The sequence below is a fragment of the Ursus americanus genome, chromosome 1 (genome assembly GCF_024610735.1).
Source record: "Ursus americanus isolate L20-20 chromosome 1, mUrsAme1.1.p, whole genome shotgun sequence".
Classification (NCBI taxonomy): domain Eukaryota; kingdom Metazoa; phylum Chordata; class Mammalia; order Carnivora; family Ursidae; genus Ursus; species Ursus americanus.
The window spans coordinates 74511968-74629355 of record NC_142127.1 but is presented as its reverse complement, the minus strand read 5'-3'; the positions used below and the strand labels follow the sequence as shown (position 1 = coordinate 74629355).

Genomic DNA, 117388 nt, shown 5'->3' with positions numbered 1-117388 from the left:
CGCACCTCACGAACCCAGGGCAGCTCTTTCTGTTCTGTCCCCGTTCTTTAATAAACCCCCATTGTGCACCAAAAACGTCTCAGGAGTTCTTTCTTGGCCCTCGGCTCCAGACCGCACTCCAAGGAACCTCACCTATATGCCAAAACCCCATTCCAAAACTCTCGCTCAGCCTCCAATGAGTCCCTTTGAATTAAAACACTCCTGTGCCACAGCCAACCAGCAGTTAATACCCTCTTACTGTGTAGGGGAGAAAATCGTCACCCCAAAATGTCCCTTTGGCATGTGGATTACTTTAGGTGATTATTTTTAGGAAACAAAAGACTCTGGAAAAACTTGGACCCTCCCTGTACCTGTGTAGAAGAATATAGATCGAGGACCTGCTCTGGGAAGGGAGCTGTCTGACCATAGTTAAGTACAGTATAATATGAACTAGGGGTTTTAGATAGGGAAGAATTTAGCAAAGTTAAAATTCCTCTCTAGGTGCCATTGTCTCTGTACCGCCAGCAAACATTTGTTTACCAAACACTGACTCTTTCATCTTCCTGTGAATTGTCTTCCTTCCCTTTGAAGTCCCAGACCTCCGACCCCTTCTCCTTACCTCCGGATAGCAGATAAGCCTCGACTGCCTGACTGCCTGAAAGGTGGGCAAATAAATTTTATATTCTCTTGTTAATCTGTCATATACCAATTTAATTCTTAGGCCAGACAAAAGAACCTTGAAGGGTAAAGTGAATTTGTCCTATTTCTCAGTAACTGGATATGCTATGAACCCAGGGTGTTTGTTTAAAGTAGTTATACTTGTCATAAGGAGCGAGCAAGCACCTCTAGTGTTTGTTATCAATGCATGGGAATAATAAATAGCAAATGTGAAAGCACTTTATATTTTAATCTATTTTTTCCTAGTAACCACTTTCTTGTGTGTTTTTTTTTTTAATTTCTTAACTTTTCAATTCAATTTAAGCTTATAAGGAAAGTTACAAGAATAATGCCAAGAGATTAACTGCTGGCATAACTGCATGAGCTCAGGTGACCCACTCCCTAGTGAAACTGATGAAAATTATTTATTTTTTGTTTTTTAGAGTGAGAAGTCGCCTATGTGTCAGGTGGGAGGAGGGAGGGGGAGAGGGAGAGAGAATCCCAAGCAGGCTCCACTCTCAGCGTGGAGCCCATCTTGGGACTTGGTCTCATGACCTGACTGAGATCACGACCTGAGCCGAAATCAAGGGTCCTACTGAACCACCCAGGCACTCCTGATGAAGATCATTTTAAAACGAGCAAACAACAATCGTTTAAAGCCTTGGAAATAGTCCTAAGAGAAAATAGCAAATGAAGAGACATCTACTCAAGAAAATCCATGAAAATTTGATAAGAAAAATGAATGAGAATCTGTGGTATTTTGATCAAGACCACTTGATCCTCCCAACTCAGCAGAGGCCAGTCTGCTGCAATCAAGAACACAGGGCCTCCTCTCCCCACAATCCCAGTGGGAGGAACAGGACATCAGCAATGCTCACCCTGCCCCTAGCTACCCGATACTAAGGCTAAGTCCAGGGTAAGAGTGGGTGAGAGATGGAGGATCCTCTTTCCATCCAGCCCACTCATGAACAGAGGATTCGCCCTGGCCGGGAATGCTGGACTACTGCGGTCCCGATCACCCTGCCTTAGCTTCTACAGTGGTGGTTCTGTTGCAGGATTTCTTTTCCTTTAGTGCCTGAGGTTCTTGGTCACGCCGATTCCAAGAATGAAGAGGTAGACCGGAGGAAGAGTGGTGGGCAGCAAAGCAAAGTTGATTGAGAGAGGAAGCTCCCGAGTAGGGAGGGGACCTGAGAGCTCTTCCGTGTTGGCCGTTTTAATCTGATAAGCCCCCCACACGCCTGTCACCCAATCAGGTTTTTGTCCACATGCTCATCTACTTATCAGGTAGATATTCATGTGAGAAAAGGTAGAGGGCTCCTTCCAGGCCTGTGTTTAGTGGCCTGGGGGACCAAGAGGGCAATGGCTACCACTGCCCGAAGGCATGCCGGCCATCTGCAGGCCACCAGCTCAAGCTCCTTGTTTAAATATCCCACTGGCTAGTAAGCTGCCATCCAGGCCTGAGTTAAGGGGCTCCTGGGTGGCTCAGCGGGTTGAGTTGTCTGCCTTTGGCTCAGGTCAGGATTCTGAGCTCCTGGGATTGAGCCCTGGCTTGGGGTCCCTGCTCCGCGGGAAGTCTGCTTCTCCCTCTTCCTCTGCCCCTCTCCCTGATCATGCTCTCTCTCTCTCATAAATAAATAAAATCTTTAAAAATAAAATAAGGGGGGTGGGGGAAAAATAAAATAAAATAAGATAAAATAACATGGCCTAGGAAAAACATCAGTTTCCTAAAGCTACGAATAGGAATGGCTCACCAAACCCTGCAGCTATATCCTGATGCTGGATGATACCTGTCTTGTGGAGTCCTCAGCTGGTTAGTGTAAAATAGCTCCACCTCCTAGGCACCCCTGCCAATATCGCATATGCTGCAGTTGCTCTTCAAACCAGATGTGTATTTACTGTGTGTTCTGTAACTTCTGATTCCTTCACCCAAACCCAACATGCCTAGTCCATCATTTTTTCTCCAGTCAGTCACATCCTGGGATCTAACATCTAACATATAAATTCAATATTGCATGCATTGTACATAATTGTTCTAAAGGATCTTATTTTGTGTACTCCCTTTGCCAGGATATAGTGTGTACTTTGCCATATAATGTAAAAAGACAGTTCAGCCAACTATCTAAGTATCACACGAACTAAAATACCAAATAAACTTTGAACAGTGGGGAAAAAAAATAGAAATACTGTAATATCCAGTAATTCCACTGCTGGGTATTTACTTAAAGAAAATGAAAACACTAATTCAAAGAGATATATGCACCTCTATATTTACTGCAGCATTAATTACAATAGTCAAGATATGGAAGCAACTTAAGTGTCCATCAATAAAGAAGGTGTGATACACGTATATGCATACATACATATATATACATATATACACAAAATGAAATATTATTCAGTCATTAAAAAAAGAATGAAATCTTACCATTTGTGACAACAGAGATGGACCTAGAGGGTATTATGCGGAAATAAGTCAGATGGTAAACATACTTATCATGGTGAGCATTTCATAATGTATATAATTGTCAAATCACTATGTCGTATACCTGAAACAAATATATTATACGTAAACTGTATTTCAATTAAAAACAAAAAATAAAATTAAGGAAAATATAGACAGTATAAATTATTTTTCTCTTCCTCCTAATTGATTTGAAAAGAAATTGTATAAAGTAATATAATGGATTGTTGTGCCTATAACATACAGAAATTAATGTATATGAAATGTATTTGCCAATAATAACACAAAGGACGTGGGGAGGAGCAAAGCTATACTGGGATGAGGAAATTACTACAGGTGGTAAAGCAATAATTGTACCAACGTATTATGGAATGTGTAATATTAACTGATGTAATACATATAACAAAATACCACAAAGGGTGGAAAGAAGAGATAGAGCTATGTAGGAGTAACATTTCTACATATCATTGGAACTAGCTAGTATAAATCCCAGCTGCTTCTGGTAAGTTAAGATGTATATGGTAAATCCTAGAGAAATCACTAAAACAAAAACTCAAAAATATATGTTGTAAAATCATTAAAGAAATTAAGATGCTGCATTAAAAAATATTTACTTACTTAATGCAAAAGGAGGTAGTAAAAGAGAAATAGAGGGACAGAAAAGACACAAGACATAGAAAACTAAAAGTAAAATGGCACACACAAATCCAGCTATATCAATAATAATACTAAATGGAAATGGATTAAATAATCCAATCAAAAGGAAGGCTTGTTAGACTGTACTAAGACTCCAACTATAACTGTCTATAGGGGACATACTTTAGATTCAAAGATACAAATAGATTGAAAATAAAAATATGGAAAACCATAGACCAGGGGAAAATATTTCCAATATATATCTCATAATGGACATATATGAACAATAATAATAAAGCAAATGACCCATTTTAAAAATATGCCAAAGATTTGACAGACACTTCACAAAATAGGATACACAATGACCAATAAGTACATGAAATGATACTTGATATCAATAGTTATTAGGGAAATGCAAATTAAAAGCCTACTGGAATGGCTAGAATCAAAAGAACTGACAATATAAAGTATCAGAGAAAATATGGAACAACTGCAACTTTAATACAGTGTTAGCAGAAATGTAAAATGGTACCACCAGGAAAACAGTTTGGCTATTTATTATAAAGTATATTTACCATATGACCCAACAAAAGTACTCTTCAGTACTTATTCAAGATAAATAGAAGCATATGTCTGTACAAGGCTTGTATATGAATGTTCATAGCAGCTTTACTCATAATAACTTCAAACCTGGAATAACTTAAATATCCATCAATAGGCAAACGGTAAACCACGGTGGTATACCCATGCAATGGAATACTACTCAGCAGTAAAAAGGAACCAGCAACAGATTCATGCAACAACATGGATAATTATGTCTGATATGCATACTAAAGTACTTAAGGGAAATGTACTGATGTCTTTAAAATACATCAAAAAATAAGATGGGTTGATAAATGGACACAAAGATGTATTAAAGCAAGAATAGTAGAATAAATACAGTTGACCCTTGAACAACACCTTTGAACTGTGCAGGTTCACTTTAATGCAGATTTTTTTATGGTACTGTAAATGAATTTTCTTTTCCTTATGATTTTCTTAATAACATTTTCTTTTTTCTAGCTTACGTTATTGAAAGAATATACCCTATAATACATATAACATACAAAATCTTTGTTAATCAACTGTTTATATTATTAGTAAGGCTTCTGGGCAGCAGTAGACTATTAGTAATTAAGCTTTTGGGGAGTCGAAAGTTATACATGGGTGCCACGGAGCCCCGGCGATTGGAAGAAGGATGAGGCACAGACAAGTTAGCTGTGAAAGAAGCGAGGGAGCAGGGGACCACCGCAAAGAATGCAATCGTCCCCAGTGGCTACAGCCTCCTGAATTTATTGGCGATAAACAAAGACAATCAAGGGTAATCAAAGGGCGTCTTAAAGCCTATAGTACATCAAGGTCAAGCAAACAAAGCAAAGCATATTCTTATCTATGTTGTACAGACCCCGCGGGCTATGTCAGGAATAATCAGGTTTCGGGGGAAGGCGGCGTTTGGCCCTGAGCAGTCCAGGCATTCCCAGCCGCTCCAGCTCTGAGGTCCACGCTGAAGCGCGCGGGGGGGGGGGGGGGGGGGGGGGCCGCTCAGAAACATGTTTTCCTATTATATTTTTGGCATAAGCTCTCTGGGGGGACCGCTGCACATGGGGGTACCAGGCTCCACCTAAGCCAATAGAGCATGTGACTCTTGATGTCAGGGTTGTGGGTTTGAGCCCCACGTTGCGTGTAGAGATTACTTAAAAAAAATAAAATCTTTAAAAAAAAAGTTATACATGGATTTTTGACTGTACGGGTGATTGGCACCCCTAATTCCCGCATTGTTCAAGGGTCAACTGTAGTATAGTCTAGTGATAGGTATATGGGTTTTTACTGTAAAATTCTTTCAGTTTTGCTCTATGATTGAACATTTTTATATCAAAAGGTTTGGGAAGAAAACATTGTGCTGAGTGAAAGAATCCAGACACAAAAAAAGTACAAATATGGTTTATTTTTACACAAAGTACTGTATAGTTTATTTATATGACATTCTAGAAGACAAAGCAAACCTGCAGTGGCTGTCGGCCGAGAGCTTATGCTAAAGATATAGTAGAAAAATATGTTTGTGAGTCCCGCAGGCTTTAGTGTAGACAGCAGAGCTCCAGGGACTGGGAACGCCTGGACTGCTCAGGGTGGAACAACTCCCTCCCCCCAAACCTGGTTATTCCTGAGGATAGCCCGCCCGGTCTGTACAACATAGATAAGAATATGCTTTGCTTTGTTTACTCAACCTTGATGTTCGATAGGCTTTAAGACCCCCTTTGATTACCCTTGATTGATTGTTTATCGCCAATAAATACGCGAGGCTGTAGCTGGTGGGGACAATTGTGTTCTTTGCGGTATTCCCCTGCTCCCTCGTTTCTTTCACAGTTAACCTGTCTGTGCCTCATCCTTCTTCCAATCGCCGCATCTCTGTGGCACAAATCTATAGTGACAGCAAGTAAATCAGTGTTTGCCTGCGAGAAAAGTGTTGATTGTAAAGGGGCATAAGAAAAATGTTGGGGTGATGGAAATATTCTGTACACTGATTAGATTGTCGTTACTTGGGAATATATATTTGTCAAACTTCACTGAACCATACATTTTAAATGAATGTCTTTATTTATGCAAATTATACATTGATAAAATTGATTTTAAAACAAACAGGCAAACAAAAGTGAATTGGAAGCTCTGAGCTTCTAAATAGGTCTAATCCATTCTGAACATCTCAGAGGAGGATCTGGTTGAGCTATTTCCTTGGGGAACCTCCATTGTCTGTGTGTTCAAAGTTTTCCTCTAATCTCCCACCTGCAAAGGAAAGGCCTGGCTGCCAGAGCTCCCCAAGGGGAGTGGAAACAGATTGATGCGGTTTCCTAACCCAATAGGCATACCTCATCTTAGTTGGACACATTTGATCTGCGCCCCTCCTCACTTATTGAAACCCTTCCTTTCTTTCCCTTCCTTCCTTTTTTCCCCCTTTCTTTCCTTTCTTCCTTTGCTTCTAGGAGTCAACTCTCTCCAGATTAACCTCCCTTCTCTTTAGTCATTCCTTCTTGGTCTCCTCATAGATAGACTTCCTTTCATTTGTTTTCTCCTTAAATATCAGCTCTGTCCTTGACTCTCTTCTTTTCATCAACCAGGATTTCATTATCTTTTGTTGCAGTGATCACACATCCCTCTACTGTGTTTCTCTAGTTTCCATGTCCACCTGATTTCTCCTACTGTCTGTTGGAGTTCTATCTGTTATCTGCCTTCATGAAGCACTAAAGGAATATGTTGAGTGCAGAGTGTGACAGAGTAAGACAGTCAAGGTCAGAGGAAAGAGAAATTATCAGAGCCCAAGGCCACCAGCTGGTTCACTGATGTCCTGGGCCTGGAGGGAGATGCTGACACAGATGGAGGCCATATCTTGGTATAGATGTGGCATTTCCGTGTCATACTGCTACTGTTCCTTACTTGTGATGACCTACTTTCATGCTGTTGTCCCACAGTGGGGAGCCCTTTCCTAACACAAAGTAAATGTTCAGACACTGTGGTTTTCCTTTCTTTACGAATGAATGTTTTATAATAAAATGTTAGGAAAGAAAACATTATGCTAACTGCAAGAAGTCAGACATCGAAGAGTACATACTGCTTCAGGGTCTAACACTGAAGTTAAAAATAGGACTAACCGCATGGCTCAGGGCAGACTCCAGTGGAGAAACTGACATGCACATATCCCCTCCTGAGGCCTGCAGAGGTACTTTGACAAAGGGAGCTACCATTTGAAAATAAACATGCAGTATGTGATAGCTATGATTTTATCATGAGCACATTAATATGCTCTTTATACAAATCAATTTGTAGGGGCGCCTGGGTGGCTCAGTCATTAAGTGTCTGCCTTCGGCCCAGAGTGTGATCCCAGGGTCCTGGGATCGAGCCCCGCATCGGGATCCCTGCTCAGTGGGAAGCCTGCTTCTTCCTCTCCCACTCCCCCTGCTTGTGTTCCCTCTCTCGCTGGCTGTCTCTCTCTCTGTCAAATAACTACATAAAATCTTAAAAAAAAATCAATTTGTATGGTCGGAACCATTGTCCTCATTTTACTAATCAAAATAACAGAGGCTTAGACAGATGGAATAAGTAAGTAACCAGAGTTCAAATAATTGGCAGAGCTTCGGTTCAAAGGCAAGGAGTCTAACTCTAGAGCTGAGGCTATCAGGCTTGTTGACTATTGCTAACTAGAAGTAGCTATGTTGAGAATAGAATGCCCCCCACTCCCACTTCATATGGAAATAGTGCTACCACGGATCTACTGTCTCCATAGTTTTGCCTTTTCTAGAATGTCACATAGTTGGAATCATACAGTATGTAGCCTTTTCAGATGGCTTTCTTCACTTAGTAATATGCATTTAAGTTTCCTGTGTGTCTTTTCATGACTTGATAGCTCTTTTTAGCACAGAAAAATATCCATTGTCTGGATGTACCACAGTTTATTTTTCATCTGCTGAAGAACATGTTGTTGCTCTGTTATAGACATCTCTGTGCAGCTTTTTGTGGGGGCATAAGATTTCAACTCTTTCGAGTAAATACCAAGAAGCAGGATTCCTGGATTGTATGGCAAGAGTATGTTTAGTTTTATAAGAAAACACCAAACTGTCTTCCAAAGTGCTGGTATCTTGCATTCCCACCAGCAATATATGTCAGTTTCTGTTGCTCCACGTCCTTGCCAACATTTGGTGTTGTTGACAGTGTTCCCGATTTTGGCCATTCTAATAAAAATGTAGTGGTATCTCATTGTTGTTTTAATTTGCATTTCCCTGATGACATACTTTGTAGAGCATCTTTTCATATACTTATTTCCGCCTGTGTGCCATCTTTGGTAAAATGTCCATGAAGGTCTTTGGCCAATTTTTAAATGAGATTGTTTTCCTGTTGAGTTTTAAGATTTCTTTTTTATATTTTGAATAAAAGTCCTTTATCAGATGTGTCTTTTTTGCAAATATTTTCTCTCAGTCTGTGAATTCTCTTCTCATTTTCTTGATATTGGCTTTCACGGAGAAGAAATTTTTAATTTTAATGAAGTACATCTTATCATTTATTTATTTCACAAATTGTGCCTTTGATCTTGTATCTAAAAAGCGATTGCCAAACCCAGGGTCACTCAAGTTTTCTCTGATGTTATTTTCTAGGAGTTTCATAGTTTTGCATTTTACATTTAAGTCCATGATCCGTATTGAGTTAATTTTTGTGAACAGTGTAAGATCTATGTCTAGACTCAATTTTTTTGCATGTATATGATCCAGTTATCTCAGCATCATTTGTTGAAAAGACTACCTTTGCCCCATTGCATTATCTTTGCTCCTTTGTCAACAATCAGTTGACTGTAGTTATGGGGGTTTGTTCCTGGGCTCTCTATTCTGTTCCACTGATCTATTGTCAATACCACACTGTGTTTATTACTGTGGCTTTATAGTAAGTCTTGAACATCAGTCCCCCAACTTTGTTCTTCTTCAGTATTATGTTGGCTATTCTTTGTCTTTTCCCTCCTCATGTGAACTTTAGAATCAACTTGTCAAGATCCGTAAAGTAATTTGCTGGGATTTTGTTTGAAATTGCACAGAATTTATGGATCAAGTTAGGATTGGTTTAGTTTTGGAGAAGACTTATAATTATTGGGGAGCAGGAGAAGTATTATTTTGGAAATAAAGGGATAATAAATAAGTTAGTAAAAATCGGCTATAAACAAATGGCGGGATTTTAGCATACACTGTATATTAGATAATATTGTGTATTTACATGAAATTTCTTGGGTGTGATAGTGGTATTATGATCATGTAGGTAAATGTTCTTGTTCATAGGAGATAAATACTGAAGAATTTACGGATAAAGTAGCATCATGCCAGCAAATTACTTTCAAATGTTTCAGCAAAGTGTGTGTGTGTGTGTGTGTGTGTGTGTGCGCGTGCGCGCATGCCTGCATGTTTAGAAAGAGAGATATAACAAATATGGCTGATTGTTACCAATTGGTCACTCTGATGAAGGGTATGTGTGTATTCTTTAAACTTTTCTGGTTTTTAGACTTGAAATGTTTGAAAATTAAAAGTTGAAAAAATATCTATATGTGATTCTGATATTCTACAAATTGTATTTGAAATGCAATGCAAGATGTTTCATACACATCATTTTGTTTTAAAATGTATTGAGTTTGGGGGAGGATATAAATTTAAACATTTCCTATACAAATATTAGTTAAAAAACACTGTATCAAGGGAAAAATATGTTCTCTGAAGTTTGGTTGTTAAAAAGCAAGACACTTTCTACAGAGAAGACAGGAATCAGGGAGGTGCTTTGCAGGATGTGACTGTATATATTTGGCTTTTTTCTTGTTTATTTTTATCCTTCATGAGTAATTCTTAAGACTCATGAACCAGGGACTATGGCTCCTTTGCTTCTCGCTGTTCATCCAGCACTTACCACAGTGCTTGGCATATAGTGGTTCCCTGTATAAGCTAGGTAACACTCACTGCTTTAACAAAGTAGTCTCAAAACAGTAGTGGTTTAGTTTAGTACAATAGAAATGTACTTCGTCATTACCTTGCTAAACAATGCAGGTATTTCTGGCAGGCAACTTCCTGCCATGCAGTGATTTCAGAGACTGAGACTCCTTTCATATTTTGGCTTCATCATTCCCAAGGATTTGTTATCCTCAGCAGTCAGTCAGCAGACAGGGAAAGAGTGTGAAGAAGGCTTACCTGCTTCTTAAAATCCTTGTCCTAGAAATCATACATCTCATTTTCACTCACATTCCATTGGTGAATACTAAACATATGGCCATACTGAGAAGCAAGATGTGTGTGTGTATGAGTGGGGGGGGGGGGTGTCTGGAAAACCACAGTGCCTGAGCTGTCAGCCACTTCCCAAGGACAATTCTATTATATGGAAGGAAAGTGGATTTTAGTAGACAGCTAACCATCTCTGCCATAGTGTTTAAATGTTTGTTTGAGTGAATGTATAATGCTTCTGGGACTGTGTTACCCTTTGCAAATGTAATACCGTGTAAATCTCAGAATGTGGAGAAGCTCAGATGCAGTTCATGCAACCATTGCTGGTTCTGTTGATTTTATAGTTCTTCTCCGGCAAGAGGTAGTAAGAAGGCTTAGAGTATCCTCCTGTCTGAAACAACTTAAAAACCAGATCAACAAAATGTATGAAACAACAGTTCACAGACATTGGACATCAAACAGTGTAGGACAGTGATCCTTGAGAGAGCCGAGCCCTAAGATTATCCTAGCTTGCTGCCTGAAAAGAGTTTCCAGGTTGTGGCTCAGGAAGAGAGAACTCAGGCAAAGCCTAGTCATCTCCTTAAACTGTGGAGACACAGTCTTGGGAATCTTGGGAGGTTAAAGTGGCTAGAGTTTGCAGAGTATAGTACCAGAGATGAGACCAATGCACAGGAAGACAGCTCTAGTGATCTTCCAAGAGTTCCCCTGAAGTTATTTTTTCCCCTGAAGTTTTCAGCTAATATTAAGCAGCGCACATGAGGGGAGAAACCATCCAAGTGTGAGGAAGAACTACCTGAAAGAAGCAGAGGAAACAACTCTCAAAGCTTATCCATGGGCAAGAATGAATCAAGTTTACACCAGACAGTAGAAAATCTTATAATTCATGGATCACTGAGTAGTGGAGGAACATTAGCCCTACACTCAAAGCTACTCTAGACTCATATAAGTTAAGAGCAAGCCTCAAAAAGATTGAACTGTTTGCAAATACTTTAACTGCATCTCAGGACAAAGCTCAAAAATATTTATAAATACAAAATATCTAGCACCTGACAAGGTAAAGTTCACAATGCCTGGCATTTGATTTAAAAATTACAAAAATGTAAAGTACCAGGAAAATACAACCCATAATGAGGATAGCAATCAATCAATAGAATCAGCTCCAGAAATGTCACAGATAAAAGAATCAGTAGACAAGTATATTAAGATGAAACTATATTTCATATGTTCAAAAAGACAGAGGAAAGATTGAGCATAGTAAGTCAAAACATTAAAGATATGAAAAGATCCACAATAAATTCTAGATGAAAACTACAAGGTGTGAGGTGAAAAATGTACTGTATGAGGGCAGCAGTAGATTAGATACTGAAGAAGAAAAGATTGGTGAATTTGAAGATGGAGGAATAGAAAATATGCAAAATGAAACAGAAAAAACACTGAAAGAAAAAAATAAACAATATCAGGAAATCTGTAATATAATTTTATTTATTTATTTATTTATTTATTTATTTATTTATTTATTTATTTATAAAAAAGATTTTATTTATTTATTACACAGAGATAGAAACAGCCAGCGAGAGAGGGAACACAAGCAGGGGAAGTGGGAGAGGAAGAAGCAGGCTCATAGCGGAGGAGCCTGATGTGGGGCTCGATCCCACAACGCCGGGATCACGCCCTGAGCCGAAGGCAGATGCTTAACCGCTGTGCCACCCAGGCGCCCCTGTAATATAATTTTAATCAGCCCAATATATATGGCACTAGAATCCCTGAAGAAATATGTGAGGGACAGAAGAAAATACTTGAAGAAATAATGGCTGAAAACTCCAAACTAGTTAAAAACTACAAATCCATAAATCAAAGAAGCTAGTGAACCCCAAGTACAAGAAACATGATAAAACTACACAAAATACCATGATAAGTTGCTTAAAACTGATGCCCCTGGATATGACTGACTTGTCATTCTGTCCCATAACTTTCCTTTGGACAGGAACTGACTGAGCTAAAGACACAATATCTCTAGAACATCACCAGAATATGAAGTCTAGTATCTGCTCCATTCCAGAATCTTTAAATGAATCAGAACAGCCCTAAAATGTGAGATTCAGCCCCATGCAATACCAGCTGTCACCAGCGTTCATCCAGATAGCTGCCATTTGCTGCCCAGAATTGTTTCATTTATTTCTTGCCTGGATTGGTGGTCCCCTTGAGTTTTAATCTATCCTCACATTCTTTTTACCTGCACAATTCATTTGGACAGGATTTTTTGGCTTTGGCCTTCAGTATTCTTTCCAGACCTGATTTGGTAAATGCCCTCTGCCCCAGCCCTTAGGACCAGATAGGCCAAACACCATCCTACCAGTTTTCCTGTGAAAATTTTCCGGGAAATCTGAAAGAGTAGATCTTAAAATTCTCATCACCAGAAAAAAAATATTTAGCTATGTGAGGCGATGAATGATAACTAAACTGATTCTGGTGGGTGATCACTTTGCAACATATGCATATTTTAAATCATTATTTCATATACCTAAAACAATACCACGTTGCATATCAATTATATCACAACAAAAATTTTTCCAAAAATAACATAAACTTTCTGACCGTATAGCCAAACTCTAGGTAATGTTGGGATCTACCTGGGTGCTATGAAAGTTTTATCAAGTTGAAAATTGAGAATTTCAATCATATTTGCTATATAAATATGGAGCCTGAATTGGAATATGCCTTCACATCAATTATGCTTTAAGAGAAATAGCTATATTCTTACTGCCTCAATCAAAATTGAGTGATAACTACTAATGCTATTGACACAAATACTAAGTCTATAACAAGGTGCTTTTATATAAATAAAGTTGAATAAAGTATTTTTGGACATCTTTTGTATCACTGCAAAAAATTAATTTGGGGGGATTATTTGCTTCTATAGCTATCATTAAAAAATCAACCTACGTACATGGCTATCTGATCATATTGCTCTTTGTTAAAAACACTTGGATACTCTTCTGCTGTATAAACAATGTTCAAGTATTATTGTAGAGTCATATGTGACTTATGTGCACAATCCTAAAATAAACCAGAATGGGTGGTGCAGCCTTGTAGTCCTAAAGGAAGCTAAGACAAAAAAGGTTCTGGAACACAACCTTATTTTTATTTTGGTAGACATTTGGTTCCAGTAAGACAAGGAGTGAAAGGAATGTGGGAATTCAGAAAATATAGCCTGGAGCTTCAATAAGTTGCTAGATGGTGAGCTTTGGAATTCTTATGGCACTGCAGCTAAACCTATGTGATTTGTGGGTTAGTGAATGGATGTAATTGCATATAAGAAGTTTATATGAAAATTTATACTATTCATTTAAAAAGCAAAATTGATGCATAGATATTTTTTAAAGAGGACATACAGATGGCCAACAGGTACATGCCCAACATCGCTAATCATCAGGGAAATGCAAATCAAAACCGTAATGAGAAATCACCTCATATCTGTTAGAATGGCTATTATCAAAAAGACCAAAGGTAACAAGTGTTGATGAGGATGTGGAAAAAAGGGAACCATTGACACTGTTGGTGTGAATATAAATTGGTCCAGTCTCTATGGAAAACAGTATGGAGGTTTCTCAAAAAACTACAAGTAGAACTACCATATGATCCAGCAATTCCCCTTCTGGGTATTTACCCAAAGAACATGAAAACACAACTTGAAAAGATAGCTGCACCTCCGTGTTCATGGAAGCCTTATTTACAATAACCAAGATGTACAAACAACCTGTGTCCATCAGTGGATGAATGGATACAGAAGATGTGGTATATATGTATGTGTGTGTGTGTGTGTGTGAGAGAGTGTATGTGTATACACACACACACACACACACACACACACACATACATATTCAAATATTTAAATAATTCACTGAATATTTAAGTGAATGAATAGAATTCAAAGAAAAGAAACTGAGACGTCTGCCTCTTTTCTTGTTGCAACTCCATGGATCTCCTTGACTTGGATCTTCGAAGGAAGGTTGGACATGAAGGCCCCATTATTTGCACTCAGGAGTTCTGCTTCTTGTAATTTTGACAAAACAAAACCAACGACCAATGTGTTAAAGGAGAAATGTTTATTGCATGCAATGACCAGAGAATAATTGGTTACATGCCACAGAAATTGGTCTTGGTGTTTGTATCACCAACTCAACAAATAAGAAAAGATTAGAGAGTATGTGTCAAAAAGCTTAGCCCTAGCTCAGTACTAATGTCCTTGCCATGGGTTTGGGGAAGGGCCTTCCATTCCCAGAACACATGCTCGGTCACCATCACAGCTTTTTGTAAATAATGTCAGTTTTCTGATAGGCAGCTGGAATCCTGGAAGCCTCTTAGACATTGGAAAATATGTGAATCTCCCCATTCTTCATTCCCTCAACCTTTATAGTTCCATAAATGAGGTGTTAATCTGTGACAAATCATCCCTATCTCCTCACTTGTATTTTTAGATCTCTCATTCATTCATTCATTCATTCAACAGACACTTCCTAAACACCTGTCACACAAGTATAGGCCTTGTTTTCAAGGAGGCCATGGTTTAATGAGGGAGTCAGGCAAGTAAATGAATAATTATGATGCATTATAAGTGCTATAATAGAAGTATGTATAGGGTTTAGGCTATAAAAGATTTATTTCATTTTCTTACAAGTGTAGAAATTGATAGATTAGACTTACAGTTACTGATAAACCCAGATCAAATATAAGGAAGCATTTACAGGTCATAAATTAAGGAATTAATACCTTGAGTTTAATCCCTGTATTGTTTTTTTTTTTTTTTTTTTTTTTTTTTTTTTTTTTTTTTTAAAGATCTTATTTATTTATTCGACAGAGACAGAGACAGCCAGCGAGAGAGGGAACACAAGCAGGGGGAGTGGGAGAGAAAGAAGCAGGCTCACAGCGGAGGAGCCCGATGTGGGACTCGATCCCATAACGTCGGGATCATACCTGAGCCGAAGGCAGACGCTTAACCGCTGCGCCACCCAGGCGCCCCTAATCCCTGTATTGTTAACTATATGAATCGTTGTCGGATTTGGCCAGCAAACCCTGAGGTGGCAAATGAAAAGATTACTCCAGACATCTAAATGGGAGAAAGGAGAAGGCAAGGGGGGACCAGATGCTCTAGTGGCAAAAGGTACCAAGCCCAACTTTGCCTCCACTTTTATTGTGAATGTTATCAATACAACAAGAGAGTAAGAAAAACAAAAAGGAATGAGAAGCTTTAATAATCAGGACAGTGACATAGGGAGTATCGTGTGAACAGTACGAGCTGTGCTCGTGAAGCGTGTGCAGGCAGGGAGTACATGGAGCACAGGACCGCCAAGGATAGATGTTTCTCCTAAGTCAAGCATTTACTCCCTGGATGAGTGCATTGAACTGCTATGAGGATCTGGCGGTTTTCAGCCCAGAAACTACAAAGGAGGCCCAGTTTTCTGGAAACTCCTTCTTTGCTTTTCAATTAGTCTCACCCAGGGAGGCATGTGTTTATTAATTCTTTTTTAGCCAGGCATTATGAATTCCCATAAATTGTGACATGTTTCCTTGTTAGAATTTAATCAGCATCTACAGATGTAGCTTTAGTTTGAATTTTGTTTCACTAGAAAGTCCGGTCTCCATATAAAGATCTAATTTTAAGACTTTATATCTGTGTTAAACCCTCATGTTTTTATGTTACTATGACGTGGGATTCCCAGGTCTAGGTGCTACCACTGTCTATGAACCTGGTGTTCCTCAGTAAAATGATCCCCTCTGTGCTATGACAGGCGTTCTTTAGTTTTAGGACACTTATGGTTACTGTGAACCACAAAGTTGGCCTCTGATACTATGACCCTGAAGAGTAAGTATTTCCCACAGAAATTTGGTAGCAATAAATGAAATAAGATATACCATACATACAGCACAAGAGGAGCTATAATCACACAACATTCACTTACCTGTGTAATTCATTTAAATGTATAATGCAGGGGCACATGGCTGGCTCAGTTGGAGGAGCCTATGACTTGATCTCGGGGTTGTGAGTTCCAGCCCCATGTTGGGTGTAGAGATTAATTAAATAAAACTTAAAAAAATAAATGTATGATGAAAACATTTTTTTCCAATCTCTTTGCTCTTTTAAAATAAGGTAAAAATGTCTGATTAATATATTTAAAAAACTAAATTTAGAAAGATGTTGGGTTAATTACCAGATCAACAGGAAAATGTAGGTTTAATGCCCTTATTATTTCCAAATTCAGTTTGGGACTTGAGTAATTAAAATTAGAGTAGGTGGGACATCTGTAGGGGTATAAATGCTTTATTGATAATGAGATTTTATTAATTTACAAATAGTGTAATTGGTAAAAATCTAAAAGCAAAATATTTCTTCTTAGCCATAATTTGCTTTGAAGAGCACTGTTTGAAATATTATTAAAAATTACTCTTAGGGTGCTTGGCTGGCTTAGTCAGTAGAGTCTGAACTATTGATCTTGGGGTTATGATGTTAGAGCCTCACATTAGGGGTAGAGTTTACTTAAAAAAAAAAAAATATATATATATATATATATATATATATTCTTTCAGCTTTAAAACACAGAATAAAGGGGTGCCTGAGTGGCGCAGTCGTTAAGCATCTGCCTTCAGCTCAGGGCATGATCCCGGTGTTCTGGGATTGAGCCCCACATCAGGCTCCTCCACTAGGAACCTGCTTTTTCCTCTCCCACTCCCCCTGCTTGTGTTCCCTCTCTCGCTGGCTATCTCTGTCAAATAAATAAATAAAATCTTTAAAAAAAAAAAAAACACCACAGAATGAAAATGTATGACTTTTCCAAATGGCAGAAAACCTGATTTACATTACATTTTAAGTGTATGTAGTTTTCTTATTTTGTAATACATTCCCAGAAATATAAGTCTTTTACAAAGACCAAAATTCTTTTCAGTTAGTTTTGTAATTTGGGGCCACATTTCAATAGTTTCTTTGTTTCTTTTTTTCTTTCTTTCTTTCTTTCTTTCCTTCTTTCTTTCTTTCTTTCTTTCTTTCTTTCTTTCTTTCTTTCTTTCTTTCTTTCTTTCTCCCTTTCTTTCTGCATGTGAGATTAAACAGAAAAACACACAGACCTTGAGACAAGAGATTTTTAATTAATTAATTAATTAAGACAATCATTTTTTTAAGATTTATTTATTTACTTTATCTTTTTTCTTTTTTAAGATTGATTGATTGATTTGACAGAGAGAGAGAGAGAGAGAGACAGACAGACAGAGAGCACAAGCAGGAGGAGTGGGAGAGGGAGAAGCAGGCTCTCCACCGAGTAGAGACCCTGATGTGGGGCTCGACCCCAGGACCCCGAGATCACGACCCGAGCCAAAATCAAGAGTCAGACACTTTACGGACTGAACCACCCAGGTGCCCTGATTTTGTCTTTTTTTTTTAATAGCTGAAGCTATGTTTTGAATTGTTTGTATGTATCAAAGGTAATTCAATCTAAGACAATATGTGGCATTTAATAATTTAATCTTTATCCGAGCTAGCATTTTGAATATTTTATTATATATAATATTTATAATATATAATAATGTAATACAACATAAAAATATTATCTACTTTTATATATAATGCAATATATAAAATTAAGGTAAAACTTCCTTTGCAGTAGGTCCTTTCTGATAGAATCATTGGCAAGTAAATGCAATTTCCATCAAGTGTTCTAGTTTCTTAGTTTCTGAAGCTGATTTTCCAACCCAAAACAAAAATTTTTTAAAAACAAGAAAACCCCCCAGCACCAAAACCCTCTTCCCCCACTTCCAAAACTCACTAGGAGGATTCCACTTCCATTAGCATATTTATTTGAACTTGAATACCTTGCAACTCTAGGGATTTTGAGGATCACAAGGATTATATAAAATTTTGAGGCTCATATTGCCAACTGAATGAGAGGCCATCATGAAGTAACATTGAATTTTTGTTGTAAACTACCTGGGTTTTATGTAATAAGCTATACATTGAAAAAATACTTTAAAACTTTGATGAGTTTTTTGAATGCTATTTTTTAATGACAACAGAATATTATGAGGAGAAATCACATTAAACTCCAATCTTTGTCTTAACATTTTATATGTAATATGTAAATATTATCATCTATGTACATTAAAAATACACAAACATAGAGATTAAACTTAAGACAAAGATTAAACATTTTAAAATATTTGTTTATCATGATGACTACATGTTATCATTAGTTAATGTATCAGATCAGTGTATTCTTCATGTTTAAAGTTTTTATTTAAATTCTAGTTAGTTAACATATAGTGTAATATTAGTTTCAGGAGTAGAATTTAGTGATTCATCACTTACGTACAACATCTAGCGCTCATCATGACAAGTGCCCCCCAGAATACCCATCACCCATTTAGCTCATCCCCCCCCAACCTCCCCTCCACAACCCTCATTTTGTTCTCTATAGTTAAGAGTCTCTTATAGTTTGCCTCCTTCCCTCGCTCCCTCTCTCTCTTTTTTCTTTCAGACCAATGTACTCTTAGGGCAAGATTCATTGTACTGATAGTGGGTCCAAGTCCATATTTCGGTCTTCTTGATTTTTTTTCTTTTTTTGGGGGGGGGTTGGCTGTTATCATGATTAGATCATTGTATTTACCTAGTAATGTTGCTGACAAAAGTTCATAGCTTTGTTACTTTCTTCTTGTTTCTTGTTTTTGCATTATCAGTATTAGCTTCAATCAGCAGTTTCTTTGTAAAAATCTAAGCTACTTATCTACTTCATGAAGATTAGTTTAAACTAGTAGATAATAAATTCCACAAACCAAGCACATACAAAATAGTCTGTAGCAATTTGCTGAAAAGTTTCTTTATTCTCTTCTTTGGAGGGTAGAATTCCCATTTTCCCTACAAGATCCCCTATTTACTATAAATTCTATGTGACCACTTGGAATCCACCAAATGAGGGAAAATCCCACTGCCAATCTATACAATAAACTTCAGCAAAATTGAATTCATTTTTATTAAACATGAAAAAAATATATATGTATGTTTAAATATTTTCTCTTCTCTCCAATGGATAGTCTTGCACCTTCCCTGAGTTGCATGTATCCCATTTGGGGGACCATCATGTTAGAAAACAAATCTATGCTCTGATAACCAAATTTTTAAAAGAAAAATGGTAAATATGATCAGAAATAGGGAAGAGATGGGGCACCTGGGTGGCTCAGTCATTAGGCGTCTGCCTTCAGCTCAGGGCATGATCCCGGTGATCTGGGATCTGGGATCGAGCCCCACATCAGGCTCCTCCACTGGAAGCCTGCTTCTTCCTCTCCCACTCCCTCTGCTTGTGTTCCCTCTCTTGCTGGCTGTTTCTATCTCTGTCAAATAAATAAATAAATAAATAAAATCTTTAAAAAGAATAGGGAAGAGAAAGAGAAGAATGAAGGGTAGGACTCAAATTATTTTTCCTGGAATACTTCTTTCTAGCCCCTAATTAAGTGGGCCTTGCCAATGTCCTGTGTCTCTATGAAGCTAAACAAATGTACTTTAATATGCAGACTGTGCATCTCCTTTAAAACCCAATATAAAGCATCTTCCTTCTGGGGTGCCTAGGTGGCTCAGTTGGTTAAGTGTCCAATTCTTGATTTCTGCTCTGATCATGATCTCAGGTCATGAGATTGAGCCCGGTGGCAGGCTCTGCACTAGTGCCAGAGTCTGCTAGAGATTCTCTCCCTTTCCTCCTGCCCCTCCCCCTGCTCACATGCATTCTCTCTAAAATTAAAAAAACCCAAAAACCAAAAACCAAAAAATGGAAGCATCTTTCTTTCCACAGTATCATTAAAATCTACATTTGATTGAAGCAAGTGGATGACTGTAAATAACACCCTAAGGCTGTAAATATACACTGAATACTAAGTTCTGCTTGTCTCTACTGTTTCCATCATGCCAATATCCTGCAACCCCTTCCTTTCCTTTTTCATTTTCTTCTAATCTGTTTCTTCTATCATATTGACTACTCACATGTATAAATACTTAATGTTTCCATGTTTTTGTATTTATGTACATTTTCTACCCCACCTTGTCCCCTGACGTCCTCTATGTTACTTTTTTTCCCTCTCATGTTACTTTTTAAAAAAATGTGTGAATCTGTTTCAGTAGGTGTATCAAAATAGTTTTATTCAAAGTAAAGGAAGACAATAACATTACTGTATTCATTATTTGCTGTTTTTCATTATATATTACATGCCATAGTTTAGATTTTTAAGAATCCCTAGAGTTTACTTCAAGCATAATTCGTTTTGAGATAAGATCCAAAAAAATAATTTTAATGCATCTTATAGTACTTATCACAAATACAACATGATAGGTAAAGTAATATGGTGGTTAGGAGTGAGACCTGGATTGAAAATCTAATTCTGGATATTACTAGCTGTGCTATCTTAAGCTTTGTTACTTTACCATGGACTTGCCCTACATACAAAATGGAGCTAATAGTACTTTTACATATAATCATCTACAGTGCTTATTTATGAGGCTAGCAAACCCATAATTAACATTATTTCCAATTGTACTTTGGTCATACATTTTACGAATGAATATTACATTTAACTGGTTCTAGTCCAAGTAATGGCAACAAGTAAGATGACAGTGGTTTGTATTCTCTGGAGTTCCTAGGAATTCAGGCCATAGTATAAGGAAAACTTTACTCTTTGCTTCCAGAAAAAATTATGGTGGATAAGAAAAACTCTAAAATAGGAGAGAAAAATTATTGTTATTCTCTGTTATAAACATGTCAAGCACTGCACTTTCCATCTTTTCTGCACCCAACCCAGCAAATGAGTTTACTCATGGGTATTCAGAGTATCTACTGTTTTATTTGTTTAATTTTTAAAGTAAGTTCTATACCCAGTATAGGGCTTAAACTCATGACCCTGCGATCAAGAGTCACATACTCTACTGACTGAGCCAGCCAGGCACCCCATGTTATTTACTTCTTTAGTGAGCTTTGGTCATTTTGTCTTTTTAAGGCCATTGCCATTTTAATCAAAATGTATTAGCATAAAGTTGTTTGCAAAATGCTTTTCTGTTTTAATGTCTCCGGGATCTGTAGTGATGTCTCTGTTTTCATTACTATTATTAATTTGTGTCTTTTATCAGTTTGGCTAGAGGTCATTCTTATTAGTTGTATCCCACAATTTTGGTATTTCTGTTTCATTTTATACAGTTAAGAATTTCTAATTTCCTGGGGCACCAGGGTGGCTCAATTGGTTAAGCATCTACCTTTGGCTCAGGTCATAATCTTAGGGTCCTGTGATCAAGTCCCACACTGGCCTTCCTGCTCCAAGGGGAGACTGCTTCTCCCTCTGCCCCTCTCCCTCCACTCTTGTGCTCTCTCCGTCAAATCAATAAAAAGAAAATGAAATCTTAAAAAAAAAGGAAAAAAAAAGAATTTCTAATTTCTCTAGACCTCTTTTTTGATCAGAGGGTATTACAAGTGTGCCAACCAATTTCCAAATGGGGTGGATTTTTCAGGTATGTTACTTTTTGTCTAATTTCTTTGTGATCTGAGAATGTTTTGTGTAATTTCAGTCTTCTTAAATATATTGTTTCATGGCCCAGAATATAGTCTGTTGCAATAAATGGTCCATGTGCACTTGAAAAGAATGAATGCTCTACTGTTTTGGAGCAGAGTGGTCTATAAATATTACATCAAGCTATAGTGTTGTTCACGTTTTCTATAGGCGAGATGATTTTCTACTTTTTCTATCAATTACTGAGAGTATTGAAATCTTCAGCTGTGATTGTGGATTTGCCTATTTCTCCCTTTAGTTCTATTTGTTTCATATAATTTAAAGCTCTGTGCGACTTCAGGAACCCCTTTTATCTTTTACTTCAAAATTCCTGTAGGCTGTCATACCTCTCTTTATTGTAATGGCCTGGTTTCAGATTACCAATAAACAAGTCTGGACATATTAAAAAAAAATAAAGCTCTGTGCATATACATTTCAGATTTTTATGTCTTTTTTTTTTTTTTAAAGATTTTATTTATTTATTCGACAGAGATAGAGACAGCCAGCGAGAGAGGGAACACAAGCAGGGGGAGTGGGAGAGGAAGAAGCAGACTCATAGCAGAGGAGCCTGATGTGGGGCTCGATCCCATAACGCTGGGATCACGCCCTGAGCCGAAGGCAGACGCTCAACCGCTGTGCCACCCAGGCGCCCCATGTCTTTTTTTTTTTTTTTTTAAGATTTTATTTATTTATTCGACAGAGATAGAGACAGCCAGCGAGAGAGGGAACACAAGCAGGGGGAGTGGGAGAGGAAGAAGCAGACTCATAGCAGAAGAGCCTGATGTGGGGCTCGATCCCAGATCGCCGGGATCACGCCCTGAGCCGAAGGCAGACGCTCAACTGCTATGCCACCCAGGCGCCCCATGTCTTTTTTTTTTTTTTTTAAGATTTTATTTATTTGACAGAGAGAGAGACAGCCAGCGAGAGAGGGAACACAAGCAGGGGGAATGGGAGAGGAAGAAGCAGGCTCCCAGCAGAGGAGCCTGATGTGGGGCTCGATCCCAGGACTCCGGGATCATGCCCTGAGCCAAAGTCAGATGCTTAACAACTGAGCCACCCAGGCGCCTCAGATTTTTATGTCTTAATGAACTGAATCCTCCATTATTATGGAGTGAGAATAGTCTTTATTCTGAAATTTGTCAATATTCTTTTCATTACTGTTTGCACAGTATATTTTTTCTACTTTTACCCTGTTTTACAGGAGTTTTCATGTAAACAGCTTATATTGGGTCTTATTTTTTTGCCTAAGCTGACAATCTGTGTTTTAGTTGAAAGATTCTAGAGTTTCAATTTTAGACCATTTACATTTAATTATTCATATGATCAAATTTAAATCTACCATCTTGCTATTTGTATTTTTCCTACTGTTCTCTGTTGCTTGTTAAACACTTTCCTTACCATTTGCAGTCTTTTTTATTATTCCATTTTACCACATTCTATTTACCACTATTAGGAATTCTTGTCTCATGTATTTAGTGATTTCTCAAGTTTATGTTTATAAAGAAGAAATTTATAAAGAAAAAAATCACCCTGGAGTTTTATATTAACTTTGTTATTCAAGAAATAGTATTACCTCTTCAAGAAGTTGCATTTAAGTCTCAACTTAGAAATTTAATTAATCAAAATTAAAAAAATTGGGGCAACTTGGTGGCTCAGTCAGTTAAGACTTCAGCTCAGGTCATAATCTCAGGGTCCTGGGATAGAGTCCCACGTTGGGCTCTCTGCTCAGTAGGGAGCCTGCTTCTCCCTCCCCCTCTGCTCTTCCCCCCTGCTTGTCCTCGCACACTCTCTCTCTCAAATAAAAATAAATAAATAAAATCTTTTTTTTAATGTAAAAATTCAATGTGGGAAAAATGCATAGTTTGTTGTTAGAAAAACAGAAAAAAATGTCAATCTTTTCAAATCATTGGGATAATGAGGACTAAGGCAAGAGTAGATAATATCACAACAAAGAAAAATGAACATGATACATGAATAGGTGAATCAGAACTGGGCAGCAAGTGTTTTACAGTATAAGCTAAAGCACTTGAAGAGTATGGTAAAAACAGCAAGGCTAATTCCCATTTAAAACCCTGTTAGAGTACACCCATGTTCACAGTAGTATAATTCACAATACCTAAAATGTGGAAGCAAACAAGTGTCCATCAATGGATGAATGGAAAGGCAAAATGTAGTATATACATACAATGGAACACTATTCAGACTTAATAAGAAAGGAAATTCTGGTCCATGCTACAGTACAGATGAAACTTGAAGACATTGTGATAAGTGAAATAAGCCAGTCACAGACAAATATTCTATCATTCCATTTATATGAGGTACTTTTGAGTAGCCAAAATCATAGAGACAGAAAATAGAATGGTGGTTGCCAAGAGCTGGGAGAAGGGGGAATGAGGACTGATTGTTTAATGGCATAGACTTTCAGTTTTAAAAGATAAAAAGAGTTATGGGGATGGATGGTGGTGATGGTTGCACATTTTGAATGTATGTAGTACCACAGACTGCACACTTAAAAATAGTTCAGATGGCAAACTTTACCACACTGAAAAAACTTGAAAAAACGAAAAAGAAAGCCTTTTGGAACATATGCATTTGTTCAAATATATGCTGGCTTTCTGCCATATGCAGAATGCACTACTGCCAGGACTCAGTCCCCCCACATATTTCAAACCAAAGCTGATATGGCTTGAGACATTCTTTAAAAGTAATCCCTACAGCTAACATGGGGCTCAAACCCATGACCCACGATCAAGAGTCACATGCTCTCCCAACTGAGCCAGCCATGTGCCCCGAGACATTTTTTTTTTTTAAGAATGATAAAAACAGACTAGCACTTGTATTCTTACTTTATTAAATCTTACTAGTATTATTTAAGGGAAAAACACACAGACGAGTAAGCTACATTGAAGAAATCTTATCTTTATAAGAGAGTTAAGAAGCCTTTAAGATACTTCCAGGTATTATCTTCAGTGATGCTTATCTTTATTCTTGGATTCCAGGTAATATTCAGCCCCTACAGCTACCACAAATGCAGCAAATCCCCATTTGAATCCTTTTAATAATGCACCAACAAAGGAAACATTGTTTGCAAAGCCACCCATGTATCTCCAAGCTTCATTGCTAGAAGAAAAAAAGGGAAAAATTATAATCACACACAACTTAGTACATTCACTAGGTGAAACATTTAATTTTCATCTTTCTAACAGACTTAAATGCCCTTATATAAGATAATCTAAGTGGATCATAGTAGGAATCTTTCTGCGACATAAGATAATTAGGTCCCACATTTCATATATAAAATAGAAGAAAAAGACTTGATGATTTCACAGTCATTAATACTTAGGATTTTACAGAATTCCCAAATGCAAGACTCACTTCAGTCTATTCATTACAGGTCAGCTGTGTGGCTTTGCCCATAGCAGTCATTATAGTATCATTTAAAAAGGAAGTTAGAAATTTGGGTATTAAACTTTGTTCTGTCACTTAGATTCACAACCTTTTAGGCTAGACAAGTTACTTAACCTGTCAGGGCTTGCTTCCTCTTTTACTCAATGGTGATTACTATCTACCTTATAGTGTTATTAAAAAGATTAAACAGGATAATATATGATATATTCTGGCACAGACAGTATAACACTTAATATTATTATTATTCTTCCAGAGAATCAGAGTTTTTCCCTGTCACAGCTGCCTGAGCTTTACAAGACTAACTTCTAAAAAAAAAAAAAAAAAAAAAAAGACTGACTTTCTGCTCTGGCAATTATTCTTCTGAGTATCCCGAACAGACAAGTAACCAGAATGCAGAGAGCGCTAGTGAAAAAAAGTCTTCTCTCATAGGTAGGGATAAATGAGTGGAAAAAAATCATGTTATATAAAAAAACCCCACTTAACTCTAAAAATCTGACTTACTAGAAAATATGAGAGTTAATCAAATCTAATTCAGATACCAAAACCAGACAAAGACATTAGAAGAAAACTATAGGGTAATATCCTTCAAGAACACAGATGCAAATATTCTCAACAGAATTTTAGAAAATTAAATCTAGCAATTTATGAAAGGATAATATATTATGAAGAAGGGTTTACCTCAGGAACGCAAGATTGGTTTGATATTTTAAAATCAATAAGAGTAATTCATCATATTAACAGAATGAAAAAACTATGTAAGCATCTCAATAGATGCAGAAAAAGCCTCTAAAAAAATTCAACACTCAAGAGAAACTCTACTGATGAAGGGCATCTATGACCACCCTACAACTAATATACTCAGTGGTGAAAGACAGAATGCTTTCCCCCAATTAGGAACAAGACAGGGGCTCCTGGCTGGATCAGTTGGTACAGCATGTGACTCTTGATCTAAGGGTCCCACACTGTTCGAGTTTGAGTACCGTATTGGGTGCAGAGATTACTTAAGGATAAATTAAAAAAAAAAAAAAGGAACGGGGCATGGATTGTCAGCTAACACCACTCTGTCCATTATTATACTAGTGTTAGCCAGTGTAATAATGCAAGAAAGAAATAAAAAGTTTACAAACTGAAAAGGAAGAAGTAACACTGATTTTAGACAAAATGATCATCTATTAAGTAAATTCTAAGAAATCTGTATAAAAAAACCTACTAGAAAACGTGAATTTAGCCAAGTAACAAGATAAAAAGTCGATATATAAAACTCCATTGTATTTTCACATATTAGCAAAGAAAATTAAAAATTTAAATTTAACCATTTACCATTTACAATAACATAAAATAAGGAGTAATTCAGGATAAATTTAACAAAATATACACAAGATAGGTTTTTAAAGCAATAAAACACTACTGAGAAAATTAAACAGAATCTAAACTGTCCATAGACTGGAAGACTCAATATTGTTAAGCCATCAATTTTTTAAAGTTTTTATTTAAATTCCAGTTAGTTGATACAGTGTAATATTAGTTTCAGGTGTACAATATAGCGATTAAACTTGTTAAGACATCAATTATCCTCAGTTGAGCTCTGAGTTAATGTAATCCCAATTAAAATTTGAGCAGCTTTTTTGTAGAAACTGAAAAGCTTGTTTTAACATTTAAATGTAAATACAAAGAACCTAGAATAGCTAAAACAAATTAAAAAAAAGAAAAGAAAAGGAACATAGATACTGATCCTCTAGAATAAATTCTATCTAAATTATTCAAGAATTCTTACCGGCCCCATGGATCCCTTAGCCCTCGTGCAGCCAGCTTCTCCTGGACAGTTTCTAATGGTGTCCCTTCTATCTTCCATTGTTTATAATCTGGAAGTTCCAGTTTACTATGGCCATGTTCATGCCCATGTCCGTGGGCCATGTCTAAAGGATAAGATTAACATAAAAGAGAACTATACCGACTGTAGATATCAAATACCCAAACATTTGTTAATGTTTTAAAAGGAGAGCCAATATATATACCTGAAAATTCTGAGTAAACAGGTTTTATAAAACAGCATCCTATTATATAACTAGTGTATATTCACAGTTAGGAAATACACATATACAAAATATATTTAAAAAAATCAATAATCCCACCACTCAGAGATAACCATTTACTATTTTGTTCCTTTCTTCATTTTAAGAACAGCTAACATTTATTGTGCTCTATGTGCCAGGTGCATCAAAGTGCTTTAACATGTATTAATTCCATTACTCCTAAAACAACTCTTTGAACTTGAATTATGGTTATTATCACCATTTTACACATGAAGACAATGAAGCTCCAACAAGGTAAGAAACTTTCTGAAGATGGAGCGCCTGGGTGGCACAGCGGTTAAGCGTCTGCCTTCTGCTCAGGGCGTGATCCCGGCGTTATGGGATCGAGCCCCACATCAGGCTCTTCTGCTATGAGCCTGCTTCTTCCTCTCCCACTCCCCCTGCTTGTGTTCCCTCTCTCGCTGGCTGTCTCTGTCTCTGTCAAATAAATAAATAAAATCTTTAAAAAAAAAAAAAAGAAACTTTCTGAAGGTAACAAAAACAGTAAATGGTACAATTGGTTTTGAACCTTGTAGTTTGTTTTGAGTCCTTGCTCCTCACTTCTAAGCAATACTGTTTCCTTCTTTTTAGTCCTTTCACAATGTGTAAATACGCATAATGAAGATATACATATTGTTTTGTTATCTGCGTTGTTCAGATGATTCTTTTAAAATGCAGTGTTATTGTGTTTAAATATCTATGATCACATGAACTTTTTCTGTAAAGAGCCAGATAGTATCTTAAGCTCTGCAGACCAAGATATCTTGTAGGTAGTTATATAACAAGAGAAAAAAAAATTTATTGATAAAATTCAAAATATAATAATAACTGAGTACAATTTTTGTAATACAGGTCTAATGAAAAAAATGAAATTCCCTTTTTTGGGAATAACATTTTGCTTAACTGGGGCTCAAGGTTAGGGTTCCTTAAGTTAGCAAATTCATTCTAAAAGTTTGTCTGTAAAAACCATTCTTAGCTCATGGGCAGTACAAAAACAGGCAATATGCTGGATTTGGACAGCTGGCTATGGTTTGCTGACTCCTGAACTTGAGCAACAGAGACCTTAGGACACCTACCCTTTAAATAAAACATGCCTGTAATGGTTATAATAAAGACTTCAGTTTTACTAGTGTTACTGTCTGTAAGTTTATTTATTTATAATCTCTACATCCAACATGGGGCTCGAACTCACAATCCAGGATCAAGAGTCACATGCTTGGGGTGCCAGGGTGGTGCATTCGGTTACACATCTGCCTTCGGCTCAAGTCATGATCCCCGAGTCCCGAGTCCTGGGATCAAGCCCAGCATTGGGCTCCCTGCTCAGGGGATAGCCTGCCTCTCCCTTTCTTCCTCCTCCCCACTCCTGCTCCCTCTCTCTCAAATAAATAAAAAAAAACTCTTAAAAAAAAGAAAGTCACATACTCTACCGACTGAGCCAGCCAGGCACCCCACTAGTGTTATTTTTATAGATAATGTAAAAATAAACTTGAGTTCAGTCCCGAGTTAAACTGCTATGAATTTCAAATTAAGGAGGTATGAATTAATACCCCCTTTGTATAAGGTTAGCAGTAGCAATTCTATAATCACTGCTCTCCAGAAATAAAACCAAACCAAATAATTACTACCATTATGTCTGCATTTACAACTGTGAACAGGCCCAATAATAAGGCAGGGCTCTTACACTGCATTTTAGAAGACAGAGGTAATTATTAGATAGTGTATACCAAAGATACATTATGTGAAATGTTCATTCCATTAAACAATAGTTTCCAGAATATTGGGGGGGGTATACATAGTAATTCTGACAAATTAACCAACACTTTATATTTAGACATGTTAAGACAATCACAAAACATTATTCTGTATTTTCTACATTTATTTTTTAAAAATATTTAATTAATTTATTTATTTGTGTGTGAGAAAGAGCGAGCTCACAAGCAGGTGGAGCAGCAGGCACAGGGAGAGGCACGCTCCCCACTGAGCAAGGAGCCCGACGCGGGACTCGATCCTTCTGACCTGAGCCAAAGGCAGACACTTAACCAACTGAGCCACCCAGGTACCCCGATGTTTTTTACATTTAAAAAAAGAATGAAAACCAACACCCACCAAACATAAATTAAAACAACATTCACAATTTCAAATGAAACATATGATCTATTATTTCCTTATTATTTGGTAGATTCAATAATATAAAGGAAAAAAATATGGTTTCAGATTTCAGGCTGATTTTGAAATTCAATACATTATTATAGAAGAAATACTTTTAGAAGTGTTTAATTAGAAGGATACCTTGGTTTCTTCAAACCATGTTTTCAGAAAAAAATTTTTTTAATGGTTCATTCCAAAAATCTTTAAAGAGATTACAAGATAAACCCTTATTGTGGCAAATATCAATTCTAGAATACTAACTCTAAATGAGTATCAGCATACTTGGAAAAGAAATACAAAACAAATGTCAAAATCTTTTGATGAAATCATTTGATTTTGAAAATAAAAATGGAGGGGCTGCTGGATGGTTAAGCGTCTAACTCTTGATTTCAGCTCAGGTCATGATCTCAGGGTTGTGAAATCAAGCCCTATCTTGGGCTCTATGCTGGGCATGAAGCCTGCTTAAGATTCTCTCTCTGCACATACCCCTCCCCTCCCTGCCCCCACCTAAAAAAAAAAAGAGAAGAAAAATGGAAGCATTACCATATATGAAGGCTATTTCAAAATTACAATATTACTATGTTCAAAATATTAAGTAATTTGGGAGATAAATCTTTGAAAGAAAACATGAAAGTATACATATTCTTTTCTCCTAATTTCCTTTAATAAATTCAAAGCATTTTCTCTTCTACCTCATTAAAATATTTCAGAAAGCATCCCTTTACAGACATTTACTAAATAGAATATTTCAATGACTTTACAAAAAGCTGAACAACACGATTTCTAGGGAACTTTTCATTTTCTTTTTAAAATTATTTCTACTTCAGAATAGCCATAAATCAAAATATATCCTGATCACTTGAAGGAAGTTTGGAATTCTACTTCAGTGCAGACTTTGGTGCTATATAGATCTAATCCTGGATGCACCATTAATAGCTATAAACTTCCGGGCAAATAATTTAGTCTCTCTGAACTTGTGTCCTCATATAGTATGAGGATAAAACCTACCTTGTAAGATTGTGAGATTTGTGGAAAACAGATCACAATGTGTTTTCCACTGATGTGTTTTCCACATTCACACCCAGGTGGTGAGAATGTGACTTAACACATTGTGAAAAACTGTCTGACCTAGAAATGTCAAACATTTGAATACCTTATGGTCTAGATCTGCAACATTCAATATGGTCTCCATTAGCACCAATATTTGCTCACCTTGAAGTGTGACCAGTGCAACTGGGGAACTAGAATTTTTATTTAATTTTAAACAATTTAAATTTCAAGTCGGATTATCAAATCAGTTATTGGAAAATTTCAAAGTGTGTTTGGAACAATTTAGGCATATGGATCTACATTTTCAACTGTAAATTTTGCAAAATATAAACACAGATCAAGTGTTTATATTTATGAAAACTTACCAACGTACTTAAGTGTAAAATACATCGATTTTGAGACAGTATGAAGAAAATGTAGAATATTTCATTAATAACTTTTAATACTGATTACATCTTGAAATAATACTTTGAATATACTGGATTAGACAAAATATATAATTAACTTTGTTTCTTTTACCTTTTGAATATGGCTACTAGAAAACTGTAAATTACATATCAGCCTTGCATTATATTTCCATTGGACAGCACTATAATTAAAAAACTCTTACGTGTAACTATATATATTTTAACAATAGATATATAAGAATCTTTTTAGCCAGACTGTTTACATGTATAGCCCCAAACTGTAAACAACCCAAATATCCAACAATAATAATGGATTATTCACGGAAGCCACACTACAGAATACACAATGAAAAACTACATGTGAAAGTATGAACAAATCTCACAAATAATGAACAAGGGGTGAGTTTAAAAATTACATACACTTTGATCCCATTTATATAAACTGAAAAACCAAATAATTCATTTTTTAAAGAAATGCACCATACATGGACAAATTAAAGCCAAAAAAGTGAATGTTTGTCACAAGTCAGGATAGTGGTTACCTCTTGTTGGAAGAGAGAGAATCACAGAAGTTCATACAGGGAGCTTCTAAGGCAGTGTTTTTCAATCTATTTTTAATTCTTGCACCCCAAAGGAGCTTTTTCGGATATTTTTTTCCTTATCACATTCTCAGATCCCGCCCCAATGAAATTTTAATATCACAGATATACTGTATTTATCTGCTAATGTACCATGGCTCTTTGGAGGGCCACAAACCACTGTAGTCTTCAATTTTTTTCACCTCTCCTCCAAGAACCAATTTTCACCTCTTTGAAGGGTCATTACGTCTGCTGAGACTGCAAGTTCTAAGTTATTGGCAATGTTTTATTTTCTAACCTGAGGGTTTGCTTAATTATAATTCTTTAAATGTATTTATATTTTATACACCCTTCTGCTATGTATATTTCACAATAAAAACGAAAATTAGATAAATGACAAATTATGCCAAGGACTCAATATTGGATAATTATTTCAGTTTCAGAACTGTTCAGACAAAAAAGTTAAGTTTATTAGCTCAACAAAGAAAAAAACATACGATCATGAAACTTTTAAAAAGCTAGGAGTGAATCTCTATTTTGGTGGAGATCAATTCCACCTCCACTATTGGGGCCTGGCATACTTTCCCTAACTAGAAAATAAGAGGATAATGCCACTTACAGTACATGTAATCTTACGGTTTACCAACGACTTTCAAGCATATCCCAACTACCCCTCATTTTTAAAATTGTGAATAAAAACATTAAAAAATAAACACAAGTGAACTTTTAGTGTCCCCTCCAGTACCCTGCACCTACTTATATGGAATTTAAACATAGCAATCACTTAAAAAATGGATGTGATTTTGTACCCTGCTTTTTTCACTTTAACATTGTCATAAACATTCACACTAGAAAAGCCTTACTTAAAACCATACATGATTGTTGTGAGACAGGCATTGCAATTACTCTTATTTTATAATTTTTCGATTTGGAGCTATTCTGCCTTTATTCAACTCAGAGATAAACCAGAAAACACAGGGCGGGGGTTTGCGGGTGGGAAAGGAGGAAAAAAGCATATGGACTTAACCACAGTAATTCTCACCGCATCCTTTTACTAACTACCCGTCACTATCCCAGGACTTCATTGTTCTCTATTGCTAGTTCTCTGATCCCCTTCCCTCGAGGTACATACTCCCAAGACCGTTCTCCATTTAGTCTCTCCCTTTTCTACAATCCCCGAACAGAGTCTCACTCTTACTCTTGATTAAGAGGCGTCCCACCAACTCTAATTTACCTGACAGCAATCTGACCTCTCACGACACTCAATAGTCAATCCTCCAGCTGGAGCCAAGAGGAAACGGAAGTTGTCTCCTGGAGTGCCTTACGGCAGGAAAGCAGAGAAGCCATTTAACGTTCCGCTCTAGGTCACGGATTCCTGGACGGAGGGGAGGGGACATGAAGGGTGCAGGAAGTCGACATTTTTTCCGCGCATCTGTGCATCGGTGGTCTGACTGAGGTAAGAATAATCGTAGAGGACAGAATGGCAGGGAAGAGGCGGTTTTCCTTGCTCGGAGACCGGAATCTTTAGACCCTGCACAGAGGGGAGGGCCGCGAACATGGTCCAGCCAATAAGCGAGGCAGTTGTTAGAGCGTGGAAGTACCCAATGGAAAGGCTGGTTGTTGCGCTGCAGTTGGCAGGCTGCTGCGGGAGGCGGTGGCGGTAAGAAGCCGGAGGCAGCGGGGTGACAGGTAGGCGGGGGACGCAGAGTGCTAGATCAGGAGGGATATTCTTCTTGGGCTGCGGGAACTATAGAGGGGATGTGACGAGGGTGGTCTGGGAAGGCGGTAGCTGGAGTGTTGGTGGTTCCGGAACCTCGCGTAGACCAGGTAGCAGCTTGGGAGGGTCGTGGGGAGAAGGCAGCTGAGGCGGGTGGAGGCTGAACCTTGCGGGGCGACGTGGGGGGCCTAGGGTGTGGGGGGCTGCGGTGGCAATGACAGAGACAGGAAAAAGGCGAGAGCAAGACGATATCGTGAGGGCTGGAGGAGTTCCTTGCACGAAGCTCCAAGAGAGAAAAGGACGCGGCGTTGCAGGCACCGGAGAGAGATCCTAGGAATTGCTTCTTATGGCCATTTCTCGGGGTGGGAAGAGTGTGTGGAGAAGAAACATATTTATACTGGCGGTCAGATCCTTCAAACTCTTTATAGCTATACATTATGTAATCCTTGGCTATTATTTACCCAAACAACTAGGTTGTCGCCCTTGGAAGAGGAGGTCTTGCAACCTATTGATGTGTCAGAGTAGTTTTTTCGTTGGTTTGAGTGCTTTCTACCTCGGCAGGCTCTGTATCGGTGAAGAAGCATGAAGGATAGTCAGGAAGAGCTTATCCCAAATACGGACTTGGGTTGAGAGATACGTTAGTTTGAGGCGAGCAGCCAGGTTTATGTTTTGTAGTTCATGAATTTGTTTTGAGGGTCAAGGCTGATTATAAATACTTTTTTTTTTTTAATCTTCAGGAAAGTGGAGAGCCTCAAAAATCTATAGTAGGAGGTAAGTGCGAGTTGGAAAATGACTAGAAAATTAGTTGTTAGATTCCCCCCTCTACATATTGTGGATGTTAGGGACTGTGAAAATAAAGTGGTGGTTTGAAGGGGGATAGGATGGGGAAGAAGAAGTCATCTTTTAAGTAATTTGCTTTTTACGTCCGATAAACTAGTTATGAATTATTTCTTAGTTTTAGGAAGACTCCTCTTTGAACCTCTCCAGCTGAGGTAAAATGTATTTACAGACACAATGAACTGTAAATTATCTTTTTTTTTCTGAGTTCTTATAATTGTTTGCCCAATGGATGTAGAATAAAATAGGAATTTCATTCAGTATGTGTTACAGAAGGACGAACTACATTAAAAATTAGGTTTTATAGCACACTGGAAAACTTCAAAATAAGTATTATAAATTGCTAAAATGTAACTGATTGAAATGTAGACTTTAGCTTAGAAGATAAGGACTAATGTTGTATGAGCAAGTGTACAATTTTCCTTTTTGTATTAATGATAATTTATATTAGTATATCCCAGAACCTAAATTAAAAGATTTGTTTTTTCTGTAAATATCATTTGGCAAAGAGAGGTGGATCATTAGAGTTTGTTCTGAAATGTTTAGAGTACTGAGATACTTATCCAGACTTCAGTTAAAATTTTTGATAATTGGTGTTTCACTGTTTGTCTTTTACCTTTTTGCAAGAGTAATACTATCTCAGTCACAAAGAATACTTTCTATTTTAGGTGGAGTTCTGTGGTGTGAGTACCTGTGAACAGATCTCTGCTTTTGTGCAGGGTGGTGTGAATGTGTGCCTGTGTATTTCTGTGTGTATGTGTGTTTCTTATGTAACCAGCCTACTAGAGCTGTCTTAGAGAACTAATGGCTGATTTTGAATGGCCAGTAGGTGTCATTATAGAATGCAACGAAGTTGAACATTGAGTAGGAAATTACCAAGTGATTTAAGAAACACTAGTCAGAATTAGAATATAATAATAATTGGCTTATTATTTATACATAATTAGAAGCCCACTTTTCTGACACATTTCAGTATCCGAGCTGTTTGTAAGGAATTTGAAACACTGGCTGTAAAGAAGTATAATTTTTGCCCTAAAATGGACCTTCAAAGCTTTTTAAATCCAACTCTTAAGCCATCTTGACATGTAATATGGATTTAGGTTTGTTTGATTGTTTTTAATACACAGTTTAGTGTTTAATGGTGGTTTATTAAATTCTATAATGATTAAGATTTTCAGCTTGACTGAGCTTTATAATAGAAAAACCAATGCTACATAATAAAAAACTAAAATGATAAAATATGGACAGAAAGTCTCTAGACAAGTTATCAGCTGCACCAAAAAAGTACTTTGCTGTTGTTCTTTTAATGCAGCAACAGAGGAATTTCTGTCTTTAATTCTCTGTGGTTTCTTAGCTTTTTTGATGTCCAAAATAGCTTCTTTTTATATTTTTATCTGGCTAGTAGACTATGTGCCTTTCTCAGGATGATGAACTGAATATTTGTCATTGTCTAAAATATAATATGAATTCTGGAGGGAGCTGACACAGAAATCTCTGAAGGTGGCTTACAACTGGTGTGAATATAGCCCTTTCCTGCAGAGCCTTCTTGTACTAAGCTCTTGTCTCTTTGTAGCCCTGGTCCTTTCCCTGCTGTTGATACAGTGTTAAAAAATAGAGTTGGACCTAATTCAGAAATTCTCCTGAAGGTGGAGAGTTATATGTGTATCAGAATAATCTAGGAGTTTAAAAAAACAAACAAACAAACAACCATACACAGGTATCTATTATATCACCTCCACTTTCCTTCAGAATCTTAGTGGTGGGGGAATGTGAAAGGAGGTGGATATATTCTGAAGGAAAAAAGATCTCCTAGATAATATGGTTCATCACTGGCTTCCACTTTAGAATTATTATTATTATTATTTTAAGATCTTATTTATTTATTTGACAGAGAGAGAGACAGCCAGTGAGAGAGGGAACACAAGCAGGGGGAGTGGGAGAGGAAGAAGCAGGCTCCCAGCGGAGCAGGGAGCCCAATGCGTGGATCAATCCCAGGGACCTGGGATCAAACCCTGAGCCGAAGGCAGACGCTTAACGACTGAGCCACCCAGGCGCCCCTCACTTTAGAATTATTGATCTAATTCATGGCTGTCATACTTGTGGTATGAAGTAGCAACAGTAATTTTCACTTGAAAGAAAGGGCTGCTAAATCTACCAATATTTTTATAGTTCAATAAAATTTCACTATTTAATGTCATAGCTGGGCTGGATTTTCTTCTCTCCTTTTTTTTTTTTTTAAAGATTTTATTTATTTATTTATTTATTTATTTATTTATTTATTTAATAAGAGAGAGAGAGAGACAGCCAGCGAGAGACGGAACACAAGCAGGGGGAGTGGGAGAGGAAGAAGTAGGCTCCTAGCGGAGGAGCCTGATGTGGGGCTCTATCCCAGAACGCCGGGACCATGCCCTGAGCCGAAGGCAGACACTTAACGACTGCACCACCCAGGCGACCCTGGGCTAGATTTTCTAACCAGCAGCTAAAGTTGCCAGAAATAAAAATTGTCAATGTTTTGGTTTGGATTAGTTTTTACTTGGCAGTTAGCTGCTTTCCATAAACCAAACTAATTTCTTTTACAGTTCAGACCTGTGCTAATTGCACAGATGTTTAGTCATATCTTATTCTCTTAATGTCTCTGAAATCTGTCTAGTTTTAGAATTAAATAGAACTGGAAAATAAAAATTGGATGTTTTCTTGATTAAAGTTCTTTTTGGGATATTGCTATGATACATTGAAGATATACATTTATCTTTTGTGTAAGCGTTCACTCATATATACGTTAATATATGTTGAAACTTGAAACTGTGAATGTGTTGACTTTGACGTGGGCCCTATTTAGAAATTCATGGTCCATTTTTAATGAAGTCTAGACTTTTCTGTTTGGGTCTCTGCCATGGAGACAGGTATGAGAAAAAGTAGATGAGTAGACTAATTTTGGAGAAAGATCTAAAAACTCAATTCTGTAATGTATTAAGAGGTATGACTTTGATCATTTATAGAATTAGAGTTCTTTCTAGGTTTGAAATATAACTGCTAAAAAAAAAGTCAAAATATGGTAACTGAAACCAATTTATTGAATGGCTAAGCGTGGGTCACAAAATAGTTACTTTGTTCTATGTAAAACACTGAACCCCCCAAAATATTAGAATTCAATTTATCACTTTTGTTATTAATGGCTTAACTCTTTTTTTAAAATTGAGGTATAATTGACATATTCCTTGACTCTTGATAGTGCTTGATTCTTAATATAGACTTTTCTTACTACTAAGATTTGTCAGTTTATTTCCTTAAATTCCTTTCCCCATATATTTTTTGAAAATGTGTGGAGGGAGTTGGATGCTCAATGAGGAATGAAACTAATGATTTTTAAAATATACTCTTTTGTATGGAGGATTAAAAGCAATTTCTTTTTATCAGACTTTCTTTTTAGAGCAGTTTTAGTTTCACAGTAAAATTGACTGAGAGGTACAAAGATATACCACATACCCACCCCACACACATGTGTAGCCTTCCCCATTATCAGTATCACCCACAAAATGGTACATTTGTTACAATTGACTAACCTACATTGATACATCATTATCACCCAAAGTCCATAGCTTACATTAGAGTTCAGTCTTGGCCTTGTACATTGGACAAATGCAAAATGACATGTATCCACCATTATGGTATTAAACAGAGTAGTAGTGAGGCTTTTTAACCAGCATGTATTCCTTTTGTAGTTTTTTCTAAGTGAAAAAGGGAGTGGGGCGTATACTACTGTCCTTTCTACTTGATGGTTGTAAAATCTGAAGTTAATATGAACTTGCAGTCTATCACACTACTGACCACTTTTAGTGGAAAAGAACTAGAAGGAGTGAATGTTTCTGTTCAGAGTTCCGTGGTCAAATCTCTTCTCATTCTGTACCTTGTCCCTCTGTTTTTATTTGTTCAGTTAGCATCTAAGTGTGTCTCTAATCGAGAGCTTTTTCTTGTTCTCTGGTTCCTGTTTTATAAATCTAATTGCCTGCTAGATGAGGATGACCTGCATGTCCCTCGAAGACAGTATGTCTAAAAGTGAATTCATATTTTATCTTTTATCATTTAATGTGCTGAAGCTAGAACCTGGTATTATCTTTGACACTTTATTCATTTATTCCTTATCTCAACAACGGTAGGATCTGTTGACTCTACCTTCTTACTACTTTTTAAATTCCATTTACTTCTCTCAATTTCTCCAACCTTTAGAAGAAGTATGAAGAGTCAGGACTTAGAGGTGTACTATCTAGATTAGAATTCCAGCTCCACATGTGTAGCCTCAGTTTCTTTGTCATTAGAAACAGAATTGTGCAGCTGCACAATTGCATTCTTGGGCATTTATTCCAGAGAAATTGGAACTTAAATTCACATAAAAATCTGTATGTGAATGCTCATAGCAACTTAATTCCTAATAGCCCCAAACTGGAAACAACTCAAATGTTCTTCAACAAGTGAATAGTTAAACAAAGTGGCACATTTATGCCATGGACTACTACGCAGCAATAAAAAAAGAATGAACTGTTGATACATGCAACATCTTAGAAGAGTCTTAAGTGAAAAAAGCTGCTCTCAAAAGGTTACATACTGTATGATTCCATTTATATAGTGTTCTTAAAATAGCAAAGTTATAGAGATGAAGAGCAGATTAATTGATGCCAGGGGTTAAGGATCAGGGAGAGGGCCTCTCGATAGAACAGTCTGTATCTTGTTTTTTGTTTTTTGTTTTTTTTTTAAGGATTTTTATTTATTTATTTGACAGAGAGAGAGAGAGCACAAGCAGGTTGAGCAGGAGAGGGAGAAGCAGGCTTCCCGCTGGTGAGGCTCGATCCCAGGATCCTTAGTCATGACCTGAGCCGAAGGCAGACACTTAACCAACTGAGCCACCCAGGCGCCCCAACACTCTGTATCTTGATTGTGGGAGTAGTTACACAAATATACGTATGTTATAAAATTGTATAGAACTACACACACACAACACGCACACAAAAGTGAGTGGTCATATAACTGCTGATATCTCTGTAACCTCTGTAGACTGTGCCAATGTGAATTTCCTGGTCTTGATATTTTACCATAGTTAAGTAAGATGTTACGATTGGGAGGAACTGAACCAAGGGTACCTGGAACCTCCGGGCACATATTTTGGGAACTTCTGTGAGTCTATTTAAAAAATAATAATAATAAATTTAAAGGGTATTAGAAAGATTAAATGACCAAATATAAGTAAGGTTCTTTTTACAGTATTTAGTGCATCATAAGTACATAGTAAATATACTAGTAGTGGCAGCAGCAGCAGTGATAGTTTAGGCCTCTAACCTCTTTCTAGGCCTTTCACTAGGACCATTCCAGCAGTCTTATGGGTCATCCTGGCGTCTTTTTTCCCTCCAGTCCATTCTACAGTGCAACCAGAGTGTTCTTTCTGAAGTACCTATCACATATTACTTCATTCAAAATACTTTAATGGCTCCCTGTTGTACTTTTGTACATTAATTTCGTTTTTTTAATCATAGTGGAATGAAGCATTGGAGTCAGCGTAACCTCCAGGATATTACAATAGGTGAATTAAAGATGAAAATCTTGAGTGATTTTTCTCATCTTCAAGAAACTATTAAGTATTGTTATTATAAAGTTGTCGGGGTTTTTTTTTGTTTGTTTCTTTTAGTTTTTTGGGTGTTTTTTTTTTTTTTTTGTATTGGTGCCTAACACACTACACCAAAACTTAATGACTTAGGGCAAAGGGATTTATTATTTTCCATCATCTGTAGATTGACTGAACAGTTCCTCTGTAGGTTTCACTTGGCTCTCTCATGTAGTTGAATCTGCCCGGAGAATTGACTGAGTTGGAAGGTCCAGGGTGTCCTCACTTACATGTTTGTACTTGGTGCTAGCTGTCCATTAAAGTGCTTCAGTCTTCTCAGTGTGGCTTCTCATTCTGTAGTAGGCTAGTCTGGCAACCTTACATGGGATTTTCAGGGTAGCATTCTAAAAAGGTGAAGGTAGAAGCTGCAGGGCTACAAGCTCTCTTTAGGGCTTAGGCTTTGGAACTTACATAATGTCCCTTCCGTCACATTCTCTTGGTCAAAGCAACTCGCAAAGCTAGCCTGAATTCAGGGGAATGGAGAAGTAGAAAAGACACTGTCTCTGTCAGTTTGGGCTGCTCTAAAGAAGTACGATAAACTAGGTGGCTTAAATAGCAGTTTATTTCTCACAATTCTGGAGGCTGGGAAGTCCAAGTCAATGTGCCAGCAAATTGTTTTTCTATTGAGAGCCTATTTCCTGGTTCCGAGATGGCTGTCCTCTCATTGTGTTATCAGATGGTAAAAGGGGTAAGAGAGCTCTCTGGGGTCTCTTTTATAAGTGTACACATCCCATTTATGAGAGGACTACCTTCTTGACCTAATCACCTCCCAAAGGCCCAACCCCCTAATACCATTACATTGGGGCTTAGTATTTCAATATATGAATTTTGGTGAGACACAAACATTCAGATTATTTTCCATTTCTTAATGTAAGGATGAAAAACAGTCCAAAAAAATGACACATTCACTAAGAATTTGAAATGTTTTGTTGAGACTTCACAAGTACAGATAAAAACATAAGTACAAAAGATGTTAAATGGCAAGCTAGGTAGGGCAGGTTCAAAATCTTTATGAAGTAGAATATTCTGCATAATATGTGGGAAATCAGCCTGATTTGATTGTTATGCATACAACAATATTACCTGAAAACTTGAAGGAGGTTATTCGGTAGAAAGGTCACTGATTTTTTTTATTTGAACAGCTTTTAAACAGCAGATTTAACATCTTTAATCAAAATGTTTATTTTTCCTAACCTTTTATTTTCATATAATTTGGTCTTGCCAGTCACAGTTTTATAAGCCATATTACTTTTCTAGAACATAACTCCTAAATGTTGGCAAGAGATTACAGTACTGTATTATGAAATCTTGTCACTGTACCAAACTACTATAAACACCCCTCCAACTGAACTATATTGGTGCTGTACCTTCACAGAGTATAAGCTCTTTGTTTAGTCTTAACTTCCTACTCTGTCCCCTTTCAGTGGAAATGTCTTACATTTTATCATCATTAAGCTGAAGCATAGCTGAGATGGCTGTTTGCATCTTAGACCACAGATTTGTTGCTGGAGTCTCTTTTTCATTTTATCAGTGAGGAATTGTGTTTGGCTGCTAGAAACAGAGATAAGAAATAATCATTGCTTAAACAAGATAGTAATTCATTTCTTTGTCTTGTGAAAAAAAAGTCAGAAATTGGCAGTCTAGGACTGATAGGGCATCTCCACAAAGTTGTCAAGGATCCAGGCTCCTCCTGTCTTTTTCCTATGGCATTTTTAGCATGTGGCTTCCATTCTCAAGGTCACAGAATGGTTGCTGGATATCCAGTCATCACATCCAAGTTCTAGTCAAAGGGAAGGAAAAAAAAAAGGCAGAGAACAAAAGGCACACCTCTCATCCTTTAAGAAACCTTTCTAGAATTAATCACAGTATTTCCTCTGATCTCATTTACCAGGACGCAGTCATTTGGCCATATTTGGCTGTAAGTGAGGTTCAGAAGTAGTTGAGCATATAGACTATATTAGTGGGGGTGGGGGTAGGCATCTGCATTGGATGGGAACTAGTAGTCTTTGCCATCCTTGCTTCTCTCTATGCTGCTGACTCCCCAGTTGTTGCTGTTAAGTCATTCATCCAGTAGACTTGATTAAGTGCTATGTGCTAGGCCTTGTTTGGAACTGGAAATACAAACACAACTGAGGAATATTCCCTGCCCTAGAGAAGCTGTGGTTTAATAATAGGACTAATAAGTCTATACAGAGGTTTCTGGGAATGGAAAGTATTAAGTACTGTGTGCTGTTAGGACTAGTTACCACTATGATTCTGCCTACTGCATCAATTTACAAGAGGCTTAAGATGGAGAGGGAGAGGTGATTTCTTTGAAAGAGCAATATTAATGAAATCAGTTGTTCTCTGCTTCCTAAGGAGAAGGAATGAAAGCTGTTTCTCTTCTCTAAAGGCTAGAGAGAGGGGTCCTAAAAGAATCACTTTCGATGTTTTGTGCGCTTAAGAAGAAAGACTGTTGTTAGAAACTTTTTTTTTTCCCCAGTATGGGGCAGAAGCTCTTTAACCAGATATGTGGCATGAAGTAGTGATGAGTATAAATGATATTTTGATGTCTGCAACAACTGTAATTTGATGTGAAACCACCTGTGATATCTGTTGGTGACCCAAGACACAGAAAATACTGTGAATTTTTTTGTTTTGTTGTTCTGCTTACATTTATAATCAAATGAAATGGTAAATTTTAGAGATTAATAAAAAGAATGATGTGGGGTGCTTGGGTGGCTGAGTCGGTCAAGTGTCCAACTCTTACTTTTGGCTCAGGTCATGATCTCTTGGGTGGTGAGATGGAGCCCCACGTTGGGCTCCGTGCTCAGTGGGGGTCTGAAGATTCTCTCCCTCTGCCCCTCCCACCACTCGTGTATATGCTCTCTCTAAAATAAATAAATAAATCTTAAAAAAATAAATAAAAAGAATGATATAATTTTCTTCCCGTCAAAGTTTATGAGTTTTATTCACAGATTCCGGGGGGTTGAGAATTTGTGAATGAGGGGAAAAGAAAGGACTTTGAATGGATACTGGGTTGTATGCTAAGAAAAGCTTTGAAGAGAAAGTGACTGTTCAACTGAGTCTTGAAAGAGTAAGGTGGTTAGGCTAGAGGGTCGTTGAAAGGCATTCTAGAGAGGAGGACAGTAGCTCAAGAAAATGCATGGAGGTGTGAGATAGCTTGGCATATCATGGAATTGTAGGTTAGCATTGATGAGGAACATCTGTGTTGAGCCAAGGTATAATTTCTGTTCCTACTGACTGGGCCATTTTGTTCATGAGCATATTAAGCAAGTACAGTGACAGAGCCTGTGTAGCCAGTCCTTAGATATGTACCTCTGGTCATCTTTCCTTTTAGGCATAGTGAATGTGTAAATCTCCTACTGGAAGGATTTCCCTTTTCTCCTGTGTTTCAGGGCCACCTCTGTATGAGGGTAACGCCAGCATCTCGTATGGAACCAAGCCGGAATTTTTCTTCTTTGATTATATGGAGTCATTTCTGCTCATTGGTCAAAGCAAGTCATTAGGTCACATCTGATTTAAAGAAGGTAGAGAACTATCATCTCATGTGCCCTAAAGGATAGGAAGGGCTAATGTCTGGTACAGTAGCACTTCTGCTTAATGATGGAACACTGCTAGCACATTCAACTTTATGGCTTAGTGGGTTAGAACACCCAGTTCTTTAGGGTAGATCAGGTCTTATGGTCACTTTGGTGCCCCATGGTTATTCTCTGTCAGGACCCAAAAGCCAAGCAAGGAGCTCTTTCTCAAAAGTAGCATAATCATCTACAGAAGAGGGTATAGCTTTATTCTAAAGCAGTGATTCTCAGGATGCTTAGGTGGCTCAGTTGGTTAAGGTCCAACTCTTGATTTTTGGCTCAGGTTATGATCTCAGGGTTGTGGGATTGAGCCTCTTTCGGGCTCTGCACTCAGCATGGAGTCGGCTTGGGATTCTCCTTCACCTGCTCGTGCGCTGTCTCCTCTCTCTCTCTCTCTCTCTCTATATATATATAAATAAATAAAAATTTTAAAGCAGTGATTTTCAACCAGGGGCAGTATTGCTTCCCAAGAGGTATTTGGCAATGTTTGTAGACATTTTGTCCCAACTTTGGAGGAGTGCTACTGGTATCTAGTGGCGGAGAGGCCAGAGATGCTGCTAAACATCCCACCATGTATAGGACAGCCCCTTGCAACGTTAGGAGTGACCAGTCTGCTAATTGTGCCAAGGCTGAAAACCCCTACTCTGTGGGGGGCTTTATGCCTAGTGGTTTGTGTTGTGATTCTCTTATCAGGGCCTATTGGTAGCTTTATATAACTGCTTTATCATCTATATCATCTTTCTCATCTACCCCAGACACAAACACGACTGAATTTGCTGGACCTTAAGGCCCAAATAACAGAGTATCTTGCCCTGCCACATTGGCCTACTACACTCCCTTGTCCTGTCCTGGGTCCCATTTAAAACTGGCACCTTTATTGGCTATTCAAGAAGGGACAGAGCAGCACTTTAAAATAATGGTTTATTTTGTTTCCAGAATTTAAAGAAGTCCACCAAGGACCATGTTTGTTTCTAAGTGGTGGTGATGGGCTGAGCCATGGCAGCATGTCCTTAATTTTGAAGAAAGTGTCTTGGCATACTATAGACACTAGATCCCTAGAGACTTCATCAAGGTCTCAAGTTCCTAAATTATTGTGTGATTCTCCACTCTCCAGCATGCCTGTATCTTTCCAAGGTATCTTACTAACCACGTAAAATAAGCATGATGTTCTCAGTTTAATGAACAAGTATAATATCCTGTGCGTTCATGAGATGTTCAGAGTTTTTGTCGTCTAGATTGATGAGACATGGCTTCACCGCTTACTAGCCATGTGATCTTGCGCAAGTGCTTCTTCATCTAGAAGATGGGGATAAAGACAGTACCAACCGTATGGGGTTTTTATTAACAGTAGATGAATTTTTAAAAATGCTAAGAGGATGCCTGGCTGGCTCAGTCAGTAGGACATGTGACTCTATACCCCACATTGGGTATAGAGATTACTGAAAAATAAAATCTCCCCCAAATAAAATATTAAGAAAATAAATACGCTTAGAATAGTGCCCCGCATATAATAAATGCTTATGTAAGTATTAACTAATAAAATAATAATACAAAATGTTTATGAAGAAAATATAAGTGGGTATGTTGTGGTTTATTTTATTTTATTTATTTGAGAGAGAAAGCAAGAGCGAGCACAAGAACAGGGGGGAGGGGTAGAGGGAGATGGAGAAGCAGACTTCCCACTGAGCAAGGGGCCTGACATTGGACTCGATCCCAGGACCTTGGGATCATGACCTGACTGAAGGCAGACGCTTAACCGACTGAGTCACCCAGGCGCCCTGAGGTGGGTATGTTTTTAACCTTAGTATAGGGAAGGAATTCATTAAAAAACAAAAAGCATAATGCTATAAAGAAAAAAAGATGTGACTAGCTGTTTTCTTATTTTGTAAATCTAAATTTTAAAGGTAAGCTCCTTTGTATACATTTAGTTATATTTAAAATTAGAACCTGTATCTGTTTCCTAGTAGTATTCCAAAAGGAATAATGGTCATGATAAGAAGAAAGGAAGAAATATTTAGGCACTTAGATGCCCATCCCTCTATCCCCTTTTATCTAATTTCCTGCTTTCTCTTTTTCCTGATTGTAGTTCCGGATCACAGTTAAAAATGATTAACTCAAGGGGCGCCTGGGTGGCTCAGTCCGTTAAGCATCTGCCTTTGGCTCAGGTTATGATCCCAGGGTCCTGGGATCAAGTCCCACATTGGGCTCCCTGCTCAGTGGGGAGCCTGCCTCTCCCCCAAATATTTTTCGCCTTCAGGAAGAGCTTCTCCTGAGCTTTGTCACTTAACTAGGTAAGGAAGATAATTATTTAGAGGTAAGAATGCACCAAACCCAAATACTACTGCCTTCCTTGACTCTCTAAATATCAACTACTTTAAACACTTATTTGGTATTTGAAAGATTTATTCTAAAATTCAGCATAATTTCTTGGAATAAGTTGTATTTAAGGCATGGCCATCTTTAGCATCCAGAATATGGTCTCTATTAGTTCCCACTGAAAAGAGCAAAGGTTCCTTGGAGAAATGTTTGATTCTAAGTCTAGGGCAGGAACTAAGCAAGATGAGCCTGGAACTTCTAGTCCTATCAGAAAGTTAGACTATCATCATTTACTAGGTTTATGTCAAAAGAGCTTTTGAGCTATGTTGGGGGTTCCCATGACCAGTCCTAAGTTTTATGATTTGTTAGAATCACTCATAAGTCATTATATTCAGTTATACTGTATTACTATGAAAAGATAAAAATCAGCAAAACAAAAGGCACATAAGGTGAAATCTGGAGGAAACCAGGTGCAAACTTGCAAGAGTCCTCCCCCAGTGGAGTTGAACAGAATGCACTTAATTCCTCCAGTAATGAGTTGTGACAACATGTATAAGATGTTGCCTACTAGGGAAGATCTCTTGAGCCTAGATGTCTGGGGTTTTTATTGGGGGTGAGTCATACAGACCATAGTTACTGAAGTTTCAGACCTCCTAAATGAAAGCTGATTTTACCATAGTCCTGTTGTTTGTACAAACTACCTTGACAGACTGGTATAGTTTGATTCAAGGCCCCAAGAATGCAAAATACTTACCAGAATGTTTCAGGAGTTCATTTTCCAGGAGCCAGCTGTTAGAGTTGAACGTGTTGCCCCAAAGTTATGTTGAAGGCTAACCCCAGTCCCTCAGAACTTGACCCTATTTGGAATAGGGTTATTGCAAATGTAATTAGATAAGATGAAGTCATATTGGAGGAGAGTGGAGCTTTAATCTAATATGACTGGTGTCTTTATAAGAAGAGGAGAGGAGACACAGGAGCAGTAAGAAGATAGCCATGTGACAACAGAAACAGCGTTAGAGTAATGCATCTACAAGCCAAAGAATACCAAGGATTGCTGGCAACTCCAGAACCTGAAAAGGCAAGGAAGGATCCTCTGCAAGTTTCAGAGGAAGTATGGCCCTGCTGACATCTTGATATTAGATTTCCAGCCTTCATCAGAACTGTGAGATAATTTCTGCTGTTTTAAGCCATGCAGTTTGTGGTACTGTGTTATGGCAGCCCTAGGAAAGTAATACACTAGCCAGTAGCCACAATAACAAACCCTTCTTGGGAATGTGCAAGGTTTGAACAACCCAGGCTTGCTGAGTTAACTACTGCCTTCACAGGAACCAAGCATGAAAAAGCTTCCACTGGGCAGAGATGAGACAATTTGAGTATTAGTAAGAATAATAATTATAGTGGGTTGAAACATATCAAGTATATTTAGCCCATGAGTTTATAATGATACTTAAAGCAAAACTAATTGGCTACCAGTAGAGGGTGCTAGTTAACCACCCCATTTTGGAAACTGGTGAATAAAGGGAAAAACGTTAAGCATTTATCCCACCTTTCCTGTAAAAATGCTATTAACCAAATACTAGATAGAGAAGTTTCTCTTTCTAGAAATATTCCAACTAATTAAATGAAGAAAATAATATAATTAGTTATTTATAACCATTTGGTAATCCCTAAAGATCCTTAGGCATTGATCACCAACAGCTGCTGACATCACAGAACATGACAACCAGATGTTATGAACCTTCAGACAAAAGAACACAATATGAACGGGTCGTTCCCCCCCCCCCCCCACTCCGCCGCCAGAAAAATAAACCTAATCTGGTCAAACTGCTATATCCAACCACAATTTTATAGAAACTACAGAAGCCAGAGGAATATATTAAATCATCGTAAGGGTGCAATCAGCCAAATCCAGACAGGTGGAAAATGGTAAATAACTGTTTTCTTTAACAAATAAATTGCAAGATACACACAGACCTATAGATTAAAAGAGATTTAAGAGACATTATTTAGTCCTGATCTGTCAACTTCATTTGGATACTGATTCAGTGTTTTAAAAAATTGACATAATTGTAAATTTGAACACCAACTGGATATTTGATTATATTAAGGAACTGTTTTAAAATTTCTTAGATGTAATGGTATTGTGGTTTAAAAAATTTTTTTTTAAAAATTTTGTTTATTTGAGAGAGCACACGTGCGAGAGAGCACAAGTTGGGGGGGGGGCGAGGGAGAGGGAAAAGCAGGCTCTCCACTGAGCAGGGAGCCTAACTTGGGGCTAAGTTCCAGGACCCTCTGATCATGACCTGAGCTGAAGGCAGATGCTTAACCAACTGAGCCACCCAGGCACCCCTCTTGTTTTTTAATGTAAGCATTTATAACTCCAAATTTCCTCCTTAACATCACTTTTGCTGCATCTCATTAAGTTTTGTATATTGTGTGTTTATTTTCATTTGTCTCAAGTATTTTATAATTTGTTTTGTGTCTTCGTGTCTTCCTTGACCTCTTGGTTGTGTGTGTTGTTTGATTTCCACAATTTTGTGGATTTTCCCACTTCTGTTCATTTCTGACTTTATCTTATTATGATCACAGGAAATACTATGTGTGATACCTGTTTTTCTTAAATCTATTGAGACTTAATTTGTGGCCTAACATCTGATCTATCCTGGAAAATGACCCAATTATACTTGAAGAGTGTATCTGCTTCTGTTGGGTAGAGTGTTCTGGGTACATGTGTTAGATCTTCAGCCATCTTTGATCTCTTTTAGTTACTCTTTGAATGGACTATCTTTTTGTATTCTTTCGCTTTCAGTTTGTGACTTTGGATCTCAAGTGAGTCTTTCGTAGACAGCGTATTGTTGGATCATGTGTTTTTATCTGTTCTGCAAAACTTTTGTCTTTTTGAAGAATTAATCCACTTACATTGATTGTAATTATTGATAAGGATTTCTATAGTTTTGCTATTTGTTTTCTATATATTTTATTGCTTTTTTGCTCCTCATTTCTGCATTACTTCTGCATTTAGTTGATTTTTTTTGGTGAAATGTTTACATTTATTTCTCATTTCCTTTTGTGTACATTCTGTAGCCGTGTGTGTGTGTGTGTGTGTGTGTGTGTGTGTGTTACTATTGGGGTTGTATTTAACATCCTAAAGTTATAACACTGTAATTTGAATTTATACTAACTTCAATAACATACAAAATTTCTACTTCTTTACTGGTCTATTTCCCACCCCTTTCAGTTGCTGATTGTATCTTTGTACATTGTGTGCTCTAAAACAAGCAAATTCTTTTAGTCTCTATGCAGTTGACATTGACAACAAAGTAAATGTCAAGGTTGGTAACTGTACATTACCTTGCTGTACAGTCATGACCATCTTTTTATGATACCAGGCATGGAAAATTCATAATTAAATTAACCTCAGCACCTCTTCACTGCATAGAAGATAAATGAAATAGGGGCGCCTGGGTGGCGCAGTTGTTAAGCGCCTGCCTTCGGCTCAGGGCATGATCCCGGCGTTCTGGGATCGAGCCCTACATTGGGCTCCTCCGCTAGGAGCCTGCTTCTTCCTCTCCCACTCCCCCTGCATGTGTTCCCTCTCTGGCTGGCTGTCTCTGTCAAATAAATAAATAAAATCTTTAAAAAAAAGAAGATAAATGAAATAGTCATCTAAAACCTTGAGCAGATGCTGCTTTCCTCCTAAGCTTCTTGTACAACTTAAAAAGTGTTTGCAAATAAATAAATGTGTTAGTTTCTTAAATTATGTAGAAAACAAAATGTGGACATATATGCCAAAGTTACAGTAATACTAGTTTTTACACTAATAGTTGGTTCTTTTTAATGTATTAGTCTCCTAAATCATGTAAAAGTGGTTATAAATCATTGTTAAGGTAATATTAGCTTTTATGACTACACATGTATTTACCTTTGCTGAGGCTTTTATTCCTTCATACAGCTTTGAATTAACTGTCTAGTGTCTTTATTTTACCTTATAGGAGTCCCTGGAGCATCTCTTGTAGTGCAGGTCTAGTAGTAGTGAACTCCCTCAACTTTTGTTTATTTGGGAATGTGTTCTTTCCTGTCTCACTTTTTTTTTTTTTTATTGTTCACAGTAAAGAGTTTTATTTCATTAAAGACCCATGATGGTCTTTATTCAAGGATGTTTAGTTTCTAAAGCCCCAAACCAACATTTTTTTAAAATTTAAATTCAATTAATTAACATATAATGTATTATTAGTTTCAGAGGTAAAGGTCAGTGATTCATCAGTCTTATACCCAGTGCTCATTACATCATGTGCCCTCCTTAATGTCCATCACCCAGTTACCCCATTCCCCCACCCCTCTCCCCTCCAGCAACCCTCACTTTGTTTCTTACGATTAAGAGTCTCTTATGGTTTGTCTCCCTCTCTGGTTTCATCTTACTTCATTTTTTCCTCTCGTTCTCTATGATCCTCTGCCTTGTTTCTAAAATTCCACATATGAATGAGATCATATGATAATTGTCTGTCTCTGATTGACTTATTTCGCTTAGCCTAATACCTTGTAGTTCCATCCACATCATTGCAAATGGCAAGATTTCATTTTTTTCAATGGCTGAGTGGTATTTCATAGTATATATATCACATCTTCTTTATCCATTCATCTGTAGATGGACATCTGGGCTCTTTCCATAGTGGCTATTGTGAACTTGCTGGGTGCAGGTGCCCCTTTGGATCACTACATTTATATCTTTGGGGTAAGTGCCCAGTAGTGCAAGTCCTGGGTCATAGGATAGCTCTATTTTCAACTTTTTGAGGAACCTTCATACTGTTTTTCAGAGTGGCTGCACCAGCTGGCATTCACATCAACAGTGTAAGAGGGATCCCCTTTCTCCACACCCTTACCAACATCCGTCATTTCCTGACTCGCTAATTTTATCCATTCTGACAGGTGTGAGGTTATATCTCATTGTGGTATTGATTTGTATTTCCCTGTTGCTGAGTGATGTTGAGCATTTTTTCGTGTGTCTGTTGGCTGTTTGTATGTCTTCTTTGGAGAAATGTCCATTCTTGTTTTCTGCCCATTTCTTGATTGGATTATTTATTGGGTTTGAATTTGATAAAATCTTTACAGATTTTGGATACTAGCCCTTTAGTATCCATTTGCTGCAAATACCTTCTCCCATTCTGTTGGTTGGCTTTTGATTTTGTCGACTGTTTCCTTTGCTGTGTAGAAGCTTTGTATCCTGATGAGTCCCAGTATTTCATTTTTTGCCTTTGTTTCCTTTGCCTTTGTTTCCCTTTCCTTTGGAGATGTGTCTATGAAGAAGTTGCTGTGGCCAAGGTCACAGAGTTTGCTCCCTGTGTTCTCCTCTAGGATTTTGATGGATTCATGTCTCGCATTTAGGTCTTTCATCCATTTCAAGTCTGTTTTTGTGTATGGTGTAAGGAAATGGTCCAGTTTCATTCTTCTGCATGTGGCTTTCCAGTTTTCCCAGCACCATATGTTGAAGAGACTGTCTTTTTTCCATTGGGTATTGTTTCCTGCTTTGTCAACGATGAGTTGACTGTATAGTTGAGGGTCCATTTCTGGGTTCTCTATTCGTTCCATTGATTTTTGTGTCTGTTTTTGTGCCAGTACCTTACTGTCTTGATGATTACAGCTTTGTCATAGAGCTTGAAGTCTGGGATTTTGGTGCCACCAGCTTTGGTTTCCTTTTTCTTTTTTTTTTAAGATTTTATTTATTATTTATTTGACAGCGATAGAGACAGCCAGCGAGAGAGGGAACACAAGCAGAGGGAGTGGGAGAGGAAGAAGCAGGCTCATAGCGGAGGAGCCTGATGTGGGGCTCGATCCCACAACGCCGGGATCACGCCCTGAGCCAAAGGCAGACGCTTAACCGCTGTGCCACCCAGGTGCCCCTTGGTTTTCTTTTTCAACATTCTTTTGGCTCTTCGGGGTCTTTTGTGGTTCCATACAAATTTTAGAAGTATTTGTCCCAGCTCTGTGGTGGATGATATTTTGATAGGGATTGCATTGAATGTGTAGATTGCTCTAGGTAGCACAGACATTTTAACAATATTTGTTCTTCCAATGCATGAGCATGGAATGTTTTTCCATCTTTGTGTCTTCTTCAGTTTCTTTCATGACTGTTCCATAGTTTTTTGAGTATCAATCCTTTGCCTCTTTGGTTAGGTTTATTCTTAGGTATCTTATGGTTTTTGGTGCAATTGTAAATGGGATTGACTCCTTAATTTCTCTTTCTTCTGTCTCATTGTTAGTGTGTAGAAATGCAACTGATTTCTGTGCATTGATTTTATATCCTGCCACTTGCTGAATTCCTATATGAGATCTAACAATTTTGGGGTGTATTCTTTTTGGGTTTTCCACAAGAGCGAGAGTTTAACTACTTCTTTGCCAACTTAGATGCCTTTTATTTCTTTTTGCTGTCTGATTGCTGAGGCCAGGACTTCTGGTACTGTGTAGAACAGCAGTGGTGATAGTGGACATCCCTGCTGTGTTCCTGGCCTTAGGGAAAAGCTCTCAGTTTTTCTGCATTGAGAATGATATTCACCGTGGGCTTTTTGTAGATGGCTTTTGTGTTATTGAGATATTTTCCCTCTATCCCTACACTGTGAAGAGTTTTAATCAAGAAAGGATGCTGTACTTTGTCAAATGCTTTTTCTGCATCTATTGAGAGGTTCATATGGTTCTTGTCCTTTCTTTTATTAATGTAGTGTATCTCATTGATTGATTTGCAGATGTTGAACCACCCTTGCAGCCCAGGAATAAATACTACTTGGTAGTAGTGAATAATCCTTTTAATATACTGTTGGATCCTATTGGCTAGTATCTTGTGAGAATTTTTGTATCCTTGTTCATCAGTGCTATTGGTCTCTAATTCTCCTTTTTGTTTGGGTCTTCGTCTAGTTTTGGGATTGAGGTAATGCTGGGGTCATAGGAAGAGTTTAGAAGTTTTCCTTCCATTTCTCTTTTTTGAAATAGCTTCAGAAGAATAGGTATTAGTTCTTTTTTAAATGTTTGGTAGAATTCCCCTGGGAAGCCATCTGGCCCTGGACTCTTGCTTGTTGGGAGATTTTTGATTACTGCTTCAATTTCCTTGCTGTTTATGGATCTGTTCAGGTTTTCTGTTTCTTCCTGTTTCAGTTTTGGTTGTTTATATGTCTTTAAGAATGCATCCATTTCTTCCAGATTGCCAAATTTGTTGGCATATAGTTGCTCATGATGTGTTCTTAAAATTGTTTGCATTTCTTCAGTGTTGGTTGTGATCTCCTCTTTCATTTATGATTTTATTTATTTGGGTCCTTTCTCTTTTCTTCTTGATAAGTCTGGCCAGGGGTTTATCGCTCTTATTAGTTTTTTCAAAGAACCAGCTCCTAGTTTCTTTGATCTGTTCTGCTGTTCTTTTGGTTTCTATTTCATTGATTTCTGCTGTAATCTTTATTAATTTTCTTCTCCTGCTGGATTTAGGCTTTATTTGCTGTTCTTTCTCCAGCTCCTGTAGGTGTAAGTTTAGGTTGTGTATTTGAGACCTTGTTTCTTGAGAAATGTTTGTATTGTATTGCTATATACTTCCCTCTTAGGGCTGCCTTTGCTGCATCCAAAGGTTTTGAACAGTTGTGTTTTCATTTCATTTACTTCCATGATTTTTAAAAATTCTTTAACTTTCTGGTTGACCCATTCATTCTTTAATAGGATGCTCTTTAACCTCCCCTGTATTTCAGTTCTTTCCAAATTTCCTCTTGTGATCGAGTTCAAGTTTCAAAGCACTGTTGTCTGAAAATATGCGGGGAATGATCCCATTCCTTTTATACTGATAGAGACCTGATTTGTGACCCAATATGTTATCTATTCTGGAGAATGTTCCATGTGCGCTTGAGAAGAATCTGTACTCTGTTGCTTTTTGATGGAATGCTCTGAATGTATCTATGAAGTCCATCTGGTCCAGTGTGTCATTCAAAGCCCTTGTTTCCTGGTTGATCTTTCGCTTAGATGATCTGTCTGTTGCAATGAGGGGAATGTTAAAGTCCCCTACTATTATTGTATTATTATCAATGTGTTTCTTTAATTTTGTTGGTAATTGATTTATATGATCGGCTGCTCCCATGTTAAAGGCATAAATATTTACAATTGTTGGATCTTCTTGTTGAATAAGTCAGTTAATTATGATATAGTGTCGTTCCTCATCTCTTATTACAGTCTTTTTTTTTTTTTTAAAGATTTTATTTATTTATTTGACAGAGAGAGAGAGAGAGACAGGCAGCGAGAGAGGGAACACAAGCAGGGGGAGTGGGAGAGGAAGAAGCAGGCTCCCAGCAGAGGAGCCTGATGTGGGGCTCAATCCCAGAATGCCGGGATCACGCCCTGAGCTGAAGGCAGACGCTTAACGACTGAGCCACCCAGGCACCCCCCCCCTTTTTTTTTTGATGGAGAGAGAGATAGCCAGCGAGAGAGGGAACACAAGCAGGGGGAGTGGGAGAGGAAGAAGCAGGCTCCCAGCAGAGGAGCCTGATGCGGGGCTCGACCCCAGAACGCCGGGATCACACCCTGAGCCAAAGGCAGATGCTTAATGACTGAGCTACCCAGGCGCCCCTCTTATTATAGTCTTTGGTTTAGTCTAATTTGTCTGATGTAAGGATTGCTACCCCAACTTTCTTTATGTTTTTTAGCATGATAAATGGTTTTCCACCCCATCACTTTCAATCTGGAGGTATCTTTGGGTCTAAAATGAGTCTCTTGCAGACAGCATACCCATGGGTCTTGCTTTTTTTTATCCAATCTGATGCCCTATGTCTTTTGACTGGGGCATTTAGCCTATTTACATTTAGAGTTACCATTGAAAGAGGAATTTAGTGCCATTCTACTGCTTTTGAAGTCACCATTTCTGTATATTGTTTCTGTTCCCTCTAGTCTACGTTACTTTTGGGCTCTCTCTTCATTTAAAGGATCCCCTTTAATATTTCTTTCAGGGCTGATTTAGTGATCACGAATTCTTTTAGTTTCTGTTTGTCCTGTTTTCTCTCCTTCTATTTTTTTTTTTTAAAGGTTTTATTTATTTATTCATTCGACAGAGATAGAGACAGCCAGCGAGAGAGGGAACACAAGCAGGGGGAGTGGGAGAGGAAGAAGCAGGCTCACAGCAGAGGAGCCTGATGTGGGGCTAGATCCCACAACGCCGGGATCACGCCCTGAGCCGAAGGCAGACGCCCAACCACTGTGCCACCCAGGCGCCCCTTCTCCTTCTATTTTGAATGTCAGCCTTGGTGGGTAAAGTATTCTTGGCTGCATATTTTTCTCATTAGGACCCCTCCACCTAAATTTTTAAAGGATGTTTTTGCTGAATAGTTAGAGGATATTTACTGTATTCTAGATTGGTAGTTATTTTCTTTTGTCCTTGTAACTGTTATTCTTTTATGTCCTGGCTTCTTTTGTTTCTGTTGAGAAATTTGCTGTCAGTCTTACTGTTTCTTTGAAGGTGAACTAAATTTTTTCTTTGAATTTTCTCTTCCTCCACTTCTTCCTTTCATAGTTTGATTATGATATCGTAGGTATGGTTTTCTTTGAGTGTATTCTTCTTGGAGTTGGCAGAGTATCTTGAATCTCTGAATTGATTTCTTTCATCAGTTTTGTAAAATTCTGTTACTCTCTTTGAATATTGCTTATATCTGTTTCTTCTCTTATCTGGGACCTCAGTTTTGTATATATTAGACAATTTGAGCATGTCTTCAATTCCTCTTAAACCTCTCCTCCAACTTTCCCCCTACCTTCTACTTTTCTTTCTGTCTTCTTTCCTACTTTCTTTCTCCAGCTATAGTTTGGTATTTCTTACTGACTTATTCTTCTCATCTTATCGTCTGCTGTGTCCAGTTTGCTATAAAACCAATATATTGAGTCCTTAATTTCATATATTATGGTTTTAGTTCTAGAATGTACATTTAATTATTTTTATAGATCTTAATTCATCAGTGAAATTCTCCATCTCATCAGTTTTGTCCGTTTTCCCCTCTATTTTCTTTAGTATGTTATTCAGAATTATTTAAAATTGTTGTTCTTGTGCGTGAACTCTGTTATTGGATCATCTGTGGATCTAACTCTATCTAGTTTCTCTTAATTATTGGTCATATATTTGTCACTTAGTGTATTTAGTAATTTTTTATTGTGTGCCAGACCTTATGTATGAAAGAACCATAGAGTCTCCAGACAGCGTTACCTTCCTGACAGGGTTCCCATGTTTTTTTCTGTTGCCCAAATGACTGAGGGGCTTATTTCTTCCAGTTTATCAGGAGTTGAGCTGTGTTAAAGTTTAATAAAAGTCCATTTTCTATCCTTTGCCCTGTTGGCTTTTTTTCCCCCTCTTTTTTAAATTGAGAACCTAGTGAATACCTGTTTCATTAACCCTGAAAGATTGTTGGAGACCCATCTCTTCAGTCATCCCTGTATAGCTTTCAAGACTGCCTGCTTACACTGCTTCAAAATCTGGCAATTGTCTTGGTGGCTCAGAATTCCCAAGGTACAAAAAGAGTTTCCTTGGGGTGCCTGGCTGGCTTCGTTGGTAGAGCATGAGACTCTTGATCCTCGGAGTTGAGTTCAAGCCCCATGGTGGGTGAAGAGATTACTTTAAAATATTAAAAAAAGAGAGAAAGTGAGTTCCCTTGACATCAACTGTCCCTTCCCAAAGTATAACCAGCTCCTGGTGTATCTTTCCAGAGGTATTATGTTAGTCCTTTTCAAGTTTTTTAACCCACTGCAGAACTCAGGAAATGAAAATCTCATGTGATAGTCAGAGCTAAGTCAGCTAAAGAGCTAAAAAGTCAGCTGCTATCGTTGTATTAGGAGGCCCTAACACACCTGTAATTTGAAAAACATCAAGACTTTGCAAATGATAGTGTAACTTAACTCCCAAGAGAATTTTATTGTATTATTTGTATTTTTTTAAATCACATTTTGTTAATGAACATATTTTAAAATGTAATAATTTGGGAAGGTTTTAGATTTTAACGTGATACAGTTTTGAATCAAAGTGGTAGAGCATAATGTGGTCAGCAACTACTTGAAAATAGCTTTTACTTTATGAGGAAAAAAAAGGATTCTCTCTGATCAAAAAGCTTTTAATATGTTTTGTACCCAAATTTTATGTAATAGCATTTTTCTGTGTTCTTTTTAAAAATGATAAAATTTTCAGTTCTGTGAATCTCATCCAAAATGATTTTATAGCCATTGATACTTCTTATTTACGCTTGATGTTATATTGCATATTGAAATTTTAATGATTGTTTGCACATGCATGTATGAGAGTGATATCACTGTAACATGTTCCAAAAGTTGGATTCATAGAATTTTTTTTTTTTCAAAGATTTTATTTATTTATTCGACAGAGATAGAGACAGCCAGCGAGAAAGGGAACACAAGCAGAGGGAGTGGGAGAGGAAGAAGCAGGCTCATAGCGGAGGAGCCTGATGTGGGGCTCAATCCCACAACGCCAGGATCACGCCCTGAGCCGAAGGCAGACGCTTAACCGTGGTGCCACCCAGGCGCCCCGGATTCATAGAATTTTTGACTGAAAAAGACTTAATTTTATAGGTAATTCAAGTGAAGCTCCAGAATATTTAAGTTACCTACTCAAGGTCTTACAGATAATTAATGGGAAATTTGAAACTAAAAGTGAGACTCCTTTTCCCCAAATCTAATATTTTTTAAATTAGGTTTAATGATGGTACACAAGCTTATGGTGGTTATTACAGAAAGTTTTTAAATCCCTAATTATTTTTAAAAATAGATAAATTGTGTTATAAATGTTTTATTAAAGTTCTTTTTATTACATTCTTAAGAATATTATCTCAGTCTCAGTATTTCATAGTTTCTAATTTTTATTTTTTATAGAGCTGGAAAATATTGAAGTCTCAACAAATGAATTCCACACTTGAATTCTGCCGCATTCCAGTGCCACCTCCTCCTTTAGAAAACTGATCTTAGAACAGAGGTAAAATTATGGAATTCAACTTTTTAAAGGATAAATGAGTTTTCCATACAGTTAGACGTGTTAGAATTTTTGGTTACCTTTGCTGGGTAGCTTCTATTTATTTAGCAGTTTTACCTAACAGACTTGAAATAACTGCATCTTAATTATTGCCTTTGAGTTTTACTTTTGAAAGTGTTTCCTTTTTAATAGTTGTGCTTTTTAACCTTGTTGCCCGATCTTTACAGTTATTGAATAATTGAACATAGTCAGCATAATCATATTATGTAACTACACTGAGATTAGTGCTGTCCAATAGAATTTCTGTGATGATGTCCATGTTCTATGTCTGTGCTCTCCAGTATGGGAGACAATAGCTGCATATAGCTACTGAGCACTTGAAATATAGCTAGTGCAACTAAGAATTGAATCTTTAACTTTGTTTTATTTCCATTAATTTAAATTTATATAGCTACATGTAGCTAGTGGCTATCATATTGAATGGTGCAGCTCTAGGTTTTTTCTTAGAGAAGTTGGTATTTATAATAACCACAGGTCTTGAGTGCTGAAATTTCAGAATTATACCTGGATATATTTTCATAGTCGTTGGCCTAGTTTGATAATTTGCGGTAGTAAAACCATTTTTTACTATTTCATATGCTTCCCTGATAATTGTATAGCTTTGTTTATCCAGTAATGTTGGTCTACTAGAAACCTTTGAGAGCAGTTTTCATAATTAGTTTTTCTCACTCATATGTTAACTTGTTTAATCTTAAAAAAAAAAAAAACCTTTGAAAAAATAAAATAAGATGAAAATAGGCAAACCATAAGAGACGCTGAACTCTAGGAGACATACTGAAGTTTGCTGGAGGGGAGGTGGGCGGGGTAAAGGTAATTGGGTGATGGGCATTAAGGAGGGCACTTTATGTAATGAGTACTGGGTGTTATATGCAACTGATGAATCACTAAATTCTACCTTGGTAACTAATAATAGACTATATATTAACTAAATTGAATTTAAGTAAAGAATTTTTACTTTGACATAGGTACTTATATTATCCCCTTTTTATAAATGAGGAATTTGAGGCCATAAATTAATAATATAATTAATAAGTTAACTTCCCTCAGTTACGTAGTTTGTAGGCCATGGAATTGGAATTCAAACTCAGGCAGTCTAGTGCCCATACTCTAACCATTAGGCTGTACTGCCTCTTATAATCTCATTCTCTATAAATTGACAGTTTCAAAAAAAAAAAAAAAAAAAACCACATGCTTACTGTCAGGTAAGACACAATTTCTACCCATGTAGGCAGTGGATGAGTTCTGTGAGTTTGCTTCCTGGCAAGTAGTCATTCACTTCCTTTAGATCATGTTTCAGCAGTTTATTATTTTGCTTGTTATGTTGTATTCAGGGATTGCTAATAAAAGTTGCCATTACCATGGTCACCAAAAAGAGAATTCTTTTCTTTTTTTTTTTTTTAAAGATTTTATTTATTTATTTGACAGAGATAGAGACAGCCAGTGAAAGAGGGAACACAAGCAGGGGGAGTGGGAGAGGAAGAAGCAGGCTCATAGCGGAGAAGCCTGATGTGGGGCTCGATCCCAGAACGCTGGGATCACACCCTGAGCCGAAGGCAGACGCTTAACTGCTGTGCCACCCAGGCCCCCCCTAGAATTATTTTCTATGATATATTTTTTATTTTGTTAAATACTCTGAAAGTGAGGCAGTATGGCCTGAATTGAGCTGCAAGCTGAAATATTGGCTTGAATTTTGCTTTTAAGGTTTTAATTTTTTTTTTTTTTAAGTAATTTCTTGGCCCAACATGGGGCTCGAATTCATGACCCTGAGACTAAGTTGCATGCTCTACTGACTAAGCCAGCCAGGCACCTCTTGATGTTTGCTTTTTTTTTTTTAACGATTTTACTTATTTATTTGACAGTGATAGAGACAGCCAGTGAGAGAGGGAACACAAGCAGTGGGAGTGGTAGAGAAAGAAGTAGGCTCCCAGTGGAGGAGCCTGATGTGGGGCTCGATCCCAGGACTCTGGGATCACACCCTGAGCTGAAGGCAGATGCTTAATGACTGAGCCACCCAGGCATCCCTTGATGTTTGCTTTTAAATATAGTTTTTATATCCCAGGTAATGGATGGGTATAATATGCAGTAGAAAAAACCTTCAGAATTATATATTGTATGGCTAAGTCTTGCAGTACATTTATAACTATGTTCACAGGTACCTCTAGATACTAAGATACTGGGAATAGTTCAGAAATCCATATTTATAAATTTCTCTGTAACCATACTATTCTATTTTCAAATAAAGGTACTAAAATATATTTTTAGGATTTTAGATGTAGTAAGTAACTTATCCTTGTAGAAAACTGAACCCGAGAGAGTTTAAGTGATTTGTCCAAGGTCACATAAGCAGCGTGATTCATTGATTCAACAAATACACATAAGTACCTGCCATAAGTCTGGATACCATTGTATGCTTGTTAGCTTTGAGTACATAGTGAACACTCAAATATGAGTGAAACAGAAATGGACCCTGTTTTCGTGTAACTTGCAATCTGATGGGGAAGGTAGACAATAAGTAATGAGTTCTAAGAAGCAAGGTACAAAATCCAAAACACTAGGAAGGAAATGAACATATTTGTTGGAATGGAAAATACTAGAAAAGGGAGAAAGGGATGGGATGCTGGTTAGATAAAGCGGTCAAGACTGGCCTGCTGAGACTAACAGGACTGGAAGAAGCCAGCTATAACAGTAGTAGGACAGCATTCTAGGCTGGAATAGTCTATACAGAATCCCTGGGGTAAAGGGGTACACGAAGCTAAGGAAAAACAGAAAGGAGCGTATGGCCAGGACATAGGAAGCTGTATGGGGAGTAGTATGAACTATAAGGGGCCAAGGTACATTTTTCAACTGGTGGTTTTAGAATAGGCATTAAATTAAAATCTTGAGTTTTGCCAGTTAAACTGTGTTACCTTGTGTGGGTCATTCAACCTCTTTACACTTTAATTTTCTTGTCTATTATTTGGGAATAACAGAGGCTATATTATAGTATATAGTTTGAGGAAAATTAAGTATATAATATTTGTGGCAAACATTTATAACGGTTACTTTGTGATAAGAATTGTTCTAAGTACACAATAATTGTATGAAATTAGTACTGTGCTGCTGTTATCCTTTTTGAAATGAGAGAAATGAGGCACAGAGGATTTAAGTATAGCTAGGAAGGGGATAAGAGGGCTTAAACATAGCTGTAGTAAGTGACCTTAAACTTAGACAGTCTGGTTCCAGTGTCCATGCTCAAAGTGTGTCCTGGGGATCCTTTGAGTGGGTTTGTGGGGTCAAAACAGTATTTGCTGCCTTCGTTGTCATTCTCTGATAAATACAGAGTGAAGGTTTTCAGCAACCAATTAAATGCAGAATTGTGAGATTTGCAAAATATGTAAAAGAATAAATACTACTTTTCTCACCAAATTTGTTTTTGTTATAGAAAAATAAAATTTCAATTTAAAACATTTATGTAAAAAATGTTATGTTAACATGTAAATGGGCTTATTATTTTTTAAATTAATTAATAGACTTTTTTTTTAAGATTTTATTTATTTATTGAGAGAGAGAACCCAAGTGGGGGGAAGAGGGAGAGGGAGAAGCAGACTTCTACTAAGCAGGGAGCCCAGTGCGGGACTCGGTCCCAGGACCCTGAGATGATGACCTGAGCCGAAGGCAGACGCTTAACCGACTGAGCCACCCAGGCACCCATTAATAGACTTTTTAAATGTAACAGTGAAAGGGGGTTCTAAGACGAAAAGTTGAGAACTGTTGCTCTAAGCCACTAGATTCTGCTGCCTTATTAAATCAGATAAAGTATAGAAAACAGCTGATACAATGTTTATACTCGATAGATTCACTGATAACTCACTTTTTCCTCACTTTTAAGGGTTTTTTTTTTTTCACCTATTAACATTTCTGAAGTCAGGTGCTTTGTAAAGAAGCTGTTCACTTCCAACTATATTTAATTTGGAAAAATAAAATTACTAAGCTTAATCACTTGGAAAATGTAGGCAGAAATCTTAGGTTTTATTATGACCAAAAATAAAACTGTCATTGTTAAAGGTGCTAAATAATTGAGTTCATGAGCCCAACTAAATCAATAGATGTTTGAGTGCCTGTTATGTGCCTCATACTTGAGAATACAGAACTTGTCCCTGTGAAGTACAGATTCTGGTGGGAAAGACAGAAAATAAAAAGTAAACAAATAAGATAATTACAGATTTTGCTAAATGCTATGAAGAAAGTGGACAGAATGGTAGGGGTTGGAAGGAGGAGGAACTTGGGGGAGCCAATTTTAGTATAGTAGGTATAGTATAGGGCTTCTCTGAGGGGGTGATGTTTGAACTGAGTCTAACCCAGACATATAGAGAGAGAGCTGGGAGAGTGTGCCATGTGGCTAGTATAAAGAACAAAGATGTCCAGAAACATAAAGGATGATTTAAAAGTCATATATGATTATATGGATAAGCTTATGTTTTTGTCCTTTAGTTGAACATTTTTTTGTTTTAATAAAGATTTGTTTCTCATTTTCTACTTAAATTTGTTAATAAATTACAGTCTTAAAATTAGTAGTATTATAGAGTTGAAGAAATATGGTGATGTTTGATTATAATTATGAACACCTCTGTCTTTCTGTATTTAAAGGTATTACCTTGCAGTCTTTTTTAAAATTTTTTATTTTAGTTAACATATAATGTGTTATTTGTTTCAGGGGTACAGGTCTGCGATTCATCAGGCAGTCATTTTAAGAATAGTATTGGTAGAAGCTTAAGTGATTTGATACACAAACTTGTGGTTATAGGAGAGATCAGATAGGAATTTAAAGTAAGAAATTTAACCTCAATGTGATACTTTTTTTTTTTTAACTGAAGGATTACTTGGGAAGCTTTTCAAAATACATATTCCAGGCCCTATATCAAATAGGGATTCCGATACAGGATATATTAGATTAAAAAGATTTGTGTTTCTTTTTGAAAATAATATTTGGGTTTCTTTTTCCTTTTAAAAGCACTTGTTCTTTGTAGAGAATTGGAAAAAAAATATTAATTGTAGTTACTTTTCCTTGCCTTTTTCTATACAATAGTAGCATGCATTTAAAAAAATCTTCTGATCCATTGTAGTTAGCAAAAAGAGAACTTACTAGTTTATAAATTTTTCCTAAAACATATAAATTTTGATTTAAATCATTTTCAGTATTTTAAATATTTGTGTTAAAAACTTGTTCATTTTGATTTTAAAGTGTTTATTTTGTGTACCAATAGCTAGTGAGAAAACATAATGGAAAAGAATCACAGTGGCAACAAAAATAGAAACTATACAGAAATTAACTTAATTGAAGGAATCAGCTCGATTGAAGTGTGTTGTTGTATATGAAGAAAAAAATAAAATTTATACTAAGACATATAGAAGAGAATTTTTAATAAAGAGCAGTGCTATGCTTCTGTATGGGGTAACTCAATGTTGTGAAGATGTCATTTGGAATTCATCTGTAAATTTAATTCCCATGAAGATGGAATGTAGGAAAGAAACTTATCAGTGTAATGCTAATATTCATTTGGAAGAATGAAGCAGGAAATAATAATGAAACATGTTCTTAGAAAAAGAATGTGAATGCTATATATATATATATGCATGTATATGTGAATGATAGGACTTGTAGTATTTTTTACTAAGTCACAGTAATTAAAACATAGTCCCAGCACAAAATTAATGGGAAGAGTAGCTCAGAAATAGTTTCAAATGTATGTTAAGACTTTTAGTATATGATAAAAATAGCATTTCAAGTTACTGAGGAAAAAAATGGACATAAAATGTATTAGAACAATTGAGAACTATTGGGAGAAAAACCTTGTTAGATCTTTTTTTTTTTTTTTTTTAAGATTTTATTTATTTATTTGACAGAGAGACAGCGAGAGAGGGAGCCCAAGCAGAGGGAATGGGAGAGGGAGAATCTGCTGAGCAGGGAGCCCGATGTGGGGTTCAATTCCAGGACCCTGGGATCACAACCCGAGCTGAAAGCAGACGCTTAAGCAACCCGAGCCACCCAGGCGCCCCATCATTGTTAGATCTTAATCTTATATCACATTCTGAAGTAACTTCCAGATTGTTTAAAGAGTAAACTATAAATGTGGTTTTTAATTTTAGAAGATTCACGCCTAATTAAATAAGCAGAGTGGTTTTTAAAATACTAAAAAACATATTCTGATACCTTTTTGCCATGTCTCTTTCAAGTACATCACAGCATTTTGTGTATTAAATCTTTAATGTTTTGGCAATAGGTACTCACTTGAATGTTCTTAATACTATTTTCATTATCCTTGTCTTAAAAGTCATGTATATCATATTAATAAACATAGGAAAATTAAAGGTTTTATGTTTAGATTTATTTAAATTAGATATTTTTATGCTGAGGTATTAGCTTTATAAGTAGAGCAGTGAGAAATTATTCTGTATATATGACAATCATATGCTTTGAAAATATATGATGGATTATGGTTTTGAGAGTTTATTTATATTTAGATATGCTATCAATAATATTTCTATCTTGTGACCTTAAAATTTCAAATCCAATATTTAGAATTTATACTATAGAAAAGAACAACAGAAATGTATAACTGTGTATAAAGATGTTCATTGCTGCATTTTTTTGTAATATAGAAAATTGAAAATCTGTGTCTTGGTAATTTATTAAACAAATAAGTTTTTGTATTAATTATACTATAGCTGTTAAAAGGAGATAGCTCTATAGGTCTTTCATATTTTTAGCAATTGAAAAAAGCATGTTGAAGAATACTATATATGATGAACACATGACTATATTTAAACTGTATACACACATATATGAACATGCATATACGTAACTATATATCTGGAAGGAAAATACATACCAGGGGCGCCTGGGTGGCACAGCGGTTAAGTGTCTGCCTTCAGCTCAGGGCGTGATCCCGGCGTTATGGGATCGAGCCCCACATGAGGCTCCTCTGCTATAAGCCTGCTTCTTCCTCTCCCACTCCCCCTGCTTGTGTTCCCTCTCTCGCTGGCTGTCTCTATCTCTGTCAAATAAATAAATAAAATCTTTAAAAAAAAAAAAGAAAATACATACCAAATGGTTGATTCTGTTTAATCTTCGTGGGTGTGGTAAGTAGTTGGACTAAGTTCCTTTTGTTTTAAAATAGGTATATATTTATAATATTTTAACATTTAAAAATAGAATATCAACCACTAATTCATATTTGTAGCTAAATACATTTGTAAAATTATAGAGATAACAGTTGATATACAGACAAGAAATAGCTTTTTAACTGTCCATTAAATAAAAAATAAAAAATCAGTTGAAATCCAGTGATCAAGATACAGGAGTTTATTTTTAAAGTTCCGTTTTATTTATTGGAAATAAGTCCTTTCTGTCACCACTACAATGAAATTATGCTTTTCTTCCTTACATGATAATAAATTTATCAGAAGTATTTGCCTCCTTTTCTGGAGCACTTTTCAAAGAGTATGTAAAATTCTATTTTTCCTCTTAATCTTGTGGTCCACTGAGCTCATTAGAAATAATGAGGTGATAGAAGAGACGTTATAAATTATGTTAACAAAACAACCGCTTTTGTTCATACCTTCATGAGAGACTTGAGAGGAATAGAGATGTTAGAGGGAGATCAAGATATTAGAACTTATCCCTAAAAAAATTATTTCCTGAGAAACTAATGTAGGTTTTGCTTTACTATACTATATTTGAAGCTTAATAAAAATGTAACCTAGCTTTCTTATTTTCCAGGTACTTTGTAAGTAAAAAACATTTTTATTGTCAGTAGCTGTTCAGGTGTTTTAATTTCCATAGACTGGGTAGGCAAGCCTGGAAGGTTTTTAGTCTTCATACTATTGGGAAATTTGTAGCTAGCTCTGAAAAGGGATACCAGTCCTTTCTCTACATTGTAGCCAGGTGAGCTTTTCAAACCTTGAATCTTACTGCTCATCTGTTTAAAATCCTTACTCCTTTCCACACTTAAATGCAGACTACAAATTCCCATTTATACGACTTGGGCCATGCCTACCTTTCTACCCTCAACTCTTGTCCCTTGCTTTCTGTGTGCCTGGTCACTTGGATCTTCTCTCAGATTCTATAACTTCCTATGTTTTCTTCTTGTGACAGGGCCTGTATACAGGCCATTCCCTCTTTCTAGAATGTTCTTTTCCCAATTCCTTAATTCTGTTGATCTTTGTTACCTCAACTTACCTTAGAGAAGTCTTTTTTGATTTCTTCATCAATATTAGGTTCCTTTTATTACACTTTTGTGTGTCTTTTCTTACTATTCCTCATCTCTTTGCAGAAATGTGTTTAGTCTCCTGCACTAGATAAATGATCTGTTATATAGTGAAACTACATCTGGTTTTATTTATCATTGTATTTCCAGCTGTTAGCATAATGGCTGTTAGAGGTGGTGTTTAAAAAATATTTATGGAATGAATCAATGAATTTCTCACTGAATCTTGCCTTTGCTTTTTAATCCGTTACCTCCTTGAGTTCTGAGAAATATTCAGAGGCAGCTACCTTAGGATATTTAGACAATTGTTCATAAAATTTTTTTTATTGGGGTATAATTTGCATAGAGTAAGAGGCACATTAATCATAGTTACATCATGGAATACATTTTTAGGTGAAGACTAGGTTTCAAAAAGTATTTAGTACCAACCACTTAATTGGTATAAAAGAAAAGAATTCTGACATTGATTTGAACAATCATTACAGTAAATGTAGGAACCATACAAAATGACTTCTTTGAAGGGCATTATCATTGGGTGTATGCTTGTGCTCTGTTTTGTGAAGTTATTTTTAAGAGTCTCATTTCTTCAGCAAGAGTTTAGAACTTGGGTGCCCATGTCTATTAATAAGGCTTTAGTTGATTTGAACTCACCGAAATTGTTTGCAAAATTGAGTATGTATAGGTATGGCATTTTTCTTTTTATGTAATGTTCATTAATCCTTTTTTTCTTAAAGTTTATAATGGAACATTTCAAACTTATAACAAAGTGATGATAATAGTGTAATGAAACTTGTGTACCGGTTATTCAGCTTGAACGGTTATCAATTCATGGCCAATCGTATTTCATCTGTCTCTAATTCATTTTCCTTGTTTGGTTCTCCCTGCCCTGCCCTGATTATTTTAAGGCAAATCCTACACATTATTTCACCAGTAAATATGTCCATATGTAACTCTGAGAGACAAGCGGTATTGAAAAACAAAAATAAAACACACCTAACTATAACACCATTATCAAATATAAAAACAGCCTAATAATTCCTTAATTTAATATCATCAAATAACCAGTCACGTTCAGCTCTTTCCAGTTGTGTCATGTTCTTTTTGTTTGAATCAGAGTCCAAAAGAGATTCATATTTGGCTATTGATTTTTTTAATCTCTTTTAATCTTTAGGTTTCCCTACTATCTCTTTTTTCTCTTGCAATTTATTTTGACTAAATTCATCAGTCTATCTTAACAGCATTTGCTACTTGAAAATAAGGGCCATGTCTTACTCCTCTTGTAGTCCTTCCTTATGTAGTACTTGGTGTAGTGCATTATATAGAGACATTAAAGAATCCTTTTGGAATTGAAGGGGAGAATTAGAAAATCTGATTCCTTTTATTTTGGTAGAAATTTAGTGTGAAATTTGACATATTCTTAGGAAATATTATCTTTTTAATAAAGAAACTTTTATTTTACTTGCTTTGAAGATGTTTCCTTCCCCCTCAAAGAAGTTCTTTATTTCTTCTAGTTCTTACCTTTTGAGCCTTTAAATCTAATTAAAAACCAAGGCCTTTTAATTGTACTTCCTCACTTTAAAAATAATACATGCTTATTTTTATTTTTTCTATAATTCAAAGTTACATAATTAGAATATCCTCAATATTCCTTCTCTCAGAGGTAGACACTCTAGTTCAGTATATATGTGCTTCCAGGCTTTTTTCACATTTTATATAGTTTTTTAATGGAATTATAGTTTACATAATTGTACAAGTTGCTTTTTCTACTTGGACATCTTTCCATTATAGAAAACATAAATCTACCTTCTTCAAAGGCCTTATTTGAATAGTACATACACATTTATAGTCAGTTTGCTGAATATGTGACCCTTGATTTCTAGCTTTTCTTTCTTTGAAATTTATAACCTGTCACATGGTTTGTTCTCTGATATGTAACTTATTCCAGTTGTATATTTGGTAAAAGCTCTAAGTGTAGACGTCATTTTCCTTGGGTAATGTGCAGTTTGATTTCACTAAACTTGTTTTTGCTGCTTTGAAATATAATTGTTGAGGAAAATATTAAAGTATTAGGGAAACAGTTTTTAAACGTACCACTAAAAATAGAATTTATTTCCTAAATATAAATTTGTTTTAATTGAGCTCTAGTCTAAAAATAAGGCTTCTTATCTGAAATATATACTAAGTTAGTTTCTTTGTGAAAAGTGCATATTGTTTACCTTTAGCAGTTTCTTTATATAATGCTATCCTCAAGTTCAGTGCTTTTTTCTTTCAGAGATAAAAGAGGAATAGAGGGTAGAAGATGCTGGGATCTGAACGTGCTGTTGTGGAAGAATGGTTATCAGAATTCAAGGTAAATTGGATTGGGGATAAGAATGTGTCATATGATTCTATATGTCAGTAATTCAAACAGTGACTGTTCTATGGAGAAACTGAAACAAATGTTATGATATGAAGTGGAAATGGCAGAATATGAAATAATGTGTTTCTATACTTGTAACTCTTTAAAAAGGCGCTAAGGTGAATAATAACCAGAAAGTAATACGTAAAAATGAAAGTAGTTGTTAGGATTGATGAGGGGATGTATGAATTTTTAAATACATTCAATAAAAGGGGAAGCTTCCAAGCTTTAATAAGGCACAGACATAGGATTTGTGTCTTATATTTTTATTTCCTATAATTAAAAATCACCCATTGATTTGATTTAAAACTATATAATTTCTGAATACTATTGAAATAAATGTTATATAAACATAAAATGCAAGAATTAAAATATATCCTGTACTTATTTTTTTTTAGAGTAGATTAGTTTAAGGTGACCTTTTTCAGCAAATCTTGGTATAATGTGTGATTTCTAATCATTTTTCATGGTTGAGTAGTTTGAAGAACTGTATACTATAACATTCTAACTTAATTTGTTTTATTAACTGTCATGATTATTTCTTGTATTATTCTTACTTTTCTTAGTTGACTCTATCATAAATCTTTTCAAGAGGAACTCAGGTAAAATAAATTTCCTGACTTCCCAAATATTAAGTTTGCTTTTGATTTCCTTGGATGTTTCTTTTAGGCATTACCTGACACTCAGATCACCAATTATGCAGCAACTTTACACCGGAAAAAAACACTGGTACCAGCCCTCTATAAAGTTATTCAAGACTCGAATAATGAGGTAGGAAAGTTTATAAGAAAAATAATTTCAACATAGTAAGATGAAATATGTGTACTAAAACACATATGTAAGTTTTGTAGTTTTCCCTTCTCTTTTTAAAAATCCTTCTTGTGGGACTGGAAAACTTTCTTTCTGCTGTGTTTCATTCTGGTAGTTGCTTTGGCTTTCCCTTTGCCCTCCCTCTTATTATTTTAAATGTTTTGACCAGATTTGTTTCTGTTCAGGACTGTATTGTTTTGATTCTTGATTTGAGTGACCATCATCTCAATAGATTACTTTTTTAATTTGAAACTTTTCTCTGCTTCTTGTTGGAATGTTTTCTTTTCTGGAATCCAAATTTTAGCCATACACTGATTTCAGATTTTTAAAATTTTAAGTATTACTTGCAGTTACTCTATTGACGATACGGAACTGTGTATATTACTCTAATCATTGTACGCAAAGTGGTGACATGAAATGATGCTGCTCACAAATTTAGCTTGAAAAAAGCACTATTTAGCATAAGTAGTCAAGATCAATAAACTTAGAAAAAGAGTTTCCTGTTATTCAGCTTTGCGATAGAAGGGGGAAAATGCAGCTATTTTATCTATATGTTAATTTATGCAAAATACACACATTATCTTTCCATTAACACAATAGTATGACATATAGTTATCACCACTGGATTCGTGTATGCTTTAAAATGAAAATGAAAGGAACACACAGGAAAGTAGCTTCTTATCTTCCCAGATACAGCCTCCAAGAGTGCCTCTGCTGTGTACTGGAGTGAGTTTGAAGAAGTTCAGGTAATCCTCTCCTAACCAGCAGCTTAATTTAAAGTGCATCTTAATTTTTGTCCTATCACTAAAAACTTGCTTATTGACATCTTTCTTTCCTGTCTCCTAAACTTGGATTGCCTCTCAGTTAGGCATGCATCTGTTGCTATTTGTAGCAGCAATTGCAGGATTCATTTGCTTCTTTTTCTCTTGCTGTGTATTTATGAATGTTTTATAACTTTAGGGGTGTGTGTGTGTGTGTGTGTGTATATATATATATATATATATATATATATACACATATCCATTTTGGTTAGGAGTTTTCAAAATTCTGTTTGAATAATGAATGTGTGTATTTCTTACCCCGTGTTTTGCACTGTCTTAACATTTAAGCTTTGCTTATTAAAATTTGTTTTATGCTTTCTCTTTAGATTGTAAGCTCCTCACGGGCAGTGATCATATATTCTGTATTTGTTACTTCCCTAGAATATGTCTTGTCATGTACATGATGAACATTCAATAAATATTAAGAAGAATAGTAAGACAGAAAATCACATTCTGAAATGTTATCGTTTTCATTAGGACTCACAAGTATATAAAAGGATTGGTTTCCTTTTTTCCTTTATACTTTCAAAGCTATGACATTTTAAAAAGTTATTCACATTACTTTATACTGTAATACTTCATAATGTTCATGTGTACCTTGTCATGCCTAGAACTGGCAAAAATTATAGCTTGAGAGATTCAAGCTCAGCAGCAGTCACTGTAATCATCCAGTTGTCAGAGCAGATCTGTCTTTCCATCTTTTCTCTTGTCAGGTCATAAAGTTCTAACCATGTGGTCATATTTCAGAAAAGCAGAATGTTTAGCTCTACAGTATCTCAGGCTAATTCTGGACTTCGGTCCTAGAAGGAAGCCCCTTTCAGTCCTGATTTTGTTATATTCTGAAACACAACTGTTTTATTTAGTCAACAGGACATTTTTCAGAAAATTGTCACATGCCATATACAATATTAATTGAAACTTAGGACAGTCTTACGAACAGTTTTGCTTTAAAGACCTTAAAAGTTCTTCAGAAAGTGTATTTCCTACTTTGGTATTACATATCATGGCCAACCTGTACTGCAGCTGAAGCTTTAATCTCTAGAGCAACATATTGCTTAATTTTTCTCCTTTTTGTTCCAGATCCTTTGGACACTCTAGCAGTTCTATTTCAAGGAACTCTCCATCTAGTCTATTAATCCTATCACTTTTTCATGATTTGGTTGCCTTTCTTTCTTCCCTCACATACCTCACTTCTGTCTTCACCCAGCTAAATTTTCATAGTACATCATAGTCTCTTTCCTTGCAAACATTCTTAGCTCCTTTGCTTCTCATTCCGTTAGTTCTTATTCTTCGGGAAAATCTCTACACTGGATAAAACCCAGCCGTTCATCTTCATGCTTATACCTGAGCAGCTGAACATACTTGGAGAAATCAGCTGCAACAACAATTTTGTTGACTTTCTCTGCTTTATCTCTTACTTATTTTTTGAGAGAGAGAGAGAGAGAGAGAATCAGAAGCAGACTCCAGCTCAGCAGAGAGCCCACCGCGGGGCAGATACGGGGCCCATGACCTGAGCTGAAATCAAGACTCAGATGCTTAACCGTCTGAGCCACCCAGGCACCCCTAGTCCTGCATTTAAAGTGCAGAAAGTCAGGGGTGCCTGGGTGGCTCAGTCAGTTAAGTGTCCCAACTCTTGATTTTGGTTAAAGTCATTATCTCAGGGTCCTGGGATCAAATCCCATATTGGGCTCCATGCTCAGCGGTGAGCCTGCTTGAGGATTCTCTCTTTCCATTTCCCTCTCTCTAAAATAAATCTTTTTTTAAAAAAATGCAGAACTAAAAATCTCAGTCACATAGTACTGTCTTTCAGTCTTGCTTTACTTTCCTGGTGCACTGTCCCCACTGTGGATTTTACACATTCCCTTTCCTCATTAGTCTTACCCTCCTTTCCCTCATCTTCAGCTTGCTTTCTATGTCATTAAAAAAGAAGAAGGTAATTGGGATCTCTCTTATTTTCCCATTCATATCTACCACTTACCAGCTTCTCCACCTACATTCTCCTGCCTCTTCTGTTGTGGTAGATGAAGTGTCCCAGGTTGTAGCAAAGGCTGTCTTCCACTTAGGCCTGGATCACATCTTCTCTAGCCACCTCAAAGATTGTTCCTGCAATTATACCTTCTCTTTCCTTTATCATTGATTTCTGACCAAAAGTTATTGGATTACCAACTACTCCTCCTCCCCCTTTAAAAAAAAAAAAAGCAGAGTAAAAATTTTGGCAGCCCTGTATTTCTTTGCTATGCCTAATTAAAATGTAGTCTCATACATGCCACTCTAGTTCTTGGTACTGAGGAAGGGAACTTAAGGTCTTTATGACAGAACCAAATTGTAATTGGGGCACTTGGCTGACTCAGTCGGTAGGGTGTGTGACTCTTGATCTTGGGGTCATGAGTTTGAGCCCCACATGTGGTGTAGAGTTTACTTAAAATAAAAACTAACAAAAAAGAAAGAAAGAAACAAATTGTAATTGTACCATGGCCAGTAAATTTTAGAGACAGCAATTTTGGCGTTTCACTAAAGAGAAAAATAGATTTGAAATACAGATATATATTTTTAATAAATGCATTTATGAGAGCAGTAATGTTTAATTCCCCAAAAGAGCTGACTGTTTTGGTCAGTACTTTAAAAGATGCCAGCAGTTGACTATTTTCAGAAGTTTATTACTTCATTATTGACACTGTGTAATATACTAATTGTAATTAAACAATCCTCACCTCCTACCCTCCACCTTCATTCTAGTATAAGAAACGTGGTATAGTGGGAGCATCAACTTGGTGTCAGAAGACCTGGATTTTAAGTGTCTTCTTCCACTGCTTCTGTGACTTTGGGCAAATTGTCTGACTGGTCTAGATTTCTGTGTAAGGGGAAAATTGGAATTTTTTTAAAGATTTTAAATATTATTGGGGTGCCTGGCTGGCTCAGTTGGAAGAACATGTGACTCTTGATGGGGCTGTAAGTTCAAGTCCTACGTTGGGTGTAGGGATTACTTAAAAATAAAAAAAGCTTAAAAAATGCTATTGTAGTTATTTCAAATAAAGGTCTTAGTAGTTACTAGACACTAGGGTGTGTGTATGTGTAAATCTTTTTTTTTTTTTAGCTTTCCTTAAGAGCTAAGCTTAACTCATCTAAATATATTAACTGTATGATTAACATTGGATTTGTTGACTTTTAATTTACAATTGTGAAAGTAGTGACTTTTTCTAGAACGTTAGATTATTACAGACATATATAACTACATTCAAGCAGATTTCCAAATGTATATGCATTATTTAATCATTCAGAATAGAGGTAAGCATATAAATACTGAATGATTCATTTTTTTAAAAGCTAGTTTTAAATTTTAAACATTATTTTATAGTTTCCTGTCAGTGTTTTATTTGCATTTTAAAATCATACCCAGTTTTGTGTAGACTGCAGTTATTTCAACAAAAACATTCTAGATTTGCAGTACATGATTAGGAAAAAGGGAGAGGTTTATTTAAACTGCTCATTTTCAGTTTTCAAGGTGATGAAGATCCTCATAAGTCATATTGTGGGATATCATATGAAAAATTAAATACTGAAAAAGCTATTTCTGTATATTTGCCTCCTTTTCAAAAATCTTTCAAATAAATGTAATTAGAATTTAAGTCAGTCTTAAAACATTAAAGTAATCCATTTGTTTTACTTGTATGTATTTAAAATATTAGCTAGCATTTTGGATGTCCAAATATTATATATTGCAAAATCCCTTTCTCGATTTTATTTAAATCATAGTCTAAGTTGAGATTTAAAGGTTATTTCCAACAAGAGCGTTTGAAGTTATTTTCTTCCAATATGGAATATCCTCCAAATGGAGGATAGTAAGAGCTAGTAATAATAGAAAAGGAAACTTACTAAATACAAATGTAGTCCATTGGTTAAAGAATTATCTAATAAATTTAATGATACAGTGTATTGAAAAATATGTTGATATCATATGAGTACAAAATTCTTATAGTTAGTAAATTGGTCAGTTTAATATGTAGGCTGTACATAGAGATTAACGTTTGGGTCACATTTATTAAAAAATGCAAAAATTAATATCGAGAAAATATTTTTAAAAATATTATAAAAGTGTATATACATTAAAAAAAAAACACAGTGACAGCCAAAAGAATGGAAATAGCTAATGCACTTTATTTTCCTTTTAGCTTCTGGAGCCTGTCTGCCACCAGCTGTTTGAGCTCTATCGTAGCTCTGAAGTTCGACTTAAGAGGTTCACACTGCAGTTCTTGCCAGAATTGATGTGGGTTTATTTACGGCTTACAGTTAGCCGAGACAGACAGAGTAATGGTTGTATTGAAGCTCTTCTGTTAGGAATTTATAATTTGGTAAGTTGAAAATGATAGTTTGGGAAATTTTTAAGTATCTTTTATTTAAAGTCTTCTGAGGTAATACTTAATACTTAGGGGCACCTGGGTGGCTCAGTCGGTTGAGCATCTGACTCTTGATTTTGGCTCAGGTCATCTCAGGGTCATGACGTCAAGCCCCACGTCAGGCTCCACACTTAGTATGGAGCCTGCTTAGGATTCTCTCCCTCTCTCTTCCCCCTAACTCATATACATGCACTCTCTGTCTCTCTTAAAACAACAGCAACAACAAAAGAATAGTCATAAAAAAATAAATTGAAACTGGGGCGCCTGGGTGGCGCAGTCGTTAAGCGTCTGCCTTTGGCTCAGGGCGTGATCCCAGCATTCTGGGATCGAGCCCCACATAAGGCTCTTCCGCTGGAAGCCTGCTTTTTCCTCTCCCACTCCCTCTGCTTGTGTTCCCTCTCTCGCTGGCTGTCTCTGTCAAATAAATAAATAAAATCTTTAAAAAAAAATAAATTGAAAGGTCTACTGAATAATTTATTTAAATTAATATAATTGAGTATATAGAGAGGCTTAATAAGTAATTACTGATAGTGGCATTTTTTAAAGTAGGTGAAACTATTATTGATAGTATTGTTAATATTTGTGAGTTATCTTTAAGTTACTTTATTTGACCAATGTTTATGAATGCACTGCATTTAAAATTTTTGAAATTATTTTTAATAATCATTTGATAATATATGTTTTTGATACTGTACTGTTTGAAACTTTTTTCTCAGAGATTCTTAGTACCTTAAACATTATTCTGGTTTTTTTCCCCACAGTGTCCAGTTAGAACATTGGTATTGAGATTCCTGCTCTTTGAAGTCTTATGTTCTCTGTATTCAGTACTCATGGTAAACAAGCAGTCCGCATAATAAAATTAAGTTTAATAGTTGAGAGGTACTAAAATACCTCACAAAACTTTTGAATCTCATAGTAAATAAATATTCTTCTGTACCACTGCTCACTCCTCAGTATTACCCCTTAAAAAATCATTAGAAAACATTTCCATCACTGGAATGTATATCTGAAGAAAGTAGTATGGCCTTTGGAATCACTTGGATTTTGTTTAAAACCAGGCCTAGCCATTTGTTGACTGCTTTAAATTTGGGCAAGCTACTTAATACCTTGACTTCAGTTGCCTCATCTGTAAAACAGAAATAAAACATTGTTAGTAGAATTAAAAACAATTAGGAGCATCTGCATGTTGCCTGAGGTGTTTAATGAATGTCATTAGCAGTAGTAGTAGTATCAAAATTAAGAGTGAGTTTTATTTTATATGAAAAACTGGTGTAGGTATAAAATTCTATTACTAACTTGCCTGATTGTTTTTTCTTTTAAACCAGGAAATTTAGGGACACCTGGGTGGCTCAGTTGTTAAGCGTCTACCTTCAGCTCAGGTCATGATCCCGGGGTCCTGGGATCAAGTCCTGTATTGGGCTTCCTGGTCATTAGGAGGCCTGCTTCTCCCTCTCCTATTTCCCCTGCTTGTGTTCCATCTCTCTCCCTCTCTCTCAAATAAATAAATAAATAAAATCTTTTTAAAAAAATAAATAAAGCAGGACATTTGTTTCATATATTACTCTCTCCTCTAGTATTTAGCACAGTCACTTAATAGATATTTGTTGATTTAATAATTGAATTTAGTGTTTTAGATTATGTTGAAAATTAAGCTATCTTTTAATTTAATAAAATTCAGTAGTGGGACAAATGAAGCAAAGTATTTTTATAGCAGAATACTGACAAGTTCTTGACAGTGCTTGTTGGTGCTATGGTTTAATTATTTTTTAGCATCTCAGAAATAGGTACTATGAAGTAAGTGCTCAATTATGTGTCAGAAATGTAACCTCAGGCTTCTTTCTTCTAATTCCCTTTCTATCTGTGTTCTCTCTTCTCTGTGGCTCTCAATTTTTCTTACTGCTCTAGGTTTCTTGCATATATTTATTTCTCTCCCCGCCCCCCCAAAACTTCTCCCTTGCTTCACATAGCCCCAGGGGAAATTTTATATTGCCCTCAGGTTAAACAAATTTCAGAACATCCTTCTTCAGAGATACACACAAATACAAGTAAAAGTTATTTGGTTTAATTTGAAATTTAGTAATAAAAATTTAAGTTTTATTGCCTAACTTAAATTAGGTCCATCCATTTTACTGTAAACTTTTTCTGAGGAGTAATGGTCCAAATGTGGTAGTAACTAGTTTGACTATAAAGTAGTAAAATGACTTCCCTAAGGAGTTTTTAAACCCATTTTCCTGCCAAAATTAGAGGTATCGTCATTGTTCACATGTAATTGGTACTCTCCTGTGACATACTAAACTCAGAAATGAGCCCTATAGGGAAGTTCTTTTGGGTTTGTGTTTTGTTGACGATAGTTGTTTTTATTGTTGTTTCTTCCTTTTGTGCTGTGTAACTACTCAGTCTCTCTCTAAGCTTCCTTCTAGGTCTACTGAGGGGGGGCAGCCTTCTTTCTCTGGGTTTTATGCTAGTTATATATACTAATATGAGTTGTAAAAGAAACAGACTAAAATGAGGCAGTGGAGAAAAGGAGTGATGCCAGAGGAGCATTTCACCCCTCTATTTGCTAGCATCTATAGTCAGATTTTTACTAATACTTGTAGAACACTGGTGGTGCCAGAGACTGTAGAACGTAAGGACACCATTGTCCTTTTCATTGAGAGATAAAATGCCTTTTTTTTTTTTTTAAGATTTTATTTATTTGAGAGAGAGAGAGAGAGAGAGAGAGAGGAGGGAGAATGGCAGGCAGAGGGGGAAGCAGGCTCCCTGCTGAGCAAGGAGCCTGATGCGGGACTTGATCCCAGGACCCTGCGAACATGACCTGAGCCAAAGGCAGACACTTAACTGACTGAGCCACCCAGGGATCCCAGATAAAATGATTTTAAAAGAAAACACGAGAATTTTCTTACAGTTCAATAGAAGTTACCTAAATATGAACTTAATCACAGGGACTAATATTCATTATGTTAATATGTAACTTAATTCAGGTCATTAGTCTTTTGCTAAATAATTGTGACAGTTTCTTTTAGTCGAGATTCATCCTGTGTTAAAATATTGTGTTTTTCTTACTAATAAGTGTATTTCTTGGCTAAAACATATAATCTGTTTTGACTCAGATCTAATCACTTGTAATCTCCCTGTCCTGTCTGTATATTTAACATGAAAATTGGTTTGTCTGCCTGCTTCATGTCTTTGCTGTCACATTGCATTTGATTTAGCTGTAGTATTGTGCTCCATATCTCTCAAAGGGTAACTCAACTACTAAACTGTGCAAATTTGGTTAGAAAAGATACACTAGGGTAGAAATATTCTTTTTTTTTTTTTAAGGTTTTATTTATTTGTCAGAGAGAGAGTAGGCACAAATGGGAGCAGCAGGCAGAAGGAGAAGCAGCCTCCCCGATGAGCAAGGAGCCTGATGTGGGACCTGATTATGACCTGAGCCGAAGGCAGACGCTTAACTGACTGAGCCACCCAGGCACCCCAAGCCTGAATATTTTTATACTAGGTTTGATGAAGAGTGGAAAGTTGTGGGAAAGTATGATAGGACTTAAAGGGAATGAGCTAAGGGTAAAATTGGGAGAAAATAAGGCCTATTTGTTTGGATTCCTCTTAAAGTTTCTCGGTTTTCAGAGAAAAGGATATAAAAGTCTTTCTTCTGGGGGATACCTCTTAAATGAGGGTTTTTTTTTTTTTAAGATTTTATTTATTTATTTGAGACAGAGAGGACAAGGGTGGAAGGGCAATGGGAGAGGGAGAAGCAGGCTGCCCGCTGAGCTGGGAGCCGGATGCAGGGCTCAATACCAGGACCCTGGGATCTGTGACTGAGCCAAAGGCAGATGCTTAACCAACTGAGCCACCCAGGCATCCTTATTCTTTATATATTACTATTTCTAAAAGTTTTCCTCAGTTGCCAATGATATATTTGGTAAATTAAGAAAAATTATTTCTTACAATATAGTCCTTTGATTATTTATCTTTATATATTATTTTTTAACTATAGGAAATTGCTGATAAAGATGGAAACAATAAAGTTCTATCTTTTACTATCCCTTCCTTATCCAAGCCTTCAATATACCATGAGGTAAGTAAGATTAGAAAGGTAGAATTATTTAAGATTATATTGAGTAAGAGATGAAAGTTAGTTTCTTACCAGAGATAAATGCTCCTAAGACATCTTTATTGATTGCTTCTTAAAAGTAGATGCTTGTAACTAGTGATGTAAAGCTAAGTTCTTACCAAGAGAGGCAGAAAATAATGGAAAATTTTCCTCTAGTTCTTGTTTCTTTCTTTCTTTCTTATTTCTCCACCACTATCATTTTCAGTCTTTTTTTATTAGTCTTTTATGAATTCTTAAAAATATTCTTTCATTTTTTTAAAGTCTTCCAGAATTAGAAATTTGTGTTAGATTAACTTTTTATTATTTTTAAGGAAAATGTCTACTTAGAAGGATTTTAACACTGTAATTCTTTCAATTTAAAGAAGTCTATAATTGATGCATTGTAGCTATTCATTAACATTATGCTTCTGGGTTTTGCTTATATTTATTTGGTTGAAGAATGTGAGAACACTAATAATCATATAGGTGGAAGACTCCTGTTGAACCGAAATCTCGGATATAACGATATATGTGTATATTTAAGGATATATGTTATGAATCAAGTTTCTCGTCTATAGTGACCTTTAGTAGTATAAGGTGTAAGGAAAGCATTTAAAGAAACTTTACTGGTAGTCGAAAAATTATATTCCATTTTCATATTAACAGACAATATCCAGTTGTCTCAGAGCTCCATGCAGCTATTTATTTTCTTAATTAATTCCCCTGGGACTTCGTTTTGTATTGGAAATAGAATGCCTCCGATAGAATGGGCTCGTTTTAGCATAGAATATTTCTGAGTAATAGATTTTAATTAAGTTCTGTGTATCATGTTATGTAATAAAATGGAGGATAATGAAACATGAATGGATGCTTCTAACTTCAGAAACATGAAATCAGCTATGTCACTATTAAAGAAACATTTGATCATAGTCTTCATTATTGTTTGTGCTACGTAACTCTCTATACCTTTCTTTTTTAAGTTTTTATTTTAATTCCAGCTAATTAGCATACAATGTTATTAATTTGAGGTGTACAGTATAGTGACTCAACAATTCCATACTCCATCTAGTGCTCATCATGACAAGTGTACTCCTTAATCCCCATCACCCATTTAACCTATGCACCTTTCTTTTTCATTATAGAATGGGATTAATTAGAGTATCCACCTACCTGAAGTTAGACGAACTGCAAAATTCAAATGTTCAGTCTCAAAACTGCTGTGTGTTCTGGGGTACAAACAAATTAAGATTGATGTATTTGAAAAAATAAAAAATAATGAAAGTGGTGCATTTGTAACCTTTAGTCTTTCCAGCAACTTTTCTTATTCTGTGTCCTAAATATGGATTCTTTCTGTAATCTTTCAAAAAATAAAGCAGTATATTTTCAGTTTTATGTATTAAATATAATTTCCAAAAAAAGCTATGGAATGTATGTAATTGAAAAATGGAAAGGGTTTTGAACGAGAAGAATGGCCTTAATGTGAAAACAAAATTAAATATCCTTATATGATACAAATTTTTACTTCATTTTAGAGATACTGTGTCTCTAAAAGATACTTTATCTTTTTTTGTAGCCCTCAACAATCGGATCCATGGCTTTGACAGAAGGGGCATTGTGTCAGCATGATCTCATCAGGGTTGTTTATAGTGATCTTCATCCTCAAAGGGAAACATTCACTGCACAAAACCGGTAATGGTCAAAACTGTAAAGAGTAATAATTATTAATTTGTGCTTAATTGTTAACTATAATTGCTTTGGTTCAAGTTTAATGAGAGAAGAGGCAAAAGGTTTAAGATGTCATACTAGTGAAATACATTATAGTGGTTAAATACCTGTCCATCTAACGCGTGGTACTGTGTGTAAGTCATCTTGTAATGTAAAAACTGAAAGTGTGGGCATAAAGTCAGCCAAGCCAAGGTTTGTGTTCCAGTGCTACAACTTAGAAGCTTACCCTCTCAGGCAGTTTATCTACTCTCTACACTTTGCTTTCTTCATTGCAGAATGGATTAATGAGAGTACCTACCTTCCTGAAGTTAGATAAACTGCAAAGTTTGAATGCTGTGGTCCCCAAGACTGCCCTCACATCTGACACCAACTGCAAGTTTGGCGTAACCACTGTTAGGTTTGATAACTTGCTAGAAGGACTCAGAACTCCCTGAATGAAAGCCGTTAGATTCAGAGTTAAGGTTTATTACGAGGAAGGGATACAGATTACAATCAGCCAAAGGGAGAGATGGATAGGGTAGAATATGGAGGGTTCCAAATGCAAAGCTTCTGTTGTCTTCATCCATGGAGTCAGGAGGCATTACCCTTTCAGCATCAGTGTGTGACAGTATGCAGAGAGTCAGGTTCAGTGTCCAGAGTTTTCACTGGGCTCCATTATTGTAGGTATGACTGATTGATTGATTGCTCACAAGGTTGATCTCAACCTCCCAGTTAGTTGAGGCTGTGTGACCCAAAACCCCACCCTAAATCACATGGTGGTTGTTTGTTTATTTCTTTCTCTCTTTCTTTCAAAGATTTATTTATTTATTTTAGAGAGAGAGAGAAAGCACACTAGCAGGGGGAGGGGCAGAAGGAGAGAGAGAGAGACTCCTCAAGCAGACTCTTTGCTGAGTACTGGGCTCAATCCTGGGACCTGAGATCATGACCTGAGCCGAAATCAAGAGCTGACCACTCAACCACTCAACTGACTGAGCCACCCAGGCTCCCCGTGGTGGTTGTTTCTAGTGTGGCCAGTCTCCACCCTAAACAAAGACACTTCTGTCAGGTATGATACAGGTTACTTCTAGAGCAGGGTCAGAGGCCAGACTTCTTTGGGCGCGGGGTCAAAGGCCAGACTTCTTTACTACATAGACCATGTCCTGGCCTTTGGCCTAGGCTCTTTTAAACAAAAACGATCATGTTTACCTGGGCATCTACTTTCAGTATAGCATTTATATGACAGCCACAGAGACCAATATGATCATTATGAATATGCCCAACATTTGAAGAGCCAGTGTAAGTTAGGAATAGAAACAATTAATTTGTTTTATAAAGCCACTCTATACATATTCATATTTTTTGTACCATTTTGATTGTTTTCTACCCCAACCTACCCCATCATCTACTACTAATTGTACCTTGTGAAAAACTTGAGCAGAAATACTGATCGTAGAAATTAGCTGTTGATTAACTAGATCGAGTTTTTCCCTCAAGCCAGTCATTTTCCTAGCATTCATCCTAAGGAGGCTTTAACTCAATTTACCAGTACATCAGTATGAGTATTATAACCTTATCAACCATGCCAGCATATCACAGAATGGCAGTAGGTGTGACCTGAAAAATGCGTCAAAGATACTGGCATATTACTAGAGTCTTACTGAGTCATTAACTATTATTGCAGTTCATTATCATCTCATTGTTACCAAAATGTCTCCTAGAACAATGCCACTCAGGTTTGCAGGCTTCTGTTTGACTTCATCAGGTTTAAAAGCAGGAGTGGCCTCACCAACAAATGGTTTCACCCTTTTAATAAAATCTAGTGGAGGGGCGCCTGGGTAGATCAGTCGGTTAAGCGTCTGCCTTTGGCTCAGGTCATGATCCTAGTGTCCTGGGATCGAGCCCCACATTGGGGTCCCTGCTCAGTAGGGAGTCTGCTTCTTCCTCCTCCTGCTCTGTGCTCTTGCTTGCTCTCTTGCTCTCTCCATCTCAAATAAATAAAAATAAAATCTTTTTTTATAAAAAAAGATTTAATTTATTTATTTAAGAGATAACACAAGTGAGGGGAGGGGCAGAGGGACAAGCAGATTCCCCGCTGAGCAGGGAGCCTGACTTGGGGCTCGATCCCAGGACCCAAGATCATGACCTGAGCCGAAGGCAGACGCTTAACCGACTGAGCCACCCAGGCGCGCCAAGAACTAGTGAGCTCTTGACCATTAGGTGATGCATCTGCACTCAGTGTCAACCGCAGTTTTGCCAGATGGGATGAAGGTACCACTCACCCCATCAGGCTCTTGGGAATTAAAGATACAGTTACAATTTCTTGCTTAGAAATCCTCTCCTTCTGGCACCTGCGGTTACAGCCCCAGTCCTAGACCAGTGCTTTAGATCGGAAAAGAAAAGCTGAGTTGTGGGGAAGAAAGATGTATAGTTATACCATCGTGTTAGGAAGAATTGCGTAGTCTTACCAGCATTGTCTACCTACCTCTTCCCACATCCCCAGAAAAGCAGAGAAATCTGTCTAGTGGTGACTGTCGTGTGTAAACCTGCCCTTCGTGCTTCATTCCCGCCCCCTTTTCCCTGTCCCATTTTAGATTAGAGATGTTTCAGTTGCTTGTTCCACTTCTCTGTCATACCATTATGCTGAGGATATCTCCTTCCCCATTGTTAGGCCTTATAAGCTGTGAAGTGTGTTCCTTGCTGTGAAAAAATGTGACTCAGCAGTCCAAATTGGTGCAATATCTTCTGTTCTGGTCCTTTTATAGTACCCTGAACGTTTGACCTACCATCAGATAGGCAAAGTTTAGTGCAGAATAAATGTCTGTTCCTGTCAGGACCCATTTGTAGCCTCCAGGGGCTTACTGGCATCAGTCCAGCTGTGTAGGGCCTTGCCCCAGAGTAATCCGTCCTGTAGCCATCTGCAATCTGTGTCTCTCTTGTTGGCATGAAACAGTTCTTACCAGCATTTTTTTACCTCAGGGTGTAAAAAGTATATGTATAAATTCAGCTCATCTCTGCATCGCTGCAGAACCGCCATGTCCCCTCATTTTGTGGACACAGATGGTTACTTCAAACAAGCACACTGGGATATCTACTTACTGATACCAGTTGCCTTCTGATTCCCCTGATAGGTATAGACATAATCCTACTTTAATGTACTCCTCAAATACCCATGGTGATTTCCATATTGTTATTCCCCCTGCCCTTTAATAGGCCAGTTTTCCCTTGCCCTCCTGTGGGACCATATGTTCAGGCCATTGGCCACTACCCATGGGCTGGTAACAACTCATTGTGGTAAACATGCAGTTAAGTCCACCTACCAGTCTGATTTGTTGAAACCTTCTTCAGAGTGGCAACCTTCCAATTAGGATGTAGTCTATTCATTTTAGAACTGCCATCCATAAATCAGACAGCTCTTTGTTGGTCAATGTGTGACCATCACTCTGTGTCCAGGTGGCAGTAGAATCTAGCAACTTGTCAGGTAGTGCCAAAGTTCACCCTAGGGAAAATAGAGGCTCTCTGTTGATGAGTACTCTGAGCACCTCTTTGCATTCCCTGGTAGCACTTCTCTGCATATACCATTTCCATTTTATTATGGAATTCTTCTGGCACTGCCTTTGTTTTTCTCACATCACCCAATATGTTATGGGTATTTCAAATTTCAGGATTATTTTATGTTTCTTTGTTACCAGCCCCCGTCTGAAACAAAGCTGTCAGGTATGACATGGGTTACTTCCCAGAAGTTGAGGGCAAAGGCCAGACCCCTCTTTGGGCAAGGCCAAATCCTGTACCGCATATTAACATACATGGTTATTGTGAGGAATAAATGAAGCGATGTCTGAAACATGCTTAGCACAGTGCCTGGTACATAGTAAATGTTAGTGATACTATTAGTATTGCATAATATGTTTATAGTAAAATAGTACTCTTATCTTGTTGGTTTTAATATCAGAGTTATGGAAGGAATATAGAATCAAGCACATTTCCATGGTCATTGACCTTTGATCAGTGCTTCAGTCTGGAATTCTGATTCTTCTTATGCGTCTTTCCAGTATTACGCGTGTGATAGAAAATGCATTGGCTTTCCTTGCATTCTAACATATCGTTTTGAAATTCAGCTTTAGTGATCATCCCCTATTAGCCAGCAGGCTACTATATAACACTTGGAGAAGGCCTTATCCCAACTTAAAGTAACAGCTTAATTTTTTTTCTATGTAGTTACGTTGGTTTACGCAAATCATTTCACAATATAAAATTTATATTAAAAGAGTGGTTCAGGGGCACTTGGGTAGCTCAGTCAGTTAAGTGTCTGCCTTCGGCTCAGGTTGTGATCTCAGGGTCCTGGGATTGAGCTCCCTGCTCAGTGGGGTGTCTGCTTCTCCCTCTGCCTGCTGCTCCCTCTGCTGTACTCTCTCTCTCTCCCTCCCCCCCGCCTCTCCTTCCCTCTGTACCTCCCCTCTTCTCTCCCCGCCGCCTTGTGCTCTGTCTCTGTCATCAATAATCTTTAAAAAAAAAAAAAAAAAGAGTGGTTCATAGGAGTGCCTGGGTGCCTCGGTTGAGCATCTGACTCTTGATTTTGGGTCAGGACATGATGTCAGGGTCCTGGGATCGAGCCCTGTGTTGGGCTCCACATTGAACAGGGAGTCTGCTTGAGGATTCTCTCTCTTTCCCTCTCCCTCTACTCTTCCCGCCTCCTCCCCCCACCCCCCGCGCTCGCATGTTCTCTTATCTCTTTCTCAAATAAAATAAATATTTTTTAAAAAAAGAAGAGTGGTTCATAGTACAGTCTGCAGACTGGTTTGCATAAAAATCACCTGGTTCCCTGGTTCCCTTTTTGTTTTCTAATTTTCATTTTTAAAAGTGTAACATTATATACTTATAAATTTTAAATAGAACAGAATATAAGTAGATGAAAATAGATGGGAGTACAAAGAGAAAAGTATGTGTCCTCTTCCCTCTAACCACCATTTCCACTGTCAGTAAACAGTTAGCTGTTTTGTTGTGTGTTCTTTCAGAAAATTTTACTGCATGCAAAAGCATATACTCAATCTTAAACATATGCAGGCCCATACACACTGGATTCTGTAACTTTTTTCCATTTAAGAATAAGTCTTAGACTTCTCTAACAGCATATAGAGGTCTCCAAATTCTTTTTTAATGACTATTTAGTATTTCGTTCTATGTATGTACCATCTCTTTTTAGCCAGTGTTAAAGATCTGTAGATCTTTAGCTAGTCTTTAGATCAACTAAATTTTAGGTTGTTTCACTTTTTTGCTAATATAAACAATATTGCAAGGAACTCAGTTTGTTTTACTAATTTTTTGTATATATATTTGCACGGGAGCACCAAAGTTATCCATAAGATAAACTCCTAGCAATGAAATTGCTGAGCTAAAGAATATCTCCTTTTTCACTTTGAGTAAGTATTTCCAAATTGCCCTCCCCTTAACATCTACACCTACTGAATCTCTTACCAGTAGTTTGAGAAGGCCTATTTCCTCATACTAACCCCCAGTATTGGTATTTTCAAATTTTTTAGTCTTTGCCAATCTGATCTTTAAAAATTGATGTTACATTGTTTTACTTGACGTTTCCTTAATTATGGCTGGGGATAAACACCTTTAGTACATTAATTCACTAGTTATTTTTCCTGACCTGTGAAATGCGTATTCATGTCCTGTGTCCATTTTTCATATTGAACTATATATTTTTTCCTAGTGATTTGCAAGAGTTTTTAAAATATTAAGAAAACTGCGCTGTATTTTACACCTTGCACAATTTTAGTTAATTATTGGCTTTTAAAATTATTATTATTTTCTTAAAGATTTTATTCATCTTCTCAAGAGCGAGAGAGTGTGCGTGCGGAGGTGTGTGCGCGCAGAAGCAGGGGTGGAAGAGGCAGAGGGAGAAGCAGACTCCCTGCTGGACAGGGAGCCCTATGCAGGACTCAGTCCCAGGATCCTGGAATCATGACCTGAGCCAAAGGCAGATGCTTAACTGACTGAGCCATCCAGGCGCCCCTCAAATTATTTTTAATTGAGATATAATTCACATGCCATAAAATTCACCCCCTATCATATAGTGTACAATACAGTGATTTCTAGTATATTTATAAGATTGTGCACTACCACTGTTTAATTCCAGGACATTTTCTTTCTTTTTTTTTTTTTTTTTTAAATTTTATTTATTTATTCATTCGACAGAGATAGAGACAGCCAGTGAGAGAGGGAACACAAGCAGGGGGAGTGGGAGAGGAAGAAGCAGGCTCATAGCGGAGGAGCCTGATGTGGGACTCGATCCCATAACGCCGGGATCACGCCCTGAGCCGAAGGCAGACGCTTAACCGCTGTGCCACTCAGGCGCCCCTAATTCCAGGACATTTTCATCACACCAAAAAGAAACTCCCCTTTCCTACCCTCCAGCCCCTGGCCACCTATCTTACTTTTCTGTCTGTAGAATTCTGTCTGTTCTAGACTTTTCGTGTAAATGGAATTATACAATATATAGCTTTTTGTGTCTGACTTCTTAGCACATTTTCAGGATTCATTTATGTGGTACTGTGTAGCACTACTTCTTTTGTATGACTGAATAATATTCCATTATAGTTAGGTCATATGAGAATTCAATGCTTAATTTTCTGAGGAACTGTCATAATGTTTTCTAGAGTAAGTGTACCATTATACATTCCCACAAGCAGTATCCATCTTTCTGAGTACAGCCATCGTACTGGTTGTGAAATGTGGTATCTCACTGTGCTACTGTTTGTCTTTGCTGTATGTTTTAGTTTTTGTCAACTATTCACATATGCACATGCAGATATATGTTTTCAGATTTAAGCATGCATTCGTTCTATACACTTTATGAAGAAAAACTGCGATCTCCAGCTCTTTCCCTCCCCCCTTCCATTTCCCCTTTCCCACATATTATAACAACTTTTAACCAGTGGTTCTCAACCAGGGCATTTCTGCCTTCAGCAAACATTTGGCAATATCCTGAGATTTGTTTGATTGTCACAATTAGGTGTGGGAGGGAGGGCTGCTATAGGCATCTCATGTGTAGAGGTCAGGGATGCTGCTTATCCTGCAATGCTGGGCCAGATCCCCCACAACACTTATCTAGCCCAAAATGCCAATGGTGCTAAGGTTGAGAAATCTTGCTTTTAACTAACTCTTTTAATGTTTACTTCCACATCTTTGAGGAACTTGCTGCTTCTTAATTTTTCAGTCTTGGGCATTATCTAACAAGTTATCCCTACGAAAGATAAAGATTTAGCTCATTATTTCTCTCATTCTCCTGTCCTCTCAGTGTAGCTCTGTTGTAACTGTGGGGAACTCATTTTTCAAATTTGTTATTACTATGAATGACCATGGTTCATTTGAAGCTTCCCTTGTTTGCCTGAGGTTCGTGATTAAAGGATTACTTTTCCTTTCCTGAATATCTTTTTGATTTACTTGGAGTTCATAATTGTCCTTTTTTCCTTTATTATTTGCTTTATACTTTAACTTCTGTAAATTCTCTGTCAGTTGTCTAAATCTCCTTGTAAGTCTTCATTCATATCAATTTCATTTTCCTACGAAACGGGTTCCTGGAGCCTTTTGACTTTTACTCCAGTCTGGACTGTATTGTCCTCTTTACCTGGTATACACTTTACTATCTTGGGCTTTCCCTTCACTCTTATCCTGGGGTTCCCTTTGTCTTTTTCCTGCATGGATCTGTTTCCTGTACCTATAGCCTCGTTCTTTTTTACTAGTATTCTGAAATTCCACTGTGGTATTTCTTGGTATAGGCTTATTTCCTCCATTGTGCTGGGCACTAGGTGGACCTTTTTGATTGAGAAACTCATGTCCTTTAGAATGGAAAATTTTCTTGAATTGTTTCTGTTAATTCAGCCTCTCCATTTTATCTGGTCTTTTATTATTTGTCTGTCTTTTATTTATTTGGTCTTTTACTATCTGTCTTCTGGTTGTTTTATAATTTGGATGTTGGAACTCTTGGGGTGGTCCTCTTTTCTCTCCCATCTGTCGTATCTTTTTCCTTTTGCTTTACTTTCTGTGGTATTTTCTCAACTTCATCCACCAGTCTTTTTCTTGAGTTCCTAATTTCTGCTGTTATATTTTATATATCTAGCTTTTCTGGTTTTCTAAGTGTTCTTTTAAAATAGATCCTGGTTGGGTTTTTTTTTTTTTCCCCTAGAAACAACATCTCTTATATTTTTGAGACTATTAATGATAATTTACTCTGTTTAAAGTTTTTTTTTTTTTTAAGATTTTATTTATTTGACAGAGAGAGAGAGAGAGCACAGCAGGGGGAGCAGCAGGCAGAGGGAGAAGGAGAAGCAGGCTTGCCCTGAGCAGGGAGCCCAACGTGGGGCTCGACCCCAGCATCCTGGGATCATGTCCTGAGCTGAAGGCAGACACTTAATGACTGAGCCACCCAGGCTCCCCTGTTTAAAGTTTTTTTTTTCCTTTGTATATTTTGTGTTTCCTCCAAATTGTGCCCCCCCTTTTTATATTTCTTTATTTTGATTTCATTTTCATGTTAGTGGAGTTCCTCAGATGTCTGATAATCCTCCCCACCCCCTTATACTAAGGAAGACAAAGGAAAGGAAATAAAATATGAACAGCTCTGACTTTGTGAGTAGGGCTAGTTGACTATGAACTTCACTGAACCATTCAGTTGGAGAACCTCCCAAATCTGTACCTCTTAAGTCTTTCTTCTTAGGGTGGTCAAATTCCCTAGAGAAAACTCTTCTGGTCTCTCAACTAGAGGGCTGGCCTAGCATTCTGGTGGCCAAGAAGGGAAGAAAAGCTTCGAGTTTCAATGTCCAGTAAGAAATACTTAATTTTCCTGTTTTCAGTATGGTATCCCTCCCCTAACCCTCACTCCAAACCACAGTTGTGCTTGGTGGTTCTCAAGTAGAAATCTCTTATCCTTTAAAAAAATAAATCTTCAATAAACCTTACAGCATAAGAAGGAGAAGGGATCTGAAGATGTGACTGCTTCCAAGTCACAATCAGTTAACTTTTTATTTAACTTTCAACTTTCAACTCAGTTTTTAACTTTCTATTTTGAAATAATTTCAGACTTATAAAAAATGTTTCAAAAGTAGTTTCCATATACTCTACCACCTACGGGAAGGTTTTTAGAAGAACAGCTTTCCTGGGTCATGCCCTCATAGATTCTAATTGGGTCAGTCTGGGTTGAGGCTCAGGAATATATTATTCCAAAATGCCCTTAAGTAACAGTAACGTGCATCCAGGTTAAGGAACCACTTCCTTAGAGACTGTATAGATTAAGAAATTTTTACTCAGAGGCACCTGGGTGGCTCAGTCGGTTAAGCATATGCCTTGGGCTCAGGTCATGATCTCAGGGTCCTGGGATCAAGCCCCACATCAGGCTCCCTGCTCAGTGGGGAGTCTAATTCTTCCTCTCCCCTCTACCCCTTCCCTCTGCTTGTGTGCACTCACTCTTGCTCTCCCTCTCTCTCTCAAATAAATAAATCCTAAAAAAAAAAAAAAAAAATCCCTGGTTTAAAAAAAGAAAGAAAGAATAGAAATCTTTACTCATTAGGGGTGCCTGAGTGGCTCAGCCATTAAGCGTCTGCCTTCAGTTTGCGTCATAATCCCAGGGTCCTGGGATTGAGCCCCGCATCGGGCTCCCTGCTTGTGTTCCCTCTCTCGCTGGCTCTCTCTCTGTCAAATAAATAAATAAAATCTTAAAAAAAAAAAAAATCTTTACTCATTAAATAAAATCATTTATTCATTCAATAAAAATTTATTGAGCAATTATAATTATTAGACACTGTGCTGGACACTAGAAATAAAGATGATAAGCTAAATGAGTAAAATTGCTTTTATTAAATAGGTAAGACAGAGGTAAAGACAAGGAATTATGATTCCCTTGGATAAATGCTATATTAGAGCTATACAACAAAGGGAACTCTTTCCTTCAGCCAGGAAAATTAAGAACGGTTTTATGTCTAAGTTAAAAATTTGAGCCAGCACTTGAAACCTAAGCCTGAATGGCCCAAGTGAAAAAGTATGTTCTAGTAAGAAAGGGCAGCCTCCAAAAAAGCAAGAAGTTATGAAAAGTTATGATATTCATGGAGTGGTCAGAAGATCGATGTAGTGTGGTGTATGTAATAGGCAGTGGAGGGAAGTAAGGTTGGAGAGGTAGGTTGAGGGTGGATTTTATTTATTTTTTTAAAGATTTATTTATTTATTTTTGGAGCACAGGGAAAAGGGACAAGGGAGAGAGAACGTCAAGCAGACTCCCCGCTGAACACGGAGCCTGATGTGGGGCTCAAGTTCAGGATCCCAAGACCGTGACCCAAGCCAAAATCAAGTGTTGGATGCCCAACCAACTGAACCATCCAGGCACCCAAAGGGTGGATTTTTAAGGCCTTTTATGCCTTGATGAGTTTGGATTTTATCATTTAGTCAATGGGAACAGTGGGTTAATGTAATAGGGAGTCATCTGTTCAAGCACAATGTTTTATTTTTTGGATGAAGAAAATATAGATGGTAGCAAGGGATGTGACCTTTAATAAGGAAAATGGAAACAGGGAAATCATTGAGCAGGATATCACAGCAATCTGATTGAGAAAGCAGGAAGGTCACTATTAACATACATTCTTGCTATAACTACCCAACAAAAAAAATCATAGTCTTTAGTAGAAATAATTGTTTGTAACCCTTTTCCTTTGTTTTATTTTTTCTAGGTTTGAAGTCCTGAGTTTTCTCATGTTGTGTTATAATTCTGCTATTGTGTATATGCCTGCTTCATCTTACCAGTCTCTTTGTCGGATGGGCTCCAGGTGAGAAGAATAATTATCATTAGCTTTCATATTCATTTATTTGACAAATATTTATTGAGCACATATTCTGTGGCTAGGTGCTGTTCTAATTTGTGGCGATATAGCAGTAAACAAAACTCAGGAAGCTTACATTCCTGTAGGAATCCATACCATCCCTCATGTATCATGACTTTTGAAAATATTTCAGCATTAAAGAAGTATTTTCTAGCTGAACATCAAGATAAGCCAAGATGTCATAAGTTAGGGTGGTTTAGTGATACACCTAATCACTGTCTGTATGCCAGGTTTTAGAAATCACTTCGAGAGCTTTGAATAAATAGTCCTATATGTGGAGAAAGTCTAAAGGAATGTGAATTTTTTCATTTATATATTTTACAAATAACTGTGCTTTGGATAAGATTAACAGAAGTGCCACTTATCTGTATGTCTCATTTGTATTTGTGTATTCTAGTCTTTACTAAATCAGAATTTCTAATAATTTGGACAGAGCTGAGCTGAAATTTAAATGTCCATTATAGAAAAAAAATTCAAGTAATATAAATCAGTTTGGAGCCAGAGTAGCTTTTGCATCACAGAATTTCAATTATAGAAGGAACTCTGAGTTCTTCCTGTCCAACTGATACTGACTTGAGGAAACTGAGCCCCTCAAAAAAGGTTAAATGCTGTATTAGTTTTCTGTTGCCTCATAACAAATTGCCACATACCACGAACTTAGCAGCTCAAATAGCACGCGTGTATTATTTCCACAGTTTCTGTGGGTGAGGAGTCTAGGCATGCGTTAGCTGGGTCCTGTGCTTAGGGTGTTAGAAAGCTGTGGTTAAGATGTTGGCTAGAGGTACAGTTTTATCTGAGGCTCAGTTAAGGTATTATACACTTTTGTTGGCAGAATTTAGTTGTTCTAGTTAGAGGACTGAGGGCTTTAGTTTCTTGTTGGCTGTCTGCTGAAAGCCAGCTTCAGCTCTTTGTCTCCCCAACATAGGCAGCCTACAGCATGGTAGCTTGCTTCTTTAAAGCAGAGAAAGAGTGAGAGACTCCAGCAAGACCTGCAGTACAGTCTTCATATAATCATGTACATGTAGTCATGGAAATCGCATTATCTTTGCCTTATTCTGTTGGTTGGAAGCAAATCACAGGTCCCACCCACACTCACTAGTAGGGGATATACAGGATATGAATACCAGGACAGAGAGATCATAGGGATTCATGGCCCCCCCAAGAGACTGTCCACCCACAAATTCTTTGTTCAAGTTCATGCTATTGTGTTCCTGGGAAGAGAGTATGGTCCTATTTATAACAAAACTGTTTTGCTAATTGGGGAAAGGCCAATCTAAATTAGCTATAAGTTTGATTTTATAGATTCTCTTAAAATAGCTATATTATTTTCACTTGCCTTTAATAACATGATTAATGACTAAGAAAATTCTTGTCTCTAACCTGGTTACTGTTAACAAGAGAGTACACTATTTAAGCACTTATTGCCTATCTACAGATAAGTCTATAAGTGACTATTGTTGATTCATTAAAACAAAACCTGCCAAATCTCTAATTTTTGTGGCACTACATGACTTTTTTGAAAATAGATTTTCATAATAGCAAAAATGATGATAGAGTTTAGTCATCCTCACACTTTTGTTCATATATCCCCTAAAGAATTTTAAAATCTATAAAGCTCTCACACATTATAAGTTCACATTAAAATTTTTCATTTTATCTTAAATAGTTGCAAATGGTATGATTTCTAGTATGTAAATATTGACATAATAAAATAATTGTTAGGTTAGTATTTTAATTGTGTATAATGTAAATACTGACCGTCATCCATATGAAGAATAGATGAACAGGCTTTTATAGTCTGATATTATATTATTTTTCTCCTTGAAATTGATCTTCCCTACCACTTTACTCACATAATTTTAACCTAATGTCAAATTATGCTTACAAGTCTTTTTTTTTTCTTTTTAAGTTGTAGGTTTTATTTTGTATTTTTGGGGTTTTTTGTGGGTATTTTGTTTGGTTTGGTTTGGTTGGTGTTGTTTTTAAGTAGACTCTGCATCCAACATGGGGCTTGAACTCACAATCCCTAGATCAAGAGTCGCGTGGTCTACTGACTGAGCCAGCCAGATGTCCCTATGCTTACAAGTCTTTTTTTTGATCTCTTAGTTGTCTATCTCTGCTACAAAAGTATATATGTAAATTGAGATTTTAAAAAAAATTTCCAGAGATCATAGTGCACTAAACACTGAAAAATTTCTTTTGGACTCACTTACCATTACAATTATTCTTAACAAATTAATTGATTAAAATAATTTAGGTGCATTACAACTTTTGATAGTTTCAACATAACTTTTCCAGAAGCATCTCTTAATGAGATGAAGACAGAATTGTTCTGGCACTTTAATATAAAAATGGCCTCACAGGGACGCCTGGCTGGCTCAGTCGGTAGAGCGTGCAACTCTTGATCTTGGGGTTGTGAGTTCAAGCACTGTGTTGGGTATAGAGATTGTATAAAAATAAAATCTTAAAAAAAAATGGCCTCATAGACATCAGGTATTTTGAAATGTCCTTTTATTTGTTCTGAGATTTCTGTATCTCCCACTAATTCATCCTGATAAAATTTGGGACGTGTAAAAGTTATACATTTCTTTTCTAAAGAGGGGGAAAGATGACAGATACAGCTATTGAGAAAAGTTGTTGCTTTTATTGATATAGTTCTTTAGAGTGTATGCTTTGTGAGGGCACAGATTTTATTTTTATCTTTTTGTCTGTTCATAACTGTATGCCTAGGCCCAGGACAGTGACTGGCACATAGGCAGGTACTCAATATATGAGGAATGAATAACTGAATAAATGAATTTATGAAAGGAAAAATGTTTAACGAATCAGGAAATCACACTTGGTAAATGCCGTATTTTCCTAGGGTTTGTGTGAGTGGGTTTCCACGGCAACACGAAAAACACTGGAAAGAACTCTGTGGTCGAATAGTATTGGATCCCCAATTCATGGTGCAACTTCTCACAGGGATTTATTATGCCATGTAAGTAGATAGACTATGAAACTGAGTGAATTCTTATAACGCTTGGAAACTTATTATTTCTCTTTTTTCCTTATTAGTTGCACAACACTGAATCTTTTGTTCCATGATGGACCCATTATCTTCTTTTTCTAATATTAATTCCTTTTAATATTTTTTTAAATGAATATACACTTGTTATTTAAAAGCAGTATAATAGGGGCGCCTGGGTGGTTAAGCATATGCCTTCGGCTCAGGGTGTGATACCGGCATTCTGGGATCGAGCCCTGCATCAGGCTACTTCACTGGGAGCCTGCTTCTTCCTCTCCCACTCCCCCTGCTTGTGTTCTCTCTCTCGCTGGCTGTCTCTCTCTCTCTGTCAAATGAATAAATAAAACCTTTAAAAAATAAAAATAAAAAAAAATAAAAGCAGGGGCACCTGGGTGGCGCAGTCGTTAAGCGTCTGCCTTCGGCTCAGGGCGTGACCCCGGTGTTATAGGATCGAGCCCCACATCAGGCTCCTCCGCTATGATCCTGCTTCTTCCTCTCCCACTCCCTCTGCTTGTGTTTCCTCTCTCGCTGGCTGTCTCTATCTCTGTCAAATAAATAAATAAAATCTTTTAAAAACATTAAAAAAATAAAAGCAGTATAATAATGATTAAAGACAATTTTGAATTGAGGTACAATTGACATATAAGATTGTGTTAATTTTAGGTGTACAACATAATGATTAGATATATTTATATTGTGAAATGATCACCACAGTAAGTTTAGTTAACCTCCATCACTACATACAGTTAATGAATTTTTTTCTTGTTCTGTGAACTTTTTAAAATCTGCTCTCTTAGCAACTTTCAAAAATACAATACAGTATGGTTAACTCTAGTCATCATATACAGTATATTACATTGCCAGACTTATTTATCTTACAACTAGAAGTTTTTACCTTTTCACCACTTTCACTCTTTATACCACCCCCCCCCCCCACCTCTAGTAGCCACCAGTCTGTTTTGTGTATCTGTGAATTTGGGGTTTTTTCCTTTCAGATTTCACATGAGTGAGCTGTAATAGTATTTGTCTTTCTGTCTGACTTACTTTACTTAGCATAATGCCCTCAAGATCTGTCCATGTTGTTGCAATTGGCAGGATTTCTTTCCTTTTTCATGGCTGAATAATATTCATGTATGTGTGTACACTATATTTTCTTTACCCATTCATCTGTCAGTGAACACTTATATTGTTTCCATGTCTTGGTTATTGTAAATAATGCTGAAGTGAATGGAGTGCAGATATCTTTTTGAGTTAGTGATTTTGTTTCCTTTGGATATATACCAGAAATGGAATTGCTAGATCATATGGTAGTTTTATTTTTAGTTTTTTGACGGACCTCTATACTGTTTGCCATGCTGTCTGTACCAATTTACATTTTCACCAATAGTGCACAGGATTTGCTCTCTCCACATCTTCAGCAACACTTATTTCTTGTCTTTTTGATAAAAGCCATTATTCCAGGTATGAGATATCTCATTGTGGTTTTGCTTTGCATTTCCCTGTTGATTAGTGATGCCAAGTACTTTTTCATGTACTTGTTGGCCATCTGTCTGTGTTCTTTGGAAAATGTCTATTCAGGTCCTCTGCCCATTTTTTAATCGGATTATTTGTTTTTTAAATGTTGTATAAGTTCTTTATATATTTTGGATATTAACCCATTATTGGCTATATTGCAAATACCTTCTCCCATTTAGTAGATGCTTGTCGTTTTGTTGGTGGTTTCCTTTGCTGTACAAAAAGCTTTTTATTTTGGTGTTGTCTCAGTAGTGTTTTTTTGCTTTTGTTTCCCTTGCCTGAGGAGACATATCTAAAAAAATGTTGCTAAGGCTGATGTGTGAGAAATTACTGCCTCTGTTTCTTCTAGGAGTTTTATGGTTTCAGTTCTCACATTTAGGTTTTTAATCCATGTTAGGTTGATTTTTGTGTATGATGCAAGATAGGGGTCCAAGTTTCATTCTTCTGCATGTAGCTGTTCAGTTTTCCCAACACCATTTATTGAAGAGACTCTCCTTTCCCAGTTGTATAATGTTGGCTCCTTTGTTGTAAGTTAATTGACCATGCATGTGTGGGCTTATTTCTTGGCTTTCTTCTGTTCCATCTGATCTATGTGTGTTTTATATGCCAATACTATACTGTTTTGATTACTATAGCTTTGTAATATAGTTTGAAATCAGGAAGTGTGATGCCTCCAGCTGTGTTCTTTTTTTTTCTTTTTCTTTTTTCTTTTTTTTTTAAGATTTTATTTGTTTATTTGACAGAGAGACAGCAAGAGAGGGAACACAAGCAGGGGGAGTGGGAGAGGGAGAAGCAGGCTTCCTGCTGAGCGGGGAGCCCGATGCGGGGCTCAGTCATGACCTGAGCCAAAGGCAAGACACTTAATGACTAAGCCACCCAGGCGCCCCATGTGTTCTTTTTTCTTAAGATTATTTTCACTATTCAGGGTCTTACGTTGTTCCATACAAATTTTAGGATTATTTCTATTTCTGTGAAAAATACCATTGGAATTTCGATGGGGATTACAGTGAATCTGTGTATTGCTTTGGGTATTATGGACACTTTAACAATATTAATTCTTCCAATCCATGAGTACACCATATCTTTCTATTTATTTGTTTGTTTTTCTATTTCTTTCATCAGTGTCTTTATGAAGGTGTTGTACAGTATTTGGTCTTTCATCTTCTTATTTAAATTTATTCCTAGGTATTATCTTAATGCAATTGTGAATGGAATTTTTTTCTTAATTTCTCTTTCTGATAGTTCATTATTAGTGTATAGAAATGCAACAGATTTTTGTATATTGATTTTTCTGTCCTACAACTTTACTGTATTTATTAGTTCTAACAGTTTTTAGTGACATTGTTAGGGTTTTCTATAAATATCATGTTATCTGCAAATAGAGACAGTTTTACTCTTTCTGTTCCAATTTTGGATGCCTTTTCTTTTTTCTTTTTTTTTTCCTTTCCTTTCCTTTCCTTTCCTTTCCTTTCTTTTTGCCTAATTGCTGTGGCTAGAATGTCTAGTACTGTGTTGAATTTTTAAAAGTGGGAGAGTAGGCATCCTTGTCTTGTTCCTGATCTTAGAGAAAAAGCTTTCAGCTTTTCACCATTGAGTTTGATGCTAGCTGTAGGCTTGTCATATATGGCCTTTATTATGTCAAGGTATGTCCCCTCTACACCCAGTTCGTTGAGTTTTTATCATGAATAGATGTTGGATTTTGTCAAATGCTCTTTTTTTTTGCATCTATTTAGATGATCATATGCTTTTTATCCTTTATAATTATTAATATGGTGTTTCACATTGATTGAATTGCAAATTTTGAACCATACTTGCATCCAAGGATAAATCCCACTTGATCATGGTGTATAATCCTTTTAAAGTATTGTTGAATTTGGTTTGCTAATATTTTGTTGAGGATTTTTGCATCTATGTTCATCAGTGATATCGGCCTATAATTTTATTTTCTTGTAGTGTTCTTGTCTGGTTTTGGTATCAGGATAATGCTGGCCTTGTAAAATGAATATGGAGGTATTCCCTCCTCTTCTATTGTTTGGAAGAGTTTGAGAAGGATTGGTATTAATTCTTCTGTAAATGTTTGGTAGAATTCACCTGTGAAGCCTTCTAGTCTTCTGGACTTCTGTTTGTTGGCAGGTTTTTGATTAGTGCTTCAATTTCCTTACCAGTAATAGGTCTATTCAGATTTTCTGTTTCTTCGTGATTCAGTCCTGGTAGGTTGTATGTTTCTAGGAAGTTATCCTTCTTCTGTGTTGTCCAGTCTGTTGGTGTATAATTGTTCATAGCCCTTTTAGTACTTTTAAGTAGCCAAATATAACTAGTCAATAAATTGGAGTCTGGAAATTGGTCTGGCTTTCTTTCTGGAAAACTGTCTCTCTACGTAGTTCATAACCCAAGTTTTCATTAATGCATTTAAATAGATTACCCTAAATATCAACACATGATAAAAACTAATTTGTGAAGAGACATCTGTAAGCTATTTTAAACATTAGTATTTGAAATCTTCATTTTGTCTTTTGTGTGTTTTTTTTTTTTTTTAAGTATGCTCCACGCTCAGGGTGGAGCCCAGTATGGGGCTTGAACCCATGACCCTGAGATCAAGACCTGAGCTGAGATCAAGAGTCAGACACTTAACTGACTGAGCCACCCAGGTCCCACTCTTCATTTTGTTCTTGTAAACAAAAGTAGGATAGTTTAGAAATGAAATGATGTAAAAATTAATATGAAAATCTTGTTTTAGAACCAAAATAGTAGGACTTGAAACAATAAAAACATTATTGTTAAAGATTAGAAATATTTGTTTAAGATAATAAATAGTGTGCTTCTCCACAGGTATAATGGGCAGTGGGACCTTGGCCAAGAAGTCCTTGATGACATTATTTATAGAGCTCAGCTAGAACTCTTTTCTCAACCACTATTGGTAAGTTATTATATTTATTCTTTATTAAACATACTTGTGCCTGAAAGGGGCATTAGTGAGTGAAAGTATTCAGTATGGAATATATGAGGCAATCTAAATCATTGAGGGAGAAAGGTTTATTCCATAACAATTAGTTAACTGTTGGAGAGAAAACAAAATTGATTTAGATCCTCTACTACCACATATCAAAATAAAGTTCAGGTAAATTAAAGAATTAAATGTTTTGAAATCCTTTAAGAAAAGAAAGAGGAAAAGGTTAGAAACGTTTACTCAGATTTCTAGAGATGGAAGGATTTTCTAAGCTTAAGTGATGGGACAAGTCACTAAAAAAAGGTTGGGCTCTTTTTTTTGACCACATGAGCATCTAAATTCTAAACCTCCAGTTTTTTTTTTTTTTTTAAACAAAACTAATATGTATTGCACAAATGGAGAAAAAGATTCTCCACAGGCAAGACAAGAAAGCCAATTAATATTTTGTTCTATATAAAAAGATTTCATACTCTTCCACAAAATAAACATATTTCTAAAAAATAAATATATATCTAAAAAATCTTTCCGTTACCAGTAACAGTATAACACAACTCTGAACATCCCTTTGTAGAAGCAGTTCAGTAATGTGTGTTTGTTTTCTTTAAACTGGCATCCCATGTCTAGCAACACATCCCAGAAAACTTCGATTTTTTAAAAATGTATTATATAAGCACATTAGTGTTATTTCTAATTGCAGAGGAATCAAAACAAAAGGTGTTTCACAACAGAATGATAAAGTTTATGTTTACGTGATGAAAATATATATTCAAAAATTTATACTAAAGAAAAATTCTTGCTTGTGTTAAGTGGCTAGAGTACAACTATTTTTTAATCTGGACAAGACAGAAGCAACATACAAAATGCTAATGGTTGTCTAGGTGGTTCAACTGTGTACAGTTTTTCTTTGCAATTTTTGTGTTTTCTAAGCTTTTTGTAGTGTTATAATGGTATTTTAAGAATATTTATTTTTTTTACTTGTAACACTTTAAGAGTACAATTTTTTAACCAAGTTTATTTGACAGATACATATCATATTGTAGATTTTAATTACTATTATATTAGTTTACAATTTTTTTTAAGATTTACTCATTTTTCAGAGATAGAGGTAGCACAAGCAGGAGGGTCAAAGGACGAGGAAGATGGATTCTCAGTCACACTCTGTGCTGAGTGCAGAGCGTAATGCAGGGCTTGACCCTGAGATTGCGACCTGAGCTGAAACCAAAAGTCGGACACTCAACTGACTGCACCACCCAGGCACCCCAAGAGTACAGTTTTTTTTTTTTTTTAAAGATTTTATTTATTTGTTTGACAGAGAGAGAGACAGCCAGTGAGAGAGGGAACCAAGCAGGGGGAGTGGGAGAGGAAGAAGCAGGCTCCCAGCAGAGGAGTCTGATGTGGGGCTTGATCCCAGGATCACGCCCTGAGCCGAAAGCAGACACTTAACTACTGCGCTACGCAGGCACCCCAAGAGTACAAGTTTTAAAGCTATTTTCTTTGTATTATTTTTTATATTTTAAGCTAACTATAAATTTATTGAGGTAGCATTTACAGTAATTCTTTGCTATTTGAATTTCCATTTTTTTCCCTCATGTCAGCATGCTTAATTTTATTCTAAGGGTTATATTAAAACAAATGGATAACAAGTTAAAATAATTACATCATCATAATAATACTGTGCATTTGTGAGACTCCGTAAATTCATACTTTTCTCCTTGCAACAGTCTTACAAATGAAGTAGAGATGGCATTTCCAAGGTAAGCTAGGTAAAGATATTAGTAATCTCTAGCCTAGAGCAAGCCTTTGTTATGCAGGGTCTTTGAGGGATCCAGCAAACAATTCTCCTTTATTAAAATCTGGAGCCAGGTGATAGATAGATAAAATAGTTGGCAGGTAGAGAAACAGGCATCAGCTTTATTCCTGATTAAAGCTAAATTGAAAGACTTACCTCCCCACCCCCTGGTCTAGATGTTGGAACAGCCCCCTGGAGAAATTTGAGTTGGCGGAGCTGGCACACTTGTCCAGGTTGCTGCATTTTACTTGTCCTTTCCAAATGGAGAGAAAGGGAGAAATACAATTCTCCAGCTCAAGATCTTTGCTAGCTTAGCACTACCCATTTAAGAAATATGCATCAGTTGATGATAATTACTTTCCTCTTTTTTGTGGAGGGAGAGAAAGTGGTGGGACAAAATGCCAGACATGTTTAGGGAAAATTTCTCCTTACGGAAACAAAGGAGTGAAAAGAAGGCTAGTTTTTTTTTTTTTTTTTTATGAGAAATAAAATTTTGCTTGTTATTTTTCTTTTTTTTAATAATTTTTTATTATATTATGTTAGTCACCATATAGTACATCCCTAGTTTTTGATGTAGTGTTCCATGATTCATTACTTGCGTATAACACCCAGTGCACCATGGAATACGTGCCCTCCTTAATACCCATTACCGGCCTATTCCAATCCCCCACCACCCTCCCCATCTGAAGCCCTCAGTGTGTTTCCCAGAGTCCAGCCTCTCATGGTTCATTCCGCCTTCTGTTTATCCCCCCTTCATTCTTCCCTTTCTTCTCCTACTGATCTTCCTATTTCTTATGTTCCATAAATGAGCGAAACCATATGATAATTGTCTTTCTTTGCTTGACTTATTTCACTTAGCATTATTTCCTCCAGTCCCGCCCATGTTGCTACAAATGCTGTGAAATTGTTCTTTTTGCTGGCTGAGTAATATTCCATTGTATATATGGACCACATCTTCTTAATCCAGTCATCTGTTGAAGGGCATCTTGGCTCCTTCTACAATTTAGCTGTTGTGGACAATGCTGCTATGAACATTGGGGTGCATATGGCCCTTCTCTTCACTACGTCTGTATCTTTGGGGTAAACACCCAGTAGTGCAATGGCTGGATCATAGGGTAGCTAAATTTTTAACTTTTTAAGGGACCTCCACACTGTTTTCCAAAGCGGCTGTACCAACTCGTATTCCCACCAACAGTGTAAGAGGGATCCCCTTTCTTCACATCCTCTCCAACATTTGTTGTTTCCTGCCTTGTCAATTTTTGCCATTCTAACTGGCGTAAGGTGGTATCTTAGTGTGGTTTTGATTTGAATTTCCCTGATGGCTAATGATTTTGAACATTTTTTCATGTGTCTGTTAGCCATTTGTATGTCTTCATTGGAAAAGTGTTCATATCTTCTGCCCATTTTGTGATTTAATTATTTGTTTCCCGTGTATTGAGTTTGAGAAGTTCTTTGTAGATCTTGGATACTTGTCTTTTATCTGTAGTGTCATTTGCAAATATCTTCTCCCATTCTGTGGGCTGCCTCTTAGTTATTTGACTGTTTCCTTGGCTGTGCAGAAGCTTTTTATCTTGATGAAGTCCCACAAGTTCATTTTTTCTTTTGTTTCTCTTGCCTTTGGAGATGTGTCATGAAAAAAGTTGCCGTGGCCGATGTCAAAGAGGTTGCAGCCTATGTTCTCCTCTATGATTTTGATGGATACCTGTCTCACATCATGGTCTTTCATCCATTTGGAGTTTATCTTTGTGTATGGTGTGAGAGAGTGGTCAAGTTTCATTCTTTTGTATATAGCTGTCCAATTTTCCCAGCACCATTTATTGAAGAGACTGTCTTTTTTCCCACCGGATGTTTTTTCCTGCTTTGTCAAAGATTAGTTGCCCAAAGAGCCAAGGGTCCATTTCTGGGTTCTCTATTCTGTTCCATTGGTCTATATGTCTGTTTTTGTGCCAGTACCATGCTGTCTTTGTGATCACAGCTTTGTAGTATAGCTTGAAATCCGGCAACGTGATGCCCCCAGCTTTGTTTTTCCTTTTCAACAATTCCTTGGCGATTTGGGGCCTTTTCTGGTTCCACACAAATTTAAGGGCTGTTTGTTCCAGTTTTTTGAAAAATGTCATTGGTATTTTGATCGGGATAGCATTGAAAGTGTAGATTGCTCTGGGTAGCATAGACATTTTAGCTATGTTTATTCTTCCGATCCATGAGCATGGAATATTTTTCCATCTTTTTGTGTCTTCTTCAATGTCTTTCAGGAGTGTTCTAGAACATAGATCCTTTACATCTCTGGTTAAGTTAATTCCGAGATAACGTGTGATTTTTGGTGCTATTGTAAATGGAATGGATTCCCTAATTTCTCTTTCTTCAGTCTCATTGTTCGTGTATAGAAATGCAACTGATTTCTGAGCATTGATTTTGTATCCCACCACATTACTGAATTGCTCTATAAGTTCTAGTAGTTTGGGGGTGGAGTCTTTTGGGTTTTCCATATAGAGTATCATGTCATCCGTGAAGAGAGACTGTTTGACAGTTTGACTTCTTCTTTGCTGATTTGGATACCTTTTATCCCTTTTTGTTGTCTGATTGCTGTTGCAAGGACTTCTAGTACTATGTTGAATAATAATGGGAGAGTGGGCATCCTTGTCTTCTTCCTAATCATAAGGGAAAGGCTTTCAGCTTTTCCCCATTGAGAATGATACTCGCTGTAGGCTTTTCATAGATGGTTTTTTGCTTGTTGTTTTTCGTCTGAAGAATCAGAAACTTCTAAATTTTCTTTAACAGGGTTCAAATGTTAAACAATTTTTCTTTCTTTGAAATGCCTTTTCTCTTTGAAAGTGAACAACTTTAAGGAATCTGTGGGGTATGTGATTCACATTTTAAAAGCAAATACTCATTTTAAAAGCTGCCTAAAGGAATACAAAACAGGGGTGCCTGGGTGGCTCAGTCGGTTAAGTGTCCAATTCTTGATTTTGGCTCAGGGCATCATGGCTGTGAGTTTGAGCCCTGTGTCTGGCCCACACTCTGGGCATGGAGCCTGCTTAAGATTCTCTCTCTCCCTTCCCCTGCCCCTCCCCATAAAAAAAACAAAAACAAAAAAAACCAGAACAATGGAGGTACAAACTTTTCTGACGCATTGTGTACTTTTATATTTTATGGTACCACTTTATATATATATTGAAAAAATTATGGAAATGTGAAGTGTAAAATAAACATAAATTATATATTCGGTGTATATATGTACAGACTTTATATTATCATTTAGGTTGCCAATGCCATGAAAAACTCATTACCGTTTGATGCTCCCGATTCTTCACAAGAAGGCCAGAAAGTACTTAAAGTGGAAGTCACTCCAACAGTGCCGAGGATTTCTCGGACTGCGATTACAACAGCTTCAATCCGTCGTCATAGATGGAGGAGAGAAGGTAAGTGTAAAATTCCTGTAGCTCATTCATGGATTCTAGCAAATTTATCACTGTTTTTATAGACTAGGTTAACACATGATATTTAGTACTCTATATAATTAAACTAAACTAAAATGATTTAGGTTTTAAATACAGCGCTAGAAATGTGTTTAAATGCCTGAATTTATTTTGATATAGATAAAGATATATATATTTTATAAAATAGAAAGATGTTATTTAGACTGCTCTATGAATGTTAAAACAAAAAACAAAAAATAAAATCAAGTTAATGTTTGTCTTTTTTTGAACTAGTAATAAGAATAAGAAGTTTCTTTAAGCCTTTATGATGGGAAAAAAGGTGCATGTATGAGCACTGTGGGAAAAAATTATATAACTGACCAAACCATTGGTGAAATACAAGCTATCCATGAAAGAGTTGATTATTGTATTTTCGATTTTTATCTTTGCTTTTCCTTTTTTTGGAGGTGCTGAATCCAGCAGTATTTTGTAGGACTTTGGTACTTGAATAGTCAAGCTGTCTTGCCTAAGATATATTAATTGCCACTTTAATGATCCCTATTTTCCTGTGCTATTCATTTGCAAACCTCACATTGTTCATCTGCCGCCTAATGTGTGTGCATGCTGTGCACACACATGTAACTATATAAATAGTATTTGTGTTTTTATCATATCCATATATACATTCTCTTATCTGCCTGGGTCAAAATGCTCAGAAAAGAATAGAGCAGCACAAAAGCACTAAAATTTTATATGTTGAATCCCAGATGGCTTTGACTTCTCAAACGAGGCTGACTCGAGTATTCCTGGCTCCCCGATCCAACACGGCTCCACTGACCTAGGGATCAAACGTGTTCAAGAGGGGGAGGTGCTGGTGCGCAGGACCCCTGAGCACGGCTCACCGGAGCCCAACTCAGCAGCAGCCACAACAGAGGGTAGGACAGAGATGAGGAGGCAGAAGTCAGTGAGGCAGTTGCTGGAGAAGGATCCTGGCTCTCTATCCCCAAGCAGAACATCTTTTCATTCTAGTGTGTGTTTCCACTATCCCAGGGTGTATTAGCTCCTCCTTGCAAGGCACACCTCCCCATATGCCTAGCGCCAGGTCAGGTACAATCTTTAGTTAACCATTTGTGCTGGCCTGGAGTCTGCATTTTGTGTAATCAAAGAACAGCTTGGCATGGCTACTAACAAGGCAGAGGCCTGTCTCCAAAAGATCTGCAAATGCTTGGGATTTTTTCATTACTGAGCATGTTTATTCTAACATTAGGAAAGGAAAAATGCACCCAATGGACATGAGCCTTTTAGTCAATATAAATTAATCTCATTTATAAAATAATATATTCCTTAAATATATGTGAAGAAAGTTTTAAAACATTAATAGATTATCTATGAGAAATTGGATAAAGTGGAGCTGGCCGATTTATCTCTAATTCCAGGTTGGTCAGTTAACAAGAATTTCTTAGCTCTTTGACAGCGTACACCAGTATTTATCACTTTTACAATCTGTGGGTCAAGTTACTTGGGTCTAACTAGTGAACTACTAGCCTCTTTCTTCTATAAATGTGTTATACTGGTCCACACTACATTTTGTCATTTATTGTAAATAATGATTGTCTTCTGTAGCTCTCAAACAGAAATTGAAATGTATTATTTAGAGTTCAGGTATCCTAGTAGATCCTTGTTTCTATAGTGTAGGTATCTCAAAATGAGAATTTTTCCCCCCCAAATCACCACCACCACCATCACTGCCACCGTCACTACCACATCTGTAAAAGAACACTTCTCTCCAATAGAAAACTATTTATTTGCTGTTTTACATGTGATGCCCATAGGAATTGACTTTGTGAAAGAGGGAACTGTAGCCTAATAGTTTTTCATTATTTAATATATTGCTACCATGGAACCTTTACACTAATTAATAAAATATAGCAAATAGTTTTAAAATAGGTTATATATTTTTACTTAAGACCAAACATATATGTAGCAGTTACCTTCCACCTTAAGGAAGTCTCTTGCTCTTTGGTGCATTAGAAATTTGAGCATGCTCAGTAAGAATCTAAATCTACCTTCTGTTCCCTTGCCCATTTGCCCACATTGACCTTAACTTCATTTAACAGTGTTGCATGTGCATGATCTAGGGACCCAAAGGAGTTGGTGCTTTTTTACAGAGATCCTGTGAAAGATGCAGCCTTCCCTTTTCATTTTCTATCTCTTTATGTTATCCCTGAGATAGTCAAAAGGCATAAAAATAAGTATATGAATAGATGTCAAACCCAGAGTTGGCCTAAATTGAACAACAGCCTGTTTTTCAACATTCCTGAGGACTAAAGGAGCCAGCCACTTGATATATCTACTACCATTGTTAGAATGTTGGATTATTTGTGCTAAATGTAATACTATGTTATCATAATTAAGACTTGATGAAATTCTAGAGTGTGGGATTAGGTTGAAACATTTCTTCCAATTCATCAAAAGTCGTATACGTTGAAAAAGGAACCAAAATAGTAGTTCTTTTAAAATATCCTATTAAGGGGTGCCTGGCTGGCTCAAGTTGGTAGAGCGTGCAGCTCTTGATCTTGGGGTTGTGAGTTCAAGACCCACATTGGGTGTAGAGATCACTGAAAAATAAAATCCTTAAAAAATAATAAAATATCTAATTAAATATTAAAATATATTCTAATTAAAAATTAAAATATCGTATTTTAATATCTCCTGTCACTGATAAAAATTTAAGTTGGTTAGGGTGGGGTATCACCACAAGGAAAGAGGAGTAAATTCTTTCAGTGTGTTTGAAGTTTCTCAAAAATTACTTTGCCTTTTAATCTAGATTAATTTTATCATTAAATCAATATTAGTAGAAGCTAAATCTATAAGGAAAGGCAGACTGAATAGAAAAATTCATTAAAGGGGTGCTCATTGGCTCAGTCGGTTGAGCACTGTCTCTTGATTTTGGCTCAGGTCATGATTTCAAGGTCCTGGGAATGAGCCCTATATCAGGCTCCCTGTTTAATGGGGAGTCTGCTTGTCTCACTCTCCATCTGCCTCTTCCTCCACTCACACTGTCTCCCTATCCCTCTCTCTCACTCTCCCTCTCTCTCTCACACGTAAATAAATAAATCTTTAAAAAGAAAGAAAGTAAGCTCATTAAAGATCCTTTTTGGTTATCTTCCGTATAGATCATGAGTAGTAGTGTCACCCAGGGAGAAAATTAGAAAGGAAAAATGTTGTAAGACATAACTGCCTTTTTATTCTTTGAGGTTTTTTAAATGGAAGGAAATAACTAAAACCTATGTTTTAGTAATTCTGAAGTTGGCTGGAGCTTTTGTATTGACATTACTATTTGGTCTTTTAAAAGAATTTAGTATGATGGTTTTAAATCATTAAAATTATATTTGTTATATGTTGAAATTGAAGGGAGACCATAAGCCCATCACATACCCTTATCCTGATTGTCAAGTAACATTTTATTTGTGACTTTTAAAGTTGGATTTAAAATTATTGCCAAACCGAGGACAATGCCTGTGATTATAAAGTATTGTCAGTGTTCCACTGTATTGAAAGAGCATTTCTTATTATATAAAATATCAGCAGATTCTCTTGCATGGTGGCTTTTATGTTATCATCATCTCTTTTATGGCCATATTGCTTGGGCATCAGACCTGCATGAGGCAAGATTTAGACGCTAGCACTAAATCTCTCAGTCTCCTTTCCTCAGTAAATATAGATGTATATCTGATGATACATTTCTGTTCACTCCGGTTTTGTATTACTGATACAATTGTGAACCAGTAAATATCTTTTCTTGGGCATTTTGGAATTCTTTATAGTAACTGTAAATAAATTGCTGAGATGATACCATATGAATATAATTTAAAGTTTCATTTTGAGTTACATTATATACTCTTTTGAAGAAGGGGTTGAGAGAAGTGGTGCCAGCTGCATTTTCATATGGCTTTGCATGATGGTTGAAGATTATTAAACTGCTGGATATAATAACATGCCTTTTGCTTTAAAGATAGCCTTATTTGTTCTTCTTTTGAAAGAAGGAAATAGCTAATCCATATAAGAAAATATATCTAAGAAAATATTTTTATTTTTCTAGGTACTTTGTTAAATAAAGATTGTGTTTAAATATTTTATGTGTATTTTACTTAGATAACCTGTATCTCAAAGTAATATTTGTTTAGAATTCTTTCCTAATATTTTACCTTAACTGTAATATTGATATCTGTATGTAGATTCAGATTAAACTTTCTTGCAGTCTGGCAAACATACATAATGATGTAGCAAACTGCTGTCTGTTTTGAAAGAATCAAATGTATTACTTTCCAAGAGAGTGTTGATCATACTTTCAGTAAGAGGATTAGGCTTTCTGGAAAACCCAAATTGAATATATTAGATATGCTTCTCCCTTTCTAACAAAAATCCCAAGATAAGGATTATTTCGTTAACTGTGGTTTCTGCATAAAACATAATGGGACACCATAGTATTTTGTGATTATGACAATAATACATCTCAAGATGAAAAATTTAAATTCTTGCAGCTACATAATATAGAAAGTAAAAATCCTTAACTATTCCTACTAGTTACTCTCTGATAATCAAATATTTTCTTCACATTAATTGGTCGAGAAAATATGGAAACCAGTGAGTAGATATCCCCATAAGACAAAATATAAGTATGAAATTACTGGAAACGATGTAGTTTTTTGAGTTAAAAACTCTAGTAATTCCATGTTAAAGGTTTTAAAGCCATGTAGAAGTATTTAGCTGTTTAGTAAATGTAAAATTGTACTGGCCTTAAAAAGTGTTTGGCTTGTAGGGATAATGAGTTTGGCATTATACTGGGTGACTGCAATCCGAAGAGGGTCTCTTTTGTATGGTCTCTCTTAATGGTGGGCTAAGGAAGATAAAAAATTTTGATTTTTTTTTTTAAACAGATAGATATGGTCACCTCAAATAGACAAGGGTATATTATAAAGATTTGTAACGAAATGTATTTCACCTAAAGTTGTTTTATATGCCTAAATATTGAGGTACTAAGTTGGTGTATAGTCTTACAAAAGCTGGACTAATTAAAGCTGAATGAACACAGTGAATAACATATTAGAATTCTGTGTAGATTAAACTTTCTTCCCCTAAATTATTTAGGGGAAGTGTTGACAACAGGGCCATTGCCAGCCTATAGCAAACATTACCCAAGAGATAAGGTCAGTTGAGTTTTTATTCACAGTTCCTTCTTTTTTAATGTAGCTATTGCTGAGTCTGTCTGATTTGTTTTTTAGGTGCTGAGGGTGTAAATGGAGAAGAGTCGGTAAACCTAAATGATGCAGATGAAGGATTTTCATCAGGGGCTTCCCTCAGCAGTCAGCCAATTGGGACCAAACCATCCTCCTCTTCTCAGAGGGGGAGCTTAAGGAAAGTAGCAACTGGGCGTTCAGCTAAGGATAAAGAAACAGCCTCTGTCATCAAATCCAGTGAGAGCCCTCGAGATTCAGTCATTCGCAGGCAGTATGTACAGCAACCAGCTGATCTTAGTGTAGATTCAATCGAGCTGACACCGATGAAGAAACACCTGAGCCTGCCTGCCGGCCAGGTGGTGCCAAAAACCAATAGTATAAGTCTAATCCGGACAGCCAGTGCTTCCTCAAGCAAATCATTTGACTATGTAAATGGCAGTCAAGCATGTACCAGCATTGGGGTTGGCACTGAGGGAGTTACTAATTTAGCAGCTAACAATGTAAATCGATACTCAACTATCAGTCTACAGGAAGACCGGCTAGGTCAAGGTGGAGAAGGTAAAGAGCTCCTCAGCCCAGGAGCTCCCTTAACCAAGCAGTCTCGATCCCCAAGTTTCAATATGCAGCTAATATCCCAGGTGTAGTTCTGACATCCTCTCTCATCTTTCTGCTTACCCTTTAAACTGAACATTTCATTGTATAAGACACTTCATCCCACATTGTGAAAATATTGGTCATCGTAATCAGATTTGATTTAGTTTAGGTATCTTCATACTGTATTTTGTATGGAAACAGCAATAAGGTTTTCTTTTTCCTCCTTCCTATATCTTCTCTTCACCTTATTCCTTGTAAATGTGTTTGTGAAGCAGTATAAAATGTATGCATTTTCCATGCCTTCCTTTCTCCTTGGGTGATGTGCAATCCATCGTAGGCTGATCGGTCCCATTTCAACACTGTGAGACTGAGGATATGTTAGAGGAAATGGTGTATATGATCCCTATGAAATGATTCTTTGGCTTTCGTTAAAAAAACAAAACAAAACGGGTTTGTTCTCATAATCTATAGAACTGTGGAGATTACTGGATCATATTTTTTTCTCTTTTAACCAGGAGTGCCTCAGAGATTCTGCTATGACTTTGGACTTCTCTGAGTCTGTGCAATCATTTTCTTGAGAAGCATGGGGAAAGGTGGTAGACTGCTGCACTTTTTCATTAAAATGTGGGTGGTTCTTTTTCCCCCCATCTCCTTTATTTCGAGGACACAAATGTTCAGTTACTGAGGCATTTAAATCAAGTTTGGCCCCCTCCTTTGGAGGGCAGGGCTCAAAGTTGTTTGTGTAATTGATAATGCACTTTCTCAATGGCTCTACAGTCATTATTAACATGTCTTCCCTCCTCCCCACAAGGACATAGGTCATTTCTGTCCTTAAAGTTTGAACAGCTAACAAATCAGAGAATCCAAGGGGCATGTTCTATTTCCCAGGAATGATTGACACTTTGGTGCTGGGGTTTTGTGCGGGGGGAGGGGGCGGTTTTTGTTTAGCTTGTGTGGGACTGTGTGTGTGAGGGGAAGTTTTGATAGGTTTTTTTTTTTTTTTTTCCTTTGTGAGCTGATGATGACTGAAGTAGAACAAGTACGTCTTCAGGTAAAGAGAGGGATTTCTCAACCCACTTTCTGTGATGTCAGACTATTGGAGAAACCCTTTCAGCTGCTTTCTAGATGTACCTAAATTCAGTCAGATACTTTGGATTAAGAAACCTGAAGTCCTGATAGATCATATACTCCAAGGAAATACATCAGGGACAGATAATTGGCTGAAAACACTGATGCTTCAATGTGACACATTTTTATAGAACATTTCTACCAGGGGGTACTGACTTGATTTCTCCTATAAGAACCACACTGCCTTTGTGTTTAATGTAATGCAATTTGTGTACCTTCTAATCATATATCTGCAAAAGTTTCTCATTTTTATAAAACTTTGAAATCATGCCAGTAAGCTAGATGTTGAATGTATGTAAGTAGCATTTGGTAACTGTGCTAAGAGGCTACAAAAATGCATTATTAGTTAAAAAAAAAAATTTTTTTTTTTTTAGTTCTGATTTGGTTGGGTAAGATTTCAGTATAAGTTCTTTTGGGTCTCAGGCTCTAATGCTTGATTGAAAAAAGAAGAAAATATATTGGTTTTTGAAAATCAGTGTATTGTGACTTGAACTGCTATATGTTATCCTTCCACAAAATACATCAGAGATATTAGTGCTTTGTATATTTAGACATTTTTATTTTATTATTGTGAAAGAAAAATATACTGAATTTATAGAAAGCAAGTATTCTCCTAATTAACAAAGTTTAAAATATTATCTCTATCAATTAAAATTACAACAGATTTTGATAAAGTACAGAAAAATGCCTCTTGTTTTTTTCCACATCTGAAAACCTCCCCCCTCCTCCTCTTATTTAATTGTAAGAGGGTTTGTTTTGTTTTGTTTTGTTTTGGAGGGGATTTTTTTTAGAATCTTTATAAGAACAATGAGACGCTTATTTGAATTTGGCAGTCTGTAACACTTTTCAGCTCATAGAAAATGGAAAACTAGAACCTGATCTAATTCAACCAGTACTACTACTACAACATTGCCAAAGTCTGGGATAAAGTTAAAAGTGTATAAATAGAAATGTATTGATTTGTGTGTATGTGCACGTGTGTGTGTGTGTGTGTGTGTGCATGTATATATATATATATATATCACAAAGACATATGTTAGATGTCCCTTTTAATTTAAGGGATGTCAGATAAATGAGTTTGAAAGCAGCCAAAATAAATGTCCAGAGATCTATAGCATACTGAGGAAAGCAAAGTTTCAGGTAGGAAAAGAAAAGAGCATTGTTCTTACCAAGCGGTAAGATCTTGGCCATGGCTGGAGGTCGTTCACTTTATGGCAGAAATGCCTGGTTCATTTAGGAGGCTGGCAGGTTGTTTGAATTCAACAAGTTGTGTCTTTAATGGCATCTAAATCTACCTTGATTTAGTTAAAGCACACACACACACAAAAACCCAAAAAACAAATAATACCAAATTACAGCAAAAGCTGTAATAAATATAATAAATATCCCTTTTGTTTTGTTAAAAATCTTAAACTTGAAAAGTTGGTTTTGGAAAACTTTTCAGCTTATAGGATTTCACTTATCTGTGTGTATATACATATTTTGTATGTATGCATACCCATTAATGTTTCAGAACTCTGTAACATTTTGTTCTTTTAAGTTATGTGATTTGGCCTTAATGAAGAAACCTTTCATTTAGCTCTAACTGTGCATTCAGGGTCTTAGAACAGATTTCCTGTGCAAGATATAATTAAAATTTAGTTTAATAAACCATAAGTCAAATTTTCTAAGAGATTTCTTTTATATTAATTTGCATTATTGTCATTTAATTCAAAATAGTTTTCAGGTATAGAACAGCTGTAACCCATATATGCCAGCAATAGTCATACTTTATTCTTTTACAACCTGTATGTATGTGTGTATGTATGTATGTATGTATGTATGCATGCATGTATGTATTACCTTTCATAAGGAAAGGTCTTTCCCCCGTGGAAAAGCTCATTACAGAGAAAATACTTGTTTTCTATAATAAATCAATTTGTTTGATGCCATCTATGCCAGGTTGGATTAAGAAATACAAAGAAATATCTGAAGCTTTTGGTTACTCTTCTCTATTACATTAATTTTAATTATGTTACTAGAAATCAACCTAAAATGTAAAGTGTGGAAAGCTAACTTAGAAGTAAGATTTTAAATATAAAAAATATTTTGAGAAGCTTGGAGGGGGAAGTGATTGTAATTAGAAATCCTGACCCCTGCCACCACTCTTATTCTCCCAGTTACTCTTCTGTGCCTGTTTATAGAGTCAGAATTTTTGTGCTAGACAAGACCCTATAAATAATCTAGTCACCCAGTGACCCCTCCCCAAATATCTATCCTCAGGAAACTGAGGCTCAAAAGGTTGTGACATGATCAAAGTCACATAACTAAGAAGCAGAGCCAGAATATAACTTGTCTCCTGTCAAATGCATATAAACACCCCACTGCCTCCCTGTACTCATACTATAGTAAATGTGGTATGTAACACTCTCTCTTTCTGCAGTTTCTTTACAGTTCTGGTCTAGTAGTTGGTGAATATAGCACATTAAGAAAAGTATTTAATCCAGAAAAAATGTAGAGTAATAAACATAGATGGGGAAGTGTTGGAAATGTAGGTATCTATACCACAGATGTAAGGATACATTTTTCTTATTCTAATTTATGCCTTACTATTTTCTGCCACATAACAGTTGTATGCTGCCATTTTATAGTTGATTATATTTCTGGGGATTTATTTTAAATGCAAGATAAACCCAAAGAAATGGCTTTGATCAGTGTTTCTAGCTATTTTAAAGTAATTGAATCTGCCAGCTTTCACAGTCACCTGGTAGCAAGTTAATTGTTTTTGCGCAATGGAGTATTGCAAAGTAAAGATGAAATAAATTTTATTCCATTAATTTCTAATGTTGAAAAAAATTGAACTTGTGCTTTAGAATAGATACAAGCAATATTTATGTGGTTGATAAAGGTTTATAGTGTGAAGCTTATGATTCCATAATGAAATGGTGACCATTATGTCATTTAAAGTGTATATACCGTATAAAATGTCTTAAATGCGGTAGTCTCAGCTATATAAGCTCAATATTTCCAATGTATATTCTCAAATTCCACTTAGTAGCTTTAAATTAATTGTAACTATTTATTAGACACTGGAATACTGAGAATAACTTCTTTGAGATTTTTTTTGCACTATTTTTGTGACTATTTTAAGGAAGTGAGGTGTTTCTGCTACCTCACTTTGTGAGGTTTTTATGGGTCCATTTCTGAGTACTTTAGTTGACAATCAGTTGTCTCATTTAATTCTCTGCATGTTCATTTGTAAATTTAAAAAATTAGTATCTGTCGTTAGGGGGTAGTATACTATTTATATAAACACTGGCAAGGAGGAGCTCTCCATTTCTGATCTTGGATTACAAAGTAAGTTTTTATTTTAATCAGTATTTCAGTTATGTATTTGTTTTTCAGGTTAAAAATGTTTAATAGGTCATGCCAGTGGTCAGAAAATCTGTAAGAATTTTAGAGCAACTTTTCTATACTATGGCTGTGTTAAAGTCTGAATATGAGACTTTTTATCTTTCAAGTTGAATGATTATTGTCATGTTTCAAACCACTAAGTCGGTTGAGACACTCATTTGTAATACTTCAATTTTTTTTAAAGTGCTTTTGAGAAACAAGTTATTTGAAAACCTACTAGAAGTTATTGATAAATTAAACTCTCAAAAATTAGAATATTTGCCAGATTATAAGATGGAATGCAGTGTAAAATTGTCAACAGTGCTAATAAAATCACGAGTCACCAGATTGATACAATTTTCCATTTCCAGGGTGGTCATGTTGATACTATAAGGCATAAGTTTTAGTATTACCTGCATTCTGTACCTAATGGGTATATCATATTGGCACTGAATATACATAGGAAATAATATTCATAAAGTCAACCAATGTGCACTTAAACTATATTAGATTTTTGGCAGTGCCAGAAATCTGTATGGTGATCCTGCCATTAGAATTAGAGGAGTCCTCGTCACCCAACCTTCCCCTACCCCTATAGGCACATTCCTTCTAAACCTGCCCACACAACTACAGGCTTTGGGAAACTTCAGTCGCTTCAGTATTTCTTAACCACTAGTCACATGAGAAATATACACATGAGCAAAGAGTTCAGGATAGAAGTTAGCAGAAAGCTGGGAATGATGTGAAATAACTGGCAGCATAGTACAGAAATGTAGGTTCTCTGTTTTACTTTGGGTCTTGAGAAAATGTTTACAAATTAAGGCACATTCATATGTCTGCTATTATGCTATTAGGCTTATAGATTTTACCAAAAAAATAGAATTAAGTGTAGCTTACAGTATATATGTCTTTTTTTTTTTATAATTGTGTATCTGGAGGTAGGTTCAATAAGAAAATTTTTATTTTCAAAGAGAAATGAACTTAATTGGACAATCCATCCCCAACTACAGAATTGATATTAAACTGGTTTGCTGTATTTGAGTGTCAACAGCTCAGTGTTAATTGTATCAGAGGAAATTCTTTACAACTTTGTTGATTATAAAATTTACCAAAGAAAATGTCTCAACCAAATATAATTTTTAAAGTACCTAACTACGAAGGAATGAGGTCCTTTTAACATAAAGGATTGATTTCTAGCCCTGGGGGAAATAAATACTATAAGATTTCTTTGATTTGCAACATAGGTCTACAGTTCCTACAAGATTCCATTTGAGGTTTTCTTACGTCAACATTTTACACCTCCAGCAAAAGTACCAGTTAAGAAAGCCAAATATTATCCCATATGGCACATTTTCATGTCTCCTTAACTCAAGGATTCTATTCATCAGTATTGAATAAAAAAGAGGAGAAACTCCTAAAATTGGTATATTGTAGGATATCATGGATTTTTTTTTTAATAAAATTGAGGGCGGAGTTATGGAAATGTACTTTTTAAGTAATGGCAGTTATTTCCAGTAAGTATGATATTGGCTATGATGGTACGTTTTTACATAATTTGTGTACATGATCACTCTGGGTGTTTTTTTTTTTCTTTGCAGAAAACAGCTAAAACACTCATTTTTTAAGTGTATAGACCACTAAGAACTAATGGATTTACTTAAACTATTAAGTAACAATTTATTTGGGCAAACACAAAATGTATATTAACTAATGTTGCAAACAGGTTTTGTGTATTTTTTTTTCGTATCAGGTGGTAGTTAAAAAGTAATGAATGTATTGATCAGCTGTCTTGGAAAGAGAAGATTGGCTAACAATTATTAATGTAGATTTTGGATTTTTTTTTTTAAGTTTTATCATCCAGACTGAATTGAGAGAGAAGCTCAATGCTCCATGTGTTGCTTAAAAATATTTGTGGGGTGCCTGGCTGTCTCAGTCCTTAGAGCATGCGATTCTAGTATGTTGTAAGTTCAAGCCCCACGTTGGGTGTAGAGATTACTTAAAATCTATTAAAAAATGAATAAATATTTGTAATAAGTTCAACTACTTTACGGTGAATCTTGATTCTCATTCTAAAAATTATGCTGACTTTACATTCATTGTAACTGGTTAAGAGAAACCATTTTTATGGTGCAAAGATTATTTTCCCACTATTTTTCTCATAATAATTTGGCTCTTCTTAGCTACAATTTCTGAAGGGTTTTTATTATAGCATTATATAGTCTGATCTCTGTCACAATGGACAAGTAAACAGGAGATACCCCACTTTCACATGTTTGCTTCATAAAAGGATATGGAATGTATAGATCAGCTCTTCTTGGTTTTTTTTTTTTTTTTTTCTGTTTTTTTTTTTTTTTTTTTTTTTTCCAGACCCGCATCAACCTGCAGCTTGGTATAAATTTCCCAAGTATTCAGAGAATCATGCTGGTGAAAATTTAAATAGGAGAGGCATGAAGAAAATAAAGATTTCTATTGACTGATGTCCTTTCAACCTAGGACTAGTGAAACTTTCATTTTTTCAGAGCTGAAGAAAAAAACCGTACATTTAAGATCATATTTATTGGTGCATGTAAGCCATTATCTTAACTGTCTTACTGAATTGGTTAATGCTGTTGATTGTTGAAATGTGAAACGTAGTCACTGTTGACCTTGTAAATATCTGCCAGAGATGAAAAACTATTTTAATTTATTGTAAATAAAGATGTATAAAATTCATTATCAGTCTGCAATGCAGAAACCTGAGATGTTAAATATTGTGTTTCTTGAGAAATGTGTAATTTTCCTCTAGATGTATCTAGTTACATTAAGAATGTAAATTTTCTTTTGTACAGTATAAAAATACAGCTTTATTTGGCTTTTGACTGGATTCCCCTGACTTAATTTTATATCTTACCTAAATTTTATACCATAAAATGGTCCTTTGTTGTATTTTTCTTTTCAAAGCATGGCATTTTATTTATGTATGTCTGAACTTTTTATTTATAGGACACCCTATTAAGGCAATTTGTAGAACTAATTAAAGCAATATATAAAATTACATATATTACCATAAAATAAACATGAAGGCAGAAGTGGAATTAATACATAAAATGTGCCATACGTTTCTGTATGTTATTGTTGAGATACAGATTTATCTCTGAACTTTAAAGCAGCCAAATGTAGAGAGATTAATTACAGGAC

At 36.4% G+C, this 117388-nt stretch overlaps 2 protein-coding genes across 15 annotated transcripts; one reads left to right on the top strand and one right to left on the bottom strand.

Annotated features, from left to right (window-relative positions):
• Window positions 1-24899: 24899 nt before the first annotated feature.
• Window positions 24900-33113, bottom strand: NDUFB3 (NADH:ubiquinone oxidoreductase subunit B3). 2 transcript variants are annotated; one of them, XM_045806470.2, is made up of 3 exons: window positions 32969-33113; window positions 27254-27395; window positions 24900-25191 (listed from the first exon to the last, which is right to left on the bottom strand). In XM_045806470.2, the coding sequence occupies exons 2-3, from the start codon at window positions 27391-27393 to the stop codon at window positions 25038-25040; spliced, it is 294 nt and encodes a 97-aa protein (XP_045662426.1). In that variant the 5' UTR covers window positions 27394-27395; window positions 32969-33113; the 3' UTR covers window positions 24900-25037. The 2 variants fall into 2 exon arrangements, with proteins under 2 accessions (XP_045662426.1, XP_087718694.1); XM_087862568.1 differs by lacking the exon at window positions 32969-33113 and adding an exon at window positions 31699-31844.
• HYCC2 (hyccin PI4KA lipid kinase complex subunit 2) lies at window positions 33077-117069 on the top strand. 13 transcript variants are annotated; one of them, XM_087862493.1, is made up of 15 exons: window positions 33077-33190; window positions 34189-34222; window positions 44459-44656; window positions 57716-57815; window positions 68391-68468; window positions 69186-69287; window positions 74317-74496; window positions 78536-78616; window positions 80205-80320; window positions 91054-91149; window positions 94067-94183; window positions 98555-98642; window positions 103721-103880; window positions 104645-104812; window positions 109163-117069. In XM_087862493.1, exons 5-15 carry the CDS (start codon window positions 68418-68420, stop codon window positions 109759-109761), a joined length of 1758 nt encoding a protein of 585 aa, XP_087718619.1. In that variant the 5' UTR covers window positions 33077-33190; window positions 34189-34222; window positions 44459-44656; window positions 57716-57815; window positions 68391-68417; the 3' UTR covers window positions 109762-117069. The 13 variants fall into 13 exon arrangements, with proteins under 13 accessions (XP_087718619.1, XP_087718616.1, XP_045662417.1 ...); XM_087862490.1 differs by lacking the exon at window positions 44459-44656 and adding an exon at window positions 43340-43471; XM_045806464.2 differs by lacking the exon at window positions 33077-33190 and adding an exon at window positions 33244-33423.
• The last annotated feature ends 319 nt before the right edge of the window (window positions 117070-117388 follow it).

Excerpts from the sequence above, each read along its gene's own strand:
- NDUFB3 (XM_045806470.2), bottom strand. The coding sequence starts at position 27,393 with ATGGCCCACGGACATGGGCATGAACATGGCCATAGTAAACTGGAACTT. Across the intron at positions 25,192-27,253 it reads CTAAGGGATCCATGGGGCCG|CAATGAAGCTTGGAGATACA; the intron begins GTAAGAATTCTT and ends TTTTTCTTCTAG.
- HYCC2 (XM_045806461.2), top strand. The coding sequence starts at position 68,418 with ATGCTGGGATCTGAACGTGCTGTTGTGGAAGAATGGTTATCAGAATTC. Across the intron at positions 74,497-78,535 it reads TGTTAGGAATTTATAATTTG|GAAATTGCTGATAAAGATGG; the intron begins GTAAGTTGAAAA and ends TTTTAACTATAG. Across the intron at positions 78,617-80,204 it reads AGCCTTCAATATACCATGAG|CCCTCAACAATCGGATCCAT; the intron begins GTAAGTAAGATT and ends CTTTTTTTGTAG.